The 137,465-nt window shown below is 36.2% G+C and overlaps 3 protein-coding genes and 1 non-coding gene across 5 annotated transcripts; 2 read left to right on the top strand and 2 right to left on the bottom strand.

Annotated features, from left to right (window-relative positions):
- Positions 1 to 397: 397 nt before the first annotated feature.
- On the bottom strand, positions 398 to 11,446 carry LOC138694752 (heterogeneous nuclear ribonucleoprotein A1, A2/B1 homolog). Its single transcript, XM_069818772.1, has 8 exons — positions 11,296 to 11,446; positions 3,445 to 3,593; positions 3,195 to 3,315; positions 2,876 to 3,086; positions 2,579 to 2,788; positions 2,195 to 2,386; positions 1,940 to 2,050; positions 398 to 1,673 (listed from the first exon to the last, which is right to left on the bottom strand). Exons 1-7 carry the CDS (start codon positions 11,314 to 11,316, stop codon positions 1,974 to 1,976), a joined length of 981 nt encoding a protein of 326 aa, XP_069674873.1. The 5' UTR covers positions 11,317 to 11,446; the 3' UTR covers positions 398 to 1,673; positions 1,940 to 1,973.
- Positions 11,447 to 11,629: 183 nt separating this feature from the next.
- LOC138694754 (chromobox protein homolog 1-like) lies at positions 11,630 to 29,656 on the top strand. 2 transcript variants are annotated; one of them, XM_069818774.1, is made up of 6 exons: positions 11,630 to 11,929; positions 12,523 to 12,637; positions 12,784 to 12,949; positions 21,779 to 21,947; positions 24,663 to 24,760; positions 26,387 to 29,656. In XM_069818774.1, exons 2-6 carry the CDS (start codon positions 12,628 to 12,630, stop codon positions 26,538 to 26,540), a joined length of 597 nt encoding a protein of 198 aa, XP_069674875.1. In that variant the 5' UTR covers positions 11,630 to 11,929; positions 12,523 to 12,627; the 3' UTR covers positions 26,541 to 29,656. The 2 variants fall into 2 exon arrangements, with proteins under 2 accessions (XP_069674875.1, XP_069674876.1); XM_069818775.1 differs by lacking the exon at positions 12,523 to 12,637 and having other exon boundaries at positions 11,792 to 11,929.
- A 2,110-nt stretch (positions 29,657 to 31,766) lies between these two features.
- LOC138694749 (uncharacterized) lies at positions 31,767 to 40,640 on the bottom strand. The gene is made up of 3 exons (XM_069818768.1): positions 40,487 to 40,640; positions 36,296 to 36,431; positions 31,767 to 34,109 (listed from the first exon to the last, which is right to left on the bottom strand). The coding sequence occupies exons 1-3, from the start codon at positions 40,514 to 40,516 to the stop codon at positions 31,921 to 31,923; spliced, it is 2,355 nt and encodes a 784-aa protein (XP_069674869.1). The 5' UTR covers positions 40,517 to 40,640; the 3' UTR covers positions 31,767 to 31,920.
- A 3,783-nt stretch (positions 40,641 to 44,423) lies between these two features.
- TRNAR-UCG (transfer RNA arginine (anticodon UCG)) lies at positions 44,424 to 44,496 on the top strand. Its single transcript has one exon. It is a non-coding gene; the product is annotated as a tRNA-Arg (tRNA).
- The last annotated feature ends 92,969 nt before the right edge of the window (positions 44,497 to 137,465 follow it).

The following is a 137,465-nucleotide window of genomic DNA, read 5'->3' on the forward strand; positions in this document are numbered from 1 at the left end:
AAACTGCTTTTCTAAATGATTCATATTCATAATCATATGCAAATACTAGATTTTCTTTTTTAACTTCAATGATGGAGATGATTACGAATCATTAAAAATTCATATTGCGGATGCAAATAGCACCATGACCTGTATACTAACCTTCAACCTTGAAATTTCATCTATGAAGCTCCGATGTTCACAAAAAGTTGTCCCGACCAGGACGAATGCTCAACTCCGACGGCAAAAGAAAGAAACAACATGTAATTAGTCTAAATACAAACCTGTGGAACCAAGTAACTCAAAATTCATTTTAACACATTAAAAATAAAATACCACCTGCGCAAATGATGAAACTGAAGGATATCTGGACTTTCGCAGCACTTTTACTTCAATGGAATAATAAAAACTACTCAAGTCCTACATGTGACCAGAGTTTTAATTGCAGATAAAATTACAGAACTTAACCCATACTACATAAGTACTGAACTTCCTACCTATTATTTATTATAAGCATCCCTTCTCAGTGTAGCCAACACTTCCTACAATAATCAGTACATACTTCAAACAAAATGCATATTCACCAGTTATAATATAAAATTTAGGAGGGAAAAATTCTTTTAGAATGTTATTTGTTAAAACATTTTAGCACTACATCTAGAATGGGTCTTTCTACATCTCTATAGTCACTAAACTTCCATACATGACAGTACATGGAACACCTTAGCTGTACTCTTATGTATTAACTCAGACAAACTTTGGGAATTTCAGTAATGTAGACAAAATGTACTCTTCAGTGTGGTACAAATCTCTTATTGTCACCTCTTTTATTATATTAGACTTAAATTCAACAAAATTTATGGACTTTAAAAACAATACAAATTGAATGAATGTGACAATGCAGTGGTGACCATTGACAAAAAAGCCAGAAGTGGGTATCTTTGTTCAGAATAGAATACCAATAACACACCTCTCTATACAGAAAAATCACCTTACATATATATATAGTGCTACTGTTTTTGACCCACTGAACCCATTATCTTTATATATAGTTTAATACTGATACACATCTGGAATACATGACTACTAAAATATTCTGTAGAGTAAATATGTATTTATGGGGAATAGAAAAACTGTCACAATGCGGTATCAACGAGAAACAACACAAATCAAACCTTGAAAAGAATGTCACTTTATGGTCATATTTGGCTTTTGAAACACCTAGATGTAAAGAAACAGAAGAAATTCAACACGCCATTTCTTTTCACCAGGGATGAAACAATGTAAGAACGAAAAGACACTAATAAAATCATGTGATAATATGTAATACGCAACCAACACATACACTAAACGCAATTCAATTTACATTTTGGTTTGCGTGCACGATTATTGTAAACCCTATTTATTCTGTTATCTCATGATTAACACTTTGTATTATGTGCAATAATTTGTTTTAAAAAAAGAACTTTGAACCACTGACAAGAATACAACACTTGTGTCTTGATGTGACTATGGGCTGTAAGGATGGCCTATATTGTGTCCCTCCTATGCCTGGGCAACGCTGAATGGGTCGGCTAAACTGCTTGCTAAATCCTGCCTTCGCCCTGTGTCTCATTTAGCCTGCCTCGTCTGCCTTGCATTGCCTTCTCACTATGCCTGCCCTGTCAGCTAGCCCTAAGGTACGGTAGTAGAACCTAAATAAAGTTCAGAAAATGTACAAAACATGTTAGTTACACCTCAACATAACAGATTCAATACCTAAACCTAATTAACGCTTTTTAATACAATATACTATATTATAACCTAGTCTTGTAACATCAAACACACATATGCAAATATAATAAAAACTTCTACTTCCCTAGTCACTATTGTTTCTTCCAATCTGCCTCCCTGGGTCAGTGTGGAATAAACATGTATTTAATTATGTCAATTCAATTAAAACTAATGAATGTGTACTTACCACAGTGTCAGGCGAAGAAATATTTCTGAGTGATTTAATATCGCCTAGCGCCACCACCATAACCACCACCAACACCACCTGTGCTGTATCCTCCTCCTCCACCACCACCACCTGGAAGACGAGAGACATTTCTTTGAATTTGTACAATAAATTACAGACCAAACATTTGAATACTTAATGCGAGACATGGTATTTATTCTTGTTCTCTACGATATTCTCGTGATTATTATTTTTGCATGATTTTCTTTCACAAACCTGAATAAGGAGTTGGTCTTCCACCACCACTTCCTCCAAAACTTCCTCTAACTGGGCCACCTCCATAATTTTGCTGGTAGCCTCCACCAAAATTGTCACTGCTCCAATTTCCACCTCCGCTATTATAACCCTGGCCACCACCTTGGACCCATCCACCACCTGCACCACCCTGATTGTCCCATGGGTCACCACCTGTGCAAATAAAACGACCATTAAAACTACATAAATCTGTATTTCATTACGTTTTTCCATTATCACTTCATTTCCATCAACAAAATCTGAATCATGAATTTAAATAGCAATTTATGGATTTTACATTGCATGTCAATCTTATAAGAACTGACCGAATTCTGTGAAATTTTACAACAAAAGCAATAAACCCACCTCCCCAGCCTCCACTGTTGTAGCCACCTCCAGCATTCCAGTCACCACCGCCACCTCGACCTCCCCATGATCCACCACCGCCACCACCTCGGGATCCACCTCTGCCACCTCCAGCTGATCGTCCACCAGGTCCCTGGCCAGCCATCTCTGCCTTGCTTAATGCTTTCTTTACATCAATATGTTTTCCTCTAATTTGGTGTGATCTTTGTACTGTAATAAAAAAATGCAAGTATTAATGTAAAGAAGTGAAATTCACATAACTCATTAAAAGAAACAATCTTAGAAAGTAACACTTACGGCATATCTTGTCTACAGGATCATAGTCATCAAATTCAACAAAGCCAAAACCTCGTTTCTTGCCAGTTTCCTTATCAGTAACAATAGCACACGACACTATTGGTCCAAATTCTTTAAAATACTCTCTCAGATCATCTTCTTCCATGTCTTCTTTCAATCCTCCTACAAAAAGCTTCTTTACTGTGGCACCAGCTTCTGGACGACCAATTTCCTCCAGAAGAAAGAAAAATAAAATGTAACAAATAATAATAATAATAATAATAATAATAATAATAAAATAATATTTGGTATTTGCAGCAATATCAATAAATCATCCTACCTGTCTTGGTACAGCTCTCTTTGGTTCCACAACTCTTCCATCTACTCTGTGTGGTCTTGCATTTTGGGCATCATCCACCATATGGGCACGAGAGTAGGTAATAAAACCAAAGCCACGTGACCTACAGAAACATTTTTTTTATTTTAATTTAGAACTGTCACATGCAAAGAGACATTCAAAAATTGATCAAACTTCCCATTCATATTTTCCATTGCTTTGAATGCAAGTCAATACATCCTGAGTGGTATACCTCTTTGTTTTCGGGTCCTTCATAACAACTACGTCCACAATTTCTCCCCATTGTTCAAAATGCTTTTTTAAGGATTCGTCAGTTGTTCTATAATCGAGACCACCAATGAAAAGCTTCCTTATATGTTCGGGTTCCGTCTTACCACCTTCCTACAGAAATAAATAAAATGTAAATTATTACAATTATATGGACAATAAACAATTGTACTCCAAGATTAACAACCTTAGAGTCGCATCAAGTAGAAACATCAATAGGTTCGTTCCAATAAGTCAGTAACTGGCATAACTAATGTGTGCAGTACAGAAAAGACATCCCAACACAACTCCAAACCAGTTCTGAACTGGAAACATGTACTTCAGTTAAGCATTCCAACTTCTGACAAGGATCCGGAATTATCAGTAGTAGTCAGCAGATTGAGACATGTACTGACGAGTACAATCACAGCAAATCAGCAAATTATCAGAATTCTTATCTCCCATATTTTTTCTCTTTATAGAAGTACTATCTAAATTCTATTTTCTGCCACTTGAATTTGCTGCTAAACGAAAATTAAGGAGGCCATTCTTAGGCAAAGATGCTCACAGTTGTAGCATCTCTGGATTTAGTGCACACAATGATCCAAGAAAGCATTCCATCATCCAGTTTTGTTTCAATCGCATAGACACTCAACAGAGCATGCACGTAAGATAATACAAAGTTTGTACATGAACTGATTATGAACTGCTTGTTGGAACAAACCTAATAGCCTACTGGATAGCAAGATTGAGGAAACTTTCTCAAAAGGCAAATATAATCAAAATATTCATCTAACATTAGGTAAATTTCACTCTTCTGCCTACACATTTTCTAAACAGTTACCTCACTGCCCTTGGCTAGTTACTTCAGACTTGTCTGGAAATGTAATTTTCAAGGAAAGCTTGCTTTCACATTATCTAGGATACCAAATATCAAGACGCCAAATACAAGCTTATTTATTGATTCTTAACACGCAATATGTAAATGTAAAATAAATTAAACTGTAAATAGGCTTTATATTGAAATTATAGACATCAATAAAATTGATATATTCAATGAATAAAGAAATGCTTCAACAAAGATGTAACCAGGTCGTTTGTGTGGGAAAACGAACTGCACCTGCCAACATAAGCCTAAATATATACCGATCAACTTCTGAAAATGCGATTGACACGAGACATTTAAACAGAAGCAGGACAAAGGATATCTTGGGGGTCGGCTTTCGTGACACAAATTTGTTTACTTCAAAATCTTAAGACACAGTAGGCAATTTGTTTCTTGATGTTCGTCTTGGGGATTTTCTGCAATAAGAACTTTGTAACAACAAAAAATTTTAACCAATTTTCTTCGAAACTTCGAACGGTATCTCCAAACCTACATTTAAATATCTCGCTGTTCTTCTGTTGATGTTAATCACCAATACCACTCTCTTGAAATACCTTTCCCCTCACCGAATTCATAATCCAATGAGCTTGCATGACAAAAACATGACCTCTTTCCAAAGGAATATAGGGATACCTGGCGATTCCTACAGGTAATAAGACCGTCTTCAATACTCAGACCATAATACAGAAACAAAAATGATCGCCACTGCGGTCCAACCATTTTCATACATATAGGCGGTTCCCCATATCCATGTCAAAATAGTTATATTTTTCGTATTTAATAAGTTGAATTACTAAATTATGTCTTAAATATGAAATCCTGCGTTAATTTATGAGCAATGTTAGGTTCAATTTCGAAGGCAAAACGAGAAGTACGGTGCGAGATGTTGACAACCTAGGGTCCCTGCCCTAATTCCTCCAGAATTTGAATTTCAGATCTTTATATTTTGTCACTTTTAGGTCTAATTCTTCATGACCTCTTCACTTTTTTCGATAATTAGTTTGAAATGTTTTTCCTATGTTCAACACCTTTTTATAGTTATTAATGATGGAATTTCTTCTACACCGTCATATTTCATATTCAAGAAAATAAGTCACCTCTAACAACAGTCATACATGAAGTCACACTTCTTTCCTGAACATCATTTTGAAACTGATCAAAAGTGCTAATAATGTCCCTTTTACATCATTCTCTGAAAAATACTTCTCTCCATCTTTTCCTATTTCTGTTGATCTGCATTCTTTCTAGAAGCTAGAATGACCGTCTGTACGGTATGAAGGTTATTTAGGCATCATTTGTAAGATTCGAAATTTCCCGAAGAATGTGAAAGCATCGCCATTTACGATAGAAAAAAATATCTTTCCTAATAACTAATGTAGGTTCAAAATGTTTTATGTGCGACACTGTCATTTTAGGAAAGGAACTGGTCACATTATCTCCTGGCTTATGCCGTATCATTTGTGAACGACACTGTCATTTTAGGAAAGGAACTGGTCACATTATCTCCTGGCTTATGCCGTATCATTTGTGAAGTTCAGACAGCTGACTGAACAACAAAACTGTAATTTCCTGAACTTGGAAATTGTCACGATTATACACGTAAACCATTTATCGCGTAAAGTTTTATTTTTCGGAAACTTAAAATGCTGAAATGAGACAGATGCACTATTCGAATTACAACCCAGTACACAACACAAACGGCCCATTTCACGACGTAATTAACGCAAGAAACCATAAAACCACGTTGTAATGCTTGGACCGCCACGGCGCCATTTTGGCTACATCGATATCTGCATTAAGGTCTGAGTATTGGAGATTGTCTTGGGTGACATGACACGAGTTAAAAGGTTGAGAACCATCAACGCCAACGTTTCGAGGTGGCGCGTGTCTCGAATGGAGCGAGATGAAGCGTGAGAACGCGAGAGAGGGAGGAGTCTGCAAGAAAAGTAGCTAGTTGCAAGGTAGGTGCGGTGGGAGTAGAGGGGAAGGGTGTAATCCATGTTCTGAGTTTATCCAATTCTCAAGAATACGTTGGAAGCCTCCAATACTATCAGTTATTCTGCGGAAATTCCAGATAGTAACAGCCTATATTCCTACTAGAGAGGGAAAAGCGACACATCCAGCCGTTTCGAAACATTCGGAACGACTCAGTGAAATGTTTCGAAACAGTGTGTCGAATCACGACACATCTACAGAGAGGCAATGTGGCGGCTGGCACTGTATCGCTGCTTCGTTTGCTGTCAGATGCGCTGATTCGAAACACTGTACACAAGATACGACACATGACAAACTTGCGGTACAATACTTGATGTTTCGAGCTTAAGTAGGAACTTTTATTAGTAATCACGACTACTTTAAAAATATACCTACCATTGTCACGTCATTTTCAAGTAACTATCAGATTCCAAAATAATGTAGTCAGCAGTTTAATCTACTAGTACAGAATAAATCTGATGATTATTAACCGCTAAATAAGTTAATGTGTGTACGGCATGTATTTGCTAATAAGAATACAGATTCACACGCTTTGACCGATATTTATCAAAGTTTGCACATTAAGCCTTCACAACCAGAAGAAAAACATAGGCTACATTAATATTAGACAAATGGACGTTAAATTATAAAAAAAAAATAATAAAATAAAAAATGAATAGTATCAAACATGCATGTATAATATTAAAATTGCATCTTCTACAGTCAAATGTGGTTATTTCCGTTATATTCAACATCGACTTTCACGGGGCCGTCGAAAAAATAACAAAATTAAATAACATTGTTGATATATTATGAAACGAAAACCCAAGAAAATTCATGCAATAAGTAGCTATTACACAGTCCAAGACCATATTATGAGTTTCTCGACACAGTTCTGGATAGTGAGCAGACTTTCTTTTATCCAACTGAATTCCTGAATTCTTTGAAACCACAAGGAATATCACATAACTTAATACTGGATCATCAATAATCATCATCCTTCACGAATTAGGCCTCTGTAGACCTGTTTCGGCCCCATCTAGCAGTCTTCTCAAAGGTCTTCCTGGTCGACATGTCCTCTAGGTTTATATTGCATCATATTTTTTGGGATTCTTAATTTTCCATTCTTCTTACATGATCTAGCCAATTGAATTTGTATCTGCTGATTTTTTCTTCTTCTGACTACTTCTAATTGCTCTAAAATTTCTTCATTCCTTTTTCGGTCTAAAAGAGTATATCCTGCTGTCCTCAAAAATTTCATTTCCGTTGCTAATCAATAATATTAGTTGGAAATATTGACCCACCAAAATTACGCAATGGAACAAGAGTTGGGGTGAAGAAAATCATGCAAAACCTAATATAAGCGAAAATATTAACTGGCAAAACGAGAGGAGATTATCTTCTTTATCCCACATATTCCTATGATATCGACGACCCATGAAATTCATTTATAAAATAATATACCTTTCAAAATAATAATTTTAAATTGTACCCATAGGGCACCAAATAATAGGCTATTAAAACAGTTAATTTTCAGTCATTACTTCATTATATAGAAATGTGTTATCGTGTGTTTGTGTTTACATATCTAATCAATCAAGAGTAGTGAGCCCATTTTTACGTTAAAAACTGCAATAATTCATGGCGATCCAACATATAATCAGTTATGGAGTCATTATGTGTCTGTGTGTTTAGTGTAATGTGAAAGAGTTTAATTCTTAGAGACAGAAAATTTATTAACGAGGTGCGAGCTACAGACATAGTAGGCCTATGCAGGGGGAAAAGCTACAGTGTACAAGGAAGCCAGTTTCTCAATGATTTCAAATGTATTCAAGTGGATATAATAATAATAATAATAATAATAATTGATGTGATTATGATATCGAGTACACCGAGTTCTCCTATTCGTGAAACTCAGGATAATTGTTACAATTATGATATGGAATACAGTTTATATGAGAAGTATTCAGATTATTACAGTTATTTCAATACTTAAATATAGCTACTCGGTTTGATTTGAAAGAATTTTGGCAAACTTCCGTTCGCGAAGCAGTTTATTTGAGACAGGACGCATGGGACAGAACGCAGCTCTGAAGCGCTTTCGCTTTCAACCAGTGTTTCGAAACATTAACTGTTTCATTGGTTCTCTTCTCTTACCCTTGACGCTCGATACAGCAGAGTACAGTCGATACATGGCATCAAACCTTAGTGAAACTGAAACATTTACTGTTTCGAAACATTGAAGTCCGAGTGTTTCGAATCACGGAACATCTCAGTGTGTCGACACATTGTTTCGAAACATTCACTCAGTTGCCAACACTAATTCCTACTACAAAAAGAGTAATTAGAATGATAGGTGCTAAAACTAGGGAATACTATTCCAATTTAATGCAAGGACATAACACAGGCCGTAATTAATTCTTATGCAGTGTCGCATCCGCCACTGGCGACTTCAACAAACCTATGCTAGTGGAGAAATAGATCACAGTTCTGTAACTTAAAAAAAATAGACCAAAGGAAACAATTTTTTTTCCTTAACATTTGCGTTCTACGAATAGCATAGAGCATTAAGTACGTGATTTTATTTTCCGGTATCCCAATACTTTCCACAAAATAACCTAGAACTTTCACCTGCTATATGTAGCAATGAATGGATGTTTCGCTGCCATATTGTCCACATCAGACGTCGTGAGCGAACAGATCACCATTCAAATGTAAAACATGACTGGTCGAAATACGACCTCGTAATATAATAAGCTCTATCTCCACTGGCACTAAAAATGCCTTCTTTCTAGTGTAGCTATTGCTGCTGAGAATGGCAAAGAGGTATGAGTGGCGAAGATGTTAGGACCGTATATAGGGTTGATTGTTGTGTTGGGGATCATACTTTCCCAAGTCATCCTCTAATCTAATCGAAGTTTTTTTTATTCCTACCTTTTTGTTATAATTCGTAAATAGTTTACCCTTATTGTTGTTGTTGGGTAGACTATGAAAACTAAATAAATAAATATAATATACTAGAATTGTTAATGTTGTATTCAGGACGTTGGTGATCCTACAAACAAGGATTCTCCCTGCATTCATTCCATTCAAGTGTTCTGCCCTAGGTCATTCACTGCAAACCCAGCTTTCTCCAATCTTTCCCATTTTCTGTCTTCCTATGTCTCCTCATGATCCATATATCTTAATGTCTATCATCCGATATCTTCTTCTGCCCCCGAACTCCTCCCATTCACCTTTCCTTCCAGTGTATCCTTCAGTAGGCAGTTTCTTCTCAGTGATCCAACAAATTCCCTTTCCTCTTCCTGATCAGTTTCTCCCTACATACGGTACATTAATTCCAGTGTCGTCTCTAGCGTCCATTCCATGTTGATCATGCGAATCCGCATAAGTATCGGACTCATACATGCTCAGATCATTGAACTATGCTGTGAACATCACGCGAATCCGCACAAGGATCGGACTCATACATGCTCAGATCATTGAACTATGCTGTTAACAGAGTTCAATGACAGACTTACAGTTCACCAAGACACGAGGTCGTTGAAATTATTTGACAAGAATGAGTTTACTCAAGAAATACTATTCCTCTGTGGTTCTGTGGTCATTTCTAAGCGATTCCCTAGTGTCTTTTTTATATAGTTACGTCTTCATGATATGAATACATTTATCATAGCTACTGAATACAATTCCCCGATCCCCGAGGTAGGTGCGGTGGGGGTAGAGGGGAAGGGTGCAATCCATGTTCTGGAGTTTAGCCAATTTTCAATACGGTACCTAATGAAAACATTTGAAAACGGAAGCTGAAGTTTCTAAAGAAATTACGTTGGTTGTCGAAATATTCTAGCTGTTAATGAGTAATTGTAATTATGACTTTCAGGAAAACACAAAATGTGTTACAACACACCTTTCCAACATAATTGCGCTCGCTGTTAGTAAAACAGCAGCTAATCGGCGATGCAAGCAATGGAGAGGGGGGGGAGGAAATAGCTACCCTATCTCATCACGTGGTCTAGTTGCCTGAAATGCTTTCTTGGTATCACTTGAAAGTTTCAGATCTTTTCGAATAGTTGACTAAACAGAGAATATTTCAGTATAGCTACGGATTCCTCACTGACAATTAGATCTTAAAATACTACAAAGAGCAGATATGTCTGCGTTCGTCGAATGCGCATCATGCTTACGAAAAGGCACTTTTTAGTGCCAATAATTTATTTTATGTGCACAAGATTGGAATTTTGATGATGGAAAGGAAGGAATCCATGTTCTGAAATTTATCCCTACATACATCGCACAGCAAACTTTCAAAGCCACCAACATAAAATATATTTTGAACTACTGCTCAGCAGCGGAATGCCTAGGCGTTGACCGACGCCAACTGCACGGCTAGCTATAACGTGGCGGTTAACAGTCATGGCGATAGAGGAAGTAATTACTCATTCGAATACTTTTCTAGAACATTTTTAAAATGTAGAAATAGAATGTTACTATGCTGTATTCGAAATTTTTAAATTATTTTAATTTAAAACCTATAAACCTACCTTACAATGAATTCTTATTCCCAATCTCTCTTACAATGAATTCTTATTCCCAATCTATTCAAAATGGACGGAATGACTCATCGTAATTGAACGGACTCTTTGCGTTGTATATATAGCTATGTTACGTATGTGTGGATCGATATTCATGGACTCAATATAAATTTTCTTCTCACACAAATAATAATATAACCCAAAGAAGCGATACCCAGTAATTTCGAACTACGTATTTGTTTTTGTAAGTATAATCCATTTCAGATTTCATAAATTTTATTCTAAGTCTGATCAGCTTCAGTCGTGTAGCGTCACTACGCAAGACAAAAATCCAAGATCTTATGTTTCTCAATTCCGAAAAATATACCATACATTATGTTATAATTATTATACAAAATTAATCCACGATAAATTTTAATCACTCGTATATAAAAATAATAGTTACCTCGTGGTCCATGTTTACCATTTCGCCAAAAAGTCGCAGACAATTCCAAACAAAACTTCACTCCAAATCGGCCGACACCAAAATGGCAGATGTCTGCGTGGAACGTGAACTGGTACAATCAATTCAATGACTTAAGTTTGTAAGTCACATCCGTCTCGCTTCATACTTATGTTATAACTCAAAATAAAATTTTATATTAATTCCGTAACTTTTATTTATTAATTAAAATATAAATATATAATTTATTACTTGAAGTCAGTTAACATTTGACTATCATCATCAACTGGTTTCCTTTAGTTAGAAGAGATGAGTACAGAATGTCATTAAAGAAATTTCCTAAACCTAAGTTTCTATTATTGATTACAGTTGCTGAGTCGTATTCCGATAATTAGTTAGTTAAATATCCATATACATTAAATTATTTATGTTTTAGAATTCCACTGCATTTGTGAAGTAACATGTCAACTTTTGGAGAAATCACGCAAATGTAATGTTGGCAACATCATATAACTCATGCCGCTATGCTAGATTACGGAATTTTATAGAGCTATATCCCGCCAACTGCTACGGAGTATATACATAAGTGACATTTTTGGTGTTTTTCATTAAATAAGCATAACACTAAAATTTAGAGGTACGATTTTATTAATCGCGAGCTATTGAGTATAATGCAATGTTTGCAAATAGAATTTAGGATATTTTCGAGCACTAAATTCGAAACTGACGCATGTGTGAGCGTTCCATGATTGTAATACTGCTGAACTTAACACATTTGTTTACATGCTGATTATAATAGGAATGCCTGCATGAATAATTAACACGAAATCACAAAAAAATTGTGATTGTGATATAAAATTTAATTGGTTATAGGCTCCTTACGTTTAATAACGCTGACTTCTAATTGGGATAGCGTTCGAGTTTTGTGTGTAGGCCTAAATGCATTTTAAATTTTTGGGTGAACTCCGCCAATTCTGTAAATAATTAATGGTCGCTGCGTGTATTTTCGTAAAAGACAAGTTATTTTCCCTGGACCAAAAATACAACGCCAAAGCGGGTTACAACTTTGAACCCGCTTTGGCGAAGATTGTCGGCAATATTTTGGTATCGTTTCTACAATTTTAACCAAATTGTAAATGAGTGTAATTGCATGAAATTGTAGAATTAACCTTATTATTCGTGATTATAGCCTGTAGCATCAACTGGAAGAAACTTTCTTTTATTTTACAGAGGCGATTATTTACTAATTACATTGCAGAGTGACTTGTCAGGAATTACTGATAACAACTAAACATTTTATCAGATTTATAGTGACACAATATCAACCTCAACAAAATGTCAAAATGTAAGTTGAGGAATGTTTTAAACAATTTATATATGGAATACTTAGTTTGTCCTAATGGTACTTTGAATTTTATACTAACTAGTTACTTATTTGCTTACTAGGTATATCTAATAACATTAACTATTTAATCATGTGTATTGTATTAGTGGAAGGTCCTAGCAGCATGAGCCGAAAAACGAAAGATAAGGATTCTACTCCTGGTGCAGAAGGTGGAGAAGCAGAAGAAGAGGAATATTCAGTGGAGAAGGTCCTGGACAGGAGGATTCGAAATGGCAGAGTAGAATACTTGCTGAAATGGAAAGGCTATTCTAAGTAAGTTGTCCGCCTTCAGAATTTTGTGAAGTGATAAAATTTTAGGTAAATGTCTACAGCATTTCTTTACATTTGCGTTACCACGTTACAGTAAAAATGTATTTACCTATTTGGCTTCTAGTCGAGTCATATGTACCGTAAACTTAAGAAAAGTTGAGTGCTGATACCAATTTCGGGATAAACTCCAATCTCATTTCCTTGCGTTTCCTTTCCGATCACAGAGAAAAAGGGAGTTTTCGAAAGTCGAATCAGTGACAGGTTAGTTTAGGTTTTTGGTATGCTTGGAAGAAAGGGCACATTCTTGGACAGTTGTGACTTGGCTATACGAAAACTTGCTTTTTTATCAGTGATCAGTATGGAAACGCACTGAAATGAGATGCATGTGCTGTCTGTCCCTACTGCCTGTACCTTTCATCTCGACAGAGCGAACCTGCCTGCCCGCACCTCTCAGCCAGCGCACACTTTCACGGCAATTTCGGTGTGAAATAAGTATCATTATACTAAATTTTTCTTTTGTTTATAGTACATAAGACTGAACTAGAAGCCAAGTAGGTAAATACATTTGTACCTTAGCGTGGTAACGTAATTGTAAAGAAATACCATGTCTACTTTATGTACACCAGTTTCCTTTCCGTAATATTGTTTCAATACGGAGGATGTTCCCATTATCGAATGCATGATGGTTCAGGCAACATTCCGCTAGAGCTAGTCCAAAAGATTATTATTATTATTATTATTATTATTATTATTATTATTATTATTAATTGTATTTTTTATTAATTGTGTTTATTATTGTGTGTAATTAGTTACCACTGCCACCGGGTATATAACCATTTGCAGTGTAAATACATACATACATAAAAAAAGAAGGTATATAATTACGAGAAAGAATATTGTGTGCGCAAATCCTCTTATGACATTGTTGTATGGTCATGAACATTAATGGCAACCATTACCGTCCATGAGAAACTAATAGGAATAGGAGTTATAACTTCAAAGAAATTAAACCATCTTAAGCCCCATCCCTGAAATTACTGACGGGCCTCCTTCAGAGGAGATAATAGGGAGGGGGAGCCATCTGTGAGGAACAACTACAGGTAAGAATAAAAGTTTGTTTACTAGGTGTCGCATATTCTACTCCCTGAACTGTCTTATCATCTTCCCTTTCCTCTAAATTTATCTCATCTCTTATCTTCTTTTCTTTGTCTGTGTGATGTTCTTGCAATCATAAGGTACAATAATTACAGGCCTACACAACTTCTTAATTGTGTTGTTGTTGTTAACTAATGCTGAGTTCTTTAGACTGAGATTCTCTGATATAATGCCAATATGTCGATCTTCATTTGTGTATTTTTTTTTCTTCTATATTGGTTATTAAAAACTCTGAGACATGTTAAAAATAATTTGCAGGTCTGATTCGTGTGTAATTTTCTGAGTACAGCTATGTATTTTATAAATTTTAACTGCTTGTATACTTTGTGACCTGGTAGAGTGTAAGAAAGGCCCTATGGCCTTAACTCTGCCAGTATAAATAAAGAATTATTATTATTATTATTATTATTATTATTATTATTATTATTATTATTATTATTATTATTATTATTATTATGTATTGGATATTAAAAACTACAAAACTTAAGAATGTTTGATGACATTATTACCATTAAAAATGATATATTGTAGTTAATGCCATGATGTATTTGTCACTAATTATACACAATAATGCTATCAGTGTATTCTTTTGGGATTATATAAGTAGACGTAGAGAATATCTTAAATTAGATCTTCATTTCTATAATTTACTGAGTAACGGCTATATATTATACAGTATATACTGTATGTTACTGAAAATTACAAAACTTATGTAGCCTAAGATAACAGTAACTTATCGTTATTAAAAATGAAATATTTTTTTTAGTTATTAATCAAATGGTGTGATCTTTTTTCATATATTTAATGGTGGTATGGTATAGATATTTATATGCGTGATTCTCAAATATTCCTAAGTAGCTATGGAAGAGTCATTAGTAATTGAATCAGGCTTCCTATTTTAGCTGCGTCTTTAAACTACATAAAAATTAATTCAATATTCTTTTCATTTAATTGACTAGATTTGTGATCGCTTCCAAGCATATCATTTTGTTGTAGGGAGAATAGCCGATCATTTCACTTCTTGCTGCCGTGATGAGTTTATTTCTCACAACCAGCAGCGAATGAAACACTGAAACTTCTAATGATTTACGATGAACAATTTTATTCAGGGCGCATGTAAGATTCTACAACTCTGATATAGCATTTGCCTCATTTTCCACACCTCAGCATTAGATTCCTTACAAAAGCCTGTTGTTTTTGTCTAGTCAACTGTCCGAAGACAGGTCTGAACCTCACAAGTGATACTGACATGGCATCTAGGCCAGGAGATAATGGGTTAGGGTGGCCAGTTCCTTTCCCCCTCCATTGCATACATCGCCGATTAGCTACATATTACACTGATCAGATTTCAGATGCATACAGACAATTTGTTCTTCCTCTGATACATATTGTCAAGTGAAATGTAACAGCCTATACTGGTGAAAATATATGGGATAATATATAACTTACATCATTGATTCAACTTATGCTAACATACAATCATTAGTCACACAAGTTAATCCTGCAATATTTGGTAGATCAATATTGTCTGGAGGAAGCGAAAAAATGACAATTCCTAGGGAAGACCAAAAAGTATTACTTACTAATAAAATAAGAAGCCTACAAGATTTTGTAGTCTCCCAATCAATTCAGCAAGACCTCTTAGCAGAAAAAATGCGATTTTGCCCTCTACATTTTAAGGTATTGTAGTTCACGAAACATGCAGCAGCTATACCATGATGCTATGTCTATTGTTGGAAAGCATGGCAAACCTGATATTTTCTTAACTCTCACCTACAATCCACAATGACGTGAAATAGCTACTCCTTTACTGTCATATAAAAAAAAAACACTGATTATCCTGACATTGTTACTTGCGTTTTGGCATTGAAACTTAAGAACTTAAGATGGATAGGGTCAAGAAAAAGTATTTAGCATAAAAAACATTCAGAGGCATATGTTTCCTTACTATGGAACCAAATAACAGAACTTTCAAAATATGTGGTATTCTTCATTGAAAATAAATCTGAAAAAATTGTATTTGAACTTAGTTTGCAGCATTTGCTGCACAAGCCACTAGTATACAAATATATATATATATGTTGTTGTTGTTTTCTAATACCAGGCGTTTGACAAAGTCATTTGACCTCTTGCTTTCCAATATTTCTGTTTTAACTGAATTGCTGTTTATCCTTCCCTATCTATCCTTTTCTATTCTCTCTCATACCACAGTCTAGTATATACAGTCACGAAGCTTGAGTTGTGAGGGTGCTAGGAACAATAGACTGTGCCGGTACTATTTCGCATTGTCTGTAATGAGGCAATACTAGCGATCCTAGTGGTTAGCGACTATCTATGGATGCATATTTACTACGTATTGAACTTCGTGACTGTATATACTAGACTGTGCTCATACGTAGACTGTCTCCCTTCCATTTCTCAGTTTCCTATTAAATATTGCATATTCCTTTCCTTAATAATTCACATTATGTATTTACTTTCTTCTCTACTGTCAAATCTACCCACTCTTAATCATTCTTTTCCAGCTATTTTCTCCTAAATTAATTGTTTACATAGCTCATCATGTGAACCACACCAACCAAGTTTCCCCTCCTGTAGGAGGTCCTAGCCCTTCATGGAACACAGTAGCTTCATTCATTCATTCATTCGTTCATTCATTCATTCATTCACATTTTCCTTTTCTCTATTTTACAACACTTACATCACTAATTTTTCTTTCCTACTATTTTATCCTCTGTTTATTTACGTATTTATCTCCTTCTCTTCACTTCACTCCTAAATTTCCTCTTTTATTATCTCTTTCCATATAGAAATATTACTCCTACAGTTATAGTACCCCTCATACTACTCCCAAGCCACAACATTGAAAAACATGAAATATCTAAATCACTTAATTACACTTCCAATTTCTCTCTCATCCACTTCACAATTATTGTTCAAGATGTTCTTTCACTTTAAACTTTCTTTTATTCATTGTTTGTTTGTCTATCTTACTACATTCTTACATTATCTTCTTATACTTAACACTTTCTTCTCTATTCCTGTTCTATCACTTTTGATACCCCTAACTTTCTTGCACTCATTTTTTAGCACTCTTCTTTCTCGCTAATTCCATCCTCCTCACTATTTTGTCTTCCATTTCCTCATTTAATAACCTCTCAAAAGCTGGAAGGGCATGTAGTGTTCTGTAAAGACAATGAGTTTTTTTGTGCCCAGATTAATGGAACTTCGACATTAAATTACAACCAAGTGTAGAAATCAGAGGCGTATACTGGTTAAAGGGTTTGGGCTACCGCTGACCCTATTATTACACAAAATATATCTAACAATTACTTTAATTTTAATTACTATGGTAAAACTAATAATACAAAATTATTACATTATGTTATATTATAAACTTTTTCTTTTGTAATTTCCTTGGGCTGCCGCCGCACAGTGGTTCATTTTCCCGAATTCCTGGCCAAAACCCCAAAACTGAAACATATAGGAGAGGATTATTTGTTGTCTGAAGTTGAAGAGGAAGGACAGGACATGTAGACATCGTATATCTTATCTCCCATCTCCAGTCCTGTGCTTGTAAATACATGGCTGAAAATGCGTCTCTCTTGAACAATGCAGTTGCTGAGTTTGCGTGGTGAAAGAAAGGTAGTTTTTGAAGTGTTATAAATAAGTGGTATAAGTGTGAAAATAAAAGCTGAAGCATGGATTCGATTCCTGGAGATGTGTAGAATATTTTAACATAGTTTTAATTTATTACTTAATTAACTAACGGCATTTATATATTAAATAATATAGTCATGTTGATTGTGGTTGAAAATGTGAAAGCGGCAGATTCACGGAGGTTAAAAGTTATCGGTCCTGCGAGGTCCTGTCAAGTTACTCATTACAAATCATACCTATGGGGATGCTTTTCATCTACCAATAAAGAAAGTCTGCCCCAAACTGCCACTGGGCCCACTAGCTCGAATTTAGTTTTGAAGTGCGCACTGCGTCTTTGCGTTGTAATACAAGGAAGGATCGGAAAGTAACACACAACAATTATTTAATGGAATACTATTTTGGTTAGGACGTTCAAATTTGGGAGGTAGTTAGTTTGAATCTTGCACTACATACAGCAATGATTCGATTGGATGTCACCCTGGCTAAACAAGCTGTAACTACTGAGTAAAAATTACGCGTTTTCTACCATCATTCACTTGTGAAGGGCAGCGAGGTGTAGTCCATTTTTTTTGCGAAAAACAAAAAAATCGAGTGAAATCCACAGGGAAATATTGGAGGTTTATGGCGCTTGATTGTCTGGACCATAGCAACATCTCCAGGTGGTGCAAGTTCTTCGAAGAATTCTGTCGCCGACAAAGCACGTTCCGGCCGACCAGTGACTGCTGCAACACCACCCAATATCAGAGGCATCATTAAGGCGGCAATCACCCACACTACAGTCCAGACCTTGCATCGTCTGACTTTCACCTCTTCGGATCAATGAAGAAATTGCTAGGAGGACAACGCTTCGGTTCGGATGAAGAAGTGAAATCGGTCGAGCACAGGTAGCTATAGGCTTACGCCCAAAAAAAAGTTTTATGAACGAGGTGTACTGAAACGTGTCACGATAGGAGAAATATGTCGAGAGACTTGGTTCCAATGTCGAAGAATAGGTGAAACCTCTAGCTTTCTTGTGCATTATTTCATTTTGCTTACCTATAAAATACGTTGCCACAAAAAATTGTTGTATCGTAAATTAATCCTTCATCAATTTATTAAAATTTGAATTATTTCTGTAATTCCTTTTAGGATATGAAAGTCATCACAAAACCTCACTAGACGTGAATTGTTTACTATACTACAGGAACGTTCATCATCTAATTTTGAAGAAAAGTATGATTATTTAAGAGAACGCATTAGAATCATAACCGATTCCCCTGCAACATCATCCGCTGAACTAAAGAATGTGTTAAAACATTTAATATATAATTTTAGAACCAAATGGCAATGGTCAAATAGGACAGTTGAAAGATTCCTACCACAGAATACGAAATGGCTTGAAAATCTGCGAGTTTTCCAATATGCGTTACTGAAACGCAATAGAGTGTCGAACGCCCATTACTAGAATTTAGTAAAGTGGTGAACGTTTTAAAAGACGAAAAGCACAGGGATTAAGACAAAACATAGGTCCTTCGAACTCGCATATGCCACACAAATGAGTCTTCGTGAAGCAGGAGAGATTGTTACTACTGCTGCTGCTGCAATAAAAGACGTACAATTTTCAACACCAATCAGTACGTCAACATGCAGAAAAGCTGATAAATTAAGTTCAGAGCATTGTCCATTTTAGTTGAAGTTAAATTAACAAAATTCCATTATAACCTGATTAGGTCCGAGACTAAAAATCCATCGCCTACATTTTCCAGCAATACAGAAGGGTGCTAGAAGCACAAAAGACATGCTGTTCCGATACCAATGCCATTCAAATAACAGAAAAGTCTGCTGAAACTGATCTGCAGGCATTGTTGGACCATACTTCATAAAGAATATTGAAAGTCCCAAGAAAGAAACTGAAGCATTTGTCTGCAGATGTAATGTCACTTCTGTCAGCCCCAGATGCATCTACACATTTAGGTGTGTCCACTCAGGCCTCTGATAAAGATGACTCCCTTACCTCCGCAGACTAGGATGCTAGCGAATGAAATAATTACTGTACTATACACACATTATATATAGATTTATGTATATAGATAAAATAGACTATAACTTTGAATATCCCAAGAAGCAATGAAATGATCATCCACGCAAAAAAGCATGTACTGTAGCTATTTATGTGAATTTACTCGATATTTAATTCTTAATTATGTTACTTTTATGATTTGTTTCAACTTTGTTACGTTCAAATTAATTCAAACATCTCCAGAGGTTTTGGCCAAGAAATTGGGAAAATGAACCACTGTGAGCCGGTAGCCCGCAAAATATGCCCCTGATAGAAATAGACCTAATTGAAAACCTAGAGTGTAAATAATGATAACACACAAATAATACAGTCCACACTTTTTACTCAAACACAAGAGGATTGTCATATTTGCAAGCAGTATATTCCTATTATCTTTTAACATATTCACATAATTCTTTAACCAAATGCAAGAAAATATGGCTTATAGATACTTTACAACCAGAAAATTGCAAATCTCAGTTTTGAGTATTATCACTATTTTTACTGTCGAGATCTTCAATTTTAATAATTTTTCTGGGGAAACGATGGAAATTATGTTATTTTATTTGTTGGTTTATTCAATGTAATAGAAAAAGTCGTAAAAATTCTCTGAATTGATTTGGAGTGAATCACCATTATATGTTTTTGTTGATTTGAAATAAAAGTCCATTAATTTTTTTACTAAAATTATTGTATTTCATGTGCATCATTATTCCTTAATAAATTGACTTAAAGATACAGAATATTACAGAGCATTTAACTTTTGGATTTGGTCTGAGAGGACTGAATCACAGACAGCTGATATCAAGCCACCTCAAGGCTATGTAATGTGCATGTATGCAGTGTCTCTTGAAGATCAAGATGTCACTTTTAGTGTTCTTCCAATATTAATATCAGGGTGTGTGCATTTAGATTGCTAGACCATTGAGATAGCCACCGAAAATTCACACTAGAATAAATATGACACAAGTGAAAACGGGCTCAAGTCAAGCTACGTGTAGGCAATTTAGAGAGAATTTGCTTGACTATACAGATCGAAATTGCCGCTGTCTTCACATCTACTCTGTGCACTACTTGTCATGCATACATTTGCTTTATCGGACCAGACCTGGGTTGAACACTCTGTAGTTATGAAAAATTTATGTACAGAGACAGAAAGTATGCTCGAAATCATCAGCCATCAGTGTCCGTACCTTCTAAGAATGTTCTTTGACATTGTGAAGTTTTTCACGTGAAATGGCGTAAATCTCCAGCCTTTAATGCTTTCTTTCAATTCTTCCAATGGAACTTGTGGTGTGAAATTTTCTTGGTACATTACGAATTGTTGCCCAGCATGGCACTGGGAAATTTGGATACTTCCTACGAAACTTTCTTCGTACTCTTCTTTACAGCCTGTATTTTTTAAATGTGTTATTAATAAACATTCGTTTTTGGACACTGGATTTGATATTCCATTGATAATCATAATTAGCAAACAGAAAAGAAATATATCTTATCACAAGTTTAGAAGCACACTGACCATAGCCTGGCAGTCAGCATGCTTCAACTACGGCCATTACCATGACTCATTCCCGACTAGCTGAGCTAAAAGATCACAAGACACCCTGTATGAGATGAAGATATATATTCTGACTGAGAGGCTAACTGGACATAGTTGCTATGCTCAGCTGTATTGTAGAATATCTTTGTATTGGTGTCATTTAAATTCCTGCTTTCTTTGATATTACAGAAACATTAATAATGATATACAGTTAAAATTTTGCTGTATGTGAGAGAAGATAAATCACAGTGTCTTTGAATTTAACTTGAATATTTTTTTGACGAGTTACATTCGTAACTTAGAGTGTCAAAATACTAATATTCTTAAATTAATGACGCGAGGTTTTCATCATTATTAAGTGTAAATCTCAATAAATATACATGAATTACAGCTTTCATGTGGTATTCGATATATATTTACGTCATTCTTCTCTTATTAGTGAAGACAACACTTGGGAGCCTGAAGAAAACCTTGATTGTCCAGACCTCATATCAGAATATGAGGAAAACAGGAAGAAAAAAGAAGCAGCAAAAAAAGATGAAAGGAAAAGAAAACCTGGTGCCCCTGATGATAAGAAACCAAATCCTAATAAAAAGAAACATGTTGAGGTAAGTATTTCATTGACTTTAAGCAATATTCATTACAATTTAAACTTCTATACAGATTACTTCAGTTCATACATGTAAGTGTTTCATTGTTTTGTTATAAAGTAAGGTGAAAGTATTGCAATCCTTTAAACTTGTTATGTTTAACCTTTGATATAATTGATTGACTCACAGTCAGCAATCCAGGCATTAGCTTCAGATAAACATTCCCACTATAAATTATCAGTCAATCAATCTTCTTAATGTATCCAGCTTTTTGCTGACAACATAAAGTCCACTTTAGGAAAACAAATCAGTTTCCAGTGGGTTCCATCACATACAGTAAATTGAAGGAAATGAGAAGGCAGATCTCTTGGCAAAAAAAGGAACCAAAATTATTCGAAACAAAACACTTCTGAACATTGAGTTCACCAAAAAAAAACAAATAAGATGCAAAACAAAGGAAAATTCTTTAAAGAAACACTTTCGTGCTTAAACAAGATCTGGAATAACATACAAACTACATGGGAAGAGAACAAAAATCAAGACGAGAGTCTACAACTATTTTTCGCCTAAACACTGGTTATGATTGTCTCGCTACCCACATTGCACAAAATAGGCATTTGTAATTCCAGTATCTGCACCATATGCGCTCAAGAGAAAGCAATTATGAACAGGGTTCACCTTATCAAATGCAGAAAACTTATCTATCTGCGGCCTCCAGGAAATTTGACCAAGTTATATTGGGAAGCCAGAAGACTGATGGCCCAGAACCCAGCAGTCTGTCATTAGAAAATAACAAACATAATTGTAAAACAATTGACATAACTATGTAAATTAAAATAACTACTGAAGCTTTCCTGGCGACGTGATAATTCGAAATTTTCTCGGGCTTCCAGCCAGGTCATAAGTTGGTGATCCACCGACGTTTCGGGGATGTTCATCTTATGACCTGGCTGGAAGCCCGAGAAAATTTCGAATTATGTAAATTAAGTTTTTTGTATATATGTGACTGTCAGTTGTATTCTATTCCTCAGACCTTTGTAAATAGAGCTGGTATGCTTTTCTATTGTCCTCTAATCTGCAAAAAAATAAGCTGCCACGGGGGTCTAGTGGCTAGAGCGCTGGATTTATAATCCTGTGGACCTGGGTTCGATCCCCAGTGTACCCCCGATTTATAACTTGTGTTGGTCTAGGCCATGGTCCAGATAACACAGGAGTTTTCTCCAGGAACTCCAGTTCCCCTGTGGCATCTCAACAAATCTCTATAATCGTCTCATCGTGGGTGTAGCGTAGACCAGTCTCCTATGGCACACTCTGGGTAACGACTCTGTCGGTAAATTGGTCTACATAACTGGCTTCATATGGGTGAATGACGTAAGTCAAGTACCCACCATTAGTTAAAAAAAAATTGCAGAAAATTAGTTATGGTGCGTGACTTCTTTGGTGCACGACTGTTAATGTAACTTCTACAAATTTCCGCACCTATACTGTTGAACAAATAAAAACAAATATAAGGGAAGTAATTTTTTTCAGTGAACACTAGTCTGCAAAAAGAAAAAAAAAAAACAGTATTAAAATAAACTTGATCAATTTAATCGCATATGTTAGTGTGATTGATAATGTCTTGACTTATATCGATGATGCACTTATTTGTAGTGCACAGTTCATTAATTTTTTGATAATGAATATAATTTACATTTTCATTACAAAATCAATTTACTGGTTATTAGAACATCATAGACAAAAGAATAGACTTCTGACATCTCTAATGAAGCACATGTTAGATACAGAACCAGGCTGTGGAATTGCAGCTAGCAGCATTCCTCCTCCCTTCCCCTGTAGGCAGGCAGCAGGGAAGCAGCAGACATAAATTTTGTTTTAATTACTGATAAGCGTGGAAGGAAATGTTTACAATATGATGACAACTGAGTTAAAGTTCTGCGTGGCAATGTCATCTTCATTTCCCTTGTGGTACCGGAAAGACAAATGACACATTCAGTTTCTACTGGCTGGCTGATTGTAGTAGTGGATAGGAGGAAGTTCAAAATAGACGTTACATTGCTATCAGAAGTTGATTCTTTCATCATTTTGAGAGCTTTAAGTTGTGATACAGTGTTGTATGCCTTATTAATGGTTTAGTCATTTCCCTTGCATACATTTTTGCATAATTTATATTTTGTTTTTTTATTAAGACTAGTTACTATATATTATATTGGTCTGGACAGGTGAGAAAATGTTGCATGCCTAGTTGTTGTTGTTTAATCAGCTGTCCGAAGACAGGTCTAAACCTCATAGGTGACACCAAAAGATATCACTCAAGAGGCAACTGAGCAAGGAGATAATGGAATAGGGTGGCCAGTTCTTTTTCCCCTCTATTGCATACATCGCTGATTCGCTACATATTACACTAATCAAACTTCAGATGTATGCAAACAATTGTTCTTCCTCTGACACACACTGTCAAGTGAGATGTACTGCCTGACAATAGATGTGCATATCAGCCAGAATCTCAGTCAGAGGTAGCATTTCTAATTAAGAATTAAAAAAAAAAAGTAGACCTACACAACAAGATGAGAAGTTAATGGGATGGAAAAAAGGCATGTTATGAGCTTAGAGAAGGTTGTTAGAAAGTTGCTTTTGTAATAATGAAGGATTGTACATATAATCACTGTAATACTAATAATATAATTTCTGTTGTATTGTTATGCAATTATTTTTTTTTCCCCCCTCTTGTAGGAAGACAACAAACCAAGGGGATTTGACCGTGGTTTAGAACCTGAGAAAATTATTGGAGCAACAGACTCAAGTGGAGAACTCATGTTTCTGATGAAATGGTAAGTTAAAGCTATTTTATATCTTGAAAACTTGTTACAAGAATTTTAGTGGCAACATTTTTACATTGCTTTGTTATCTTAGTACCACAATATGCAAATTTTTATTTGCTGTGCGAAATACATAGCTAGATAATTTTAAGGTAGTAATAATAGTTCCTGTATTATATGTATGGAAAAGTACAAATTGTGTGACTAAAAGAATGTACATTCTGGTTCGGTGAACATTAATTTTCGCTCATTCTAGTCTTGCCCATTTGCCCGATTGTTATTGGAAACAAGAGATTCATCTTTCTCCTGTTTTGAACTAGGTATGTCTCTCTCGTTCCTCCTTCCCCACTGTATTCTGCAACTGCTTATTCAATATATTCGCAGCTGTCCTCTACATCTAAAGGCTATCTCCTCTATCCACAATGCAAGGATGCACCATGCTGTGGACTATCCACTCATGTATAAAAAAAATTACTCTCTCATTTTATAAATTGCTATTTGTCTGAACAAAACTAATCTATGGAATAAAACGTGGTGAAGTTTTGAAATTCTCCAAGCGACTTTGATATAACAGAATGATATTACTAAAATAAATTGATTTTTTTTTTTTTTTTCTTGCTGAAGATATCAATTTACCTCTCAGTCTATTGGCCTAAGACATTTGCATAATTTCTCTTTTTGGTGATACTGTATTTATGAATGCCAGAACATACATCAGGAACGAAGTTTCTTTGTTTTTCAAACAACCTGAATATAATAGACTGCTACCGGTATTACTAAAAATAATAGTATCCAAAGTAAATTAAATTCCTTTACTGAAATTATCAATTCAGAAGTATCAACAGTATCATAGTGTAACAGTTATTGAAAATCCATCTCCGATATTTTATATTTGATGTAGCCTAATACTGTAGTTAACCCGGCAGAGCTTGCGCTGGATCTCTGAGACCCAGAGCAAATAGTTTACGTGTTCTACGTTACTACAGTGCATCCGCAAACTCTGCAGTGAGGAGAAGGCAATGTATACGCTAGGGGCTGCAGTTATGTTGGTAGGTGGGATTCACTGTCGACTGTTGGCAATACTGTTACAGTAGATTCCGATATGTTACTCTACCCCACTAACTCCACTCAAAGGTCAACACTGAACATGTGTGAATGATTTTGCTGCCAACTTAAAACTTCCCGCTAGGAGATCGAGTGTCTCTTCTCGCTGCGGAATGAGTGTGCGGACACATTGTATGTAAAAACAGTTAAACTCTCATTTACCAAAAAAGGAAGACTGTATAATAACCTCAAGATCGTCATTATTTTTTATGTATACTAGATTAGGTCTGACAGACCCGGAGCAAGCATTTATGCTAGGAATATATGTACAAGCTGCACCGGGTTAATAAGATATCAAATATTCTGTTACTGTGCCTGTCAATATTGCATGTTTGATCAGAATACCGCCAATGATCTTAATTTAATTGCAAAAGAAAAAAACATACAAACCAAATTTCTATTTTTTTAAACAAGAGAGATCACAGATATTTTAGAATAAATAATGTATGTTAACAAATCAATTAATTATGTCAGATTGCATTTGTTACCAAATATGAACACAGTTTTGAAAAGAGTGATGTATTTTTTTAATAGGAAAGGAACAGATGAAGCAGACTTGGTACCTTCTAGACAAGCCAATGGCCGCTGTCCTCAAATTGTGATCCAGTTTTATGAGGAACGGCTTACTTGGCATACATCAAGTCATGATGAAGAGGAGACAACAAGCACAAAAGAGACAGCTGAATGAATGTTTTATATCACTAATGCGGAATCATTTAGTGATTGTGGACTGTTTGTTATTTATCTTCTAATATCTTTCTCAAGTCAGTCAAGTAGGATTTCATAGATTTTTTCCATTCCTTACACTTCTTTTAGCAAATGAATATGTAAGTTATTGTAACCAAAATAACAGGTTTTAAATATCGCCCCTCTTTTGTAAAAAGGGGACAACCAACAAATCATTAATTTTAACACAAAATAACGACTATTCTTAGTTGCAACAATGACGTCTTTCGTATTTTAAAGTTTACTAATAGTTTTTAGTATATTTAATGTTTTCTTTTTTGAGAAAATAAATCAATTGGACACTTTTTACATAATACAGTTTCAAACAAAAGTGTTAAATGTCTGATATAATATAGAAAACGTGATTGATGATTCACAATCTCACTCATTGTCACTGTCTTCAGGTCTGTTTCCTCCACACGATCTGCTGTGACATATTTGTGTACTCCTCTTGATACTTAGCTGGAATTATAATTTACACGAGGAATTATAATTTACACGAAGTATGTAAGTCATGATACTTCTGAAATGTTGTGTTGTTTCTGATATGCCTTTGGAACTTTCATGGACTGTAATTTGTTTCTTTGTGTTACATTTTCCACTCTCCACTCTAATGGCTTCCTTTCTTTTTGAAAATTATACCAGATTTCAACTTTTTCAGAATATCCCTTAAAATTTAGACCAGATAGTAATGACCATTGAATTCTTCTTCCTGAAACTCTCGCTTGGTTATTGGAAAACAAACAATTTTGCTTTGCTGGCCAGTCCTCAAAGTCAGAAAATTTCAATTTAATTGCTTCTACATTCCTTCCTTACTTTGCGGATATTTCCAGCTCGTTTTCTTTTTGGTGCTTCATAGGTTTCTCAGGATCAAAACAATATTTTCTGTAGATGACTCACTCGAAATGTGTTCACTCTTAGTGTCAGAGTTTGTGTTTCCCATAGCATGTGCTATTTTAAATTTCTTGCGGCACCTTCTCTTTTGTTTAACCTCTGTCTTATTAACTTAACTGGTCTCCCTAGTCATTATTTTCATTGTATGAATCACTATTGTGTTCTGCAGTTGCATATTTATGTCGACTAACATTGGATGTTCTGACTCTCTTCAACTTTTTCGTTGATCTACTATCAGATGTTCCATTATCACTGAGATGTGAACTGTCCCAAATTTGCTCTTCACTAGATAGCTTATAACTTGGGGAGAAATATTCAAAGTCAGTACCAGAACTTGGAGATTTACATTCTAATATACAAAAATGTTATATGTTACTATCAATTTCCACAATAAAGTTGCTGCACTCCCTATTTATGGTAGAGCTACTTCAGCCCTGGTTCATAGTAGAACACTCCTGGATCATAGGAAAGCTATTACCCCCCCCCCCCCTTGTTCACAGTAGATGTATTTGGATATTCTCTGGTTTCGTTACCAGAATCAGCAGTCTTCACTTTGAATCATATAAGAGAGAATTTTTATGCCTTGTAATATCAGGATATTACTAATACCATATGTGTATAGGCTAATGAAATACAACTTCTGTGTTACGTGAGAATATTCTAACTGCAGGTTAAGATAAATAGAATATTATATTCATGACAATGAACCTAACCATACTAATTAAATAACAGATCATAACACTGCTTGCTGTCCGCATTTCACGAGAAGATCTGAGCAAGGAATGCGAGTTTTTCCCCACTCTTATAACCTATCCCCGACATGGAACCGGCCAGCCATTGACTGAGCCTTGTTTGTCCCAGCCGGCCAATGACACCACTCCCATCCTCCTGCTCCTTCAAGAACACTTGAGTTACTGGCTTACTCTCTCCTCTTACCCTGCAAGGACCATACTCCCCTTGCAGGGATCCTCTCGTGAAATTTGAACAGTACTTGACTCTAGTGTGAAGAAATAATCGAATTTTTAAGTTGAGAATTAAATCAGACGTACAAAAAACTACCCAAGTGGTAGTTGTCTCCTACAATCTCAGCTTGAAGTAACAATATGTAAAAAGGGGACAAGTGGAAGTTGCCTTCTACAAAATTGTTGCATATTAAAAACTTTTTTAGGTGTTGGTTGTCCCCTCGACTATCTTTGTCATTAAGTAAGATACAACTGTCTCCTTTTTACATAACATAGAGAATAATCAGTTGAATATTTTGCTGCAAATAGCTCATTTTGATCCAAAATGTCACTTAGCCCCCTTTTTTTTTTATAAAACAGGGGCGATATGCATTCGTCTTATGTATAGTTTAATAATTTATTTGGTTACTATAGCTACAAAATTAAGTTTGTAAAAATTGTTATTAAGTTCCTATCGGTTTCATGTGTAGTTTACTCCAAAATATTGTTCCTCCTGACTTGGTAGTTTACATGTACATATACTTGACAGGTTACTTTACATGTACTTTCATTTTGTGTGTTGATGATAATATATAAAATCTTCAACCTGGTCCCATGTTGGTAACAGATACCTGGTAGAATATAAAAATTATGCCCAAATGACATATTTTGAGAAGTTAGAGCAGTGTAAAATTTGTACTGTATCATATCAAACATACATGTAACATTAAAAACGTCTAGAATAGTTGCAAATATTAAAGTACATGAAGTCAGGCACCCTACCTCAAGAAACTTTATTTTCGTAAGTTGTCAGGCGTGCATACTTCATATTTCATAAGTATCGTGACTTCATCTTTTATCCTTTTCAGTCAGAAAACTTGTAGTACATAGATTAGCAAGTATCTTGTCACGATTTTCAGTTTAATTTTTAACATAAACTAGTATGTTTAAATATAAATTGTAAATAAATAAGATCTGAAAGTAAAGGAGGAGAAAGGAAATATGTGGAGTTCAAATTCATATACATGGAATACTTCATTGCTTACTAATTACTCATAGTAAAATGTGAAACCCCATGCACAGTTCACATTGCTGCATCTTTATATTGCCAGTTCTTCATTTCATGTCTAATTTGTGTTATATATTTCATAGCAGCTTGTATGTATATTACGAATAGATATAGTATATTTCATTGTGTATCTTATACATTAACCCATATTTGTACAATAAATTCTAGTTTTTATGTCAGAGTTTTCTTTCTCCAGTTTTTTTTATCCCATACATAAAATCACATTGAAAGCCCTTATAACGAGACTTGTGTATTTGACATAAAACCATTAGGTTTATAGAAAAACTAAGTCTAAAACAGAGAATCTTAACATAGGATGCACCAGTGAATTGGAAAATTTAAAAAACCGTCATGAATAATGAATGCTTTCATTTATGTAGTTTAAACTCACATGAACACAATGCATTCTGGCTGTGGCCCCATTTGAAACCTACAATTTAATTCTATGTATCGCGATGGGAAGCGCCACTTTTAATGGCCACAACAGTGGCAAAGCCAACCACTCAGAGCATCTGCAGTGCTACTATTCTGTGATGTGGTTGTGTCTGAAGGCCTCCATTTAAATCCATTATTCACAAGTGGCAGCACTTCTAAAAGTGGCCTCGTCTGAAGGGGCTCTTACTGTAACAATCTTTTTAAGGGAATTGTAAGTGACTGGTGTTTTGTCTATTATATGCAAAAGGAAATTTTTACAGATTCAGGCAAAGAGTATGGTACGATTTTCTCTTTTCATTGAGTTATTATGTAGAATGTATGAAAAAATACTCTATCTCAAAAATGTATGAGGTATTTTGTTGATATTGTAAACATGAACATTCTTGCCCCTTTTTCGATGAATTACAACAAAGAGTATTAACGACATCCATCCTCTCTAAGAACAGTACAAAGCCACCGGCGTAGCTCAGTCAGCTGAGATACTTGCCTACTGATCCAATGTTGCGCTCGGGTGTGGGTTCGATTCCCACTTGGGCTGATTGCTTGTTTGGATTTTTTCCGAGGTTTTCTCCAACTATAAGGCAAATATCGGGTAATTTATGGCGAATCCTCGGCCTCATCTCGTCAAATACCATCTCACTATCGCCAATTTCATCAACGCTATAACATTGTTAAATGACCAAGTAAAATATATATGTATATGGGGGGGGGGGAAGGAACTGGCCATCCTACCCCATTATCTTCTGGCCTAGTTGCCTCATAAGTGGTATCTTCTTGGTATCACTTGTGAGGTTCAGACCTGTCTTTGGACAGTTGAATATATATATATATATATATATATATATATATATATATATATAAAACATTTTACAAGATAAAACAATTTAATAGAATTTCATTGGGCATACTAGGAACGAGAAGATTTTATAATTCAAAGTTAATCTGAGTTATATCTGTTACACTCTGTACACTGTCTTTTGTCAGACGGAAGTAGAGGAGGGAGTACCAACTCGACTAAGAAGAGTGTAGTCAAAGATCATTGCTGTTTCGAGATTATTTTTAGAAGAAATAGGCCCTAACACTATTACAAGATTCCTGTGAAACCTGTCACACTAAAAGGGAGGAAGTACCAAGCCGACTGAGGAGAGTGTACTCTAAGGTAAGAGCTGTTTTGAGTTCATTTTTAGAAGAAATAAACTCTTAGGATACCCCTGTGAAACCTGTCAGACAACTAGAGGGAGTATCAACTCGACTAAGGGGAAAATACTCAAAGATGACAGGCGAGGAGCTTTATCTCCACTTATGAGTAGAATACAGTGACACCATCTATTTGGTAGATACCGCTACTCAAGCTACTATTCTCAATGTATATTGTGCGAGGCTCGTCTGCACTATTACAATTCTCAAAAACATCTTCACATTCTGCAGTCATATGAACAATTCGAAATACATATACTGGTACTGATAGCCTACAGACCATGGCTGCAAATAGAAATCTTCCTCCACAAACTACACAATAACATGAAAGAACTCGATCTTCTGCCAATCGTTTACATTTAGATGCGAAACGCAGTGATATTTTCTACCTGAAGAATAGTACTATTGTTTCTGCGAAGGAGTGATACGTGAAGATGTTTGCTCCTACTTAAGTGCTTCATGGAAACATAGGGAGAATTCTGGAATTATAATCCTGATAAAAATTAAATAATAACTGTTTAAGTTTCATAGTTCATTTCCTCCCTGTTTTAAAAATAAATAAGAAACATCACCATTCTATGAAATATTCTACCTGTGGCAATAAATTGTCATTATTATGCTAGGGCATTTCGAAATTAATGTCAATTCTCCATATCATTTAACATTGTTTATTTGACAAGTTAAGTTTATAACAATCATTACAAAATCAATTAAATAATTTCTTTAGATATTAAATTAATAGGGTATTTATGCATCAAAAGAACTGATGAATCAATCACACATTCAGTAACATTCAACCAAGTGCATTAATATTTATAACCTTCGAAAGCAGCATTATCTCCTTGTCCTCCCTGACCAGGAGTGCCGTATGTACTGGAAGGCCTTCTGGAACTAGCACCTTGGTTTGGAGCTCCATATGATGGTGATGGTCGACCACTTCTCTGAGGTCCACGACCACCATTTCCACCACGGGATCTCTGACCAAATCCTCCAGAGCTTCTGCTTGGAGCTCCATATTGACTTGATGGACGTCCTGAACCACCAGGACCTCCAGATCCAGGTGATAGATAAGTATTGGATGGGCCAGATGGAGACCCTCCAAAGCCACCGTCATCATTCCTTGGACCACCAATGCCAGGGGTGCCATAAGTATTAGATGGTCCACCCTGTGAACCAAAAGATCCAGGACCTCCACTGCCACCAGGTGGAAGGTAGGTGTTAGATGGCCCACCAGGTGAACCACCGAAACTGCTGTCATCTGCTAAACCGCTTGGGCCTCCAAAATTTGGTGCACCGTAAGAACCACTTGGCTGTCCTGAACCTTGCCCACCTCCAAAACCACTTCCTCCAGGACGTGGACCGCCAAAACCGCCATTTCCAGAAGGACCTTGACCACCAAGACCACCTCCTGGAGGCAGATATGTATTAGATGGCCCATTAGGCGATCCACCGAAACCACCTACACTATCTGCGAAAGCACCTGGTCCTCCACTTGGACCTCCTGGGGCCGGAGCACCATAAGATCCTGAAGGTCTGCCCTGTCCGCCACCAAATCCGCCTACATTTCCTCCAGAAAAGCCACTGGGACCTCTACTTGGTCCACCAGAATTTGGTACGCCATAAGTGCCCGATGGTTGACCACTGCCAAATCCACCCTGTCCAGTAAAATCATTGCTGCCAGATGGACCTTGACCTCCAAATCCACCGCTTGATGGGGGAAGATAAGCATTCGAAGGACCATTGGGGGAACCATTGTAGCCTCCACCAACACTATCATCCAGACCACCTTGGGGGCCACCGATTCCTGGAGCACCGTAAGACCCAGATGGCCTTCCTGAACCTGAACCACCTAAACCTCCCGAAGGGCGAGAAGGAAATCCTGCACCACCAGATGGTGGCAAATACGTATTTGAAGCACCATTGAACCCACTTGAAGAATCTCCGAAACCACCTGAAATTCTTCCACCAAATCCGCCTCCACCAGATGGTCCTCCTTGGCCACCAAAGCCACTGCCGCCAGCTGGAGCACCGTATGTCCCTGAAGGTCTTCTACCAAATCCACTTCCTCCAGAAGGACCTTGACCCCCAAATCCACTGCCTCCAGAAGGACCTTGACCCCCAAATCCACTGCCTCCTGAAGATGGAGCACCATATGTTCCAGAGGGCCTTCCTCCGAAACCACTACCACCTCGTGCACCAAAGCCACTGCCTCCAGAAGATGGAGCACCATATGTACCTGAAGGTCTTCCTCCCTGTCCACCAAATCCATTACCTCCAGAAGAGGGAGCTCCATATGTTCCCGAAGGTCTTCCTCCTGCTCCACCAAATCCGCTTCCTCCAGAAGATCTTCCACCAAAACCACCACCTCCTGAAGGTCCCTGGCCACCAAATCCACTGCCTCCAGATGCAGGTGCACCATATGTCCCTGACGGTCTTCCTCCAAATCCGTTACCTCCAGAAGGTCCTCGGCCTCCAAATCCACCGCTGCCTCTAGCAGGAGTACCATAGGTACCAGATGGCCTACCAAAACCACTACCTCCTTGTGATCTTTGACCTGCAAAACCTCCTGAAGGTCTTTGACCGGCTCCAGAACTTGGAGGAAGGTATGAGTTCGATGGTCCATTAGGAGAGCCTCCAAAACTTCCCGGTCCATTAGGTGAGTCTCCAAAAGTTCCTGGTCCACTACCGAATTCTGGAGCACCATAAGTGCCAGAAGGTCCTCCGCTTAATGGTCCTTGTCCTCCAATTCCAGATCCTTGTGGTCCCAGACCACCAGGTGGTAGATATGAATTAGAGGGTCCATTTGGTGAACCACCGAATCCTGCATTGGGGCCCCCAACACCAGGAGAAGAATCAAAAGATGGTCCTCCAAAACCACCGCCTCCTGAAGGACCTTGACTACCAATGCCTCCGGCATTATTCGGAGGCAGGTATGCATTTGAAGGCCCTGATGGTGAACCTCCAAATCCTGAGTCAGGACCACCTCTAGGATAGCCTGCAAAACAACAAAACAGTCATTAGTATAACTAACTCTAACATATTGGAAGGAATTCAGACTGACACCTAAATTCAAATAATTATAAGGAAGATGTTATTTAATTTTTTGCGCTTTCCATTCAGATGTAACTGAGGTAAATGGCAGCAGGACAATCTGAAAGAAAGAACTCGAACTTTTGCAAAAATGCCAGTGTTGGTAATCTTAAATAACAAAAACTCAAACCCACAACATTACTTTAACAATCAACATTGTTTACATATACCGAATGTCATAGAGTATGAGATTCTGAACATAATACGTAAATTCACAAACAGTATTTAAATCATGTAAGGATTGTAAAACGTAAGTGTGGAATGTACAGATTCCTACACTATCTTGTAAGCGACATGAACATAGAATGAAGTTGCCTTTTCTTCAGCAACATCAACAAGCTTAAGTGCAGTTACTATAAACATTGCATTGGAATAAATACTGATGGAAAGTAACTGGCCAGAATAGAGATACCTATGTACCTACATATACTTATGTTACTTATAGACCTATAGCATATGGTTGATTTTGAGTATATAAGCTAAAAATAAACACAAAACTAAATTAGAACTTAAAATATGCGTCACCCAAGATGAGAGATGAGATAAATAAAGAATTTATGGTAGGGACTGTTACAGGCACGCTGTAATTGGTCATTACTGTAGACAACCAGTTTCCAAATGTAATTTTTATAAATAATTATACTGCACATCGCAGAAATAATAAATTTACAACATGTTATTTTATCTATATTGTTCAAATGCTCACTTAGTTGTTATTTTTAATTACTGGCAGTAATAGTCTAAAAGGATTTTCTAGTGTAGCTTTATGTTTACTTCAGTTATAAACTAACATTTTCACGTAAATAGTACAGTTTAATGTCCCAATATGTTTGTAAGAAATAAGGTATCTAAGCAAAATGGCTAATAGTTTAATTATTCTTATGTAATGGACTACCTTAATAATTGAAGTGGTTATTAGAAGAAGGACCCAATTAGTGATTTTTTCAAAATGAACGTTTTTCAATTTCTTTGCATTTTTCTGGAGGCGCATCTGGTGAGTATAACAAGGTTCCAGTCATTTATATAATTTACAGAGAAATCACACATTGTATTGTATGTTTGGTAGGAGAAGAGCCCAATTATTCCATTTGGAACTTTACTGTAGCTCTCCTGTGTACGTTTGTAGAAGAGAAGCCCAACAGTTTATAGCTGTCAGACTAGAATCTGGATTGATTAGACAGTTGGCAGTCTATGGCAGAAATAAGAAAGTGGGAGATCTCACACTTCTTTCTAGAACATCGTCATAGTTATCTCCCATGTGATTGGCACTTCACTGTCATAGAGCATATGCAGAGGAAACTTGAACGTGTAAAAAGCCCTGAAGAGTGGATAGATTATGTAATATCAACACTCCAGGCTTAACTTCCTGGCGAATCACTATCAACAGTGACATATGCCTTCTCGTCATATGCACTGCAGAGAGATTTGAGATTTAACCCAGGCATATTGGTGCACAATCTGTGATTAGAAGTTCCGCACCGCCATCTCTCCTAGTCCCGAAGACTTACACATACACTCACCCTAGTACACGACATAACTCTCCATAGATACACATCATGTACAGTGTGGCCTACCAAAGTGTTGTACAACTAGAAAATGGGTCACAGTCCTGCCATATATCCGCAATATGCGGAACCCGAATCATACATACATACATACATACATACATACATACATACATACATACATACATACATACATACATACATACATACATGCATACATTAGTGAAAAATATCAGTATGTCAGACAGATATTAACTGATATCTACTACATGTTATTGTAAAGAAATAAGTTGTTAGGTCCCGTCCCCTATCATCTTAGCTGAAACAAACAAAGCTGCAAGCTTTAATCTACACATGCAACTGTTCTATTCTTACTTTCTTAATTGTTGCAGACGTTATCGATTGCAATTTTAGTTTCATCATAACAGTTAAATTACGTGTTTTAATTTGGTGAAATTCTAAAGAAATGTGCAATTATTATTCTACATAAGTTAATTTAAATTTATGTTTCACTTACATAAATAGCCTATGTATTGCAGTAAGATATTTAAGTTCTGTTAAGTTATTACAAAAGTGATAACTTTACCTTGCCTCTTTGTACGTGGAGTTTCAGTTGTAGATGTTGTAGTTGAAGTTTTGGCGACTGCAGCTTTACTAGAGGAAGCATTTTCTGCGAGGCATAGCTGAGACACTGTTGCCAAAATAGCAACAATTGTCCATATCTATGATACAGAAAAAAAAGTAGAGTAAGCATGAAATGTACAGTATGTTCATGTTAGCTGGCACAAATAATTTAATTACATTAAACAGGTCAATATAAGAAGGCAATATTCTATACTTTATCGCTGAGTTTCTGTTATTTTTATCAAGTTCGACTATTTCTTACGTCATTTTTAGCAATATTGAGAAAATATGAATTTCTGAAGATAACAATTTAATTGAATGTAACCTATACTTATGCTGAATTGAATGTTCATTCTGGGATGTTAATTTTAGACTTTCCAACATCTGCTGTTCAACACAGTGGCTGACTAGAATAATAGGAACTAGGAATTAAGCCACGAAAGACTTCTTCTAAATCCTTTCTTATTCGCCATCACTGGTGGTCTAGTTGTCACCATACTCATACTTTCCATTGGATCCGAGGTTCGTGGGCTTAAATTCGATCGAAAGTGATGAATTTTTAAGAGATAAAATTTTATCACGATTTTCTACGAAAAGGAAGTAAAGCTGTGAAGGTAGTGTCATAGATTTATTGCAAGTAAAATAACACTGCCCCCCCCCCCGTGAATGAGAGAATTCCAGGCAAAATTTACCACGTCGAAATTCAACTATAGAGACAATAAAAAAAGTACCCGTATGGCTGACTGAACTGTGCGTATATTTATCCAAACCACCACATTTATTTTATTATTATTATTATTATTATTATTATTATTATTATTATTATTATTATTATTATTATTATTATTATTATTATTGGCTAGAGGCTATTTTCCTAACGTCTTCTTTGTCCTTATAATTTTCATTTTTTCTGTTTCCTTTTTCTTCAGACAGTACTCATGCCCTATGTGGAATTCAAACCCACAACCTTTCGGACCAAGCAGTAGAGACTTTCCGTGTCTCTACCGCTTGCGCCACCCAGGCTGGCCCCTTTAATCCACCCACCCATCCTTCCCTATTCGATGAAATATAATACATAGTCCTATTAGCTTTGAAGATTAGATTCTGTTGGTAGTACTCAGTTGTGATATTCGGCCTGTTCGCACGAGAACCGGTTGTTAAATTATTGATAGGTTCGGCGAACTTTTCAGTTTTTAATATTTTCAATTACCATGGACATACACCGTATATGTTTAACATAGGTAAGCATGAGAGAACTGGTTGTTAAACTTTGTGAATATCACCACTGTTATTACTCGACCAAGGCCAGTGGAGTCCTGCACCCCAGAGCCGTAGTTATTTTACGACGCTTTATCAACTTCTTAGGTTATTTAGCATCTGAATTAGATGAAAGTGATAATGCCGGTGAAATGAGTCCGGGGTCCAGCACCGAAAGTTACCCAACATTGGGTTGAGGGAAAACCCCGGAAAAATCTCAACCACGTAACTTTCCCCGACCGGGAATCGAATCCGGGCCACCTGGTTTCGCGGCCAGACTCGCTAACCGTTACTCCACAGATGCGGCGGCGCTACTGCTCCTGCGTTCGTAATACCGAATCGCAATAGTTCACATTACTCCCGCGGCTCCACTCGCCTTGGTCGAGTAATAATACTATAATAAATACAATAAATATAGAACAAAATTTCGAGTAGCTGTTGTTAGTAATTTATATTTTGTAATTTACAAACTATACTACTGTATTTTTATTTTGCCAATTTTTAATTGTCCACGTTATTATCATGATTGCGATGACAAGGTAAACAGAGCCTGATATGTATGCAAAAATATATACTAGAAAAAAAATATACATACAAAATTTGCTAAAATATGTATTATAAATGAGTAGTCTAGAATCAAGCATGTGGGCGTGAGGCCAGTATTATTATTAGTCTAGAATCAAACTGCACTTATCTGAATTGTCAGAAAAGACGAAAAACTAGTGCAGTTAGACTCCACACGGTGATTTAACTACTAAAGTTAAGGCAGATAATCTCTAGTTTGACTCCAAACGAGCAATTTGTCACATATCCTGAAAAATTCTGCATAGAAACATATCTTAATCCCATATTGCATAATTTGGAGGAAGTACAGTTTGATTCTAGGCGACTCAAATAATATGAAATAGTAGGAATTGAAATTACGTCAATGAACTAACTTTATTCCCCGTTGTAGCGGTATGTAATGAAAACAATTAATTCTGTATCTGTATTTTTTCCTGAAGAATATTTTATATAGTGTAAATGTATTCATTCTCTAAGTTAAACTTTGTTATTCATACTCGCAAATTGTTGCTAAAAACGAAAAATAATTGGTTTGGTAACGACCATTTTTTGCAATAGCATTATCTTAGAAATAAAATACTGTTTTAATGATTCTTAGTTTTAAGAAGGAAAAATATTAGTAACAGTAGGCTATAGTTTTTCTTGTAGAACTAGGAAAATATCCATAAAAACATTTCCCTAAATAAATATTTATACGCAAAATTAAACGCAGGTAAAATCTGTAATAAGTCTACAATTTAAAAATAAAATACATAGTTTCTTAAACAATTCACAAAATCTACATGCAAAACATTTTACATTGAAATGTTCATTTCTTGTAAAAGCTGTAAAATACGCATAAAAACATTTATTTTTTCCACGAGTTGTGCATTTAAATCTCTTTCTTACCTGTTCTAGAAAGTTATAAAAAACGTGTATTTTGCATAGAAATTGGGGTCCTGATAAGAATACAAAAGCAGAGCAATAGAACCGAAATACACGAAGACCACTTTCTTCACAGATATTTTATTCACGTGAAGAAAGGATCTATCAGAGATCGATACTGTCTCCTTTGAGACATGCCATGACCTAGAGATCTCTGTGGATAGAAATGTTGAATTTTCTATATCGGTGCTCTTCTCGTAAGTTGTTATTCATGTTTGAATTCCAACTTAAAATTTCATGCTGGTATCAATTTACTATTTTTTATTGGTTATTTTACGACCCTTTTTCAACTGTTACGGTTATACAGCGTCTGAGTGAGATGAAGGTGATAATACCGGCGAAATGAGTTCAGGGTCCAGTGCCGAAAGTTACCCAGCATTTGCTCTTAATGGACTGAGGGAAAATCCCGGAAAAACCTCAACCAGGTAACTTGTCCCAACCAGGATTTTAACCCGGGCCCGCTCGTTTCACAGTAAGATATGCTAACCGTTATTCCACAGCCGTGGACTCAATTTACTGCTATCGAAAAATGTACGGCACATCGTAGGTTTACATAAAAATATACTATAACAAACAAAAGAATACTATTTATCGAAAGTTTTTATGTCCCAAGTCCATTATTTGCGATTTTTTTTACCCACCCTACGTCTACTGGTACATAAAATATGATGAAGGATTGGCACGATATAAGTGCAGAAACTCGCCGGATTCGTGGTCATGGTTTCCACGCATGCTTTTTTTTTAGTTGGTTATTTAACGTCCATGGGATTGGTGATATCGATATGGTATTTGGCGAGATGAGACCGAGGATTCACCATATTTTTCCTGACATTCTCCCTATAGTTGGAGAAGCCTCGGAAAAACCCAACCGGGTAATCAGCATAAGCGGGAATTGAACCCACGCCCGAGCGCAACTCCGGATCGGCAGGCAAGCTACGCCGGTGGCCTCCACGTAATGTTAAAGCTACGTGTCGTTACATCTGAGTACAACACGGAGGAGTAAAATAATATTTTTGAATTTAGGACGGCACAAACGCAACTCAGAGCCTTGATCCTTAGTCTGAACGAAAATAAAATTAAACGCCACGAAGAACAAAGTCAAACAAAACATAACGAAAAATATTATAACAAAAACATTTTAGACACGATGAATTTCTTTATGAAATTAATCACGTTCAAATGCAGCTGCATGAGTCGAATTCAACCTTCGTAAAATATGAGTTTTCATCTCTTCACTATCATGGATGTCGAAGTGTTTAACACGTTACCATAATACTATTAATTTCGTTGACTAGGTGTAAAAATCATAATGCACTATTTCGCACTGTTCAAAGATTGTTTCCGTTTCATCTCCAGGGGGTGGTTGGAAGTTGTTTCGTTAACATTTCCAGTTCTTCAGAAAACTTACCTTATGGATTTTACTACGATGATGAACCATCTCTGCAAGACGGCATGGAAATTTGAACTCAACAAACCCTACACTGCACACTGATCTGAAGAAGATCCCATATCTATCGTATTTATACAGTCACATGAAAAAAAGTATCTCATCCCCACCTTCCACAGTTCCCCTCTCATCACCAAATTATGCGAGGTTACAAAAAAAGAAACAGACAGGATACATTACAGATTATGGTTTGAGAAGCAACAGTCTTCCACAAATGAAATTGGCGGGACGATATTGACGTTCCAACCACAAAGAAAGGAAGGGTATTACCCCTTCTAGGCTCTTCTTTCTCCCCCACTAAATACTCGTGTTTCAAACAAGTGAAAGTGAAGAAGAGATCTGGAGTAGGCAGTGAGAGGGGATAGAGCAGGTGCTTCAAAGATGAATGTGCAGCATACCGACATAAGTCATTTATATTGCGAGTTTGCTATGTCAATTGTCAAAGAATTAATTGTTCAAATTGAAGACCTGCACGTCTTTGTTTCACTCGAAGAACGAATTAACAAACAATGATATTTCCAGTCGTGAGATGTACTACATGCACTTTGACCGCTGTTAAAATATGTACAAGATTGAAATTTATTGCAATACAGCTAGACTGGATGTTCGAAGATTAAGTTATTCCTGCTGAGGTATTAAAACATAGCAAACTGAACAATATTTAGAAGGAACTTCCAATACTAGGAAACAAAATAACTTTAAAGGCAAAGTAAAATAATAATAATAATAATAATAATAATAATAATAATAATAATAATAATAATAATAATAATTATAATAATAATAATAATAATAATAATAACCTAATTAATAAAGTGAATCTAATTTTCTATTACAACCTACATATATATTATATACAGATAATTAAATATCACAGGCACACATATATATATATATGTATATATATATTATTTTGGCATTGATACTCTTTCACTACTTTCATTCCTCTCATCTCATCATTGCACTAGCACTGTGACACATTTTACTGACACTTCAAAATACATTTCATTGACACTATGTAACACATTTCACTGACACTATAAATTTTCACTGATCGAACTATTCGTTGCCATTATAAACCATAACGTCACTGACAAAATAAAACAAAAATTACACCCTTATTATTCCGTAGAACCATACAATAAACTATATTAACCTAAAATTGCTGGTCTAAGATCCTCTTACAAGATTTTAATCTAATTTGCAATTCAAACCAAAGGAATTAATCGTCAGGCTAAGTAAATACATGTCACATTAATTTATGTTATGTAACGTATCTTTTGTAACATTTACACTTTATACACAACTTTTCAAGTTATTTTTTAATCTCCTTAAAGAAGGACAGCTCTCAAAGACCGCTGCAGGTAGGTAATTTCAATCATTTATAGTTCGATTTAAAAATGAGAATTTACCTACATTTGTTTCCTACATTTAATTTTAAAATCATGATCGTTCCTACCATAGTACGCTGACTTCTCTAACCGAACTGTTATGTCTACCCATGCTTTTTGACCTATACAGTGATGTGAGTCTAGTTTTTCTATGTCTGTTTTCCATAGCTTCCCTTCAGTTCTTCTATCTTATCATTCCCTTGTCCTTTTTTTACCTTTAACAAATTTAGCTGCTCTATACTGATTTTTTTAAGGAATTTATCTGATATATTCTATAGCTATCGAAGATGAAGTTCCGTATTCCATTAACGGTCGCACTAACTTTAGATGTGCTATTTCACTGATTTGGAGACTAACCTTTTTCAAGATTCTCATAATAAAATGAAGTGCCCTCCATGCTTTTCCCGTAACACTATCAATCTACTCTTATGAACACTATCTTGTGGCACCCCTGAACTTAACTTATATTATTTGCAATTTCCGATATTTTGTGACCTACCCTAACTCTCTGGGTTCTACCTTCTAAGAATTCTTTACCTATTAATATGTCGTCTTCATTTGTAAACTGAAACAAAAATTAAACATTCATACCAACACAAATGTAGTTTCATTTCCGAAACTGAGTGACATATTCTACGTGCTGATGTATCCCAGATATAGCGCAAAATGATTTGTATATGTCAATTGGTGTTTCTAAATTTTACAAAATCTGTCTCTTCTTGCTTTCAGTTGCCTATCTGTTTCAAAAGTCAATAAAGAAATATGAACTTTCTTTTTAAAACACATAGACTAAAATCCAAACTTAATTAGAGCGTCATCAACGCCATCAACCCTTTCGTCTTCACTCTTGAAAGTATTTTGACGGAATGTCAGTCTTTCTCAAGTAGCGAAACTTTGTGGTCGTGTGAGCAGCATGCCCGAAACACATATCTTAAGACAACACGGGAAGAAAACGTAAAATAAGTTATTTTCTAAGTCTAGTGGTTACCATTCTTGTATTGGATCTGAAGTTGGTAGGTTCAAACCTGGAATAGGGAGACGCACATTTTAAGGGAAATGAAATCCTTAGCATCATTATTAACCCAGTTACACTACTTTACGCGAATTTCAGTGAAAAATCTGGTCGAAGTCTATAAGGTCTCACAATGATGCCAAAAATTATGTTTTATTTTTCTGATTCAATCATCAGAAACAGACGGAGATTCGACATCTTCCCGAAAAGCAAGCAAATGAAAAAACGGTATGATATTTATTTTGAAGAGATCTCTCATTCTGGGAAAGATTTCTTTTCATGAGCCTTCAACTTTAATTCCCTTCTGAAGAAAGCCATTTTCAGAACATTCACCTTCACGTTTAAACCTGTGAATTTTACGTCCAGTGATAAGCACGGTAACCGCCGCATCACGGACGACTATTACTCAAAATCAGAAAGAGGGACAATTTCTTCACCATTTCATACTTTCTGGAGACAAATTTCACAAGATTCTAAAGAAATATTTCTATGGATCGTGTAACTGTAGGAATCAAAGTTGTACACTATATTCTTGTTTAAAAATAAAGGAAATTATTGAATTGGAAGAATTCCACCAAGATAAATTATATAATTTTACATTATAAGCATAACTGCATTGCTTGGTATAACATGCAAATACGATATGTTGTTATTAACTGCGATTATGTAAACATTCATGTCCATTATATGAAACCTAAAGTTGTATATTTTCTAGCGTATTAATTTTCGAACCAGTGAATTTTCACTCTGTGTTAATTATTTAAAAAAAGTGACAGGAGATTTGAGGACACCTCTATGATTGCATGTGACGTCTAAATGACACAGGAATTAGTGTAATGGTTTAGTTTAGGATAAATAAATACAATCTTTTGTAAATTTTAAGTGTGTCTAATGAACGAAATGAAATGAGATATGAATAAAAGTCAATCCTCCAAAAATAATGATACATGAAAGAGAATGTACAGTCTTAGAAAAAAGTTTTGTCGCACAGATTCTTTATAAGTCCCAGAAAGGAGACAGTGCGCATGATTAGAGGATGAGCTACCTGGTTCGCAAGAGAACTAGTTGAGGTAACAAAATTAGTTTTGTTTCGTTGCATGTCTGATCATGCGCACTGCCTCATTTCTGGGACATAAAGTATAGGTACGACAAAACTTTTTTCTAAGACTGAAAGTATCTGTGCGACAAAACTTGTTTCTAAGACTGTACTATTAACAGGACAAGTACTGGACTGTTTTTGAGCCACATTCAATTAAGAATTAACTGGTACACTGTATATAAGAACACAAGAATGTCCCGTAAATAAAGGTTATTTTCATTTCGTGACGAGAGTACCTGATTGTTCGCAAATAATTTTGTATTTATATTTTTATTATTTTCCAGGTGCACACCTTTGGCTGTGTTAATTTCAATTCTTCCACAATTACGTTGATATAATAAATCAAAGACAATAAAATCAATAAAGGACGCAATCTAACAAAGTCTGAAAGCAGTTGGCCCTGTGGCGCAATGGATAACGCGTCTGACTTCGGATCAGAAGATTCTAGGTTCGAATCCTAGCAGGGTCAAGTATTTTGGAACATAAACGTGAATAGAAACAAAGAAAACACAAGTAATGCTAACCTTGTATTAACTTTCTATAGTTACACACTATTGGGTACGCGTCTGTTTCGCGTCCATGTTAAAAAACAACTGAATAACATTATTTTTAACATTGAAATTTCATCCTGGTAGGTTGTGTACAAGTATAATACGCGGACTCCCCTTCTATATAGAAATAGATTATTTTCATTGTTGGGTTTATTGGATATGACGCAAGTATTTTCTATGGCTACCGAAGTCGATTGACGTCAGTGTAATTTTCGTTACACAAAAGTCTTTCATTTTTTTTCTATTAATAGTAGACGTTACCCGTCAAAAGAATGAATGAATGAATGAATGAATGAATGAATGAATGAATGAATGAATGAATGAATGAATGAATGAATGAATGAATGAACGAATGAATGAATGAATGAATAAACGACATAAAGAAATAATAATATAAATAAGAAATAATGAATGAAAGAATGATTCATTGAATAAATAAATAAATAAATAAATAAAATAATTAAATAAATAAATAAATAATAATAGAAATTAAAATGAGTGGAGTAGATGAAAAAGTAAGTTATAATAAAGAAAGAAACCATCAAAGAAAAATTAAGAAGTTAAAGAGAATGAAAAAAAAAAAGAAAATAATAATGAAGAAATAAAACAATGACGAAAGACAGACGAATAAAACAAATAAAGAGCGATTACACAGGTTAAACTGGCAGCTCATTTATTATACAGATTCATATATGCCAATTTGAAACATTGTAGATTAGTAACAGTAGGTATGAAGAATGGCCTGAATATTATAAGAGTAAAATAATAATGCAGCTATACTGTAGCTGATGCAGTGCTGTAGAGACCTACTACGTAATCACTGTAATCAGCTCCCGTAATGCTTAGTATCAACAATGTCACTGAAGGGCAACCACAGAGTACATCACATTTCTTGTATACAATGCAAATACATTTGCTTCATGCACCTCGTAGTAAATGTGAAAATTGGGCGATAATAAATAGCACGAGTAGGCCTAAAAGTAATAACAGTAAAATGAATCGATTCATTTAAAATATCGATTTCATCAACGAAGTACATTGTTAACTTGGACGGAAAATTTCCCATATCGGTTTGTCCACCACAAATCTCATTGTCAGAGAGCCTGTCGGGAATATAGCCTATATCTATTCTATTCTTCGGGCGAGAAGCCGTCGAAATGCTACGGCTCAGTGGACGAGGCACTAATACTCACAATAAAGTACCCAGTTAAGGAAATGTGAAAACTTACTTCTTTTTTTTACAAAAGAGATCACCTTTATTTCGGTTCCGGATGTATTTGCAACATACCGATTTATTGTAAACTAGCCGTACCCGTGCGCTCCGCTGCACCCGTTAGAAATAAATATAAAGTAATCGCTCCATGCAGAAAGGGCTTCAGTCACAAATTTTGAAAAAACGAGATATCGATGGAAATCATATCTTTATGGATGGTTCCATCAGCCTGTGCAGAAAGGAATTCAGTCCAATGCTTGGAAAGACAGAAACTGAAGCGTCAGGCTGAGAGTTATATGCAGAAAGGAATACAAAGTACAGACTGTTTTCCTTAGTTTTCTCAAAACCAGGTCTAATGGACTGAAGCCCTTTCTGCATGGGGCGATTCAATTATATAATTAAAATAGGACATTTGATCCAGGGAACATTCGTGTTTGATAGAAGGATAAATCGTTTATTATGTTACTTAATTTAAATTGAATTAAAAAATTAAAATGCGATCATTTTGATCCAGAGACCACTCATTTGGTCATAAAAATTAGTTTAGGAAATACAGGAAACGAATATACAGAATAGCCTATCAAGTTTTCTGTGCATAAGAATCTATTTTAATCTTACCTGTCCTCGATTCACTCAGAAGTTACTGTGATAACATTATAGCATTATGTCCATCTAGAGAAACTACACTTTCCAATGGTGAAATAATAATTAATTATACAAATCGGTTAATCTAGCTTCCGATATTACTTCATAGAAACGCAGAAACATTATCTGTAGGCTATCTTTCATAGCTTTCGATTGTTGTGTCCAAGGCCCCTTATAGACGAAGTCATTTGTTTATTTCATTACACGGCCTTAGATGGCAGTTATTTTAATTTTAAAACTCATTTATATCATTAAATATCAGTCCTATCAAAATTTTTTAAGGAATAAAACTTATCGCAAATTATTTTTAAAGAAACTTTTGTTATGTAACATTTTTCACAAAAATCAATAATAAGCGAGATATTTCGATTTATTTAATTCACAGGCCCCCTTATAACCCCCATTTTTAAATAATGTATTTTGAATGCCATATAGCCTAAAATCTAAGTTACAACGAACTTAATTTATATTCCAATTTCATCGAAATCCGTTCAGCCATTATCGCGTGAAAAGGTAACAAACATACAGACAGACAGACAGACAGACATACAAACAAAAATTTAAAAAAAGCGATTTTCGGTTTCAGGGTGGTTAATTATATATGTTAGGACCAATTATTTTTGGAAAATCGAAAATTACCAGAAAAATTTCGGCTACAGATTTATTATTAGTATAGATACAGTGGAGTCCCTTCGTTGTTTATAAATGGGGGTAAAAACTATTAGCCAATCAAAGATCATTTCATACGTTCGTACGCATTGTCTATTACATTATTGATCTTCTGTGCCCGTCCCTACCTAGACGATGTAACCAATGCCGAACGATGAACTCAGTGACTGGTAGACAGAGAACGTGGTGTAAACAGAAGGGTGAGTACAAACACTGTATATACTTGTCTCTAAGCGTTGGAGGCACCACGCAGCATATTCCCTACAAGTTTCAATTTAATTTTTTTGTCTGAGTAAATGTATTATGAAAGGGTATCAGTCTAAATGACTTAAAAATATTTTTGTTGTGAACGTTAAAACAATTATTTTATTTAGAGGAGTTACCACTGTAATTATTTACTCTTATATTTTTATGTGTTATTAAAAAATGTTCTCCTTATATTTCTATGTATATAAATTTAGATGCTAAAATAATTCTTATTTAAGCTTGTAATATTTTCATGTATAAGTTTAACCACATTTCTTTCTTCTTCTTTACTGTATCTTTTGATGTCAACGTCGAGCATGAGCAAAGCGATCGCCTTATCAGTAACGTATTGAGTGGTGTTCCTGTAGTGGGCGGAGTCAGCTTGCTTTCCAAATTAGAAGTTTCCATAACAGAAGTTTCCAACGGAGTGACTCCACTGTACTTGGAATGGAACTTTCCTGGAGGGGAGCACTATGAACCAGCACTGCTACCTTTCACGATCTATTGCGCTAACCCTCAAGTTAGACGCATTCCCAAACCCACATCAGCTGACTACACCAAGGTTCGCTGCGTACCCAGGTTTCCGTGTGGCGTTCGGGGAATGCTATGGAATGATGATGAAATGGAGAAATGTTTGCGGAATGATGGAGATACCTTATATGGAGAAACGAGAGAACCCCGAGAAAAATCCCAACTGTGACCTTGTCCGTCACAAGTGTCACTATGAATTTTTCAATGAAAAATCTCAGATTTGACCGGGACTCGAACCCGGACCGCCTGCGTGACAGGCTGAAGGTCTGATCACTCAGTCACCACTCTAATTGAAGAGTAAAGTCATTCCATTATACATATACTGGAATTATTGACATTTATTGTTTTTTTTTACTCTTCAGAGAAAAAAACATACACTCAGGGACAAAAAAAAAACCGGACACTTTAATATTTGCTGGTATTTTGCAAAACATTATCTTCTCATACAATATTATGGTAGCCATCTGTTGTTATGGAGACGTGTATACATTGTTGATTGTTTTTTGTTTTATAAACAAGCCATTACAACCAAATATTCCAATTTTGCTTTCGGAGTCTCAGCTATAACAATTTTGTCTCAACCATTTTGTGCTTCATTATCGTTATCATTCGTTATTTCTTTATTTTACATTTTCTGAGTTTAAGTGGGGCTGTAACATTTGTCTTAAAACAAGATGCGACCTGAAGATGTGGCTCGAGTTGTAGCCCTTTACGATGATGGACGCAGTGTACGTTACATTGCAAATGTTATGAATATGGCTAGAAGCACAACCCATTATGCCATAAAGCGGTATAGAGAGACCCTAGAATAAACCAGAAGACCAGGTTCGGGTCGTCCAAGAGCTACAAATCCAAATGAAGACAGGTATATGGTGTTGAGAGTTCTTAGGGAGCGCAACCTGCCAGCTACTAGTGTAGCCCAGTAATTTGTTAACATGCATGGACATCCAATTTCAGCCAAAACAGTTAGAGGGAGGTTGAAATCAAGTGGACTGATATCATGTAGACCTGCAACTGGTCCCAGACTTCTCAGGATGCATCGAGTTGAACGACTGCGTTTTGCAAATGATCACAGGGATTGGAGAAATGGACAGTGGAGCTGTGTTCTGTTCACCGATGAGTCCCGTTTCAATCTGTGCTCACCTGATGGACGTGAAAGAGTTTGGAGAAGGAGGGGAGAACGATTTTCACAGTGTTGCATTTCCGAAAATGTGCCGTATGGAGGTGGTGGAGTGATGGTTTGGGCAGGAGTATGTACGGATGCTCGTACAGAGTTGCTTTTTGTTGAAAATGGAAGACTAACAGCTGATAGGTATATAAATGAATGTTTGGCTGATCATGTTGTGCCATTTGGCAAATTTGTAGGCGATAATTTTGTTTTAATGCATGATAATGCACGGCCGCATATTGCCCATGCGGTCGGAGATTATCTCCAAGAAGTGGGAATCCATGTTCTTCCATGGCCAGCAAGGAGTCCAGACATGAACCCAATTGAACACGTGTGGGACATGCTGGGACAGCGTGTTAAGAATAGACGACCGAAACCAGAATCGTTACAAGAGTTGAGGCGAGCACTTGGCGAAGAATGGGAACTTATTCCTCAAGAAGACATTGCTAACCAAATTGAGAGCATGCCAAGACGTATGGATGCAGTCATTCAAGCCAGAGAGGGTAATACCCGTTACTAAAAAGAGTTTTTAATGTTTAAGGCACCATAAAATGAAAAAAACAGTTAGACCAAACGATGCCATAGTTATACATACGCCCTTTGTAATTTTTTGTAAATTTTCTCATCAGAGATTTTTTTTCAAATGTTGTCGTATAAGGTGCTAAATGAAACATTATTTTGTTTAAATGGGGTTTGTTTCATTTTGAAATAATTGGCAACAAAATACAAGCAAATATAGAAGTGTCCGGTTTTTTTGTCCCTGAGTGAATATACGGTATAAACACCCATTCATATACTCATGTTTATATGACATTTCTTGCTCAGAATGTCTTCGAAAATAAGATCTGTAAGTGGCGGTAAATCCTCGTGAATCACCCTGTATAATGTAAAAAAAACAATGTTAAATATATGTATGGAAATATGAACAAAATATACTAAAATATGTACGGTAAGTATGCAATTGCAATTATTAACACCGTTATAACAAGATAGGCATCGTGCCAATAAATTACATCATCAGTGTAATATGTTACTATAAACTTTTTCTCTACCGAGACACACTTCTCACGCATCATACAAAATAATGCAATGTTATTTTAATTAAAAGCATCACTTCCTAATTTCTATGAACATTTACGTAAAACTGCACACCGAGATGCTTTCAACGGTGATATTTCAAAGAGAAAATTAACAAGCACTCTTACTAGTATGTCTTTCAAGAGGAGACTTCGGCCTATTATTGAGTAACTTTTATACAGAACTTAAAACTGTATTTTGTCAGTAAATTCAAGATTTATGGGGCCATATCATGGCGGCAGGGGTGTAGTCGTGCCAGGACGGGCCAGGGCGCCGCCCCGGTACTTTTCTCTGCAGCCTGGGGCGCCCTGTTTCTTAATTTATTTCAATTTTTAAAATAATAACTATCTTAACTTGCTTCTTACTCTACTTTGTAGTATACGTATAAGTATAGGTTAGTAATAAATAGCAGCGGTATTAATAATAGTAATAATAATAATAATAATAATAATAATAATAATAATACTATTAATGAAAATAATTATAATATATTTTTTTTATTTTAGTAGGTTATTTTATGACGCTTTATCAACATTTTCGGTTATTTAGCGTCTGAATGAGATGCAGGTGATAATGTCGGTGAAATGAGTTCAGGGTCCAGCACCGAAAGTTACCCAGCATTTGTTCATATTTGGTTGAGGAAAAGCACGGAAAAAACCTCAACAATGTAACTTGGCCGACCGGGAATCAAACCCGGGCCACCTGGTTTCGCGGCCAGACGCGCTAGCCGTTACTCCACAGGTGTGGACTATAATAATAATAATAATAATAATAATATATATATATACACACACACTTCCTTACTTACAAATGGCTTTTAAGGAACCCGAAGGTTCATTGCCGCCCTCACATAAGCCCGCCATCGGTCCCTATCCTGTGCAAGATTAATCCAGTCTCTATCATCATATCCCACCTCCCTCAAATCCATTTTAATATTACCCTCCCATCTACGTCTCGGCCTCCCTAAAGGTCTTTTTCCCTCCGGTCTCCCAACTAACACTCTATATGCATTTCAGGATTCGCCCATACGTGCTACATGCCCTGCCCATCTCAAACGTCTGGATTTAATGTTCCTAATTATGTCAGGTGAAGAATACAATGGCGTGCAGTTCTGCGTTGTGTAACTTTCTCCATTCTCCTGTAACTTCATCCCGCTTAGCCCCAAATATTTGTCTAAGTACCTTATTCTCAAACACCCTTAACCTATGTTCCTCTCTCAGAGTGACAGTCCAAGTTTCACAACCATACAGAACAACCGGTAATATAACTGTTTTATAAATTCTAACTTTCAGATTTTTTGACAGCAGACTGGATGATAAAAGCTTATGAACCGAATAATAACACGCATTTCCCATATTTATTCTGCGTTTAATTTCCTCCCGAGTGTCATTTATATTCGTTACTGTTGCTCCAAGATATTTGAACTTATCCACCTCTTCAAAAGACAAATTTCCAATTTTTATATTTCCATTTCGTGCAATATTCTCGTCACGAGACATAATCATATACTTGTCTTTTCGGGATTTACTTCCAAACCGATCGCTTTACTTGCTTCAATAAAATTTCCGTGTTTTCCCTAATCGTTTGTGTATTTTCTCCTAACATATTCACGTCATCCGCATAGACAAGAAGCTGATGTAACCCGTTCAATTCCAAACCCTGCCTGTTATCCTGAACTTTCCTAATGACATATTTTAAAGCGAAGTTAAAAAGTAAAGGTGATAGTGCATCTCCCTGCTTTAGTCCGCAGTGAATTGGAAAAGCATCAGATAGAAACTGACCTATACGGACTCTGCTGTATGTTTCACTGAGACAAATTTTAATTAATCGATCTAGTTTCTTGGGAATACCAAATTCAATAAGAATATCATATAATACTTCCCTCTTAACCGAGTCATATGCCTTTTTGAAATCTATGAATAACTGATGTACTGTACCCTTATACTCCCATTTTTTCTCCATTATCTGTCGAATACAAAAAATCTGATCAATAGTCGATCTATTACGCCTAAAACCGCACTGATGATCCCCAATAATTTCATCTACGTACGGAGTTAATCTTCTCAAAAGAATATTGGACAAAATTTTGTACGACGTCAACAAAAGTGATATTCCTCGAAAGTTACCACAGTTGGTTTTGTCCCCCTTTTTAAAAGTAGGTACAATTATGGACTCCTTCCATTGTTCTGGTACAATTTCCTTTTCCCAAATAGCAAGTACAAGTTTATAAATTTCGCTATATAATGCACTTCCACCCTCTTGTATTAATTCTGCTGGAATTTGATCGATACCTGGAGACCAACTAGTCACTCATATCGAGTGCACCTCAGCACATGTGTGGACTTCGGTCCTGCGTTCATAGACATCTATGACGTAGTGCAGAGGGCGGCCACTAGAGGGAACCCAAGAGTTGGAGCTTGATCTGAGACGATTCTAACCGGCGTCGGAGTTGTATCCGGTGTGGCTTAGTGCATAAAGCATCAGCACGTAGAGCTGGAAACCCGGGTTCAAATCCCGGCACCGGAGAGAATTTTTCTCCGTTCCATTACTCTTTCATCGTATGATGACGCAGAATATCTGCATGGAAATATCATATGTACTTCGGTACATTAAAATAATATATATGATATGCGTAAATCACCTCTTGATTTAAGACGGCGCTTATTCCGTCGGATCCCGGCCAACTAGTCACTCATATCGAGTGCACCTCAGTACATGTGTGGACTTCGGTCCTGCGTTCATATACATCTATGACGTAGTGCAGAGGGCGGCCACTAGAGGGAACCCAAGAGTTGGAGCTTAATCTGAGACGATTCTAACCGGCGTCAGAGTTGTATCCGGTGTGGCTTAGTGGATAAAGCATCAGCACGTAGAGCTGAAAACCCGGGTTCAAATCCCGGCGCCGGAGAGAATTTTTCTCCGTTCCATTACTCTTTCATCGTATGATGACGCAGAATATCTGCATGGAAATATCATATGTACTTCGGTACATTAAAATAATATAAAGAATCCTGTTCCTAATTGGTGATTATTGTTTCCTTCCCCATAATACAACAGGTAATCTCCTATTTGTGATATGCCATTCCCATCTAACCTAACCTCTTGTACTCCTACGAAGTCTATTCTATATGTAGCTAGTTCTTTTGCTACTAATGTTATCCCTCCTGTTCTATAAAGACTAGTTATATATATATATATATATAATAATGATAGTAATAATAATAACAATAATAATAATAATAATAATAATAAACTTTTCGCGATGCGCCCTGGAACTATTTTATTTACGACTATACCTCTGCATGGCGGTCCTTTTGAGTCTGTAGACTATAGGCCTATAATATATCGAAATTGTATCACACGTAGCTAATTTCTAGCAGCGTAATAACATTGGTTTTGAATAAAGTTCTACCGTCCACTAAAACACTGCAGAAACTTATAAGAGTACGGTTACCAAATTGGACCATTTTGGTTCTTCATCGGGTATTATTTAAAGAACCTGTTTTCTCTGAAAAGATCCAAATGCTTCCAAAAATTAATTACCGTAACTTAATAAGTTTTGGATTAGCTTGTCAGAACTCAGTACCTGCTGTCTTACTGCAGTCTCCATCAATGTTCTTTAGAGTTTGCTTGACGAACGTTAACTTAACAATCGTCACTTAACAACCGACAGTTATCTGAAGCTTCGTTAAAATAATAACTGTTTCCAACAAAATAAAACCAACAACCTCACACCACGTGAAAGTCTTACATCAGACATTGCCTCTAATTTCTTAATACCAAGAGCTCAATTAAATCTTACTGGCGTCAAGTTCATTAATATAGGCTTATTCTAACACTCAAGTATCAGTTTCGAATTTATTTTAACTGTTTCCAATATTTTCAGAACTGCCTATCAGAACAGATATATAGTAGGCCCACAGTCGCACAGATACTATATAAATCCTAGAACAGAGGCAATGAGCATGATGAGACATACAACGAAAAAAAAAAACTAATTTTATTATCTCAACTAGTCGTTCTTCTTTTGATCATGCGCTCTGCCTCCTTTCTGGGACTTACGAAGTATCTATGCGACAAAGCTTTTTTCTGTACACTTCTGGCCGACATCACTAGTTTCCGGATTGCGTTTGCAGAGGCTAAAATCGCAAATATGTTAGCATGAAATATTGTTGTTTATCTGCCCAGACAAAAGAAAAAGCCTAATTTTAGAGGTATGACGGAGACCTTAGCCCCAGTAGGCCTACCTTCTATTCCGCATCCGTCCGTACACAGAATATAGTGATCCACAACCATTTAGCCAGTTTTCTCTGGACGGAATAATAAACTCATATTTAAATTCTAAGGTATGATATGGATTCATAAGATTTAAACTCATGCTATGCGTGGTCCCAATTCTTACAGTTACATTACCACTGTGCAATATCCTGTTTGTGGAAGTCGGCTGAAACTTCACTGATGAAGTGACGAAGACAATTACGTTGTTTTTTTTTTCTAGCTGTTATCATAAAGTTAAGTACGGCTTTTTGAATAAATGGAAAGAGGATGCAATAGTATATTGCGATACAAATGTAGTAAGTGAGATTTACAGAAACGAGGAAAAGTTTGAAAAGACGAGAAACATGTTTCGGTGTTGTATGCTACTCCATCTTCAGTGTGGAAAGAAGATTGTTGGACGTAACCTGATGATCGGTTTTCGCGTCGTCTAGCGTGACCTGACGTAAACTCAGCATTCAACCCCGAAACATGTCTATATTTTAAATGTTTAATGATTTCATAAAGATGATCATACAACTGTTACATTGATTTTTATTTATATCATATTGAATCAATGATTGCTGTAACAATTTTGACCATAGCATCACAGTCTAGTATATACAGTCGCGAAGCTCAATACGTAGTAAATATGCAAACATTAGGTAGTTGCTCACCACTAGGATCGCTAATATCGCCTCATTACAGGCAATGCAAAATAGTACCGTCACAGTCTTGTGTTTCTAGCACCCTCAAAACTCAAGCTTCGTGACTGTATATAGTAGACTATGGTAGCATCTCTAAACACTGATATAAAGTTATCTTTATTACAGGCCATAGAGACTCACAAGGTAACGAAAGGTTAAAGCTCGTATCTTTGCAGACAATCAGCATTAGCAGCAGTAAGGATGTCAGTTGTACTATACGTGCTTGCCGCCTTTACTGCTCCAAAAAATGTCCCTAGTACGCATTACTTTTAGAGGCTGAGTGAACTCCAGGGTCATAGTACGGTCGAAAAAAATTCATCATCACATCGAAAATTGAACCCGCGGCTCTCCGGCTTGCAGTGCAACGATTTACCAGCAACGCTCTTGATCGCCATACAAAACCTTATTTCTACTATGTATTTTGCATAAAAATTCGTGCTGTAAAAATGACCACAGTTTTATAGCTAAGTCTCAGAAAAACGCAATAAAAGAAATCCGTTAACACATAGAATAGCTGACACCCAAAGTTTCATTCAGCCTTCGCAGTGTTTTTTAGCCTCCAGCTGACCATGATCCATGCCCATCTCACGCACGTCTTACAACGCAATCAGTGTTTCGTAAGTTGCTCATCTGATGGACTGCTAAATCCATTACTAAGAGAGGTTACTCGAGAAAATACGAATATCTGAGCTGACAACTTTCCTCATGTACTATTGGTCACGAGAAACATTTCTTTCGATCACCTCAGCCGAATTTCGCCGAATTCTACGAAGAAACAGGTAGTATGGTTGCCAAACTCTAGCTCAATACATGATAATGATTTGCCACTAAGTACACTAAACTTGTAAAAGGAAGAACATTATTACAGCATACTATTTTGAACTTTGATAGACGTCTACATTATGACAAAGTGGCGTCGGGAACCTTGTATGACTTCTTCTGTGTCAATAGTTCACAGAATATAGTTACTAGATAGATTCATAAGCCATTGGACGTAAGCTTAAATTATTTATTGAACCCTGAAATGGTTCAGGAACTGGGCCCTTAGGCTCATTCCGTCCTTACTCTTCTGAGGATTATGAATCAACGTTGAACATATACAATTTCTGCGACTCCTTGCTCACGTGATTAGCATGTCTTAAGACTATGACATCACAAGATAATACACAAGGAAAGGGAAACACACACAGTAACTACAAAAGAAGGAATCGAAACTTAGTCAGCTGGATTTATAACTGAAAGCATTAGTCAGTTGGATTTATAGCAGAAAGCCTCACCGCTTGAGCAACAGTGGAAGCCATCATGTTATAATAAGTTATACAACTGCACATTCATAGTGAATATTTTAATAATTTATACTTAGAAACTACACTAGCCACATCCTGTAAAATGTGTAGTTTCTCCTGTAACTCAATAAAAACACCTCGTCAAGCAGGCATTAGCCTCTACATTTCAGGTGAAATAACATAATTTATATTACAAATGACTATAGGCCTACAGAAATTCACCATCAAATTTTCTAGATTTCTAGATTTCAAAACTTGAGGCTTAGATTGTTCAAGAAAATCTGGTTTTAGTACAATCAAATACCATAAGATCAATATAAAATATTACCAAATTTATAGCTTTCACATGGACTGTTCTTGATTATTCACTGTTGAATAGATAAATGTAATATAAAGTCTATCGATACACATTGTACTTCAAAGTTAAGAAGTAAGATTTCAAGTGAAATAACACTTCCTTGACAATTTTAACTTATTCGTAGTGTAAGGTATCTATAAATTGAAAGAAGATTAATGAAATCGTTATATTTTTATCAAGTTCTACAATAAATTCCAGAACAAAATCAACATTTTTGTGATCAAATTATAAAGCGGCCCATTGTTAGATATAAAATAAAAAACAAAATAAATTAAGCTGCTTATGTTTAAAAAGTTGTCTTAGGACACAACTGAATGATAAAATTTAAGACAACAGGTTTTACATTACATGACATGCTGTTTTTTGTTAATTTAAATATTTTTATAAATATTATAATTTAAGATTTCAATAGAATCAGCAATATTGTTTGTTGAAGGCTAAAATTGTTAAATCAATTTACGGCATTGCTGACATATAACCCTACTCACACCTAAAAGTAAACCATATAGGCCTATAATAAATATGATATTATGAAACTTTTCTCTGTACTTCTCGTGAAGGAAAGAATGCAAGGCTCATAAAGTAGTTTTCGTTTCTTGGTCCACATGTTATGCTTGGTCCTGTTTATTATTCTCATATCTGATAGTCGGACCAACATGATCATGATATGATTTATCATCATCATCATCATCCTTCACGAATTTAGATCTTCACTGATCTCTTTCGGTTCCAGTTCAAAGTGCTTTGCTAATCTTTCCAGTAGTTTGCCTAATCTTCAGTGGTACAGTGGAATCTGGTGTGGCTTAGTGGATAAAGCGTCAGCACTTAGAGCTGAAAACCCGGGTTCGAGTCCCAGTGTAGGAGAGAATTTTTCTCTGTTCTACCCATCCTTCATCATATGATAACCCAGAATACCTGCACGAAAATATCATATGTACTTCGGTACATCATAATAATATGATACGCGTAAGTGATCGCTTAATGATTCAAGACGGCGCTCATTCGTCGGATACCGGCCACTTAGTCACTCGTAATGAGTGCACCTCTGCACCTGTGTTGGACATTGTGCCAATGTCACATATTCTGTGACACAGTACATGAGTGTAGGCCACCTAAGGGAAAAAGTGACCGGTAGAACTTAAACTGAGAGGAATTCAATCCGGCATCGGAACTGGAATCCGGCGTGGCTTAGTGGATAAAGCGTCAGCACGTAAAGCTGAAAACCCGGGTTCGAGTCCCGGTGACGGAGAGAATTTATCTGTTATACCCATCTTTCATCTAAATTTTTCATGTTTCGTAGAGGATCTGAAATGGCTAATGGAAAAGATATAAAATCTTTCAATATCTTATCCAGGACTGTATATTATATGTAATTCAATTTATAGATAAACCAAAATATTTAATTCAAATGAAAAGGATTTAATTTAATTTGTTGTAAAACATCATGTGCCCAAGTTACTTACTCAATTGAATGTTTATAAAATATTAGATTTAATGACACGTGCTGTTTAAAAATAACTCTTCATCTTACAAATTTAGCCGTTCCAGACTCCAAAAATCAATTAAGAGCAATAATAGGAAAATTCCAAAGTAGCCTATCGAAACCATCAGAACGAAATCAAGCGAATCTAGAATCAAGAATAAGGAATAAGTAAATATTGACAGTCAGGCACATTATTAATCTCTGTCGGAAAAGTTATTCCAAAGAGGCTTAATACAAACATCAAGAAGGTTCCTATTCAGAGTTATAGATCTACTATACCGCAGATATCGGTAGGCCTAATATTGCAGACCTGTCAAATAACTAGAAAAATTCTTAAGCCTTTAAGAAGACATCTTATTTTCGTAATGGTTTATTTAGTATGGTACCAGAACTACTATAATACACACCATTACACAAGTGGGAAGTAGATTGTATAATGACGTTGATAATAATGATGATGATGATGATAATAATAATATAATAATAATAATAATAACAACAACATGACATCTAAGAGCAAACCTTTAACACCAATCACCCAATACTGCAAAATTAATATAATCCATCTAAAGGTGTCAACTATTCCTTGCAAAAATAATTAATACGTAAATAAATAAATAAATAAATAAATAAATAAATAAATAAATAAATAAATAAATAAATAAATAAATAAATAATTGTATTTAAACTTTTGAACCGAATCTAGGTAATTCATTGCTGCAATTAGTATTTGTTTTGTTAGTATTTGTCACGAACGCATAGATTTAATCTCGTCTTTGTAAATTAAATTACCCAACATATTGAGTAAAAGTGTCCTCCTCTTTTTCGGCACTTTTTCTAACATAAAGATGATCTTGCGATCAATTTGAGGCATAGGAATTAAATACAAAGCTAGGAATAATGGGAGGCCTTCCTTGTCTCGATGGATTTATGGATTGCTGCACGACTTCCTACGCCTCGTCGTATCATTGTTGCTATAATATGACGCAAACGTGTCTCACTAACCCAACAGCCTGCGGGTCATTCATTCTGCTCTTCCATATAACTCGTAACAAGACAACCTCACGACGCCATTATTTTGTTCGCTACAAAATTTCCTGACTGTTGCTTTCGTAAACTCTTCTGTCTTGCAATATCGTTTCTTAGCAACTTCGTTACATTGCGTTTGTGAATCTCCCTCTCTCTGCCAATCACAAAATTGATCAATAATTCCTCCTTTCCCGTTCCTTAACAGTTCACGGATAGTTACAGAATTTTTTATTGAGCTGAAAAATACTCTTAATTATAGAGACAAAAAAAAGTGACTTGATGTTACGTGTAATTCATCGTCATGGATTCGAAGCAAGCCTGGGCTATACGATGATAGTGTTGTCTCATGTTAAGAACCGAATTCTTGTATGTAGGCTATATTATAAAGCTTAAAATAGTGCAACTGAAGTACCGTATTTTATTCTTTAAAAATATATATTTTTTTTCATTCATATTAGTCAGCGATGTATGCAATGGAGGGAGAAAGGAACTGGCCACCCTACCTATAATCTCCTTAGTTGCCTCATGACGAGAGCTAGGATTTATATGTAGTATGAATTAACAATGACGCCGAGTATAGTTGAGTCGATGTGATGCCGGTTAAGAAGGTTTTAAGCTTGGTTGACAAGACTCGAAATGCAAGAAAAGTCACAAGGACTAGACAATGCAGATTTTAAACCCCCCGCTGTTTTGTAATTGGTGATTAAGAGGATTAAAGACCCTTAGCGCTAACTAATGGAAGTACTGAATGACAACAATGCCAAGTATGTGGAGTGGGGGGGGGGCATGGCTTCCATGTTTATAAACTACAGTATACCGACTAAAAATATTAGCTATTACTACATACGAATCCTAGCTCTACATGAGTGATGCCTTATTGGTATCAGTTATGAGGTTCCAACCACTCTTCGGACTGTTGACTTAACAGCCTACAGGTACCACACAATTTTATTATAAATATTTTCATATCTCGGTCAAGGAAGAAATCCGGGCCCTTTTTTATTCTCTGCAAAAATATACTTCAAGATTTTCTATTTCAACGTACTGACACCCGGAAAATGATTTTGGACATACTGCCTGTCTTTCTGTCCATTCGTCCGTCTGATTACAGCAACTTCTCCTAACTACAGTCAACTCCGGATATAGTGAACTCGGTTATAGTGAACATTCGCCTATAGTCCCGCTATAGTGAACCTAAATCGTTGGTCCCGACCCGCATACATTAAAATGTATATTAATATTTCCGTTTATAGTGAACCTCGCTTCGGTTATAGTGAACCTAGTATCCTGACAAATTCTTATTTGAAGTCAGACCTTCTTGTATGAAATTGAAAGAATGTGTTGAGAACAACATTCTAAGTTTCTTACTCCTTTAGTCAAAGGACAAAGGTAGGATTAGTGATTCCTAGACAATGAGCTGTACTGTAAATCCAGGCAACGCATGACGTCCTTGCCTCACTCCACCATCGAAGGGTTGACATTCTGTTCTCAGGCACTCTACTCGACTGTTATTTCTAATCATCCGCCATCAAAGGGTTGCCTTTTGTTCTCAGAAACATTTCCATTATGACGGATAGCATCGCAACAACGGAAAATGAAATTGTCTTCTTTTATTAAAAGGGGACGGACATTATGTCCAGAGAATAAATGAAGGTAAGATTTCGATGACTTTCAAACTACATCAGCCCTCTCCCAGTTTCCATCAAGTGACCCGGGAAATTCCAAGGCTGCGTACGCAGTCACATCATACAGCGTTTGTCATTTCTACCTGATCAGTCTGTTTCTAGTGCTCCAGCAGTGAATGTACTGTATAAAAATGTCGAAGCATAACGTGTTTTCTTTGGAAGATAAGGCGAATATCATAAGTGACATTGAACGTAATTTTCGCAAGCGGACGTGGGTCGACAGCATAGTTTAAGTACATCAACTGTGAGTAATAGTATACAGTATACAGTGTAATCCATTCCACAAAAATGAAATATTTTATTTTCTTGTTCACAATTTCATTCATTTCTGTCATTTAAGGTTAGGGGAGAGACACTTCGGATATAGTGAACGAAATATGCAAGTCCTCAGAGGTTCACTATATCCGGAGTTCACTCTATTTGTTGTCCTTATGGATATGGAGGTATTGAGTGCACTGTATGAGGTGAGATAGTAGACTCAACTTTAAACGTCGTTTTCCGTAACTTACATTTTTCAATGCTTATGTAGGCCTACCTTTTTCTCTGAAACCATTAGGAGTAAAAGTATGAAATTTTGTACACAAGCTTAAAACTGTTTTATCTATAATTCCCTATACCTAACAAAATTTTGATTTGTTAACATTTGTGAGTTTTATACATTAGATGTTAGAAAAAAATAAAAAAAAGTGTTTCACACCTATGAATAATATTTTTTTTTTAATAATAGCCTATAAAGCCTAAATAAAATATCTGGTTGGAGGGAAATATTATAGGTACTGGTAACACATGTGCAAAGTTTTTGATTTATTGGTTTAGCAATTTTTTTAGAAAAGATACATCATTTTTTAATTTTTAAATGAAAATTTTGAAAGATAAAAACTATTATTCATAGAATTTTTAAAAAAATTGAAGGTAAAGAAACCCCTGTTTTAATCTAATATTTAAAATTTCAAGATCCTAGATCCAAAAATGTGAAAGTTACAAACAATTCAGTAACATAATGTTATTTCTCATCCGTTCCCCCTTAAAACAAACATGTAGTAAAGGTTGGTAATATTGTGATACGAGTAATATTATGATAGTTCTTTTTGAGATTTATTACAATTTTACTGAGCGACAGAAAGACCGGTTTTGTGCAGCAACTTGTCCACGAACATTCCTTTAATACTTAATACGTTGACACAAAAAACCGATCTTCCTCTCGCTCAATAAAATTGTAATAAATTATTAAAAAGAACTATCACAATATTACTCATATCACAATATTACCAAGTTTTACACCATAAGATTTTATTTGAAATTAAAAACACAAAATGGCAATGAACTCGACTTAAACTAATTTTTATTTTGTTTCCCGTATAAAATGAAGACATAAATGAGATGGACAATATATACACAGTCCCATAAGTTTAAGACAAATTGAGGCGTTCTCTGGAACAAGAACTTAACTGCAAAATCTTGAATTTGATATACGAAGCATCAAACATTTTAGAACTGGTATAACAGCATTGCTCAGAAGGCATTAAAATATTTCTAGAAGGTGCTGTGTTTGTTGGAGGAAAATAATATTTTGTTAGGCGGGCGATGTGTTATTAAAGAATCAATATATGCTGGAAACGGAAAAAACGACGTAAAGTACGTTGAGTTGTTATTCCTGGAGACGCCTCAAACGCAGAATTATTTCTATTTTCGTTGCGAATCTTGTCGAACTCTCAAAAGTTTCCAACCCTCATCAGAATAACCAACGTGCGGCGTAGTAAGTATCTGGTTCGATTCCCGACTTTGCTAGGGATATTTTTCCTTAGTTAGGAAAGGATTCTTAGTACTTAGGTATGGCCTGGATGTTGTGTTGTCCTTAAGTTTAAGTCAGATTTAGATAAATGTGTTAGGAGGGGACTGGTGCACCCTACCAAAAATCCTCTGTGAATATCTCTTTAAGGGGTGACAAGGAATCGCTCAGACCCGATAGACCTACATCCATCCATAGTGAATACTTTTAATGAAGGCACCTCATTGCTCTAGGATTAGCATCACTTGCCATGAACACATTTGCTTGGCTAGTGAACCACTGGTTTTGTATGCAATTCAGAAAACAAAAGTTAGTATCTTTTTGAGGCACATATTACATATGATTTCACTTACGTATGCCTCTCAATTAATAGAAATGACAAAGAAGCTAAATTGTTGAGAAACTCGTAAAATACATAACGAGAAAGTACTGTATGTGTCATCTTCATGAATCATTTTTCTATGTATAAAGAAATTAATATCAGTAGTTAAACGTAGGATTGATAAAAATTGTAACTACTGCGTGTAACCATTTTATAAGAGGAAATATTTCAATAACAATGATGATGATGATGATGATGATAATAATAATAATAATAATAATAAGTTAATAATAATAGTAATAATAATAGTAATAATAATAATAATAATAATAATACTGTATTAGTTATTTGACATATCAGTGCAATTTCCTGAGGAGGGCGCCAGCAGTAGCCATGTTCTTATGGCAACCAAATGCCGTCATACACAGCGATGAGTTAGTTCCAGAACGTCCGTCGATATGGATATATTAAATCGAAGTATTAATGTAAACAATAATATAAATAACAACAGATATGAAAGCCTGATTACGTTACGTTCTCTATGGTTCGAGAATTAAGAACTAACTAGATACCTCTAATAGTGGGACTCTTTGTTATCTATTCAGAATGACTCAAAGCCACTATTCACTTCCTTGACAATAATAATAACAATTTATTCTTTGTTTATTTTTTTGCACAAAATAGTCGCTTGATTAAACTATAGTAGCAACTCATTTATAGTTATTTATTAATTTAACTGTACAATAGATTATGATTATGAGTAATGTATAACGTAATATATTAAATTTAACTGGTGGATAATTTAATTTAATTTAGTGAATTGGAGCCGATTTAAAAAGATTAATGTGAACGTAATATGGTCTCACCTTCTGCCAAGGCCGATAAGTTTTTCTTGTTAAATTGCATATACAAATAATAATGTACTCATAATACAATAAAATCGACTACCAAGGAAAGCCCTGAAGTATAGATTCAAACGATATTAGATGAAGGTGAAGTTATCTGAAGATGGAGCAGGTCAATAAAATTAACATATGATGCGTAAGAACTCAATTTCGTCTGCTTTAATTAAATTTAATATCGCATTATGAGCGTCAATCCAACCTCAATCGTATAAAAACTGTAAACTAATATTGGCATTCACTAACACGAGAATCATAACGACAGCATTGCGCATTAGCTCGTACAATAACATTAGACAAACATAATACCATACTGTACATGAGACATACGAGTATATCTCCACTTTTCTGTCGGGAATCGAATCCAGATCTGCTGAATTTGAAGCTACAAATGCTACCGCTTGAGCCACAGCCATAGTTGTGCAATTATGCGCAAAAACTGTCTTCTATGTGACACGTAAAATATGCATAATATCGCATAAAATATGTAGCAAACGTAATGTACGTAAAAAATATAAAAAAACTTGGTTTATGCGATGGTTATTGTTATTCTGTATAACAGAGAACAAAAAATTCTGTGGATAGAAGCAAACACGTGTAACAGCTTACCTGTATCTTGTTCGCAACATTGTGTTGATTATAGCTACGCCTATGTAGTTATTGAAGAATAGCAAAATAGCGACTTTTAAAGCAATGAGATTATTTGAATGTCAATGAAATGACATGAGATTATTGGAGCAATGTGGATTGAAAACGACTAGGAAAATCGAAGTACTCACCAAACGTATTCCTCACTTCCCTGTGAAATTTGGCAATATCGATTGCGTTCTGTATTTTACATGCGTCAAGTCTCATACTCGCAATGTAACTGCGATTGCAATAGGGTCTACACAATGTTATTTATTTATCTTATTTTCTGAGTTTATTACTGTAATTGCAGTGGTTAATTAACGCCACGAAAATCTGTTGGACGGACTAATATACGAGTTTTCTACTATAAATTTCCCAAGATCAGTCTGCGATCGAACCTCGACACGATGGATGAGCAGATAAAAGCCACGCCATCTTCTATTTCACATTTTCCCATATTGACACATTTTCTTTCCTGTTCTATCTTCCGTCTATTTTCGCCAATTTCTCCTCCCCTACCTTCTCTTTTATCCTTATCTTTCTAGTCCTAGCTCTTCTTTCCCTCGTCCTTTCCTCTACCCCTTCTTTTTCTACTCTTCTTGTTCCCCTTCTCTTTCTCACTCCTTTCCTTTTCTCGTCCTACTCCTAGCACCTCTTCCCCTCCTAGCCCCTCTTCTCTTCCTCATACTACTCCTAATCCATCCTCTCCGTGTCTTCATTCTACTCCTAGCCCCTCTTCTCTTTCTCCTAACATATCTTCTCTCCTCCTAATACCCCTTAGCCTCATTCTATCACTCTTCTCCCCCTCATCCTATTCCTAGTCCCTCTTCTTCTCCCCTGATCCTACTCCTGATCTCTTTTTCTCACCCTATTCCTAGACTCTCTTTTCCTTTTCCTTCTCCTCCTCCTACTAATTCTTCTTCCCTTCCTCATCCTACTCCTAGGCCCTCTTCTTCTCCTCTGATCCTACTCCTAGTCTCTTTTTCTCATCCTATTCCTAGATTCTCTTTTCCTTCTCCTCCTACTACTAATTCTTCTTCCCTTCTACACCCTACTCCTAGGACTTCTTCTTCTCTGATCCTACTCCTAGTCTCTTTTCCTTCTCTTCCTCCTAATTCTTCTTCCCTTCCTCATCCTACTCCTAGTCCCTCTTCTTCTCGTCTGATCCTACTCCTGGTCTCTTTTTCTCATCCTATTCATAGACTCTCTTTTCCTTCTCCTACTAATTCTTCTTCCCTTCCTCATCCTACTCCTAGGCCCTCTTCTTCTCTTCTGATTCTACTCCTAGTCTCTTTTTCTCATGATATTCCTAGACTCTCTTTTCCTTCTCCTACTAATTCTTCTTCCCTTTCTCATCCTACTCCTAGGTCCTCTTCTTCTCCTCTGATCCTACTCCTAGTCTCTTTTTCTCACCCTATTCCTAGACGCTCTTTTCCTTATCCTCCTCCTACTAATCCTTCTTCCTTTTTTTCACCCTACTCCTAGTCCCTCTTCTCCATCTTTAATCATATTCGTAGTCTCTATCTCTCCTCCTATTCCTAGATCCTCTTTTCATTCCCTTTCTCCTACTGTACTAGCCCCCCTACTCCTCTCCATCCTAATCTCAGTCCTTTTTCTCATTCTCTTCCTCCTAGTAGTCCCTCTTCTCCTTCCCAGCCTACTTCTAATGTCTTCTTCTTCTCCTCCTCCTCCTACTAGCCTCTCTTTCTGTCTCTCTACCACTCTCTCCTTTTTAACCTCATCCCTTTTCTTCTTTCTTCTCCTGCTAGACTTTTTGTTTTCTTCTCATAGTCCCTCTCTTTCTCGTACTTGTCCTTTTCCTCCTTATCCTCGACATTTTTCTCTTTCTCATTTTCTTTCTTTTACTTGTCCTTTTATTCCTTTTTCTTTCTTTCTTTCTTTCTTTCTTTCTTTCTTTCTTTCTTTATTTCTTTCCCGTTTCCTATTTCTTATTTGCTTTGTCTTTTGTACTTTAACTGTAGTGAAATGCTACGGACGAAGTTCACATATCACATTCCATTCACGTTTAATGCAAAACGTTGACAACTACGGTATCTTATTATGAAAGACATATTAGCTTATGGCACAGTTTCTTAATGACACATAATAGCTATTCTTACCAATTCGCTTCAGTATCGTTTCGTATTTGATGACTGAATTTCAAGGATATTCACAACAGGAAAGTTCCGTATTAATTAGTCTATATTATTAAATCACATCTCAATGTCGACACTGAAAACGAAAGGATGAACTGTGAACTGCGTTAGTTTGTTATCTGCGGGTAAATCTGGGACATTTGAGTCATTACTGGAATTACGTGAGCCATGTGCTGTAATAAGACGCCTCCGACGTGAACCGCAGTGCTCCGTGGTGAGTGTATTATATGAATGACACGGCAACCTAGGCCTTCTTACCAGATCACGTCAGTTGCATATATGGGTCTGAATAATAACGAGATTTCTCCCGTTTCATGCATTGTTAACTGATATACACATGCAAAAACTCACTTTTTTATACAACTTAAGCGTGAAGAAATCGTGAACGTATCTTGACTTGAATGTCGTGAAAAATCAATCATGCTAACACATCCGTCTTTGCTTCGACACGACTCATGAACCGGAATTATTTGTGCTAAACTAATAATTTTGTCTATTTCTGTCGGTTACTGCATTTTAACCTGAATATTATTGGTAAGTCAATCAGCTATTAATCGCTTTTGACAGTTTTATTTTTTAAGAAAAAGCAATTTTCAATTTTTAAATAGTTTAGAGCAGGATATTGCATATCCAACACGAGGTCATAAATAAGTGATGGGAGGAGAAGTATGGAATATTCAAATGAAGCTCAAGTTAAACAACTCTAGTGTGCTTCTCCTGTTAGAAAGAGAAAACGCAGCACATCGAGTAATCTTCAGACGAAGAGTAACGCAAGAGACTAGCCAGCACCTCGTTAAAGGTTATTCAAGCCACTAATGATTAACATAATCACGTCTAATAAATACTCCAGCTATTTAACTCTTAACTACACTTTTTTACAATCTGTATACACATGGCATATTAATCGATTGGTTACACTTTAGGACACAGCATGATTCTTGTTCTGCAATTTGTGATAATTGTAGCAAAGGCGTAAAAGGAATACAACAATACAAAATTACACCATCGTTTCGTATACTTCATGCTAATTAACTCATTAAAAAGATAATGGAACATGAACTCTCATTAATATTTTAGAAGACATTTACAAAAATAATGTACTCAAAGGCAATTTTGTAAATTACTGAAGATAATTGAACAATCTGTATTATTATTATTATTATTATTATTATTATTATTATTATTATTATTATTATCATTATTATTATTATTATTATTATTATTATTATTATTATGAGAGTGCCTAGAATATGCCAAAAATTACCTATAAAATACAGTAGGTTTACCATACACATTCAGGAATCTACGCACTGGTTTCATTTTAAGTGTCGAAAGAATCATGCAACAGGAATTTTGAGAATTCAGTAGTTTATCAGGAAAATTATATGGAATTACATCCATTAAAGGTTTCACAAAAATATTTTACTAATAAGAGAAATAAAATGCTTTATTTTGTAAAATAAAAATACTGAATTGATTATTAATGATCACTGTTGTCATGAAGGTGTGTGACACGGTTTACGGACAGACTACTACAAACACATATTATACCGGCCCATTTCATTGTCATAGACATTATCTCATGCATATATACTGGAAATAAATCGGCAACCTGAATGGAAAGCTCTGCATTCTCTCTCGCTTTCTTTCGACACGGAAAATGAAAACTAATAATAAATCTATGGAAGTGATGGGGCATTGATATTACGGCTGCTGAGAATACACTGACTGAACTATAATAACAATCGGTATTTTCTGTTGAGAATTTTAAGTAAAATATTTTGGTTGGGACTCTTTCGAATTAAAAAATATTATTGCACTGTCAACAGCGTTTCTTAAAAATAATATGAATATTAACAGTCAATAAGGTATAATGCGACCAAGCCTCAGCAGTATCGGCGAAATATTTAACGAAACTTCTTACGTAATTTTTTACAATCACAGAGTGCTTGTAACATCAGACTTGCTAATCTTTGAGAAATTGGAAATTTCAGTGGGTAATATGCTTTTACTGCTGCTGCTCCTGGTGCTGCTGCTCCTCCTTCTTCTGCTGCTCCTCCTGCTGCTGTTCCTCCTCCTACTCCTGCTGCTGCCTCCTCCTGCTCCTGCTGCTCCTCCTCCTGCTCCTCTGCTGCTCCAGCTGCTGCTGCTCCTGCTGCTGCTGCTCCTCCTCCTGCTCCTGCTGCTGCTCCTGCTGCTGTTCCTTCTCCTACTCCTGCTGCTGCCTCCTCCTGCTCCTGCTGCTGCTTCTCCTCCTGCTCCTGCTGCTCCTCTCGCTCCTGCTCCTCCTGCTGCTGCTCCTCCTCCTGCTCCTGCTTCTCCTCCTGCTCCTCTCGCTCCTGCTCCTCCTGCTCCAGCTGCTGCTGCTCCTCCTCCTGCTCCTGCTGCTGTTCCTCCTTCTACTCCTGTTGCTGCCTCCTCCTGCTCCTCCTGCTGCTCCTCCTCCTGCTCCTGCTTCTCCTGCTCCTGTTGCTGCTCCCCCTGATCCTTCTGCTGCTCCTCCTGCTCGTGTTGCTGCTCGTCCTGCTCCCGCTGCTACTACTGCTACTGCTACTACTACTACTACTACTACTACTACTAATAATAATAATAATAATAATAATAATAATAATAATAATAATAATAATAACAATAATAATGAGACGAAACATAATATTGAAAGTTGTGTGATTACTGATTACCTCTAAATCCGGGAGATTATCGTGTCATTGGGGGAGATAGGAAGTAATATGTTAATACTGCGGGTGACTTGCGCATTGGCTGATCTTATAATATAAACAAAAACTGATCATAACAAACCGACAGCGGCGACCTGTTTGCAATACGGGTCGTCTCTTGGACGCATAGTAGCCTACAAAAATTATTTTCAGTATGATTTCCATCTCTGTTTACTAACTTGAGGCATATCTTCATTTTTAACACAGAAGGAAAACGTTTATTTCACAGCTTCGGTCAGCCAACGTCCATCAACTTAATCGACACTACATTTTCTTTTAAGTTATTTTGTCTTTAGTGTAATTTTGCAGTCAGTGGCGTCATTATCATTACAGGTTTGACTTTGCGTATAAACACATGAACGAGCGGACTTTGTGAACCAGCATGAGTATTTGCTTCCAATACCGTATAACGTTCATATTGGCACTAGGCGGGATGTCCGATGTCATATTTGATCCTGCCTCGAAGAAAACATCTTTCAATAAAAACATAAAATCTTTTAGAAAGTGAAAAGAGTACAAAGTAAAATAACTAAACACATTTTTTTTTTTCATTTTGTTCTCTTTATACTTAATGTTTGCTGGATCTTTTCATTCACTGTGGTACTACCAGTAGCGATTATGTTATAAAAACCACAAAACTTGTCTTCGATTCGAGACAAGAAGTGGAGATTTGTGTTTACCCTATAGGAATTGTGCATGCGTTCTTTCTCTTGTGTTTGTTTTGTGTTGCTTTAATCGAGAGCCTCACGTCTTGCTAACTAAATGGCCAGGGTTTTCCGTTTCTTACGAATGTCAAGTGTTCATTTAAGATTGTCACAAAACAGGAAGGGACAGGACAAAGAGCCCAATTATTAAAAACTATGGCAACGGTACACTAGTAATTACGACAATTTGATGGCAACGGTAACTAAAACTCCTCACCTGAACATGTGTCCAACCAATTTTAGATTGTAAAACCTAAAATCGACTCTAAGCAGCCTCCGACAAAGGTGAATCTTAAAAATATGATGTTGAAAAGACCGTGTTACTATCAAAAATATCCTTGCTTCATTTATTAACGTAACGCAACGTACTAATGCAATTGTTTGCCTTACCACCTACACATTTAAGATTTTGCACCTACAAAGTTAAATATCAGTTATGGGAAGCAATACGACCGTGAACCATTATGTTGTTATTGCCTTATTGCTATAATAGTGAAAATTATCATAATAGTAGTAAAACAGGATTCAATAACATATCATTATATGCAGCTTCATGACTCTGCACTCTGTATCCCAACATTAGTTTCAACATAATTTCTATTTGCTACATAGAAGTGTTTAATTTTCTAAAGAGTAATTTCACGTACTAAATTCAATTACCTCCAGTACAGTCTTTCATTCTTTCTTTCTTTCTTACTCTGCTTAGGCCTAACCTCGCCTTTCATCAGACTTATCTACCACTGAAGACAATCACAAGACAACGGACAAATACCCAGTGACGCGGACGGAAGTACAGCACTTCACAAAATTTTCAGATAATGCACGTAATTTAGTTACCGGCACGTGAATACTTCGTATGTACCGTATTTTTAAGTGAGGATAGATCCTAGCATAATGAAAGTAATAAAATATAAATTAGAACTGTTTCCTTATTTTAAATTTATTTATATCTAGAGTTAAGGCTGATCCACGATAAACCGGAAACGGAAACGACAACGAGAACGACAACGGAAATATTGTTAAAATAAATGTACCGATATTTAAATGTGAACATTCACAATTAACGAGAAGCTTGCCGGAGCCCGGGAACGGGAACGTGAAAATTAATTGTGAATGCTTACGTTTAAATTACATTTTAATAATATTTCCGTTCTCCTTGTTGTCTTTTCCGTACCCGGTTTATTGTGGACCAGCCTTTACATTGAATAATAAATTTGAGCTTTTTGTCTTTCTCCGAAAGATAAGACTAATGCGTGTGTCCTGAATCAGAATTTGAAATCCAACACTTCCCATTACCTACAATTTTCCAGAGGAATCAGAGATTGTATTTTTTTTTAATATGATTAATACCGGTACCTATTTTATATTCTCCACAACGAAATTTTTAGGGCATCACGCATTTTAGGTTAGGTTAGGTTAGGTTAGATTAGGTAACTGTGAGTTAGGGACGACCCTTTGCACGTCTGCCATACTGAGGCCTACTGTGCTCCCCGAATTTATGGGATGAATGAGGATGAGGCGTACCAGCCCATCGGCTGCATGACCCCTCACCCACTTACTCAATGGGGACCCCTTACCTCCCCGCCCTAAGTTCAAGCAGCACAGGATCCATTCCAACGACAGTTGTTAAGGTGCGCGCCCATTGAGGCGAGGAGAAGCGAAGAGAATTGCGATTCCTCCAGGAAACGTGTAATCAAATGGAAGTCTGGCCACTGAAGCGACGAGGATAGGCGAAGCGAAGAATTGCCGCTGGAGAAGTCTGGGGAGCAATCAGGTCGCTTCCCGTCCCCTCTCCTCGCTTTTCTCGTGGGAGAAACAAAGAGCCAAAATTTTCATCTTTGTGTCCTTTCGCATTTTTTCGAGTACCAGTACTTATCGGGTGAACATTCTCTAAATCGTCGCCTCCCACAAGACACAGGACACAGCGTAACTACTTGTCCATTCGCATATCTGGGTACTGGTGATGAAATTCACCAAAAATCTCTCTTTTGATTTACTTCATAACCCAAACTTTTCGTATAAGTTTCTCCTTTCCTACACACTGGCAATAAGAATAAATATATATAGAGAGCACGTATAGTTTCTTTGATGAAGTAGAATCGTCATTCATTCTGGTAATAATTGCACTCGAAGCTCAGTCACTATTCATAAAAATAAACTGTATTTCAGCAATGATAAACTCTGTACTGTAAAGACTACCATGCAGTGCAGATGATTAGTCGTGTGGATGCACATATGTGACGATGCTTCTCTTCGCTTCTACTCGCCGCGCTCCAGTGGACGGACAGCCCTGAAAAGACGCTTCTCTTCGCCGCTCTTCTCTTCTTGTCATTCATTCATTTTATTTATTTATCTATTTATCAATTAATTAATCTATTAAATAATTAATTGAGTAATTAATTTATTTATTTGTTTATTTATTTATCTATTTATTTATTTATTTATTTCTCCTGGTAGAGATAAGGCTGTCAGGCCTTCTCTGCCCCTCTACCAGGGGATTATCACTACAATATGAAGAATAAAATTACAATTAATATTAAATTTACAATTACAATTTACAATAAAAAATCAAAATACGAAAAGATTACCTGATTAATGAAAGCTAGACAATTTATTATAGAAGTTAAGAACAATTTTTTTTATATATTTACTGAATTACAAATTAAACCTAGAATAACAAAATAAAATTGTATAGTGAAAAAATTAGCGAATATTGAAATATTTTGTAATAGATTAAGAGAACTATTTACAAGAAACCATGTATGAACGAGTCTCAATTACTGACCAAATGCCTCTTGACCAATGGAAAAAGATGCGCAAGAACATATCGGCATGAGATAAGTTTAAGCATGCTGTCCAAGTTCAAAACTCCTAATGACGCTGTGTTTATTAGTCGTGAACTGTGCTGATTAAACTGGATTTATTCGATAGTAAAAACATAATAACTAATAGGCCTACTATAATTCCTTCTATAGCGTTCATTCCATATCTATTTTTTATTCCAATTTGTAAGCAGAATAAATACATATCCTATTATTTCCAAGTTTTAGAAACATCTGATAGTCTTGAATAATATAATTATAGCACTGAGTTTATTATAATGAGGTCTCCCTTCCTTGTGCGAATAGTTGAGTCTTTCGGTGAAAAAGACCGGTGTTGTATTATGATGGACCCCGATAAGTATCAGTAGGCCTATACCCGAATCCTAATTTCAGAGACCAACTTCGTATGAAACCAATACCTACGAGATACTGTAAACTGATCTCATTCCATTATGCCATACCTAGAGATTCAGGTGTCGGTGTCATCTGCAGGAATGTCCCATGGTTATTTGCTTCGTGGAAGTTCGCTGTAAAAATCTCGTGGAAGAAGATACGGTCCAGCACTTTCGTTGTTGCTTCCTGGAAAGATAATAATATAATAATTAACCATGGGAAAATGCGCAGAATAAACATATGCCTATACCGAAGGAAGCCTACTCTAAAACAGTCTTTATCACTGAACTGTATCATCTAGAGCAGGCGTTCTCAACCTGGTGCTCTTTTAATGGCGTTTGGTGATCTTGTCATGCGGGTAAAATAGTGCTCGCGAGCACTAAAGCTCCTGAAGTCCTTTCTTTAATTCAAACTTTGTTGTACGAGCCAAACAAATAGTGTTCCTATCCATTCATTATAATATCTTACAGATTTGAAAAGCCTTCTCATATTTCTTTGTGTATAACCGCTCTCAATTCAGTGAGGGACTTAGTCAGAAAAATCAAGATTATTCAAGAGAATAGTATGGTTGCTCGTGAGGAATTTGAATTGATAGATCTCCAGTCTTTCTTAACGCTGAAATATTGTGTTTTAAAATGAGGAATTCTAGTCTTTGGGGAGCATAAGATATAAAAAGGTCCAAAATACTGTGGAGTGTTTCTCTCAAATGTCTGGCTATGCGAAAAAAAGTCTCACTTATGAAATATTTCAAGAAAAAAGCGCGATTATGATTAAGTAATCTACAGGACTGTTTATGTGTAACTAGCTTAAACGGCTTTTCCTGGACATCACTGAAATTCTGAGTAACATTCAAGTTCAAGGATATCATTAGCCCATGATTGTTTTAAACATTTAATTATTTGTTTAATTACCTATTTATTTTATGTACCCATATAGGCTTATGAAACCTATTTCATTTCATGTTGCTCGCTCATTTAGTATTCCATATGGGCGGTGCTCACAATCTTATAAGGTTGAGAACACCTGATCTAGAGTCTAGTGCAATAATATGGACTAGGAACATAAATGTGCGAGAAATAAAGTTGTAATTTCGGTGAACTGTAATTACAACATTAATATGTATGAGTAAATATCTAAAACAGTATGTATGCAAATATGCATGAAAATTAACCACAACACGCTCTATAAGTATGCAATTATATTTAATATAACAATGTAACATAATAGACACCATAACTGAATTTAAATTATTATTCATTATTACAATATTATGGTATTAAATGAAAATCATTTTGAATTTTTTTTACTGGGTTAAACTTACAGCTGAAAAATATTTTATACAGCGAAAATATTTTTTCAACATAATATGCTACAGGTACACATATTTCAGAAATGGAAAGGAGTAGGACTGCCAATTTACGTAAGCATTACGCACTAAGGTAATTGGGGCGTATTAATGCGGAAAAATATATCTGAAACAAATAAGCTGCAAAAAAGCAACAGGTTGGAGTAGAGATAGTCAAACACGTGATATGTCTAGAGCGGGTCTTATGTTGGCTGGACTATAGTGAATCAGATATGCCGTATCTTGGGAGTTGTGCGTGGCAGCGACATTAATAGAACGGAGAAATAAATTAGGCCTACGTGTAATATCAGGGGCTCAAAGCACAAATGGCGTAACTCTATCTGGGATAATTCTGTGAAAAAAAATTAGTATTTCTAAATGTGAATGCGTCTAGAGAACATTCAATAAACAAATAAAATATTGATATCTGAGTACTGTGATAACTGCTACGCTTTCAGGACATTTCGTCAACAGACAATTCAGCATTTTTTTTCAAAGGCTATTTCTTGATTTTAATTTTGTTGCTGCGATTAAAATGATACATGTGGTTTTCGTATACTAACAGATCCTTCCCTTCAGTGGTGGAAACTATCCTAGCCTTAGTGAATAATGTGCTCTTAAAAATTTTGCTGCATCTCCCTATTCGAAAATTTAACCAGTTTTGTAACTTTGGATTTGTAATTGGAATTATCGACAATATTGCCAAACTATATTGTTACCTAAATGCTGCATCATTCTATCCGAAAACTGAACCAGATTTGTAATTCTAATTATCGACAATATTGCGAAACTATATTGTTGCCTAAATACTATCCGAGAACTGACCATATGTTTAACTTTGGATTCGTAATTGGAATTATCAACAATATTGCCTAAGTATATTTTGCCTAAATGTTGCACCTCTCTATCCGAGAATTGACCACATGTTTAACTTTGGATTTTTAATTGGAATGATTAACAATATTGCCAAAGTATATTGTTGCCCAAATGTTGCACCTCTCTATTCGAAAACTGAACCAGATTTGTAACATTGGATTTGTAATTGGAATTACCGACGATATTGTCAAACTATATTGTTACCTAAATGCTGCATCATTCTATCCGAAAACTGAACCAGATTTGTAATTCCAATTATCGATAATATTACGAAACTATATTGTTGCCTAAATACTGCACCTCTCTATCCGAGAATTGCCCATATGTTTAACTTTGGATCTGTAATTGGAATGGTCAACAATATCGCCAAAGTACGTTGTTGCCTAAATGTTGCACTCTTTATTCGAAAACTGAACCAGATTTTTAATATTGGATTTGTAATTGGAATTATCGACAATATTGCCAAACTATAGGCTATTATTGCCTAAACGACAATGTAGACCAAAAAAGTGTAACGAGAAAAATGTCGACGAAAATGTATTTTAGTCCAAATTTACATGTCGGTAATATTACTGTGTTGGCAATTTTTTTTAGACTAGTAGTCTATTAATGAAACCTCTTCGCATTATTTGTATACGTATTTCCTTGCAACATTAAAAAGTATGGAAACATTTGCTACAAAATATGGCAGTAGCTCCACGGCCTACACTATTTGTGCTCTGAGCACCTCATATATTCATCCATGGTAATACTTCTAAAACTTCCATTTCACAGAACATTACTCAGAAGAGAATATAAGCTATAAACACACATAGCAGTTTATCCTAGAAATGAAGAGTTCCGAGACATTGGCAATGAAGATTTTTACTATTTCACAGCACGAAATAATGATAAATTTTACAGATTTCGTTAAAAGAAATATAAATACGGAAGTTATTTTGAAGTCTGACTTATTACAAAGGACCTTCAAAGTGAATTTAATAATTCCTCCCGGGCATACATTTTAGAAATAAGGACCCGGATTTGAATATTTGATATGTCCTTGGAAGGTATTGATGTGTCCTGATTGTTAATATAGATTCAAGCTGTTTGTTACTATAATACCCATGTGTCGTAATTTCCTTCTTTCTGAGTCACTTTACATTTATCAGGGTTTAACCTCAGGAAATGTCAGCGTTACACATGAAAGAAATATGCGGCAAGATTCGCGTGACGTGAAATCAGTACGACGTCAGACCTCCATGCTAACTCACATCATGTTGACAGCGAACAACATGTAGAACCTAACATCAAAGCTGCATCTTCACCATGTGTACTGAACTTGATAATAAATAAATATTTTAGAAACTAATCGAATATAAAATAAACAGTTCCTAAAATTGTTTCTAAATCTAGACATTGTAAAAGTAATTTAAAATACTGTCATATATCCAATCCTATGTTTTCTTAAGGAAAAATATCACGACCCCCACTTTCTTAAATCAGGAAAAACCTAGAGGTTCAGTCGTGTTCAATGGCAGTGATAACGAAAATTAAGTATGTAATGTTATTTTGAAAATAAATTATTACAAAAATACCATATTTTCGTGTTTGCATTGTAAACGTTAAAATGAGCAAACATTATTAAAATTTGAGAAAATTCGAGTTTTCGAGGTTGTAAATGTTTGCATGGTTACATGTTGAATAATTTTAAGCATTTAAAATATATATTTTAGTTTTATTTGTAAAATGCTACAAAATTGAGAGCACACAATTCATTTTATTCAGTAATTCTATATTACAATTTTAAAATATTGTAATATTTATTAATTTCTGTGCTATATGCTTCTACAGTTCATAAAAATTATTTAAATCAGAAATGCAATGGTTAGAAGCAAACAACAACACTAAACAATATTACTAATAATAATAAAACTACTACTACTACTAATAGGTTAATACTAATAATAATAATAATAATAATAATAATAATAATAATAATAATAATAATAATAATGAAACAGGATAGCAGTATTAAACGTAAAATACATTGAAAAAAAAATTTTCCATCTGGAGTGATAATAAAATTATTGAAAATTGCATAGGTAGAAAACTTTATTTCTTTTCATTTCTTTCAATATATAGGACGCTGACCAATATACTCTCGAAATAAATACAAAGAAAATCAATTAATTTTAACTCCATATGAAAAAGCTCTTTCTTCTGAGTATGTGTATACATTTTCAGTCGCCTGTAAACTCCCAAACCCTCTTTTAAGTTACTTCTTATCCCCTCTCACTCCTTTTCCGTACAGCGGCCGAGCGTTCTCAACAATCTGTTCCGCTCGCGAGTCGCGAGAGTCCTGTACTATAGTATTGTCATTTTTATTTCAATACAACCCGATAGGTGGCGCCAGGCGGTGTTGACGACGACGTTGAAAATAAATTGAACAGGTACTTTCTTTTTTACATTCCGGGACAAATATAATTCAATCCAAGACACAGGAGACAGGACACACCATTAAAATCCATAACAATCCTGGAAAAGTCAGAAGGTCTGGCAATCCTGCTTCTAACCAATCAGAAGGAGTATGTTCGTTGTGTCAACTCTTCCTTTAAATTTATTATCGAGAGACTCTACGTAGTCTACGAGCTGCCAAGACGGCAATAAAAGCACGTGACTCTTGTATCATGCATAATTCTTTTCGTGCATTTTAAATGACAAAAATTAATATAGTTCTGCATATACTTCTATTATTTCTTTACCTCTAGTAAACAAATAGGATAGTCGCATATTATTGTGATTGCTTCATGTAAGATATCTGAACCCCACTATCTTGACTGCGGCTTTTCGAAACTCTTTCCCGATATCTCCAAACAAATTCTGTGGCATTCTTTCCGTTTGGTTTCAACTCGTATTTTTCAAATCCGTTTCTCCTTGCCATGCGTCATCCCTCCAGTCAATTAGTGTTGAAAGCTTCGTTAATTAATTAAACCAGCTATGCAAGTGTATGTGATAAACATGTCTGATATTCGCTGAAGTAGGAGTTACGTAGTTACTCACCTGCACGAGCCAGTTACCAGCTTGGATCCTAGAGGAGTAGCTGCACAAGGTCTCCTACTGCCCGAGTTATTTTCGTTGTGATAACAGTCCCTTTCAAATTGCAATAATATCTTAAAGGAATACTGATTTGGGAATAATCTGTCTTTCTGTCACTTCCTTGTCCTCCTCATCTTTCTCCTCCTCTCCCTTCGTCTCTTTAACCTTTTTCTTTCCTTCCTTATCCTCATCTTTCTTCTTCTTGTATAATTAATCGCCGAACGTCATATTAGTGTAAATTCTATAGTATTTAATAGTGAGTACTTTGACACCTGGATCGTGACATGGCTGTATTTGAAAATTACCTTAATATTAAAACAGATTCCGTAATAGTAGAATATACACGAATTTTAACTATGCCGAATGCCTTCGGCCTAAGACCTACAAGTTGTAAATACTTTTACTTTTTCATTATGCCAAGTATGTCCAGCGCTATAGTTGCGTGGTATAAGGCGGCATGCACGCTGGTTCGAGTCCTCATTGAGGAAGGAATTTTTTCATGTCGGCCAATGTATGAGACCGGTGCCCACCCAGCATCATGATGAATTTGAGAGAGCAACAGTGAGTAGAGCAGCCCTGGGCATAAGAGGGGAAGTGAAAGGGACAAAGAAACCCCCGCCCATGAGATTTTCGTTTACACCGCCTTATAAACATACACAGAGTATGGCTCTGTTCATCAGTGGTGAATTTTAGGCGACCAGCGAGAGCTGAAAGTTTGTAAAAGCCTGATACAATCCTCACTGACTTCCTGTCCACTCGTACCGCACAAAAACATAACTGTCTAAGCCAGGGAAGGTGGAGTGGGGAGTTAAGGGGTGATCTGCTTGACTCAACCGAGTTAACAACGCCCAGGCCCGGAGTAGGGAAATCCGGTTTCGTAAGCCAGCTACAACGGCTGGGGAATCATCGTTCTGACCATGCAGTACCTCCGTACTTGTTGGATGATCGTTTACTCTGCTGGAGCATGTGGATGTGAGACAAGCAGTCGCGTGTTCAGTCTTGACACTTTATAGGCTGTCGCGCCACGGACTTTATTTACTTATTATGCCAGATAAAAAAGATACAATGATTAGAACATCTGTAACATTCCTCACCTCGAGGAAAATTGATTTAGGATTACCGTACGTACCGGACAAGTAGTCGGTATGTCGGTACGTCTGTTTGTCTGTTTGCTTGCCTACCAGTTCGACAGAAGAAATACCGGGCGCCAGGTCGTCACGGAGCTTAGAAAATTTCAGTTTGCGCCCCATTTAAAGATCCTGTTAATAGCCGTCATAAGAGTTTGTAATTCTTGCGCATTGAGTATCATGAAAAACAATAATTTCTTTCAAATGGGGCAGATTGCGATTGCGCAATTTAGCTGATATTGCGACATGTTAATTTTTTTATTTTATTCGGTTATTTTACGACGCTGTATCAACATCTAGGTTATTTAGCGTCTGAATGATATGAAGGTGATAATGCCGGTGAAATGAGTCCGGGGTCTAGCACCGAAAGTTTCCCAGCATTTGCTCCTATTGGGTTGAGGGAAAACCCCGGAAAAAACCTCAACCAGGTAACTTGCTCCAACCGGGATTCGAACCCGGGCCACCTGGTTTCGCAGCCAGACGCGCTGACCGTTACTCCACAGGTGTGGACTTGCGACATGTTTTTGCGCCAAAGCAAGGAAGTAATTTTTCCGCAAAGGGTCCAATACAACATTTATTTTAGATTTTGTTATGGAAAATACTGTACATCAAACACAATTTTCCACATACAGTATGTAGACTTCGGACTGCCAAGCACGTTAAATAACCACAATGCTATCTTACGAATTATACGTACTAGGTGTGGTTAAAATAAGGTTGCATTAGTCTGTTTTATGCGTTTAAAATATTTTTAAATAGGTCAAAATAATTTAATCTAATCATTTCATCTATCATCTACAATAGTAAAAATAGGCTGGGGTGAAGTCTTGGGAGCAGTACGGGTATCCGATGCTGTAATAGGAAGGGCTTGGGGCTCCGGGCCCCTGGGGGCTTATCAGGCTACTCGTGTGCAGATGGGACCTGTCTGTCAAGAGCTGAAGTAGGATAGCCCACCTTTCAGTGTCGGATTCACGAATGTCACCCAGACCTGTCGGACTTGGACAACCATTGCACATATAAAGCGCACAATGAGCCAACGCGTGCCTAGTGTATGGATCCGTTTTGGTTCCAGCTTTTATAAAGCCAACCAAGCGAAGCCAACCCAAGGTACGATAATGTACTCATTAATCAGACAGCAGAAAGGGAGAGGAGAGGGGAAGATGCTTAACTAAACAACATCAGTTAACAGTGAAGATGCTCGTAACCTCGCACCTTGAGTCACTGAGACCTTGTATTGCATAGGCATTATCACGACTAATGAACCTTATATGAAAAGAAAATAAGACACGATATTGGAAGAAGGTTTGTTTCACAGCAAAAAGATCAGTGGACCATGTAGAGAAGTTGGTACAGAAGATGCAAGTCATGGAACAATTATTGGCAGAAATAAGCTCTCTATGCCTCGGGAATGGATTACGTCAACGTTACTTATCGATCGTGAGAACGATTCTTGTTCTTTCAACCATGCACCCACTGCCAAATGTGTTTCTAATGTTGTAAGTTCCATTTTCGAGAGTCTCATCTTTTATTCCTAAGATAATTAGTACATAAAAACACTCGGTAGTTGACCCAAATAAGCAAGTTTCTTTTACTATGATAACTGAATAAATTTAATATTTAGAATGCAATATATATCGTGTACATCTCCGCAGCATTGTTTTCCTTATTTATAACAGAGCATGACAAGAATAATGTTTGTTTCGAATGACTGCCGTAAAAGGACGAAGTCTTACATAAACTTGTTTCTTTCCTAAGGTTTATAGAACAATCCTAATCTTTTTCAGTATCAGTTCATGCAAATTATGATAAAAATAACCAACATCAATAAGTAGGCCTATATCATGTGCAGACAGTGCATTTCTGTTCCCAAACGTACAGCGGATCAAATAGTTTCTTCTGGTACATCTATTACATAAGCAGGGAAGAATTGCAAGCAGGTATGTATGGGGTCATTAAATAATAATGATATAATGTATTATAAATATATCCCTGTAACGTCATATGACGTAGAAAGAACATTATCTTAGTTTAAACAAATTTTATGTTATGTTCATAAGAGATCTGCAATTCATAACCTCAGGATAGGCTATATGTTTTCGTTCACTGCAACAGGATAAGTCTTAAAAAATTAATTATTTATATATATATATTGTGTAAAATGTAAATATTGCTAACTTGTATATTGATTTTTATTATTATTATTATTTTGTTCCCGTAACGTCAAGTGACGTAGGAAGAACATTTTCTTAGCTTAAACAAATTTTTACTGCCAGTTATAGTAAAATATATGAATTTCATAATCTCAGAATATATGTATTTGTTAATCGTAACGGAGTTGATTTCGTTAACTGAATTAACTATATAATTATATATAGAGTATATACAGTTAATGTGTATCATGTTTACTATTATGTTCTATAATATATATTGTATATACTAGTTCAGTATTATTATCGATATAATTATATTTGCTATCACATGTAGCACTAATATCTTGTACAGAGCTAGTTTCGCAGTGTTAATGCATTTGTATGGTTAAAAAGAAGCCGGACAGACCATTTCAATTTAGTAGAAGTCCCAATTACAGTTGTCATCCTCCATTATTATGTACCGAACTAGGTTATACCTTTCGTAGCGTCCTGACGTCAGTATTTAGAGTCAGAGTTTGAACCCTAAAACTCCAGGATATACTAATCGATAACTTTCCTAACTTGTTTGGGAACGAAAATGCGCTGCATGGTAATAATATAAAAAGAAAACACTAACACTAGTATTATGCAATTGTTTTGTTTCAAATCTAACATTGAATTTATACAGGGACATCATTTTATTTTACTTGCATTTTTATTGTACCTGCATTTCTGAATGTACTTCACTCCCACCCCTTCACTAATGTCCTTGCTCCCGTCAGACACACAAACTTACGGCCGCTGTTGCATTCGAAGTCTTCAAGCAGTGAAGTAAACACTGCAGTGTATAGTGTGTTTCATAAATATGATTGTGTTTTCTATAGAGGAAAGAACCTATATTAATATCGTACTAAAATTATATTCAAGAAACGATAAATTCAATTTCAGAGAATATGCTTCAAAATGTTTTTAATAATATGCGTACTGAATTGAAGCCTGCATTGTAATGAATGGCAACCATTTTCAGCAACTTGTTTAAAAATTCAGATTAGCTTTTTTTGAATTGAGGTGGCTAGAAGCAAAGGAATGCTAGTGACATTTGTAATAACATGAGTTAAGTGCATCCAGTGTAAGCTAAAGTATCTAAAATTTTAGTAGCAAAGGGATATTTTAATCGCATCACACATTAAAATTTAAATAAAAATTTCACCGATTTTACGATAGCTTAAATATTTAAACCCCATTTTCTCAAAAGTAACTTAAGTGCACTTACAGCCCTTTACTTATGACCCCCTCAATTTAAATGCACTCTCTATATTGTATGTTAACATCAATAATTAATATGCTAAATAAAGTAGACATTACATAACGAACATAGCCGCCTGAAAAGTTGAGTTTTTTGAAAAAAAAATGTTACTACTCTACTGTATTTTGATGAATTCCGTAAAAGTGATTATCAAACTGAAAATCGTAATATCGTATTTCCCTACAACATAAATGGATACACTACTTTTCTCTCCTCCTATACCTAGTAAAATGATTTGTTTACATATTGCACTAGTGACATCAAACTCCTGTAATGGAAGGGGGCAACAATGTTTTCGAGTATAGCCAGGTTAATGTTAAAAATGTTGGTAAAAATAAAGTGATGTCCCTGTATTACTTACATCGCTAAAGAACAATAACAATATAAACGATAACTTGAATATTATTTATATCATTAAAGAACGATAATAGGATATAAATGATAACTTGAATATTATTTATATCGCTAAAGAACAATAACAAAATAAAATGATACCTTGAATATTATTTATAACGCTAAAGAACGATAACAGAATATAAATGATAACTTGAATACTTGAATATTATTTATATCGCTAAAGAACGATAAAGAATAAAATAATAACTTGAACAAGGTTCGAACTCATAACCTACGAATCATTAAGCGAACACATTACCGCTGCTCTTCGAGGTGCAGATGTGAATGACTCCTGCTTAAACATCCTAGTTCCGAAACTGCTTCTACCCATATAAGCGTAAGCATCATGTAACATCACCATTATCCGAAGTGGACTTGGTATTCGCTGTTGACGAGTGCGGCCACTTTTTTTTTTTTTTTGACAGCTGTACATCTATTATTAGACAGGCAGTACATCGCACTTGACGATATGTGTCAGAGGAAGAATAATTGTTTTCATACATCTGAAATCTGATTAGTGTAATATGTTACCATGCAATTGACGGGGAAAGGAACTAGCCACCCCACCCCATTATCTCCTGGCCTAGTTGTCTCATGAGTGACGTTTTGTTGGTGACACTTGTGGGGATCAGACCTGTCTTCGAAAGTTGACTAAACAACATAGTCAGCATGGTGCAAGACTACATCACAAAAGAATACATAATGAATAATAATGTCGTTGGCTTACTTTCAAAAGCTCATAACTGCATTTAAGGAAATTGTACAAGAGAGCAAAATATTATTTTTTATTCTTTTTAAACCACAGCTAACAATTGTTATGCATTTGTTATTTATAAAATATAATTTGCAGACTTAGGCCTACGAGTTGATCAGCAGACGGATTTTGAAAATATACACAGACTTGGACATTCGGGAAAAACTAGACTTACGGGATTTTAGAAGTAAGCCGACGATATCCGCAACCATCTTTATGAAGGGGAGATAAATATCCACATCCCTGTGGAGAATCGAATCCTTATTCGCTGGATTTGTAACCAAAAACAATAACTGTTGAATCACAACAGGGAACTGTACTCAAAATATCGTAGTAAACTAATAATCCTTCGTGACTTCTATAGCTATGAGTGTACTTCAGTAGAGAAATAAATAATTCATACTTCACATTGCGTAGTCCCTCATCGCAACTATTTGTGACAGATGACTTCGCCAAGAAAATATATTGACGCAACGTTGTGTAAGAAGATGATTAAGAAATGGTCCCCCTCAGAGAACAATGGACCCGCCGGCACCACTAATGTGCAGAACACCCCAGGTGGTACAGGTAACAGAGCGATCCCTTCTATTTACGACACGACGCGATGTGGTGATCTGTAATGTGAGCATTGGCATTCCCATGAACAATATCAGATGCAATGACTAAAACATTGTTTCTCTCCTTTCACTCTGGTGCAGTAGTAGTAGTAGTAGTGGTAGTAGCAGTGGTAGTAGTAGTGGTAGTAGTAGCAGAAGCAGTAGTAGTAGCAGAAGCAACAGCAGCAGCAGCAGTAGTAGTAGTAGTACTCTGTCCATTAAGTCATGGTGGGGATTTAAATGATTGTACGTATAATTCCATGAAACAAATAGAGATGTGGAACATCCACTGAATAAAAGAATTACTCTCTTCAAGTTTTGCCTTATAATTATTGTTATCGTTACCTATGATCGATTTTATCGATGCTGTTATTGTTACAATAAAGAACAGTTTTTAGATGCACACGGCCTTACTGATAAACCGTGTACAATTTTTATACGAGACTTATATAGATTTATGATACGAAACATTACTAATAAATTATGCATAAGCCATGGATGTACAGGGACATCATTTTATTTTTACTAACATTTTAATATTAACCTGGCTATACCTTTGGATCAACGATTAAGAACCGGAAACACCGTTTGCTACCCCCTTCTACGACTGGAGTACGATGATACTGGCGTAACATACAAATAAATCACTTTACTAGGTATAGGAGGGAAAAAAAGTAGTCCACCCATTTACGTAAACTAGGAAATATAGCGATTTTGAGTTTGATAATTTTCATTATGCTTTTGTTTAATCAAAATACAGTACAGTATTAACAATGAGTGTTTTTACTCACAAACTGAGCTTTCCATGCGGACGTATTCATTATACAGTGCATATTATACTGTCTACTGCACATTAGCGTACACTATAGAGAATGAAGTTAAATTGAAAAATAATCATAATATGGATATTTAAACACATTTTTGAAAATGGTGGCCGTTCATTTCGATACAAGCTTCAGTTCTAATGTGCATATTATCGCACTATAGACTATTGTACGTAATTCCAATTATCAGGTTCGTACTTCGTATCAGTAACTCATGTTGAAATAATTCTGTACCTACTCTATAAAAGAGACCTTACGTACTGTAAATTCAATCTTCACTTCTGCCCAATCCGAAAAGATAAAATTACTCAGACATGCTATCTACTGTCCGTCCAAGTGGTTACGTCGCAGCGTCGTAGAAAGGGAGGAAATCACGTGACAGTTAATTACTTAACGAGGCCCTTTTATTTAAGTTATTTTAAACAATTGTATGGGTATCATATTACGTAAACTTTCAATTCCTAACAGAAATTAATGTTCTCAGAAAAGAGCTAAGACAGCCCAGCCACTAGCATTTACAGAGAGGCGAATAGAAGCAGGTGGGGGAAACCGGGATGCGACGTAGGCAAATGGAAAATGATGCAATACTGAAAGCTCTTTCGTCACTGGAAAACGCGAACATATTTTTGGAACGTACTGTTCACTATGACCGCAAGGCTACTATAACTGTATATGTGGTCTTGGATCTGTGTGGAGGACGGTTGAACTTCATTAGTGGAAGGGGTGGGAGTGAAGTACATTCAAAAACTCAGGTACAATAAAAAGTGAAGTAAAAATAAAATGATGTCCCTGTATAAGCAGTGTGTAACTATAGATGGGAATTGCTCTGCTGCAATTATATACACAAAACCCTCTGTTTTAAGGTAGACACTCACTTACCGGAAAAATTTCGTTCGTTGTGTTCGGATTTTTATTATAGTATCTTTCACTTGTCCGCATTTCCGAATTAATCATCAGATAGTGATGTAATTTACTGCTAGAGCGCGTTATTTTATTGTAGTGTTCTGAACTGAACCTGGAAATAAAATGACTAGCTCTGTAACTTTAATAAATTATGAAGGACATACCTAATTAATGTAGTATTTTCCTAATTTCATCCCATATGTTCTTTCTCCATATTACATTGCTATAATTCTAATTTCATAAATTATAAAGCTCTTCATACTGCTGAACTTAATAAAAACAAGCTTCTCGTCATTCATTTCATTAAACCTTCAATATTACCGCGTTTGGAAGCCTTGCAATCGATATAATTATTTGCCATGACATGGCCATGACATTCTTTATTTCCATGTTGGACCGTACGGAAATCCGTTTAGACTGAATTCTGGACGGAATCCGGTCATGCGGACAGAGGCAATACGGCCAAGTGGGCGATGCTTCATTTAAAATAATACAAAGAATAAATTAGCTATTTGGATTGTTCTTCACTTCTCTTGTTTTCTACATCCGTCTAATATTTTTGTCGTCCCCTTTTCTCTGAGCTTCCCTTCTCTCCTCATTTTTTGCCTCCGTATTCTACTCCTTAATCAATTTCAATACTGGTACAAATCACCGGAATAGGCCTAATGCTACAAAGCAGCATGGAGTGTAAGATCAGCAGTATGCATGATTTTTCCTAATAGCCTACCACTCGTATCGTGATGTTTATGTTTGTGATATCCAAGTCAACGGCTTGAAAAGCATTCTCCCATTGAGATGCACGCAGGTGTATCCTCAATAATGCATTTGCATCTGCTATTCGCTCATACTGACAATGCCATTTGAAACCACTTATATTCCCCTCAACCCCTCATCTCTTATGTATTAGATTTCTTTTTCTCTTTTCTATCCTGCGTTACCTGTCGACAAAACCTGCCTTTCAACGACCGAGTCTTACAGTGTTGTTAGTGGAACCGCTTCATTGGACATCAGTGAATAAAATTATTATTATTTGTTTTAAACATGGGTTTCTTCGACTTTAGTGAATATTACATATTTTACATTAACGAAACAAGATTTATGAAGTTACAGTGATGGATTCAGAAAAGCGACGATTCCAGTAGCATTCTATGACGGACGACTAAGTAGGCCTACATATAATTGGTAAGTTGGAATTCAGAATGCACTATTCTCAATGTTAAGATTATAAGTGAACAGTCATCCTCGATGATCAAGTGGTCACTGAATTAGTTGATGAGTCGGTGGTTCCCAGGTTCAAATCCGGCCCAAGGTGAAGCATTTAAAAGGAAGATAAAATCCTTAGCATGGTTTTCTGTAGTATGGAAGTAAAACCGTGAGTTCCGTGTCGTAGATTTACGGCACGTAAAAGAACCTGTTTCTGATAGAGGGCTTCAGACAAAATTTGTTGGCCATTCCCACATTGAATTTTGACGCTGACTAACCTCTGCAATTCAAAGTGTCGTTAAATAAAGTACTACTGCTACTATTTACTCCTAATAGTACACGTAGTAGTAATATTAGGCCTACTACTGTTGCTGCTGCTACCATCACTATCAATACAACTATCACTAGTACTACTACTGCTGCTGCTGCTACTACTACTGCTACTACTCCTACTACTACTACTACTACTACTATCACTAGTACTACTATTGCTGCTACGACTACTACTTCTAGTACTACAACTATCACTACTGCTGCTGCTACGACGACTACTACTACTACAACTATCACTAGAACTACTACTGCTGCTGCTGCTACGACTATTACTACTACTACTACCAGAACTACTACTACTAAAACTACCACTAGTACTACAATTGCTGTGACTACTACTACGACTATTACTACTACAACTATCACTAGTAGCCTACTACTACTACCACAACTACTACTACAACTACCACTAGTACTACAATTGATATGACTACTACTACTTCTATTACTACTTATGGGTATAATGACTGGCGGAATTTATTCCTCATTTTGGAGTACAGTAGTAGACTGAATTTATGAATTTCATGTGTAATGACATGCATGGCAATGACTTGACCGTCGAGAATGACAACAACAGGTTAAGAGCCAGAATAATTATATACAGTAGCTACTATTCACAGTTTTAATATTCAAAGTTATTTATTATATTGTGTTACGTAGCATAAAAATAAAATTATGGTTTATTTAAAGACGCTCGCAACTGCAGAGGTTATATCAGCGTCGCCAGTAAATCTACTGACATGAGCCTGTCGCATTTAAGCACACTTAAAGCTACCGAGGCCGACTGTGTATTAACAGTGCCAAATTTATTAGGCTATGAAGCCTGATTAGTGTAATATGTTACTAATCAGCGATGTATGCAATGGAGGTGAAAAGGAACTGGCCACCCTCCCATTATCTCCTGGCTTAGTTGCCTCATTATTGGTGTCACTTATGAGGTTCAAACCTGTCCTCGGGCAGTTGACTAAACAACAACAACAACAACAACACTTAACTTGGAAAATATAGAGTTCTCTGTACCTCCTACATTTCCTACAAATTACAGTAAATCCCGGTTAATTTAGCCTCAGACCAGTTTCCTAGCGAGTCATCAAGCAGATTTTAAGCCGAATAAAACAAAATACTAAATAACTGGAAAGTAATAAATGTATACAGCATATTTAAGTTTTAGTACGAATATTAAATATTTATGATGAAAACCAACCTTGATGCACACAAACGTACAATCGTTCCAAGAAAACATGGCCGGACTTAAAAGTTTTAAGGCGTGGTTCACTCGTTGTCGTTTCAAAGACGTGTGTGTGGCCTCATAACTGATAATCGAGAGTAAATTAAATATTCATCATTCGGATGATCTCCACAGCACCTTCTGTGATCTGTTGGATAAAACACTTGTCTCATATGTAGTAGACTGGGGTTCGATCTCAGGTGTAGAAGCATTTTATTGTATAATATTTAATTCCCTGTGATTTATCATTTCTAAGTTTATACAATTTTTGTTGTATGGCAAACCATGAACATAAAACGACAGTTTTTAAAGAAAAACTGTGGGGCTAAATTGCACTAGTAAAGTCTTTTAAAAACAGGATCATTCCTGAAATATTTGTGTGTATTAAAACGCGTTCTTCTCAACGCCTTCAAAGAACTGGCCATATGCACCCCCTACGATCGCCGATGAATTTTGGCAACTAATTCAGAATGCCTGTGATTCTCTGACAGAAATTAAGATTTAATTTAAAGCGGCTCATGTCCCAGGGATTGCGGGAAATCATCCAACGGCATGAAAATGGAGTTCCTACTAAAAATGTGGCTTTTTAAAAAAGTTACTTTAAATTATTTTATTTCAATTATAGAAGATGGTGCTTTTATTATGCGCCATAGTTATGTTTTTTGTTACGGTACTGTAAAATAATACTTTCCCTTTAGTTTCCTATGTCAGTACCTAACTACAACGTCTTTGGTCAGTACCTAAAATGTATGAATTCAATATTAGAACATGCATTAGGCTTCCTAATTTACTTTCAAAAAACAATATATATGCGGTGTAGGGAACGCATTTTATCATGATGATACGAACCCTGCTAACCCGCCATAAAAGTTTAAAATATGAATTTCAAAAAGAAGTCGTGCTTACAGTAGCTTAGTTTGAAACACATGTTATTCCATTGGATAATGACGAAGATTAAATCGTTTTAAAATGCAGAAAACATAAAAGACAGTAATTCACTTACTGAACTTAGTTAAGAAAACGAAAATCCATTTGCTGCCTTAAAACTGATTTACGGAATATTTAGAGTCCTTAAGCAAGCTAAACATTATCATCAAATTAATACAATTGTAGTTTATAGATATGCTAAAATATATAATTAAATAATTCTGTCACGATGCAGATTTGAATTCCTGACGAAAATATTAAAGAGCCGAAGAAGTTCTGGCTCTGAGTTACTCTGTAGCCTTGCGAAAGCTCCTTTAAGTACCGTAGTATACACCTACCGCAGTGGGCATTTTGAACGTAATATAACGAACGGGCTTTATTGTTACAGTAGAATATTTTAAATAATTTATTCGCCCTTTATTAGAGCATATATAAAGAGTGTTAGTGAAATGGACGATAGAGTATACTTAAATGAACAGAAAACCTATAACACGTTTTGTGATTAAATGCACGGCTAATTAGAAAATTAAGTTGGAAGTTCTGGCAGTGTGGCAACATCTCCGCTAACATACTCTTCTTTCTTTTTGTAATACAAATTCAAGAGGTCAACGAACTCAGATCTACCTGCTACGGTGAACTACCCCCACCTCTCTCTCTCTCTCTCTCTCTCTCTCTGGCTACAACGTTGCAATCTGATCGCATGTTCAGTGGCTTCAAATTGATGCCTTTAAATTCAATTTACACGAAAACCGCCTACGCTATTGAAATATTCCAGAGAGATAACTACTTCTTTATTCGCTAATATGTTTTCGCGGGATATCAGCCGAGTTAAGATTTTGGAATGCTCCAAGCTTTCGACTGCTATCTCTGCAGCCATCTTCAGGGAAGTGATGTCCGAACAGAAAGTCGAAAGGTCGCTAATATGTTTTCGCGGGATATCAGCCGAGTTAAGATTTTGGAATGCTCCAAGCTTTCGACTGCTATCTCTGCAGCCATCTTCAGGGAAGTGATGTCCGAACAGAAAGTCGACCAACGCCGAGAAAGCCTCAAATCATACATACTTCTTTATTAGATCTTCTATCGATATGGACAAAAATAACAATTCTACTCGAAATAGTTACCGAATAATAGGGTATTAAACATTTGGGAAAAGAAATTTTTCTGAGAAAACCAATATGTTATTACTCTTTTTTTTTTTTTTTTTTTTTTTTTTGTTACATACAACATGAGCTATTCCCTCTGAAAATCTGCAAGGTTATTTCACTTCCACTCTGTATAAATTGAAACTATTAAGAAATAACCCTTTAACTCTGGATGTAGTGAACTCGGTTATAGTGAACATTCGGCTATAGTGAACCTAAATCGTTGGTCCCGACCCGCAAACATTAAAAAGTACATTTCCGTTTATAGTGAACCCTCGCTTCGGTTATAGTGAACCTTGTATCCTGACAAATTCTTATTTGAAGTCAGATTTTCTTGTATAAAATTGAACGAATGTGGTGAGAACAACATTCTAAGTTTCTTACTCCTTTAGCCAAAGGACAAAGGTAGAATTAGTGATTCCTAGACAATGACCTGTACTGTAAATCCAGGCAACACGTGATGACTTGCCTCACTCCACCGTCGAAGGGTTGTCATTCTGTTCTCAGGTACTCTACTCTACTGTTATTTCTAATCCTCCACCATCAAAGGGTTGCCTTTTGTTCTCTGGAACATTTCCATTATGACGGATAGCATCGAAACAACGGAAAATGAAATTGTCTTATTTTATTAAAAGGGGACGGACATTATGTTCAGAGCATAAATGAAGGTAAGATTCCGATGGCTTTCAAACTCCATCAACTCTCTCCCAGTTTCCATTAAGTGACCCGTAAAATTCTAAGGTTGAGTACGCAGTCACACCAGAACAGCGTTTGTCTGTTTCTAGTTTTCCAACAGTGAATGCACTGTATAAAAATGTCGAAGCGTAGTGTTTTCTTTGGAACATAAGGCGAATATTATAAGTGACATTAAAGTGGTCTTTCGCAAGCGGACGTGGGTCGACAGCATAGTTCAAGCAAATCAACTGTGAGTAACAGTATATAGTGTAATCTATTCCACAAACTTGAAATATTTTATTTTCTTGTTAACAATTTTATTCATTTCTGTCATTTAAGGTTAGGGGAGAGACACTTCGGATATAGTGAACCTCGGATATAGTGAATGAAATATGCAAGTCCGCAGAGGTTCACTATATCCGAAGTTGACTGTATTTTGTTAACTAATCTGAGGCATTCCTAAGAAAGAAGATAGAAAAGGAATAAGAGAAGGAAAAGAAGAGGAGATGAAGAATGAAGAGGGAGATAAGAAAAAGGGAAATGGAGAGAAGACTTAGAATTGAAGGAGAGGCGTAGAATGAAGAAGAGGAGAAGGCAGAAAACGAATAGCAGCAGATGGAGAATGAAGAGGAGCAGTCGGAGAGCGAAGAAGTATATCATGAAGATGAGGAGGAAATGAATAGGAGCAGTCGGAGAGTGAAGAGAAGCAGACAGAGAGAAAATAGAGAATGAAAAGGAAGCAAAGAATGGAAAGGAGGCGGAGACTGAAGAACAGAAGGTGGAGAATGAAGAACAGTAGCTGGAGAAAGAAGATGAAAACGAATAACAGTAGGCAGAAGATGAAGAGGAACGAACAGAGAGTGAACATGATAAGGTACAGAATGAAGAGGAGGGGAATTAAATGGTGCAGATGAATAATGAAGAAAAGACAGAGAATGAAGAAGACGAAATTCAATAGGTGCAGATAAAAAATGAAGAGAGGCAGACGGGGAATGAAGAGGAGCACATGGAGAATGAAGAGAAGGCAAAGAATAAAGGAGAGGGAACAGAGTATGAAGAGAAGACGGAGAATGAAGAGGAAGAAAAATAAATAGAAGTATACGGAGACTGAAAAGGACCTGAAGGAGTGCGAAGAAGAGGCAGAGAATGAAGAAGAAAGAGAAATAAAAAGGCGATAGAAGAATATGAAAACTAGAAGACAGAAGAAGAAGAAAGTGAAATAATAAAAGGAAGAAAGGAAAAAGGAGATAAGAGAAAGAAAGTATTATTTTATTAACAAAGATTTGTACAGTAATTCAACTGACTTTAAAATCATCTCATCTATTTTTTTTTCCCCCAGTTCTATATCATTATTGCAGTGTTCTCTCCAACTGTGAATAAACAATTAAGGCTCCACTGAGGGAAAGGTTACGTAAGTTCTTTAGTGTAAAAGTTGAGTGAATGGATTATACCATACATAATTATAAAGCCATCCATCAGTTCTGACACCGCTGTCATTGAGCACTGTTTTGCAACGAAACAATTTAGTTCTACATGCGTACGTAAAGCACGTCTTCTGGTGCGTGTGGGCCCTCCTTCCGAGGTCAAGCCAAATTACACAATGAATCACGTCACTAATTTTTTGAGAGTTCCTCCAATCCTGTCCTGCATATACGTTCCATGAAATCGTTAATGACTATTTCTGATTCTAAGTAGAGTCGAATGCAATGACGTAATATTTGCAAGTATCGTTTACATTTCTGATTTTAATGTACAATATTGTTGACATTCTCTTCTATTCAAACAAGTACGGAAGATTACGCCTACATTGCTGTCCTTTGACTTTTGCTAAACGATTTGGGAAAGAAATTCTTCAATTTGTCCATCGTACTTTGTAAACGAGATAGATCACTTCAAGAAACAACAAATGCATTTAATTTACCAAAAGAAGAAGAAGCTCCTATTGCATCTATTTGTATGTCGATTCCGCCATGCGTTTTATGTGTAGAGCAGTTTATAAAAATAGAATACATGTAAATTGTACAACTTGAACGTCCTTTTTGAAGGTAATTCAGTGACCAGGATGGTCGGGAACTAGCCCCTGCACGCAAAACAATAAATGAGTGAGCAAGTCGTTGGCACAAAGATGGAACAGTTCAAAACAATACTCATCCTCATAAAAAGACAGTAAGGACCGCAGAAAATACCGAGAGAATATGGATTGCAGTGCAGCGTAGTTTTAGTTGTTCAGCAAAGCGACACTCTCCTAAAGCCTTGGTTTTTCTGAACCGACGCGTGCGAAGTGCGAGGTGCGAGGCGATGTCTGCGCATCTCGCAGCCATAGAGACCACTCACTACGAGTATCTCTCGTGTAGTCCGGATTTGTGCGAGGCGGGCCACGCACCTCGCATGCGTCGGTTCAGAAAAACCAAGGCTTAAGCTTTCGAGAAGAACTCTTGGAACAATTTTGCATTGTGACTTTACATTCCATCTTTACAAACTCGAGTTGTCAAGAGTTGACTCAGCGTGACAAAGATAATCGCAGAGAATTCTGTCACACTTGTTAAGTTTCCAGAAGCGACTTCAACAGTGCAATGCAAATGAAGGTCACGAGAAGGATGTGTTTTTTAAATAATTTCAATTGTGTAAATTAACAAAATCCAAAAGTATTTAATAAGTTATTAGCACAGTTAAGTAAATATTTTATTCGTTCTATAAAGTCTTATCACACTTCAAAAATAGTAGCTGAAAATGCTCCACCTTGTAGATGAATAAATTAATTATTGTTAGAAGACAGTATAGACCCCTAGAAAAGAATACAATGAGGCATATAGGTGAGTGTATAGACGACATGATAAAAAATTGTTACGAAGATTACTATATATTAGTCCGAAGCTGTTGTTCTTGTTGCTACTGCTTTAGAGATGCCCTCGGTGCACCATGTGAAGCGAATACAAAGTACCACAAGATGATTAATGGAGCAATGGTGGAATGACGATAGGAGAAACCTACCACCAAGTAGGCCACCATCTTTATCCACCATAAATTCTACTCCAACTCGCCAGATTTCGAATCCGGATTACCAACGTAGAGTACCGACGCTCTAAATAAAGCCTTGGTTTTTCTGAAACGACATATGCGAGTTGCGAGGTGCGAGGCAGGCCTCGCACAAATCCGGACTACAAGAGAGATAGTGAATGGTTTCTATGCGAGATGCGAGGTCTGTGCACCTCGCAGTCATAGAAACCACTCACTATCTCTCTTGTAGTCCGGATTTGTGGCCTCGCACTTCGCATGCGTCGGTTCAGAAAAACCAAGGCTTTACAAGGCATAAAATTAATTTCACCTAGTCATAGGGGTATAGGAAAATGCTGGGCAAATCTTTTCATTTAGCTCATTTTCTGCAAGAAACAATTTTTAAAAATCGCTAAATCTATATCGAGTTCATCATAATTTTGAGTTTTATTGCTAATAAAGACTTGTTAATTTTCTTAGTTGGTGCCGGCGTACTATAATTTGTGTTGGGCAAGCCCGTGGTCCAGGTAATAGTCTACAGGGGTTTCTCATCTCATCTCATCTCATCTCATCTCATCTCATCTCATCTCATCTCATCTCATCTCATCTCATCTCATCTCATCTCATCTCATCTCACCTCACCTCATCGCGGGTGTAGACAAAAACTTTAGATCACAAAATGTCTAAAAACCGAAGAGTTCCCAGATTAAAATCATTTTTATTAACATGCATACTCATACCAATACTCGAAATGCTTGCCATCAATCTCAATATAAACCTTGGCACTGTTATGCAATCGTACATGCTGCAACAACCGAGACGTCCAGCAAATGGTCGAAAGCTCTTGAACCATCTGCACCGTATGCACAGGGGTAACACGAACTATATAAGATTTCACCGTAGATCAGCCTCCTATGGTGCACTCTGAATAATGACAGTGCCGGTATATTGGTCTACATAACTGGCTTCATATGAGTGATTGACAAACAGTCAAATTCCCGGAAAAAAAATCATTTCCAGATCAAATGACTCGTACATACTGAATATTAGCAAAATCTGTTCAATAGTTACGAAAAAACCGCTATGCAAACAGACAGATAGACTGTATATCCGAACCTACTTTTTGGACGTCAGAGATACTGAAAATGTGTATTTCCATGAAAATTTTGAAATTGATTTTTCTGCAGCATCACAATAATGAGCAACTAAAAATATTTCGTCGGTATTATATATATATATATATATATATATATATATATATATATATATGCTTACTTACTGATTTTTAAGGAACCCGGAGGTTCATTGCCGCCCTCACATAAGCCCGCCATTGGTCCCTATCCTAAGCAAGATTAATCCATTCTGTATCATCATATCCCACCTCCCTCAAATAAATTTTAATATTATCTTCCCATTTACGTCTCGGCCTCCCTAAAGATCTTTTTCCCTCCGGCCTCCCAAATAACACTCTATATGCATTTCTGGATTCGCCTATACGTGCTACATGCCCTGTCCATCTCAAACGTCTGGATTTAATGTTCCTAATTATGTCAGGTGAAGACTACAATGCGTGCAGTTCTGTGTTGTGTAACTTTCTCCATTCTCCTGTAACTTCATCCCTCTTAGCCCCAAATATTTTCCTAAGCACTTTATTCTCAAAGTGAGAGTCCAAGTTTCACAACCATACAGAACAACCGGTAATATAACTGTTTTATAAATTCTAACGTTCAGATTTTTTGACAGCAGACTGGATGATAAAAGCTTCTCAACCGAATAATAACAGGCATTTCCCATATTTATTCTGTGTTTAATTTCCTCCCGAGTATCATTTATATTTGTTACTTTTGCTCCAAGATATTTGAACTTCTCCACCTCTTCAAAAGATAAATTTCCAATTTTTATATTTCCATTTCGTACAATATTCCCGTCACGAGTCATAATCATATACTTTGTCTTTTCCGGATTTACTTCCAAATCTATCTCTTTACTTGCTTCCAGTAAAATTTCCGTGTTTTCCCTAATATACACACAGTAACAATCTTGAAACCAAGTTTTTTGTAATGTTGTCATACTCTCTTATTAAATTTATGTGTAATAAGTTAAAGAAGAACGTGTCATGTTAGTCTTACTGCACTTGGCTTATAAATTATGTCAAGAGATGCCTGCGTAAGACCTCTTAATCACTGCTCTACTTGACATTGAGATCCTCCGACGCACATGTGTCGGACTCGTCATGAGTAACGCACGCATGGTAGAGGTCATTGTGTACAGAATAATCAATTATGTGGTTGCATACATAATAGCCCGGAGCCACTAAAAGACCTTCGCCATTCGAAAGTGTGACTCAATCTCAAATTAACAATAAGGACCAGACCTGCAAGTCGTATGAGATATAAGAATTTCGTAACACTTCATTAGATGTAGCAAAGGCAATAATATAACACGACTCGCTTGTTACAACTACCAATGTTACAGAAACCAAACATGCACTCATCATCTCTAACGACGGAAAAAACTACCACTTCTCGTAGCAAGCAGTGTTTGAGCATAATTATGTATGATAATGGTGCTACATTTTTACTGCTTCCTTTACGACAGGGGTGGATAGAATAATATGCTTCTGTAAACTGGTTTAGGAAGAACAAATAAAAGAGTTGTAGCAGGATCTTAAGAGAAACTAAATTTCACTTGCAAAGATAAATTACTGGATTTCTTAGAATATTACGAGATCCCAGACAATATTAAGATACGTTTAAATTACTTATTTTGTTCATACATATTGAAAACATGACACCGGTATTGGATTTTTACTGGATAAAATTCAAGCACGAGATTATTCGCATAATTTAAATCTGAATTTGTTGAGTTTACACTGTACAATAGAGTATACTCAGTATTATACCAAAACATCAAATAAACATAGCCTATAGCCCTACACCCATTTCATTAAAACTCTTTACGATTTATAATTATGTGAAAATGTTTTTTAAATGTTTAATTCATTATATAAACATATAGCTATTGCGCAACACAGAAATGCATATTGGTGAAGGTATCCCCTTCACACGCAAAAAAAAGGCGTACGGGGAGGGGGCATGAAGATAGAGCTTCCGTAACCTAAAATATTACATTAATCAAGTAATCACTATAGAGGTAACAATGACAAAGAAAAAAACTCTCAGGAGACAGCTTTTGCGCATGCGCGAACATCAATACATTCTTTGCGCTGTGCTCTGGGACCAGTGATTCTAAAGCCTTGGTTTTTCTGAACCGACGCATGCGACGTGCGACGTGGACTACACGAGAGATAGTGAGTGGTTTCTATGACTGCGAGATGCGAGGTCTGCGCACCTCGCAGCCATAGAAACTCCTCTCTATCTCTCGTGTAGTCCAGATTTGTGCGAGGCGGGCCTCGCACGTCGTTTGCGTCGGTTCAGAAAAACCAAGGCTTTAAGTGGGAATCCGCAAAGCCATTTCGAGGAGCCAGCAAATAAATAAATAATAACTAGACTACACAGTCGCGATAGCAGTGATCGTTGGTTGGTTATGCCAGTCACCCTTAAATTGACAAAGTATCCTAATTTTAATAGAACAATAGAAAAAAATTGGTAGGAAAATTAAAGTTTCACAATACTATAATATTGTACAACATATAAAAATATGGACATTGCGATAGTTGTTTTCTTTACGGTCCGACGAGGTTTAATAAAGTAGTGTGAGAAATGAAGCTTTGCCAAGTTAAGGGTTAATTGGCTCAATAAATAGTTGTTGAGTTTAATATTATTTGCACTCAATTTAGCATACGCGTGCTCTGACTGTTATTCTGTATTTACATTGCCGATTCACAGTCTTTACGAGATATCATGAACACGAACACTCTATGCAAATGGTGTATCAGTATTCTTTATTTGTATTTATTTACATATTGGACGAGGAATATACTGTATTATAGTTCCTATAAATTTTTCCATACCTGACCGGTAGAAGTAATAAACTAATTTGAGAGTTTTCTTGTAATTATTAATAATTTTCACTAAAATGATGTGTAGTTATAGATCGTTACCTCAAACGCCATCATACTAATAATAAAGATAATACTTCAGTTCCTTTTATTCACTCACATTCAGAATGTGCGCCTTTCAGTAGTTATTTCTCGCGGAAATGTAGTATAAAATAAAATACAAAAGTATCCTGATAAATACCTTCAGTATGGATTTGTGAGACCAGAAACAGGCCTACTCTCAAACGAAAGCATAAAACCTGATAAACTTTGGAGATGTCTCGAAATAAAATATCCTGAAACATCCGATGAGCCTCTTGAGCTTCCCTCCTAACCCTAAATTTTGTTAGATGAAAGAAACAGAAACAGATATTGAAAGAATTGTAACAGGTAATTAAATATCAACACTTTTATCATATGAAGTGGCATTCCTTATTGCTAAATCAATTAAGTCCCATATTACAGAACAGTAATTATTTTTTCCAGCAGCCAAAAGGCCTAATACAGGTATAATGGTGAGCGAATCAGCTGTTAAACACGATTTCGCGCTCAAAAATACAGTTAAAAAGAGTAAATAATGATATGTCTAGCAGTGTTGAACAACAGCTAATTTCAAGAGTGGAACAATGTAGTTTTTTTCATTCAGCTAGATGAAAGTACAGATGTTGCAGACAAGTAACCTATTAGCTTTCATTCCATCTGAAGACTGAGTACAGTTCATGAAGAACTTTTTATTTTCTTAAAGCAACTTGTGTGCAATACATGTGAGGCTGTCTTTGATGCTCTGAATGATTCTTATCTTGACTAACGAAAAAAAAAGTGGGACTGCACTGATGAAGCTCGCGCTATGGCGGGTGTCAAAAGTGTTATTATCGTTCGTGTCAGCCCTGATTTACGAATGATTTTTAGTAGGATATTTTACGACGCTTTACCAACATCTTAGGTTATTTAGCGTCTGAATGAGATGAAGGTGATAATGCCGGTGAAATAAGTCCGGGTCCAGCACCAAAGTTACCCAGCATTTGCTCTTATTTACGAACGTAATCAGGGTTGTCAGAAATTTTATTATTTAAAGTTAAGTGAACTCATTGCTTTATTTATAGAGCAGCTTTAATAGTAAAAATAATATCAGAAAATCTAAAAGCGATAATGGATGAAGTTATTAAAATTACGAATAACATCAAAGCTAAATCACTGAACAAGAGTGACTTTCACCCTTTGTGTGAAGCTATTGGCGACGAACGTCCCGCGCCGTGGCGTCGTGATCTAAGGGATCATGCCTAAGACTCGCGTTACGGAATGCGTGCTGGTTCGACTCCTCATGGGGAAAGAAATTTTCTCATGAAATTTCGGCCAGTGTATGGGACTAGTGCCCACCCAGCAACGTGATGCACTTGGACAGCTACGTTAGGTATTGAAATCTGGTTACAAAAACCATTATAACGGCTGGAGGGGGGATCATCGTGCTAACCACACGATTCCTTCATTCTGGTTGGATGATCGTCCACTTTTGTTTCGGCATGTGGACGTGAGGTCAGAAGTCGGCTGGTCGGTCACGGTCCTTCATGGGCTGTCGTGCCTCGGACTATTATTATTATTATTATTATTATTATTATTATTATTATTATTATTATTATTATTATTATTATTATTTGAAGGAAAAACTGAATGAGGTAGAAACAAATAGTAAGAATAAAAACATTCGAGATTTATATAAGGGTATAAAGGAATTTAAGAACGGATATCAGCCAAGGGTAAACGTGATCAAGGATGAGAATGGTGACTTGCTTGCAGACTCTCCATCAATCCTAAACAGATGGAAAAACTATTTTGCGCAACTACTAAATGTACATAGGCCAAACAGAAATGATCGGGACGAAATTGAAATACAAACTGCTGAGCCATTTATACCCGAACCCACGCTTTCAGAAGTCGAAATTGCGATAGAAAATCTGAAAAAGTACAAGTCTCCAGGTATCGATCAAATTCCAGCAGAATTTATACAAGAGGGTGGAAGTGCATTATATAGCGAAATTTATAAACTTGTACTTGCTATTTGGGAAAAAGAAATTGTACCAGAACAATGGAAGGAGTCCATAATTGTACCTATTTTTAAAAAGGGGGACAAAACCAACTGTGGTAACTTTCGAGGAATATCACTTTTGTTGACGTCATACAAAATTTTGTCCAATATTCTTTTGAGAAGGTTAACTCCGTACGTAGATGAAATTATTGGGGATCATCAGTGCGGTTTTCGGCGCAATAGATCGACTATTGATCAGATTTTTTGTATTCGACAGATAATGGAGAAAAAATGGGAGTATAAGGGTACAGTACATCAGTTATTCATAGATTTCAAAAAGGCATATGACTCGGTTAAGAGGGAAGTATTATATGATATTCTTATTGAATTTGGTATTCCCAAGAAACTAGTTCGATTAATTAAAATGTGTCTCAGTGAAACATACAGCAAAGTCCGTATAGGTCAGTTTCTATCTGATGCTTTTCCAATTCACTGCGGGCTAAAGCAGGGAGATGCACTATCATCTTTACTTTTTAACTTCGCGCTAGAATATGCCATTAGGAAAGTTCAGGATAACAGGCAGGGTTTGGAATTGAACGGGTTACATCAGCTTCTTGTCTATGCGGATGACGTGAATATGTTAGGAGAAAATACACAAACGATTAGGGAAAACACGGAAATTTTACTTGAAGCAAGTAGAGCGGTCGGTTTGGAAGTAAATCCCGAAAAGACAAAGTATATGATTATGTCTCGTGACCAGAATATTGTACGAAATGGAAATATAAAAATTGGAGATTTATCCTTCGAAGAGGTGGAAAAATTCAAATATCTTGGAGCAACAGTAACAAATATAAATGACACTCGGGAGGAAATTAAACGCAGAATAAATATGGGAAACGCGTGTTATTATTCGGTTGAGAAGCTCTTATCATCCAGTCTGCTGTCCAAAAATCTGAAAGTTAGAATTTATAAAACAGTTATATTACCGGTTGTTCTGTATGGTTGTGAAACTTGGACTCTCACTCTGAGAGAGGAACATAGGTTCAGGGTGTTTGAGAATAAGGTGCTTAGGAAAATATTTGGGGCTAAGCGGGATGAAGTTACAAGAGAATGGAGAAAGTTACACAACACAGAACTGCACGCATTGTATTCTTCACCTGACATAATTAGGAACATTAAATCCAGACGTTTGAGATGGGCAGGGCATGTAGCACGTATGGGCGAATCCTGAAATGCATATAGAGTGTTAGTTGGGAGACCGGAGGGAAAAAGACCTTTAGGGAGGCCGAGACGTAGATGGGAGGATAATATTAAAATGGATTTGAGGGAGGTGGGGTATGATGATAGAGACTGGATTAATCTTGCACAGGATAGGGACCGCTGGCGGGCTTATGTGAGGGCGGCGATGAGCCTTCGGGTTCCTTAAAAGCCATTTGTAAGTAAGTATTATTATTATTATTATTATTATTATTATTATTATTATTATTATTATTATTATTATTGGCGGCGAGCACCCTCAGCTTCTCTTATATACTGAACTACGATGGAGCTCTATAGGCGAAGTATTATCAAGATTTTTCAATCTTCGAAATGTCATAATTTTCTATTATATCTAAACAAAAGCAATGAGCATTCTAAGCTAAGTGAAATACTATATGATTTTCCCTGATGTGTAAAGTCAGATTACTTAATGGACATTTTATCCGTATTTAACGAACTTAATAATTTGTATCTCGATGCAATAAGTGTTGAAATTTTCCAAGCTAAGAAGAAAATCGAAGCAGCAATCAAGAAACTGCAGTTGTGGACTAGAATTATTCTGAAACAATTTTTATTTCTCAACATAATCCTCCTTGGTCCACCGGTGCTGCAATGCTGCTATAATCTCCTTGTACATAGATTCCTCGAGGTCTGCAAAAAAGCCTTCTGGTAGTGCGATAGCCTCTTCATTTGACCAAAATTTCTCTCCAGCCAAGTGAGTTTTGAGCTTTGAGAAAAGAAAGAAGACTGAGGGTGCGAGATCAGGTGAGAGGTGGCGTGCGGCAACAATTCGAACTGTAGTTCGTGTAGTTTAGCAACTGCGATTGCAGACGTGTGACTAGTTCATTGTCAAGATGAAACAACACTTTCCATTGTTTCGACTGCTGTTTTGTCTCTGATATGTAGTAATGGATCGAAGTTTCATCAGTGGTCACAAACCGCCTCAAAAAATCGGACATATTTTTCTCAAATCGAACCAGACTCGAAATTTACCATCGGACATGATTTTGTTCCGATTTTAACAAACGCCAATCTGTTCGGCCTACTAATTTCAAAATTAAACTATACAAAAGTTAGTCAACAGAAAATTATGATTTTTCGTGCTTGAACTGATATAAGACGACCGCTAACAATGGCGGCATTCTTGATACGTTTTCAATGCCATTTATGTGTCACGCCACGTTTTCAAACGACCTTTTACATTGATTTCATCAATAAAACTGTTTCCATAATACAGGAATACACATCATGCATTGCGTAGCCCGCCAAATGAAAATGGGTTACAGTCTTGCCATCTGTCCGCAATATGCCGAACCCGAATCACGTAAGTGAAGTGAATAGGCATTAGATACATAACACAAGGACTAACAAAATAATATATCAACGATAAAATTGTTACCATAGTAACCATAACCATAGTGATTCTGTACAAAACAAATGAAATATTAAATTTAAAAAATTTCCTTTTTCAGATGATGTTAAACAAACTATAGGGTGTCATTTAAAAACGTTCTCGATGACGTTATAAATCGCACAATAGACTCAAAAATATTTTCTTTCCATAAAAATATTCCTTTGTTAATATAGGGTTTGACGTGTTTTATTTCTTTGCTCAAAACTCCCTCAATTTTAATTGAAATTATGCGTTACCTTTAAAAAATCCTTTCAGCCTATGTATACCACACCGACACTACCTTACCTTGCCAACTGATATTTCGATTGTGTTCAGGTAAAGATGGTCAAGTCATTTTTTGTGCAAATGGAATTTTGCTGTCCAGGTGGGTACACAAGTTAAATTCTACAAGTGAGAGTGCAAAAAAAAAAAAAAACAACAAAACAAAATAATACAAGCATTTAATGTGTTTTATTTGTGTATAAAATTATTTGCAAATAGTGTCCGAAGTTTAGTCCAATTTTCATTTATCTCAAAACTAATTTTTATGATTTATATCCCTTTACCCAAACACCATCGATTTCTTCTTCACAAAAATGTGTACAGGTTATTATTATTTTTTTTTTGTAAATATTGCGTTATTTAAATTGAAAGCAGTAGCGAAATTTCAGGAAAATCTGTCAGTACATCTTCATAACTTCATTAAATATTTCGTAACAATACCATATTTGGTAGAATTATTGAAATGTTCAAGTTTGAGAAAAGAAGTAACAGGAATAATAAAGAATCAAAGTCTGCAACTTAATTAAGATGCATTCACAACAACAAAAACACGTTGATTTCAAGGACAGTTTACAAAGAAATGCATTGGCCTATCATAATTGACATTGTAAGACAAGACTAAGGGGAAAAATTAGATATTGTTACATTCTCTGTGCTTTAAATACAAATTATATATCTCTTTTTCTTTTTTTTTACTTTAACATAACTTTTCTTTTAAAGATACACCGAAAGTCCTAAATATCCATTTTCAGCAATGTTTTTAACAGTGGTGTCTGTACAATCCCCCTCCTAGCATAGTTATAATCAAGTGATTCGTACCTTGAAGGTAGACATAACAAGATAAAAACTATAACGTAAGCAATAATGTAATTGTAAAAACGTTAGCCAATTGCTCAGAGTAGGCGGATGTCTTGCTCTGTATTGAGCAACACCATGAGGTCGAATGCTGGCGGCCTCTCACCAAGAGGACAGGGGTTTAACCCCAAGTAAGCCTTTATAAAATTGTGACAGGGAAGAATATTTTCTGGAAAATTGTTAAACGAAAAATGTTTCACATATTCAGTAAGTTTAAACTTTGGTTTATTAAACATTATTTAAGGCTCTCTTTGTGTTCAACACAGTGCGAGATTTTAGATTTTTTTTGGCAGTGTCACAAATGTAGAAACATACAACGTTTTGGATCTACACATCTGCTCCATAAATAGGGAAGTCAGGGAAAGGGGGATTTATTTGTTGGATCCGTTAACGAGAATCCAATATACTGTATATGTTCCTCTTTCCCATCTTCCCAAGTGATGAAGCCGAAAGAAAGAAAGAAAGAAAGAAAGAAAGAAAGAAAGAAAGAAAGAAAGAAAGAAAGAAAGAAAGAAAGAAAGAAAGAAAGAAAGAAAGAAAGAAAGAAAGAAAAAAAGGTCTCTGATATATTCGGCTCTAGGCACAGTAAATTAACTACACCAAACAAATTTGTTAATAACACTTGAAGAGTCCACTGCAAGAATGATGGATGTCATTTGGAATACATTTTGCAGGAGAAGCAATTCAAAGTTTGAAATGCTTAGCGCTCAAAGCGTAACTCCGATTTTCCGATCATTACTGACAATGACTACAGTGTTAATGACATATAACTCTGTATGTACATTCTATATGCCTTAAGCTATGTACTGACAGTCTTAGTTCATTTTCGACAAGAAAGTGACATCCATCATTCTTGCAGTGGACTCTTCAACTACGGATAACAAGAATTCGTACTTGGTACAGTATTGGTGACTAAAATTGAGATACTGATAGACCCTAACATTGGTAACGAAAAACTCACTATTTTTAAATGACGATTTGAATATGTTATGTAGAATTTTTTTCCTAATGAATGTAGGCTATCTATTAGAATAATTAGGTCTGCTCCAACAACCAATTCAGAATGCGTTCCGAACTAATACCGAACTTCGTTCGACGCATGCGCCAGTTGTAGACGTCTCAGAACTAGTTCGGGATTTTACGTTGTTGGAACGTTTCTTAAACTGTTCTTTCACCGCACCGCAACTGAAAAGGACAATTAAGCAAAGACTACGGTAGTCTATATACCTTAACGTTATCAGTATGGATACCCCTGTCCCCACGGAGATGAGTTCCCGACCTTGTATCCAATTGGCAGCCACAGTTGGCATGAGGGTCAATAATTCTCGTACAATGTATACAAACCGGGTCAGACACGTAGAAATTTTCACAGAGATCTTCCCGTGACACAAATATTAGATGTATGGATACTCTGGAGACTCATCAGAGAACGCGACGTAGTAAGTGGGATGAGGATCGGTTTACCTTGTATTATATTTCATTAATTACTGAAGACGTTCTACTGCTCTAAATGACGTCAGAAAATTTATTTAGTTTGAGAGAGAAGCCTGTAATTAATGCATCTCTCTAAAGTCATCGAGATTTATTTGAAGCGCAAGGATATTTCTTGTTGCTCACGATATTTGAAAGGAAACTTGGGGATTTCATACCTCAAAACACAGGAAACCACTTCACCACAACTCTTCGGATGTGGACAGTCTAGTTTTACATGTTCGGTAGCGGTACGGTGGGACAATATTTTCACGTAGGTATATATATAAATCTTAGAGCTGAAGTGTTACCAGGAAATTTAAAGTACAGTACGGTAAGACTGACAAGCAAACCACAGACGTTATGGGGTACTTCTAAAGCTAAGACTTGAAAAGCAGTAACGTTTTCAACTGCAGAGGTTATTAAGCGTCGGAATTCAACGTGCACGAGAAATGGCAAATATATTTTGTCTGTAGCTAACAGGGACAGGTTTCTTTTAAATGCCGAAAGTCTGTGACATTATTTCCCTTTGTGCGGAAGCCAAAATACGGATTACATTGCCTCTTATAATCCATTGTCACGTCTTTGTTCCGAATCAACATTCTTGGCACCGACCTGGCAGCAGTGACTTTATGGGCACCCAAATAATACCTATTCTGTTATTTTAAGAACAGTGATCAACCGGTGATCTCCAATGATTAAATAATTCACACGGTCAACATTTTCTTTCGTAGGCTACATACAGTTGTAGATGTGCACCAATTGCGTATTTGTATATTGTTCTTCCATATCTAAAATCGCGGTATCAATTCTTTACCGCTTCATAATATGAAAGAACTCATTTGTGGTGAAGACGCTATTTTAGGTCAGCGGTCATTTGAAGGGTTCAGAACCATAGTGGGCCAAGCACCATTTACTAAAACCGTAGAAAACAAGGGTTAAAATGAAGTTATTACCAAAATTCAATGGAAGTAACATAAAGTATACACATTCAAACTAAATGATATGTCAATCTTCATTAAACTATGGTAGGCTATTCACTTAGCTTTAACCCTTGCTTTCTCCGTTTTTAAAAAATGGCGCTTGGCTCACTATGGCTCTGAACCCTTCAGTTATGGGTAAAAAATAAGTTATATTACTGGCGAATTAAAATGAATATAAAACATTTAGTGTATGTATGTATGTATGTATGTATGTATGTATGTATGTATGTATGTATGTATGTATGTATGTATGTATGTACGTACGTATGTACGTATGTATGCATTCATGCATCCATGCGTGAGAAACAGTTAAAATGAGAGAGATAAAAAGAGAGTCTATGATATTCTCATTAATCAGCATTACCAAAAAAAGCGAATAGATTCTCAATAATTAAACTGTCGGAAAATTAATTTGAATGCTATTTCCGATTACAAAATATAATATGTAACCACTACACCGCAACGTCCACGATATTACGATAATTTATTCATACCAAGTTGAATGAGATTCTATTTTCGAGATTTAAGAAAAGTAATGATCGTGGTGAGACGTGTAAACAGCGTTATTTACGTGAACATTAATTCTGCGTAAATTGCGTGCTACTCGAATCTTCAATGTACACGGTTTAAACATTAAAAAATTCTGAAGAAGAGAACGTGACTGGGGTTGTCTCTCTTATGTAATATACAAAAATACAAATAAAAATAACTTATATTCATCCAATTATGCAACAGGAATTTAATTAGCTATTTTAGCCCAACTAAAAATTTCATTTTTGTATTTTTACTGTTTTATAATAGAGGGGAGACCGAGCTCGTCAAGGATGCCCCCTCTTACCACTTTTATTCAATATATACATCAACTCCATCATCAGACATTGGCGACTAACAATTCATGGAAACATCCTGCTCTTCCGAAATTGTACTCTAGATACATTATTATATGCAGACGATCAGGTTCTTTTTGCTACAAGTGAAGACGAGCTTCAACACTCAATAATATATCACCTGAATATAATAGCACAAAATTTCAATAATTATGAAAATTTCCCCAAACAAAACAAAAATTATGGCGTTCCAAGGTAAACAGCCAGTTAGGAGTAAAATTTGCATTGAAAGCCATACGTTAGAACAGGTAAACTCATTTAAATATTTAGGTTATAATTTGACATATTTATCTGTTACTGATATATCTGAAAATATTCAACATTTTAATGGAGCCTTAAGAACCATCAACCAGGTTTTCACAACCACGAAAACCCAAAAACATACAAGGTTATAAGCATATAAAGTTGTAGCAACACCTGTCCTCATGTATGGTAGTGAGGCCTGGACTGTCCGAAACTCAGATGCTCAATGACTAACAACTGCGGAAATGAGATTTCTAAGGAGGACTGCCGGCTACAGCTTGCTTGACCACAAAAGGATGAACTAATTACAAAATAATTGAAAATTACACCTATTTTTGAACATCTCAACCACTATAGACAAAAATGGCTTAACCATGTCAATAGGATGGACCGTTCCAGACTCCCAAGACTCCGCTATATACCACATGGAAGACGATCTTTGGGACGCCCCCTGAAAAGATGGACGGTGACCGTAACAGGCCACTAGGCCTAATACTTGCAAGGACGATGATGATGATAATAGAGGGGAAACCCAGTTTGAATATTGTATGACACCGTATCTCCGCAAAAGATAATGATAACACAGACAAAGATCATCCATATCCACGATGGGATTTGAACCTACGACAATGTATTCCAGGTAGCGTTAAAGTTTTGCCTTATCAGTTGCTCTAAAATTATTAATATCGAATCATATGTTACAATCATAATAATCAGGATCGTCATCATTATCACCGACATTATCTCCAACAGGAGAACTTAGGCTTTCTTGGTTCTGTCTAGTCAATGTTAGAACAGTACAGTCTGATCCGTTTGGGTATAGATAATATTAATTTATTATTATAAAGCTATTATGATAGTAGGAAAAATGTCTTGCTAGTTATATTATGATTAAAAGATGAGAGTTTCCAAGTATGACAATCAATAATGCATAATCTGAAAGGACAAATAAAAATCGTAGATGATTAAAATGGCTACTACAAATCAACAGCGGGCACAATGTGTTCTTTGGTATGCTAAATTTGAGTGTGTTAAAAAGACTTCAAAAGGAATTTCGACGTGAGTATGGTGTGCGTAATGTACCTAAATACGATTCCATAATGTGGTGGTATCGAACATTTGTAGAAACAGGTTCTGTGTTTAAAAAACTTGCAGGAGATCATAGGAGAAAGCCAGTATGAGAAGCAACTATCTCTTGGCTTGGCCCCCAAACTTCCCAGATCTAACCCCTCCTGACTTCTTCGTGTGGGGTTTTGTTAAAGTTACTGTCTATTCACAGAAGCCCAGGAAGCTTTTCAAAAAGTCACCCCTCTAATGTTACAACGGACATGGGATGAATTGGATCACCGTTATGAGTTGCGCAGGGTGTGCAATGGGAGTCATGTCGAGTTCGCTCCGGCGCCGGGAATCGAACCCGGATCCTTGGTTCTACGTACCAAGCTACGCCGAATTCAATCCACAGCACCGGATCGAATTCTCCTCCTTCAATTTTTCCCTTTGTGGTCTGACTCCGTCCAATGTCAACTGTCATTATACTGGGAGCGCACTCAGCTGAGAGACTTGTTTGGCCGGGAATCCGCAGTTAAGTGCACAGTAATCTATACAGACATATGCACTGCAGCTATGAGAATATTATAGATTTACTAATTTGCCCTACAGAATGATATCTGTAATATTGACAATTGTCTCACAAAGCTAGATTTACTGTATGTGGCGACGTCTATTAATTTTTAAGGGTCTGTTCATAAATGAATTCATAATGTAATGGATATGATAGTGGTTCACTGAAAGAAAGTTCCTAGGCTCGAATTCCGCCTATTCAAAGGTAAGTCATGTATTCCAATTTAATATAAAGTAGTTAGTAGAATAAAGTAGGTAGCGGGGGAATGAGAGACGCAGAGAAAAATATGTGAGGCAATGCAGTACAGTGGTGTAGGGTGGGAAAAATAAATATGGGAGTAATGTGCCGATTAAATTAATATTTTGAAGTACTGCCATCGTGCGTTACGTCATATATCGCGTCATCGATTTCTTATTGATCTGGAAAAAGCAGCGACTGATTCTCGGATTTTACCCAAACATCTTACCCCTACGCCACACACTTCTCGTAAGGTTGACTACATTGTAGACGGACGACTTTTAATAAATAAACATCACAGCAATACTTTTTAAGTGCAGTGCGTTTACACATGTGAACCTCGCGGCAGAACTTTGCATTTCTAACAACCAAGGACCGGCGCATTCTTTTTGCCGCGAAGTGTACAGTTGTCAAAAAAAAAAAAGTGGCCGCACTCGTGAACAGCGAATATTATCAAGTCCACTTCGGGTCGCGGCGATGTTACACGATGCATGTGCTTGTACAAGCAGTTCCGGAACTATGAAAGTGTTCCATATCTGCGCCTCGTAGACCAGCGGTAGAGTGCTTGTTTAATGATTCAAAGGTTGTGGGTTCGGGCCTTTTTTCAAGTTTTCATTTTATTCTTTAATCGTTCTTTAGCGATGTAAATGATATTCAAATTATCATTTATATCCAGTTATAGCTCTTTATGGATATCACGTTATTTATATTTTGTTATCGTTCTTTAGAGATATGAATAAAATTCAAGTCATCATTTGTATTCTGTTATCGTTTTATAACGATATGAATAATAATAATTATTATTATTGTATCACCAATGGAGTTAGCCCTATTTTATATATGTATGTTAGAGCTATAATTTTATACACAAAAAAGATGAGCATAATGAGAAATGGGAAAGAAAATTAAATTAGTTTACGCGATGTAAACAAAACATAAACAATCCGTAAATTAGGCATTGCGATTGCAAAACAAATATCAGTTATCAATTTGAAACATACAAAAACATTAACAACACACATACGTAACACTTCTATAACACAAATATGCAGCTTTCCGTTCCATACATAATAAATTAATACACAATAATCACACAAACACAATCAAACTATAATTACGACATTGCGACGACTTCAAGCATCCCATAATTGACTCACATACATAACAAATCAAGCATCCGTTGCAACACATACACTTCAACATAGTAACCACACTTTCAAAAGTTACAAATTTGGCTCCAAGAAGAATAAATAGGACACTGTTACTAATTACTATTCTTCTACAATTTCTTAAATACATCTGTAATAAATCTGTGAAATTCCGATATGAATAATATTCACGTTTTTTATATTGTTATCGTTCTTTAGCGATTTAAATAATATTCAAGTTATCATTTATATTCTGTTTTCCTTCATTAGCATTATAAAATAATATTCAAGTTATTTATATTGTTATTGTTCTTTCGCAATATAAATAATCTGTATTTTATGTAAGTAATTATTATAACACAAATAACCATCTTTCTTTGTAAAATGGGTTATTTTATTTAGATAATTAAATACGTGTTATATAATATCTTATATTAATTAAACAAACCGATATTTATCATTTATATTCTGTTATCGTTCTTTAGTGATACTGTATAAATAATATCCAAGTTATTTATATTGTAATCGTTCTTTAGCGATATAAATAACATAAATTTAATATTAGGTTTGGAAAAATCCAGTTGCATAATACTGCTATTAGTTTTTCTTTTTGTATTATTACATTATACTATCTTGAACCACAATAAAATGAAAAGGAGTAACGAGGAATTGAACCTGAGACGATGACATCTAAATTCCGACGTTCGTCCGCTGAGCTACGAGGGCAAAAGTGTGGAAACATTTTCGGAAAAATTGGACCAATCACACTCTAAGATATTCTGATGATTCGTAGAAGCTAGTCCAGGATGCGGGGGGCAAAGGCTAATTGAGATTTCCCGGTCTCTGATCGGGTCAAACATCCTGATAGAATTAATATTTAACCCTTGCCGTGACTTTCGGTGAAGTCCGGAGGGCCCAATTTGTCAAATCCACTCTCCTCATCTCCACGCTTGGGCCCCCTGGAATTTAATAAGATGCGAAAGAGATAGTGGTGTGCGGAAAGCAACGGGATGTTACCGCATTTAGGCCTATCCTTCCCAAGAAAAACTGCAAACATGAACAAAGGAAGCTTTTAATAGAAGAAGAAGGATCTTCTGCGGACCTCTGGAAAAAGAACCAAGGAAGAGACTAGTGAAGTGCTTTGTGTGGAGTGTGGCATTGTATGGGGAAGGAACATGGACATTACGACGAAATGAAGAGAAACGAATTGAAGCATTTGAAATGTAGATGTGGAGAAGAACGGTGCGTGTGAAGTGGACAGACAGAATAAGAAATAAAATTGTGCTTGAAAAAGTGAGTGAAGAAAGAATGATGCTGGAACTGATTAGAAAGAGAAAAAGGAATTGGTTGGGTCTCTGGTTGAAAAGAATAATAGACGACATTAGGATATGTGGATCATATGCGGAGACTAAGAGGAAGGCAGAAAATAGGAAAGATTGGAGATTGCTGGGTTTGCAATGAAAGACCTGTCCATGGACAGAACACTTATGTATGTGGGTATGTTCAGAATGCCTGGAATATCGTGTCTAAGAACAGTCGCTATTTGCAAAGACTAGTCGATTCCATGCCCACTCGACTGCAAGATGATCGAGATAAGAGGAAGATAGACTAAATATTGAATTGTGGCTTTTTGTTTTGTTTTTTGAACGCTTAATTGTTTGAATGTTTTAAGGCCGACGCCAGTAAATTTGTTTTGTTTATGCCACGAAAGATATTTTTATTGAGAATAAAATCTTTTTTCTTTCCATTTGCAGCCACAATATCATAATGATAAAGTCATGGCATAATATATTAATGAACCTGATGTTAATTACTAAAATAATCGTAAAAGAGAAAGGGGCCATTATGTATAGTTTGTCTCTCTCAAAAACAGAACAAAAAAGGACATAAAAAGCACGAGGTTGTAGTCGAACGCAGGACCTCATGAATAAGAGGGCTGAACGCTACCATTACGCTATCGAATAACACACAGAATACTTCAATTATAACTGTAGATATCAGGCAACGTGGTCCAACAACATGTAACATCGCCTGTCTCCGAATTGTAGCGAAGATACCCGAAGGGAACTTTGTTTCAGGAGAGCGGCCACTTTTTTCTTTTGACAGCTGTACATGTTTGTTTTATATTATGAAATCAATATTTCCAATTTGAAACACATTTGAAGTGTCTCATTTCGTAAGAAATGAAATGTAAATAACTCACTGTGTTGCTCTCTTTTCGCCGTTCCACTATTCAACGGCCTGCACGAGGAAAGAGCAATGACGATGCATTCAATGTGCACGTCAACACACGACTACAACTCAGGGTATGAGACGACGCGGACGTGTTACCCCTACTGTTAACACACGGGGAGCGATCGCTTTTGCCTCCTACAACAACCCAAATGTACCTAATTCTCGCCTACAGTATTGCTCTTTAGAAGTAGGCTTCAGCGGACATGCACTCACTGTCTCAAACGACTCCAAATGTCCTGTCCTACCATCCCACGAACTTTTTTACAACCTTTTTGAAACACCCTGTATATCATAGATGAAATTGGAGTTATCGAGATGGTATTTTGACGAGGTGAGTTCGAGGATTCGCCATGGTATACAGTTGATGAAAAGTTCAGGAAAATCCAACCAGGTAATCAGCATAAGCGAGATTCGAACCTAGACTCCAGATTAGCCTTCCCTAAACCACGCTGATGTTATCTTACAAGCCAATAATTTTTTGTGGAGTGTCTTCCAAGTGTTTATATAAATATTCATGTAAACTTTACTTCGTAAAGTATTCGTTATGTAATGACAGAAACTAAATTTCGCCATCCATTTGTACAGCATTGACATTCTCAGATTTACACGAGATATGAAGAAAACCGCAAAGAAACAGACAACCTTGAAAGCAGGAATTAGATGCAACACAAGAGCAATGATGCCTGAAATTGAAGAGTTCGTGCAACAACTTTCCAAATATCAAATCTGTAAATACTAGTATGGAACTAATTGTCACAATGTATATGATTAAAATAAATTGCGCGCGGAAGAGATATAAAAAAATGTAATTTTTATTACAGTACCGTATTTCGTATACACGCTATCCAGTACATGAATATGAAATGGGATCAAGATCTATTCTGTATACGTAATTCATCAACATCATCATCATCATCATCATCTTAAGACTCGTTCTTAAAATTTAATATGCTGATAACGCAGAAAGCAAGATGTACATTTTGAAACTGGCTTTCCCCTTCCCTTGACCTTAATAATCGTTTGTCTCTCAGAGGGCGTGTGCTAAAAGAATAGGAAGCGTTTCATCACACCTTAAACCTGATTATTATACTTTACGGCTGGAACACATATATTACACTTGAAGCTAAAGACTTAAATTCCTGATTTGGAATTATAACTGTAAAAATACTTTCAGGACTCATTTCTCCGAAGCAACTCACCACTTACGAAGAAGGTTTCATTTGTGATAGTATGAGAATGGCTTTTAAGTTTCAGTAATACGAAAACAACAATAGTAAGGATCTATCACACTTAAACAAAAATCGTAGCCTTTATACCGTGTATATAGACTACAGGCCTACATATACATTTTTATCAAAAGTATAAATTAATTATTTTCAGTAAATCTGCATTTCATCCTATTTACAAGTTTGTTATAATTTAGTTTGAATTATTATAATTAATATAATCATTGTATTAATAATTTATTTAATATAGTTTAATTTGTCCGCCGTTGTGGCTAGCGCGTGCGCTTTCCGAAGTAGAAAGAATTTATATTTTGTCAATGGAACTGGATATTTCTCAGTTGTCTTATGATTGTTCTGTGATGTCTCTGCGGTGACCCTGTGCAATGATAATCAGATGACCCCTTGTGAATGTCTAGTATGTGATTTAGTGATTCTCTTTCCTCTATCCGTAATGGCATGTAAGATGGAACGGAGGGAGGTTAAACCGACAAAGAAAGAAAGAAAATGTAATTTACATTATTATTATTATTATTATTATTATTATTATTATTATTATTATTATTATTATTATTGTTATTGTTATTATTATTATTATCATTATTATTATTATTATGTAGGCCTATATATTTATTAACACTACAATTGTGTATACACTCGGTGGCAGTGATATATAATATTACAATAATTACAGTAATAAAAATTAAAAATAATTACAGCTATAAAAATAAAATAAACGTAAATTTAATTCTAACTATAAATAAATAAATACAATAAACCTAGAACTATAAATAAAAACTATGCTATAATAAAAGCTACTATAAGCAAAAGTAAACCTAACTTACAAGTACTTCTATAAAACCCAACTATTATCAACTTAAGTAATTACATATCACCTTAATTAATTACATATCAACTTAAAAAATTACATGACACAACTTAGATAATTACACTGCACCTACAATTAAGTTTTCAATCATTATCATCAGTATTATTATTATTATTATTATTATTATTATTATTATTATTATTATTATTATTATTATTATTATTACTATTATTATTATTATTTTCTGAAGTCGAAATTGCGATAGAAAATCTGAAAAAGTACAAGTCTCCAGGTATTGATCAAATTCCAGCAGAATTAATACAAGAGGGTGGAAGGGCATTATCTAGCGAAATTTATAAACTTGTACTTGCAATTTGGGAAAAGGAAATTGTACCAGAACAATGGAAGGAGTCCATAATCGTACCATATTTTTAAGAAGGGGGACAAGACTAACTGTAGTAACTTTCGAGGAATATCACTTTTGTTGACGTCGTACAAAATTTTGTCGAATATCCTTTTGAGTCGACAGATATTGAAGAAAAAATGGGAGTATAAGGGTACAGTACATCAGTTATTCATAGATTTCAAAAAGGCGTATGACTCGGTTAAGAGAGAAGTTTTATATAATATTCTTATTGAATTTGGTATTCCCAAGAAACTAGTTCGATTAATTAAAATGTGTCTTAGTGAAACTTACAGCAGAGTCCGTATACGCCAGTTTCTATCTGATGCTTTTCCAATTCACTGCGAGCTAAAGCAGGGAGATGCACTATCACCTTTACTTTTTAACTTCGCTCTAGAATATGCCATTAGGAAAGTTCAGGATAACACTGATGGTTTGGAATTGAACGGGTTACATCAGCTTCTTGTCTATGCGGATGACGTGAATATGTTAGGAGAAAATCCACAAACGATTAGGGGAAACGCGGAAATTCTAGTTGAAGCAAGTAAAGCGATTGTGTTGGAAGTAAATCCCGAAAAGACTAAGTATATGATTATGTCTCGTGACCAGAATATAGTACGAAATGAAACTATAAAAATTGGAGATTTATCCTTAGAAGAGGTGGAAAAATTCAAATATCTTGGAGCAACAGTAACAAACATAAATGACCTCGGGAGGAAATTAAACGCAGAATAAATATGGGAAATGCGTGTTATTATTCGGTTGAGAAGCTTTTGTCATCTAGTCTTCTGTCAAAAAATCTGAAAGTTAGAATTTATAAAACAGTTATATTACCGGTTGTTCTGTATGGTTGTGAAACTTGGACTCTCACTCTGAGAGAGGAACAGAGATTAAGGGTGTCTGAGAATGAGGTTCTTAGGAAAATATTTGGGGCTAAGAGGGATGACGTTACAGGAGAATGGAGAAAGTTACACAACACAGAGCTGCAGGCATTGTATACTTCACCTGACATAATTAGGACCATAAAATCCAGACGTTTCAGATGGGCAGGACATGTAGCACGTATGGGCGAATCCAGAAATGCATATAGAGTGTTAGTTGGGAGGCCGGAGGTCAAAAATACCTTTGGGGAGGCCGAGACGTAGATGGGAAGATAATATTAAAATGGATTTGAGGCAGGTAGGATATGATGGTAGAGACTGGATTAATCTTGCTCAGTATAGGGACCAATGGCGGGCTTATGTGAGGGCGGCAATGAACCTCCGGGTTCCTTAAAAGCCAGTAAGTAAGTAAGTAAGTAAGTAAGTAAGTAAGTATTATTATTGTTATTATTATTATTATTATTATTATTATTATTATTATTATTATTATTGCTACGAGTTTCCAATCGTCAAGGTCGACGATCTTCAGCTTACTACATAACCAGGTTCTTGTGTTTCAATAACCTGTTGTATTCTTTAGTTTCATAATCGCCTCAAATAGCTCGCTACAATCCAGTGTTATACAATATTTAGGCCTGCAGTAGTATGCAACGTTTTATTAGGGTACTCTTACATAATGTACCATAAATTTTAGTATTATCATCATGCACTTTCCTTTATTTACAAGTTTTGATTTAAACGTCTATTTTTTTATATCAATGTAACTTCATTGAATATTCATTTACCCTTTTCATTTCGTGCCTCCGCCATAATTAAAACAAGAATTATTTCTGTTATACATTAAATATTCTTTTCATTCGCTTAATATATACGAGTAAGTCCTTGATCCAATAAAAAGGTTCACCATGAAATCTCGAAAATTGCATCGTCTTTCCATCACTTCTAATTACTATGAGAATCTAATTACCTCGTAATTGCAACACGAATACCACTGCGGGATGAAACAAAAACGACACATGTTCCTTCAACAGCACGGCAACCGTAATTCGTGCTTAAGATTTCACTTCCATTTCATGGACACAACATTTTACATCAGGCTAGCAAACATCTGGGGAAGTATATGATGCTGTCTCTTGGTCAGGGACATTACGCATGCTCACTTAGAAGAATGGCTACCATACAACATTCGACATCAGTACCACTCTAATTTGTAGCTCAGTTAGTAGAAAGTAGAGAGCTGGGTTACGACCTCGAACCATAATTTAACACTCTACGATGTGATGGACAAAATCAAAGTTGTTACGGTATTTCTCCCGCTTTTCCCTCGTCATTCCACCAACACTCTCAAAAAATCCCATTTCATTAACATTTCCTTATCGAAAAGTTGGGCACCACTTGTGTTTACGTGACGCCGAAACGATCGCCCACCATGGTGGATGTTCCTCTCGGTTTGTTCAAAGATGGTAGATGACTGGTAATGGATTCTAGAAGACTCATACATTAGCATAAGAGGCACCGGGGCTTCACCCCCCCCCCCGGCTCAGGTTCTTGTTTGCCTGATGGGGACATGACGATTCATGTTGATCCTGAGGTATTGTTCTCGCCAAGCTTAGACGACCTCACTCACACCACTCTGCTGACTCGTGCTTTACCCAAAATATAATAAATCATATGGTGCATGCCTGTTAGTTATGCAGCGTTGGTCACACTATGACTCTGAATTAGCTGGGCTGAGGCAAGTACCATTTTTTTTTAACAGAGAAGTTAGTAGTTATTTCTTGCGGCAAGATAAGCTGACCTCTCTACTCGGGCTGAGGCCGTATATGTTTGGCAACGCTGTTATAAAGCAATTCAGTTATCGGACGCGACCAACTGCATAACATAAACATCGATAGAATGTTGATGTGACTTCTTTGATTTCTTTCCTCTGAGCTGGGGTCGTCTAAGTTGGCGAGTACAATAAACCATACTATCACTGGATTTTATGACTAGAGAGGCGTGCGCATTGTGACTAGTATAAAAACATGTTGGAGTTGTTCATCTCGCCACGCATATCGCCGCTCATCTCGCCGTGTGGCGATTAGGAAACAAACCAACGATATATAATGGGTAAAAACATGCTGGAGTAGTTCATCTCGCCACGCATATCGCCGCGCATCTCGCCGTTCAGCGGGAATCAAACTGGTTTGATTTTCAAGATGCAGCTGCCTGAAACTAGCGTTCTGATTGGTCGGTTGTCGCAACGGAACGTCATGATTCTCTCCATCTGTTCTCTCAAGGCATAACATTGGAAAGAAATTCTTATTTTTTTTAATCTTGCAGTTCTTAATTGCTTATTATATTAAAGTATGTTCATTTTTAAAGCCATTATTATTATTATTATTATTATTATTATTATTATTATTATTATTATTATTATTATTATTATTATTATTCATTTCGTTTTCAGAACAAAAAGTGTTTATACCGACGTCAAACTTTTGCACAATATTTTGAAAGAATATGTGTTTCTTATTGTGATTGACAGTGAAAGATTTTTGCTAATAATAAGTAATACATTTTGATAATAGTACATTATTAATTATTATATACTGTATAATTATTAATTACCTGAGAGTCACTACCAACCTCTCTTCATCACTGATTAGTTGTTTATGTATGTTAGTGTACACTTTTTGGATTTTAGGTTCTATTAGCATCAAGATGTAATTGAACGTTGACTGAGGCATTCTTAAATATTCGTAAAATCTATCTGGATATGCCTTAAGCTGCTGATATAATTATTGATAGAATTCACCAAGTTTAGTGCGTTCCTTATTGATTGGATGCACGCTGTATTTTCTTCTTCTGTTGGAAAGTAACCACCACTTCATTGCAGTACTCGTAGATAAATCGCTAACACTGTCAGAATTTGTAAACATTTTTTGAGTACTAATATGTACGACCAATAAATTTATTAGTATTTACCACGTATTCATGGAGAATCTCACATCTGTACTCACTGTCCGCGTATCGGCGAGAATCATGACGAGGTGAATTGCTTCACTATGTTCTGCTGGGGCGAGATGCGAGATGCACGGCGAGTGAATGGCGAGGTGCGCTACTCGGAGAGGCGAAATGAACAACTCCAACATGTTTTTACACTATAGTGGGGCTGGCTTAGCCAGGCAGCAAAATCAACACGCAACTTCCATTACGGATAAACACAAAGCCTACTTGAGACGAAATATTTAGGGATGCTTCATGTCCCGCCCGATAAGCACTCCTATATCTATAGATATAAGAATAATGGCATGTATGCATTTATATGATGACAACACAGACCGTCTCCAAATAGTATTTCACAAACACATTGTCTTAATAGAAAAAGGAGCATCTTCTACGGACTTCTGGAAAAGTAACCAAGGAAAATACTAGTGAAGTGCTTTATGTGGAGTGTAGCATTATATGGGACAGAAACATGGACATTACGACGAAGTGAAGAGAAGCGACTAGAAGCATTTAAAATGTGGGTATGGAGAAGAATGGAGCGTGTGAAATGGACAGACAGACTAGAAATAAAGCTGTGTTGGAAAGAGTGGTTGAAGAAAGAATAATGCTGAAACTGATCAGGAAGACAAAAAGGAATTGTCTGGGTCATTGATTGAGAAGAAACTGCCTATTGAAGGACGCTCCGGAAAGAATGATAAACGGGAGAAGAGTTCGGAGCAGAAGAAGGCATCAATTACTTACAAATGCCTTTTAGAGAACTCAGAGGTTCACTGCCGCCCTCACATAAGCCCGCCATCGGTCCCTATTCTGAGCAATATTAATCCAATCCCTAGCTAGCATCACATCACATTCCATTTTAATATTATCCTCCCATCTACGTTTCGGCCTCCCCAAAAGCCTTTTTTCCTAGAGTCTCCCAATTAAAATTCAACATGCATATCTGGATTCATCCATACGTGCTACATGCCCTGCCCATCTCAAATGTATGCATTTAATGTTCCCAATTATGTTAGATGAAGAAACCAATGCGTGCATTCTCCTTTAGCTTCATTCCTCTTAATGCCAAATATTTTCTAAGCTGCAGATTTTAATTCTTGAAGTGGAGGAAGCAGAAGAGGAGAAGAAATGAAGTCAGAATATGTGAAAAAACAATGATAAACACGAGGAGTGTGTGATGAAATAGTAGTTGCAATAAAACGTATTAAAATCAATTCATCAATCCAGACGCATTCTTCAATCAATGAAAGAAGTATCTTGTTTCTGTTCTTCGTCCGAATTAAATCCATTCTGTTTCAGTCCTTATTCAATCGCTACTGGGATAAACTGCATCCAAATCATAAGCTACAATAAATAAATCAGATGTGATAAAATATTATAGTTTTTGAGAAAACTAATTGATATATTCTATTAATGTATAGTACAAAAGCATACACAATTAATCAAAATGGCTCGGTGGTAAAAACATTGGGCCTATGTTCAGGAAGTGCCGGGTTAAAAAATCCTGGGGCCGGCTAATCTGATAGGGATTTTTAGAGGTTTCCTCGACCATAAAATAACTAGGAATTAATTATTCAAGAAATACCGTAAATACCAGATTGGTTCCTATTTTCACTGCAAAAGATACAGATAATGTTTCGCACGAAGGGCTTAGCCTATACGTGGTGGTTTGGCCGATAAATGGCTGAATCCAATGCATATGTAACAATGCAGCCTACTGCTCAAAACAGACAGTCGACAGTCATGAAATGAAGAGGATTTAAAGCGACTGTAGGCCTAAATAAAACATAAGATAGAAAAAGTCATGCACAGCAAGGTGACGAAAAATCAAACTGATTATTAAGTTGTATATTACAGTATTTTATTAGCATTTTTATCTCTTTTCAAATAATTGCTTTTTGCGCTTAGATAATAATTTTAAATATTGCACTTCAAACAAACGTGTGGCAAGATTCCAGCCCTTGAAAAAATATGCGAGATTCGAACGTTAAGAACATAGTGCAAGACTTCTACGCATTGGTCTGCATGACAATTTTACACTACTTTGCTCTGTCATTATCGTCCTCCTGCCTCCTCCTCCTCCTCCTCCTCCTCATTCGTAATCATCATCATCACCACCACTGACAACGGTATCGGTATTTTAAAATCATTTCGATTATAGCACAATTCACATCATTCTTGTGAGAATAATAATAATAATAATAATAATAATAATAATAATAATAATAATAATAATAATAATAATAATGATTTATTTAACCTGGCAGAGTTAAGGCCATACAGCCTTCTCTAACACTCAACCAGGAGTAAAGACTGCGTTACAAAAACACTACAAATTTACAAATTACACTACAATTTTACACACAAAATTGAATAAGATAATAATAATAATAATAAAAAATAAACAACAAATAAGAAGAAATCGGACATAATATATAACATACAGAAAGAAAGAAAAAGCATAATAATATGTGAACAGCAGGTCAAAATAAATGAGGCATACAAAAAAAAGACAATTATTCATAATAATAATAATAATAATAATAATAATAATAATAATAATAATAATAATGATAATAATAATAATAATAATAATAATAATAATAATAAAATAAGAATAGTAATAATTATGATGATGATGATGATGATAATGATAATAATAATAATAATAATAATAATAATAATAATAATAATAATAGTAATATTAGTAATAAAATAGTGCAGTACAAAGTATACAGTGAATACAATATTTCTAAGTACACACAATAAGGAAAATTAAGATTATATATAGCTCAACTTATCACATTAGAGATATAACATTATCGGAAAATATGAAAACAAAAATATAAAATAAGTTGAATATCATTAGAACATTAAAAAAATGTGAAAACGTGGAAACATGCAATACAACACTTGTCATAATAGTAAGTTAGTTTGGCAACTCGTCATAAGATAATTTTCTAACTTTGATTTGAAAGAATTCAATGTTCGGCAGCCCTTGACTTCAGGCGGCAGAGAGTTCCAGTGACGAGAGGTAGCAACAGTGAAGGATGAGGAATACAGAGACGATGCGTGAAGTGGAATTTCTAGCGTGTTATCGCGTTGTGATCGAGTATTAATATTATGATAGCGAGAGAGAGTATGAAATCGAGCGAATAAATAATAGGGGGATGAAGAGTGCATAATTCGATATAAGAGAGAAAGTGAGTGCAGATTTCTCCTCTCATGTAACCTAAGCCATGATAACTTCTTGAAAGAAGGTGAGATATGATCATAGTAACGAACATTACAAATGAAGCGGACGCACGCGTTATGAACACGCTGTAGTTTCTGAGCGGAATCAATCCTGAGATCACTGAACAAAACGTCGCAATAATCGAAGTGAGGTAGAATGAGTGTCTGTACCAGCGTCTGTTTTAATTTAGATGGATAATGATACAATCTTTTTAGTGAATGGAGAATAGAGAATGCCTTCTTACATGTATATTTAATATGCGTATCCCAATTGAGATTAGATTCGAAATGTACTCCGAGATTTTTGACGGTAGAGCTAAACGGGATGATTGTTTTATTCAGTTTCACAGGCGGAATATCCAGGTCGTTGACTTCAGGAATTAATCTACGGTTCGCGAACAGAATAGCCTGTGATTTACATGCGTTTAGGTTAAGCCCAAATTGTTGAGACCAGGAAGAGATGGAATCAAGATCTTCATTCAGACTATTAACGCTATCGTTTAGTGCGTCGGGACGGGCTGAAATATACAATTGAACGTCGTCTGCATATATTTGATATCTGCAGTGCTTAAATGAGTTGGAAATTCTATTTATATAAATAGAGAAGAGCAAGGGGCCTAATACTGATCCCTGAGGAACTCCTGTATCTACAGTACGCCAGGATGAGAAACGATTATTAGATATGACACGCTGCTGGCGGCCAGTAAGGTAGGAGTACATCCAGGTGATAGCACTATCAGAAAGGTGTAGCGTTTGTAGTTTAGTTAATAGTAGATCGAAGTCAACAGAATCAAAAGCTTTGCTATAGTCCAATAAAACTAGTACAGTAGCCTGTCGTTTATCCATGGCTGCGCGTATGTCCTCAGTAACATTCAACAAAGCAGAAGAAGTGCTATGGCCATTTCTGAATCCTGATTGTAAAGGGTCTAAAAGATTAAATTCTATTAGGTAGTCTGACAACTGCTTATGAATGATGCGTTCCAGAGCTTTAGATAAAACGGGAAGAATGGAGATTGGCCTATAGTCTTTTGCAGAAGTAGGTGAATTTACTTTAGGAAGTGGGCGTACCAAGACTGTTTTCCAGAGTTGCGGATAAACAGACGTGATAATTGAAGAATTGAAAATATGAGTTATTACGGGAAGCACGACATCGACTAACTTATTGATAAAGACTATGCTTATGTTATCAGTGCCTTGTGCTTTAGATTTAATGCTTTTAAGAGCCCTTCTTACTTCAGAATCAGTAATGTGCGAGAAGCAAAATTTTTCGCGAGAAGGTGGGGGATTAGCTAGGAGAGTATTAATTGTATTTCGTTTTGACTGTTTTTCAGGTCGTATAGTGGGAGGTGAGGTAAAGTATTCATTGAGTTTATCAAGCGGTATGTTTATAACTTCAGCTTCTGATGCTTTCTTCCCTACTCCCATATCACGTAAGTTATTCCAAAGACACCGAGGGGGAATGGACGGGTCGACGAGACTCAGGGCGTGACGGCGTTTAGCATTCCTAATGCTTTGTGTGGTTTTGTTTCTAAGTTTTTTGTAGTTGTTAAAGTTTTCGGCAGATTTGTTGTGTCTGTACTTCCGGAAAGCAGCGTCACGTGACGTCATAAGATTACGAATACTGTCATTCAGCCATGGGGCAGGTCGGTGAGTGACACGTCTCTTCTTTAAAGGTGCATGTTTGTCGAATAATTGTATTACCATGTCATTAAAGGTGGCAACTTTTTCGTCAACTGTAATTAAATTAAAAATAGTATGCCATGGCATTTGTAGGGCGTCAGAAATTAGTTGGTCGTTGTCAATGCCTTTTAGATCTCTGTAAGTAATTACCTTAGCTGCATTTTTTGGGCACTGAAGAGAGTACTCGGCAAAAATAAGATCATGACCAGATATTCCCGGAACTGGTAACTGTCCTGAGGTTAGAATTCTATCAGAATTATTCGTAATGATTAGGTCAATTAAAGTATCAGAAGTAGGTGTGTGGTGGGTAGGATTGAGTGGAAGCATTGTTAGATTGAAAGTTTCGAACAAATTACGCAGTTGATTAGTCCCATTTGATCTGACAGCCAGAAGATTAATATTGAAATCCCCCATAAGTAAGATATGTTCATATTGCGGTAAAAGATCGGCTAACGGGCTTTCTAAATCGGATAAATGTCCAGCTTTGGGAGGCTTATAAATAACTGCTAAGAGACATTTATGAAGACTTGCTTGTATTTCTACGAACAAATATTCGGGTCGTAATGCATCGCCTTGTGATTTTAGAATAATTTTAGGGTGCAGATCATTCCTAATATATGCGCAAACTCCACCCCCTCGTTTGTATAATCTGTCATTTCTACATAACGTATAGCCGTTTAAGTGAACGAGTGAGGAAGACAACGAGGGTTTTAGCCACGTCTCGCTAACAAGAATACATTGGACATCTATATTAGTGAAAATAGAAGAGAATTCCTGGAAGTGAGGAGTAATGCTTTGACAGTTTAAATGTGCTATTTTCAAAGATTTGGGGTCAGGTGAGAAAGACTGCTTTAACAGCTGAGAGGTAGACAATAGAGGGGTTGGGGAGGATGACAGACAAGTGGATAGAGTTGTGGGAACAGGTTGTCGACAGTGAGGAGGGTCGGGGAGGCTAGACGAGCCATCAGCCTGAGGGCATGCCACAGAAAGCGGGACGATATAGGCAATAGTGCCAACCTAACTAAAAATAGACTAAATTTACTGAGGTAATGTAATGCAACTAAATATAGTATTACTACAATAATTAAATAATTAGTATTAAATTATTAAACTATTACTTTCTTAATATAACAAACAACTTGATGTGCAAACACTTGGCATGATACACGCAAGCACACATACATACATACATACATACATACATACATACATACATACATACATACATACATACATACATACATATATACATAGCCACCGGCGTGGCTCAGTCGGTTAAGGCGCTTGCTTGCCGGTCTGAAGTTGCGCTCGGGCGCGGATTCAATCCCCACTTGGGCTGATTACCAGGTTGGGTTTTTTCCGAGTTTTCTCCAACCGTAAGGTGAATGCCAGGTAATCTATTGCGAATCCTCGGCCTCATCTTGCCAAATACCATCTCGCTATCACCAATCTCATCGATGCTAAATAACCTCGTAGTTGATACAGCGTCGTTGAATAACCAACTAAATCACACACACATACATACATACATACATACATACATACATACATACATACATACATACATACATACATACATACATACATACATACATCTTCAGAAATCACATTAAATTTTAGTCACACATGAAGAATTTCGTAATACTGTACTTAATTCAAAGAAAATCGTCAATCTTATTTCCATCATGTTTCATGTCCACTACAATGGCTCGAAATAGCGCATGTTCTCCCAAGTTCGATTATAATTGTCAGAGAGCTACATTCTAGCTCTTACATTACTCATATCTTCGCATCTTGTTTTTCTCTGTGGTCTTGCATCATAGTGACAGGGAATTCCGCTAATCCTGAGTACCTAATGTTGGTCATAATTCTTACACGCGTGAGGACAGAAGGTCCAATGTATGCAATCCTTGAAAACAGGTGTTGAAATCTCTTTCACATTGGTGCAATAATTGCGTCTTGACTGGTCTTTGTCCTGTGCTGTTCGAAACAGTGTGATGCACGACTCGGATCGCATGTCTTAAGTCCTGTTATTAACGAACACCTAGTGCAGAAACTTAAAGTAGAAGTAAAGACATTAGAAAAAGTGGATGTAAAAGGAAAATTAGGAGTGAGAAGAGAAGTGAAAGCAAGAGGAAGATGAAGTAAAGACTCTGGACCGGAAGCAGGAGAAGTCGCAAGACTGAAAGCAGGATAAGACAACGGAGTCGCTCATTTGAAAGCAAAAGACGCAGGATTGAGCTTAGGAGAAGACGCGAAACTGGGAGCAGGAGAAGACGAGGGACTGAGAGCAGGAGAAGATGTGAGACTGGATGTAGTAGAAGACATAGGACTGGGAGCAAGAGAAAAAGCAGGACTGAGAGCAGGAGAAGAGGCAGGACTGGGAATAGTAGAAGGCACGGGACTGGGAGCAGAACAAGACGGACGCAGGAACGAGAGCAGGAGATGAGACAGGACTGGGAGCAAGAGAAGACGCAGGACTAAGAATAGTAGAAGGCACAGGACTGGGAGTAGAACAAAACTCAGGAATGAGAGCAGGGGAAGAGGCAGAACTGAGAGAGCAGAAGAAGAGGCAAGACTGAGCAGGAGAAGACGCAGGACTAGAAATAGTAGAAGGCACAGGACTGGGAGTAGAACAAAACTCAGGAATGAGAGCAGGGGAAGAGGCAGAACTGAGAGAGCAGAAGAAGAGGAAGACTGAGCAAAAGAAGACGCAGGACTAGAAATAGTAGAAGGCACAGGACTGGGAGTAGAACAAGACGTAGGACTGAGAGCAGGGGAAGAGACAGAACTGGGAGCAGAAGAAGAGGCAGGACTAGGAATAATAGAAGGCACAGGACTGGACAAGACGTAGGACTGAAAGCAGGAGAAGAGGCAGGACTGGGAGCAGGAGAAGACGCAGGACTGGGAGTAGGAGAAGACGCAGGACTAGGAATAGTAGAAGGCACAGGACTGGGAGTAGAACAAGACGCAGGACTGAGAGCAGAAGAAGCAGGACTAGGAGTAGGAGAAGAGTCAGGACTGGGAGCAGGGGAAGACGCAGGACTGGGAGCAGGAGAAGATGCAGGACTATAAATAGTAGAAGGCACAGGACTGTGAGTAGAACAAAACGCAGGACTGAGAACAGGAGAAGATGCAGGATAGGAATAGTAGAAAGCACAGGACTGGGAGTAGAACGAGACGTAGGACTGAGAGCAGGAGAAGAGGCAGGACTGGGAACAGAAGAAGTGGCAGGACTAGGAATAATAGAAGACACAGGACTGGACAAGACGTAGGACTGAGAGCAGGAGAAGAGACAGGACTGGGAGCAAGAGAAGACGCAGGACTAGGAATAGTAGAAGGCACAGGACTGGGAGTAGAACAAGACGCAGGACTGAGAGTAGGAGAAGAGGCAGGACTGGGAACAGGAGAAGACACGGGAGTAGGAGAAGGAAAATACGGGACTAGGATAAGAGATATAATTATGGGGAAAGAAAGCATGCCAGGAGAAGAATGACTAGGAATGGTTATAAGGAGAAGTTGGATAAATAAGAGTACAACGAGAAGAAATCGGAGAAGAGCAGGAATGAACAGGCACAGAACAAGACATAGATGAAACAAAGAGAAGTAGAAGAAGCAAAATTATATGAAGAGGAATTAAGAAAAATACAAGTAGAAATGAAATGAAAAAAATAGGCAGAAAATAGTAGAAAAACAAAAAAGAATAGGCCTATAAATAGAATTGGAATAAGAGTATAATAAAACATAGAACTGATAGAAGCAGCACAACACAAAGAAGACGATAAGGAAGAATAAGAAAATAAAGAAACAGGTCAAGAGTTCTCCGTTTAACTCGAAGAGGTTGAATCAGTCTATTCTCAATATCCAAAGCCATTTATATTCTGTTCGACAGATTTATGTAAGTAATTAAAAAATGTAATTGTCTAAATTTCAATTCATTTCGTTGCCATTATAGTATATTATGTTTTAACGTCGTGCTGGAATGCTATTGCAACAAAATTACTACACACCTTGATCGTACCATTTAATAAATATGCTCTGAATGGCCTGATGTTCTAACACTTTTCAATGTTATAAAATGCAGTTCAACTCTAATGAAAGCTACTTAGCTGTGAGAATAGATAATTTCTAAGTGTGATATGCCTAATTGGCATTAAAATCAGATGAAAAAACTCGACAAGCGCACTGTTCATGTAGTTAACACATGTACGCGCACTCCAGACGTTGTTATCGTCGTTCATATCAGAACCGATCATGCTTCGCTCCTTGATCGTGAATGAACTTAACATAAGCAATGAGATGTATGAGGAAACTAAATAAAAACCAACAACATGAACCATGCATATCGAATTGCAAATATACTCTACGAAATATTACTTTTATAGCTTAACTTTACAGTCTTGCTAAACAACAATTTATCCTCGCGTGATAAAATGCCGGTTTGTTAACGTCGTGATTACTATTGAACGTGATCAAAAATGTTGTTGTATACATATAACAACCAAAGGAGTGGGAGTACTTTGAAGAAGACGTGGGGGAAATGAAACAGGTCAATGAGAACCACTTGAGATGGACTAAGTATCGCTTCATCGTATATATTTTTTTATAAAAATGGCGGCATTTCGTTCACGCGTGTATTTGTATACACCCACGGGGACCTTTTCGTTTTCATGGTCTGATTAAATGATAATGAGGAAGCTTCGGCGTGGTAGCTAAAAGCAAAGCTCTTACATATGTTAATTGTAGTGGGATCGAACATATGACGAAAAAGTTTCTCAGACTGTGGTCTGCGAACCCCAGCTGACTTAGTCTACGTCTACCGTGTCACATGTAAGTCGCCATCACCATCATTATCATTGTCATCGTCGTCATCTTCAACCTAATCTGAATGTTGACAATATAAAAATCCAAAATCTTATCTAATCTACAGCATTACCTTAAAAGTCGTCAGTATATACCTTTAACTTACAAATAATTAGAAATCCCGTAATAAATTACAAAAATGATATTACTTATTCATTACAGACACTGGCCCAGCGAGGGGGCCCCGAGCTCAAAAAAAAAAAAGGGGGGGGGAAGAAAGCTGTTGATGCTCTGCAACACTATAACAGCGACTTTCTTCCAATGATATACAACTTCACCTGTAACTACATGTAGCCTACTCCTGAAAGATTATTTTTATCACTAAGAAAATGTATCTTAGGAACAGCACATGGGAGAAGCGCCTTAATGGACTGGCTGTCATGTAGAGCCCTATATACATTATATACACTATATGAGAAACTTTTTGTGAATAAAAATAGGGTGCTCAAGGGACTAGCTAAGAAACGCAGAAGATTCAAAGACGCTCTTTCCGGCTTAAAAAGTATAATAAAAGAAAATAGCCGTCGGTCATTTCTTTCAATAATTTCGCCACACTATTTTCCAGGTCCCATGCTTCCCATGTAAGCCTACTGTATACGGAATATCTAGCTCGAAGTTCATCGTTCATACTGATTCAAGATGAATAGACCTTGCATGTATACCCATTCGTTTCTTTTTACTGTCCCTCTAATTGCTATGTTTAATACCGGTACCTCACATATTATAGTCTAAATTTTTATCATAATACAGTTTTCCCCCTGTGAGCTGTCTTCTTGACATTTTTTGGCACAGCTAAATATGCCAGTGAAGTACTCCATAAGAATCACCAGAATTCAAAAATGAAACACTGATACTAACTCACCAAGTTGGCAACCCTAACCATTGTTGTTGACGCGCTAGCTAACCACTCGATTTTTAAGTAACAGTTATACGCAGTTCAAATATATAATAGTAGTAGTAGTAGTAGTAGTAGCAGTAGTAGTAGTAGTAGTAGTAGTAGTGGTAATAGTAGTAGTAGTAGTAGTAGTAGTAGTAGTAGTAGTAGTAGTAGTAATCATCATCATCATCATTATTATCACCATCAGTGTAATTCCGGTTATTTCGATGCCTCCGCTCACCGTTGCCAAACGTACGCATGCTCCGGCTTGTAACTGAAGATGTCTCTAACCAAGGCTCTAACCATACCCATACAATTACACAAGCACCAACTACTTACGTTTCATGCACTTACTGTATTTTGATTGAAACGCCATTATGCGTTTTTGTTTAAAATGCATAATAAATTGTTTACTAAAAAGTATTATACCTGTAATTCATGTTCATAATTCTCGGAAATATTGACTAGAAGATACTGAATATGAACAGAATCTGATCAGTAATTTGGGAAACATTGCTATATACTACAGACGGACAGGATGGACTGCCAAAAATATATATATATATTTTTTCGGTACTGGTATCAGGGATGCTGAGAAGACTATTTCTGCGAAACTATCGAAATCGATTTTAACATTACAATATTTTCTGAACACGCACTGATAGGAAAGTATTTTAATTCTGCAAAAAACAGAAATGAAAGTTATCAGTATGCGTTTAAGTCCCTAAAGATGCATCTACACGGTTCAACTTTCCACATGTTTACGTAAGCAATCTGGGAAGAATATTGGAAGAATCAAGTTGAACTTGAATACAGGCCGCAGTTCGACGCATTGACGTCCGGACCTGCTCCCAAATTCCTTGCGTAGTACGTAATGTCCGACAGTGTTGCTCAATTTTCAGACGGAGAGATTCCACATCGTTCACAGGAATCGAATACACAAGCGACTTCAAGTGCTCCCACAAGTAGAAGTCCAGAGATCTGGTGAGCGTGAAGGCCAAGCAGTTATTCCACCTCGCCCTATCCATCGACCAGGGAATGTTGGATTAAGATATCTACGTACATCCAGACTGAAATTTGTGCGAATTGAGAAACACTGTCGGACAATACGTGCTACGCCAGGAATTTGGGAGCAGGTCTGGAGGTCAGTGCGACAACGAACTGTGGCCTATACTTAGGCAGGAGATGGACATTTTGAACATTTTCTGTAAACAAATGTACACAGCCTGAAACATCAATCAATTAATACCTAACTTCTGTAGTGCACAATGACCCTTCTTGTGACCCCGTAACGCGGCAAGCAGGCATTTCCGGACCTATGTTCATATGATCTTTTTTTCTTCTATACATATGAAGAATCCATATCTGAAGTTTTGCCTACTACAGTATTTTGGTTCCACCCTTATACATATGCAGGGTGGAAGTGAATAATCTTGCAGCTTGAAAGGGACGTTAGGGTACACTTAAATGAATAGAAAAGCCTATATTACGTTTTGTGATTAAATGCACGGTTAATTATAAAATTTAAGTTTGAAGTTTGAGCAGTCTGGCAACATTGTCGCTAATACGCTCTACTCGTCATACAGATGTAAGAGGTCAACGAACTCGGTGAGTCTCCGTACGTAAACTGCATTCTGCCGAGACGTTGTCACTCGCTCGCTTTGTGCAATGAATTGAATTTAGGGACTATTTTAATTAAATTTACACGAAAACCGTTCACGATATTGAAATACACCAGAGTGATTAATTATTCTTTATTAGATTCCCTATCGATATAGACAAAAATCACGATCTTGCTCGCAATAGTTAGCTACACAATAAGATATTGTTAAAATAAATTTGGGAAAATTTTCTGAAAAAAAAAAAACTATGAAATTCCACCAATATGATATTATAGATTTTTTTTGTTAAATATAACATGAGCTATTCGCTCTGGAAATCAATCAATACTTAGGCCTACTTGAATCGCAAAATTGTGGTTGAACCTCTATGGGTTGAACATTCCACAGGCACTCGTATTTGCCATAATGTTCAACAATGCTAATCGTCAACGAGTTAGAAAGAGAAGACTATAGAGTGGCCATGTTGTCCTGTACAGCGCTCTTTGCGGTGCCACCGCGAAACACGGCAGATCTGAGCTAAGCGCCCACCTTTGTAAAAATTCGTCTGCTTACAATGTTGTATAACGGAGGTAAGAAGTAGTAAAAAACGAAGAAAAAAACATGCCTGTTGTGTGTGCTGCATATAACTGCAATGTCAAAAGGAAAAATACAACTGATATATCATATTTCATGTAAATTTTATGAAGTTAAGTCCATAGTTTTGTTAATTAGCAGCATTTATTTCATGCATAAATGTGTAACAACGCCCGGCATAAACAAAATAAATGGTTCACTGGTAATGTACTTAAACTAAATACGGATAAAACCAATACAATTCCATTTCACACCCAGTGAAAAACAAATAGCAATACAATATTAAAACTGTATTTCGACACCGGCATCCTTTATTTCTGCTCCTTCTGTCCTTACTGCTTATACAAGAAGACGATGAGCTGTAGCTTATAAGAAGTAGGCCTATTTCGAAGACAAACGATTAATCAAGTAAATGGTTCACCAGTAATAAAGTTAAACTAAATACGGATACAATTCCGTTTCAAACCTAGTAATAGCAATCAAATATTAAAATTGTATTTCGACACTCGCATCCAAAGTAACGCAAAACTCTGGGGTAGGTCGTATTGTTAGTATTTTGACTGGAAGGACATGAAAGAACATAATTGAGCACCCACGTGCAATAATGGGGTAAGTATGAATATATTTCGTAACTACTTACCCCATTATTGTACGTGAGTGCTCAATTATACACTAATAATTATCTGTGGTGCCACAGCCCTTGAAAGGCTCAGACAGACCAGCCGGCTGTTGGCCTCACGTTCACATTTCGATAATAATTATACTTTACTGTAACAAAAAAACTGAAAGCGTGTTTTGTCATGTTTCACCCACGTTAGAAGCTTGGAGGTAAAGGTTGTTTACTACAGATAGGGCCTACTTTCATTCTATATCTTATGGTATAGTAAATAGTTTTGCAACGTGTAGGGCCTGGGAAAGCAATTTAATAAAATCATCCGAATCATACTCGTTCATTTTATAGGCAATCGTGCAGGTCGCATTTAAAAGAACCTAGGAATGTTAACATTTTCTTCAGTATATTTGCTAGGACTTCTTGTCATACTACATGACAATTTTGCTTAGGTTATTCTTTTAAGCATTCCTTCTAGGAATAGCTCAAGTGTTTTAAATTTAGCGTACATAAGTTTAGATTAAGTTCCTAGCACGTATTTGACGAAATACTAGGTTTTTCCACTTCAGTTTAACTGATTTATGCAGACGAAATTAAGACAGCTGACGATTCTAATGTCAGTTATCACCACGCCCACTTTGTTTTGGGCGCATAAGTTCATTACCGACGGTCGTTCAATTTTCTTCAAACATGGCGGCGCAATGACCACTCTATATCTTTCTCTTTCTAACTCGTTGCTAATCGTACTTGCCGCCATTTTCCGCTTAAAAAGGTCCACCATCACCAAACAAAAGAATTTTCAGTTTATTCACGACCACCTAAAACAATCAGCTGCCGCTACAAGCTACTGTTGAACGAAATACGCACAAGATACCCACCAGCGATGGACAGCTTTCAATTGCCGCGTGCGCTCTCATTTTTAGTGGAAAAGGCATGCACAATAGTTGAATGTGTTTCGTTCACTCTTGTATGGATTGCTTAAATGCTTGAGAGCTAAGTTGAACTGTGTAGATGTACCTTTATATCACTTTTTTTTATATGCTTCATTTTATAGAAAAAGTATCAAAACATAAATGTCTTTTGCTTTAACGTATACATGTAGACATACATAAAAATTATACTGTACAGTAATTAATATAAAAATTCTGGTAGTCAGCATCCACCAGACTATGATACATTAATTGCTAATTTATATCACTTCTTTCGATGTTACGAACAACATGAGTCATCTAGTACCGCAAAATAGAACAATAAAAATTATAATATTAAAATATGCAACATTAATTGCTAATTTATATCACTTCTTTCGATGTTACGAACAACATGAGTCATCTAGTACCGCAAAATAGAACAATAGAAATTATAATATTAAAATATGCAGTCATGTAGTGATGTCAACAGTAAGGAAATTGGGTGGTATAGATGTCTAGAATTTTGTGGATCAAAAACATGTAACTTATGCTGTTTATGTTGTTATGAGTTTTAAGTATTTCGGACCCTAAAATTGTATTTTTGTAGATCGTGCATTGATTTAAAAAATGTTTACATTACAAATTTTTTTTTAAGAAACGTGTGTCCCGTCTTCTCAGAAATAGCTGAAGCTAGAGTTTTGAAATTTTGCTCGCATCTCCTAAGTACTGTAGTCAGAGCTGGGCAGTATTTGAAATACCGTACATGTATTTGAAATACATTTGTATTTTGTAATTTGCAAGGATTTTAGAAAGTATTTTGTATTTAAATATATTAAATTCATATATTTTGTATTTCAAATACTCAAAATACTTTCTTCTATTTCTTCTTCTTCTTCTTCTTCTTCTTCTTCTTCTTCTTCTTCTTCTTCTTGTCCTTCAAGTTTTGGATTTGTATTTGAAGAATGAACTTCTGTCTTATTTGCCTTCCCATTTCAGATGTGCTAGCCCATACACTTAGTTTTCTTGCCACAACTGATTTCCTTAATGCCATAAAGAATCTCAAACAGCATCAAGGATCCATCACCCAACACTTGCTAAGTGTTCAGCATTATGGAATGCGTCTAGGAGGCCCAAATCCTCAGAAATTATATCAGATGTCTTGAAATATTCATTAAAGTTTCCTTGCCCAACTCGATGGAATTCTCTTTATGGCTCAACTCTCGAATATTGCAATTCAAACATAATATAAACAGTATATGTGAAAAACTGGGATTGCCAACCTTCAAAGATGTTGAGTTTCAGTACCTTGAAGAATAGTGTGCACTTCTGAAACCCAATGCCGTAACCCTTGATTTAATGCAAAATGAGAAGACATGCTATTACGGCCAACTTCTATCCACATTAATTTCCCTAAAAAAACAGATTACATATTCTGTTATCTAGTAGGCCCTAATCTACGCCGTCTATTCCAAGTAACTCCAATCCTAATGAGTTCGCTTCCATCAAGATTTAAAGCGATGTCTGATCTGACCCCAGAAGCAAATTGAGCTATTTTGGCAGCTTGTTTCCACCCATTATTTAAGATGAGATAGCAACCTGACACTGCCTCACCAAATGATAAGAAGAGGATACAGAATATGTGTGTGAAATCAGCTGAGCAGTTCTCGCTACACCTTTGGTCAGTTCAGACGATGAAAACAATTTTTATGTTTTCAACTCAAGTACAACAGACTTTGAAAAGCAAAAAGAAAAGAACTTGTCTACTGCAGAGAATGAGCTCATACAATTCTTCAATGGCAAAAGGACAACCCTGTGCTCTCTAGCGAATTACCTAACAGTGAAACAAGCTTTTATAAAGTATAATACAAGTTTGTGTTCCTCTACGCCTGTAGAAAGACTGTTTTGTTTTGCAGGATTTATTCATTCACCAGCAAGGGAATCCTTGCCTGATGAACGTTTTGAGAAACTGGCTTTTTTGAAAGGGAGCAATAATTATTCATATATAGCACAATTTCATTGTTGACTGGGAAAAGGAAGAATGTTCAGTTACAGTGTTTATATAAAACTTCGAGATAAAAATAATTTTAATGTTAATATAATATTTTAGATTTTCGGTAATATTCTTATTTCTTTATATATTGTATCGGGTATTTGAAATACAAATGTATTTTGGTTAATTTTTTAGAAGTATTTTGTATTTGTATTTCAAATACTATTCTTTGAAGTATTTTGTATTTGTATTTGAAATACTTGTATGTCAAGTATTTTGCCCAGCCCTGACTATAATACAAGTCTTCGGGTACTTTCTCTGTACAAGAGAGAGAAAAAAGTACTATAGTATATATATTACGTGCGATACTTGATTGTGTGAAGTCTGTTCTCGTTTAAGACCATTAGTTTTCTTGTTTTAATGCGTTAAATTTATCGCATTTCCGTAAAAATCGCCTGTTTCAAAGGGCATTAACGTGAAACGACTTATAATAGACATTCCAGCTAAAGTTCATATTACAGCTGGCAGTACGATTTTCATACATATAGGCATGCACCATAGTTTAATTTTATATTAATTTTTAACATGGACAGAAGTAGATACATCGATACTTGATTGACTTCCCCCCCGAAAAACAATAAATCGCTCTCTCTCTTTCTCTCTCGCTCTCTCAACCTGAGTAGCTTTATAGAAAAAAGTAACTTTATTTAGGTACCTAAAGACTAAATAATGAGCTAAAAAGAGACAATTTAGCTTTTATTCCAATCCACCTTCGTTCGGAAGAACAAGTACTGGTAGCCTATTATGTTCCAAATTAACCCTTTGCCATAGAAACAGAGAACAAATAAATCTATAGTGAAACTTTTCAAAAACAATTTTTAATTTAAAAGTATTCATACCTTATTTTCGTTCACGTAACTTTAGCGTCAAGGTGTACAATTTGA

Source organism: Periplaneta americana, chromosome 2 (assembly GCF_040183065.1).
Source record: "Periplaneta americana isolate PAMFEO1 chromosome 2, P.americana_PAMFEO1_priV1, whole genome shotgun sequence".
In the NCBI taxonomy this organism is placed as follows: domain Eukaryota; kingdom Metazoa; phylum Arthropoda; class Insecta; order Blattodea; family Blattidae; genus Periplaneta; species Periplaneta americana.

What these genes read in the sequence shown, in the direction of transcription:
- LOC138694754 (XM_069818774.1), top strand. An exon ending in AAATGGAAAGGCTATTCTAA is followed by an intron (nt 12,950 to 21,778) that starts GTAAGTTGTCCG and finishes TTCTCTTATTAG; the next exon opens with TGAAGACAACACTTGGGAGC. An exon ending in ATAAAAAGAAACATGTTGAG is followed by an intron (nt 21,948 to 24,662) that starts GTAAGTATTTCA and finishes CCCCTCTTGTAG; the next exon opens with GAAGACAACAAACCAAGGGG.
- LOC138694749 (XM_069818768.1), bottom strand. Translation starts at nt 40,516, where the DNA reads ATGGTTCATCATCGTAGTAAAATCCATAAG. An exon ending in ATCGTAGTAAAATCCATAAG is followed by an intron (nt 36,432 to 40,486) that starts GTAAGTTTTCTG and finishes TCTGTATCATAG; the next exon opens with ATATGGACAATTGTTGCTAT. An exon ending in TCCACGTACAAAGAGGCAAG is followed by an intron (nt 34,110 to 36,295) that starts GTAAAGTTATCA and finishes GTTGTTTTGCAG; the next exon opens with GCTATCCTAGAGGTGGTCCT.
- LOC138694752 (XM_069818772.1), bottom strand. Translation starts at nt 11,316, where the DNA reads ATGGTAAACATGGACCACGAG. An exon ending in AAGGACCCGAAAACAAAGAG is followed by an intron (nt 3,316 to 3,444) that starts GTATACCACTCA and finishes ATGTTTCTGTAG; the next exon opens with GTCACGTGGCTTTGGTTTTA. An exon ending in TCCTGTAGACAAGATATGCC is followed by an intron (nt 2,789 to 2,875) that starts GTAAGTGTTACT and finishes TTTTTATTACAG; the next exon opens with TACAAAGATCACACCAAATT.